Below are 140,687 nucleotides of genomic sequence, written 5' to 3' on the forward strand. Positions count from 1 at the left end.
CATCATCCTTCAAATTTCTCAAGTTAAGCCTTAGGTCTACCTGGGAAGCCTGCAGATTTCTTTCAGACTGGGCCTCATCTCTATTTTACACCTACCCCAAGTTTAACATAATTTCTTAAAGGCCCAGTAGATCATCTCTAATTCATGAGGAGATACCTAACGTGGGGCACCAGCAGCACATCAATAGGAGGTATAAAGGGTGTGCAAGAGGCTTATCTCTCTGGTTCCAGCTGGGTGTGCAGGAGAAGGAGCAGGAAGAGTCCCACCATACAGCCTGTGCTTTCTGAACTGCCACAGCTCATTCCCTTTGAAAGAGTTGGCAGTCCAGCAAGGTTCATGTGACATGGTAATTCTTTTGAGGTCTCTCTTTGAAAACAACTTATTAAATACACCCCCAGGTGAGATTTCAGGCATAAAAATTGAGGACTCAATTGATGTGGCCCAGTACATAGTCAAAGGCTCCAAGTTGCTACATATTAATAAGAAAGCAGCTAAGGAATATCCCAGAGCCTTAGGCCAGAATGTCAGTAGGAGGTGGTATTCTTAGGCATCTTCATGGTTTTGGTAGTGGGTAGAAAATTCTGGCTCTCTTAGTGTAAACTCAGATTTCCTTGGTTTCAAATCATTTGGAAGCTCACTTCAGCACTCCTCCCAACCCACTCACCCATCTCAGAAAGGCTGAACCATCCTGTGTGTCTGAACAGGACCCCTTGGGTTATATGTTTCCATCCAGCACAAGACCCTTGCTTTGTGTCTGTGATTGGTGGTGCCCACTTCTTATTTCTGCCTAATGCCATTCTTGTGTCTTCCCTTAAGCAACTCTGCTGATGAAACAGGCCTGGCCACAGAACTCATCTTCCTGTGGTACTGAAGGTACCTTCCACCTCCCAGTGGACACCGGGACCGAGAACCGAACTTACCAAGCATCCTCTGCGGCTTTCAGTAAATACAGCCTGTCTCCTCCTTTCCTTGTTCCCCTTAGTTGGGACTGATTTGTCTCTTAGGAAGAAAGGAAAGGGAACTTTTAAAACTGACCTTATAAGACACTGTTTCAAGAGGTTCTCCTACCCACATAAAAAATTGACCTTCCTCATACAGGGCAGGTCATCCTCTTTGATCATGTACCCAGCTTTGGGGAGACACAAAGCAGTGAGGGAGGGAGGAGGAAGTATGCATTTGGCCAACAAGTTTGATAAGGGAAGAACTGTGACTACATTTTAAGGGAAAGAACAGAGAGCACATTTGAAGGCCGGTGGACCTTTGGACAGAGTGGGCTGCTCTAGCTAGCACAGGGTTTCACAGCCTTGCCATTATGGACATCTGGACCAGATAGAAATCCTTTGTTGTAGGGGGCTAACTGGTGCATTGTAGGATGCTTAGCAGAATCCCTGGCCTCAGCCCCCCGGGTGCCAGCGAACCCTCATTACGGCAACCAAAATATCTCTAAACATTGCTAAATATCTCCTGGGGAGGCAGAATTGCCCTCTGCATGGGAAATACTCTCCTAGTGGAAGCTACACCGTGGGAGCAAGTATGTACAGGGAGTCCTTAGGGAAGACAGAAACCACCTGGCCAATCAGAATGGTTATATTCATCTTGACGTTTAGTGCAGTGACTAATGGTTTCACCTTCACACATGATACTTAATTTTTTTTTAATGTTTCTGTATTTTTGAGAGAAAGAGGGAGAGACAGAGTGTGAGTGGGGAGGGGCAGAGAGAGAGGGAGACACAAAGTCAGAAGCAGGCTTAAGGCTCTTGGCTGTCTGCACAGAGCCTGAGGCAGGGCTCAAACTCACAGACTGAGATCATGACCTGAGCTGAAGTCGGACGCTTAACTGACTGAGCCATCCAGGCGCCCCTACACCTGAGTTTTAATACAAGATGGCTTCCTGGGTAAAATGAGGACCAATGTTTAGAAGTTACTGAGCGCTTTGACTCCATATAAGGAAGACTTTGTGCCTTGTTGGAGCTGTCCAAAAGAGGAATGGCTGGCTTTGGATGGGGGAAGTGCTTTTTTCTTAAGTTGTGCCATCAGGGGCTTGCAATACCCTTAGAGAGATATGGCAGATAAAGCCTGATAGTTTGTAGTTCAGTAAATTATTAACCTATTAAGTGGATTAGATGAACATGCTGCATTTTTTTCTTTTATTTTAAATACCTAATGTTATCTTCTCCTTAGTTTAGTTACCGTTGCCCTTAGATGTCATCATCAACTTACATTTAAATAACATAACTCTTCACCTTTTGGAGAATTTGCTTTCATTATCACCCTCTCATTTAATCTACACTATAGTCGCATTATGGTGGATTTTCATTCAGGTTTGAAAGCTGTGGCTCAGAAAGATACTATGTCCAATGCCATCCAAGTAGCAAGCAGCACAACTAAAAACCGATCACTCAGGTTTAAGTTTCAAGTTAAGTTTACTGACTTTTTTCATGATATTAATAGTACTCATTAAGAGAAGGATGGCAGTAGTAGGGAGTTTTTCCAGGTACCTCAGATGGAATTGAATGAACATATATGTAAATGGGGTTATTTATAAATATTTTCTCTTAAACCCACACATATGACTGTACATGCATATGGACACACCTACTACAGTGTAGCAGAAAGAGGCCTGGGATGGAGACCAGAAGAGTTGGATTCTAGACTTGGTTCTGTGTAACCTTGGATAATTTATGTCCGTGCTTTGGACTTTGGTTTTTCCAATTGTAAAATAATGGGGCTGGACTAGGACATCTTTAAGGTTCTGTCTAGCTTTTAGACTCCTGATTCTGTCACCAGGGTGCTGTGTACTCAATATCCACCACGCCAGCAGGGACCTTTCTAGCTACCCTGCCCGTAGTTGACCAGCTAGCCTTTGCTCACGTATCTCCAGGGTATTCATTCCTTCCATAGGCAACCCATTCTACAGTGATAATGTCTGAATATTAGAAGGCTTCACCTTCTCCTGTGTTGAAATCTTCCTGAAGTACCACTGAAATGTCCTGCAGCTACCTCCCACTGCCCTCACAGACTGTCATAGTCCCTGGAAAGGACCCAAAATGTGCCCCTTTTCCTTTAAGCCAGTAGTGTGTGGAATTTTTAAATAGAGGTGGGCTCTCCTGCCCCTCCCACGCCCACCAGACTTCCTCCTGATACATAGATTTTGTGGCTTCTAATGCCACGGAAAATTCAGGACACTTTAAGAAACTCAATTCAGTTTGTAATTGGGTCTCCCTCCTAATTATTCCACACTGTCTGTACCAACAAGGAGACTTAGGGGTCAAGGCAAGACTCAGACATAGAGCTTTGTTCAGACATGTAAATCTGATGGTCAATAAACTGATTAGTCTAAAAGGCATCCTTGATGTAAGGATCAATGCCTTTGAAGGTAGTAGGGGCTCACCAGCTGAAAAAGATTTATGATAGTGCAGAAGGATTGAAGAGAGGGCTAGAACAGTTTTATCTCACTAATGTGAAGACTCTATTTATTTTTCTGTTTGATGGACCCCAAACTTAATAGTTAAGGGACCTGAGAAAAAGAACCGGGCCTCATAAACCAAGCCTCTTTCATAAGGCAGAGCTGGGATTTCTAGTGATCTAATTCCCTTTTTCTGTCACAATATTGCCTTTAGTGAAATGAGGACACAAAGGGCAATATGCCAGATGTCCAAGATTGGACTGCATAGACCTGTAACTCAGAAAGGAGTCCCTGCACAGGGCATGGGAAGCCCTGAACTCTGAGCCCAGCTCTGTACTGATTTGCTGTGCAGTTTGGGGAAGGTCGCTGCCCCCCCCCCCCCCCCCCCCCCCCGCCAGCTACAGGTTCTTCATTTGAAATGTAGAAAGCTGAATGCAAGATGCAAGTCTCTAATGTCTTGAAGGCATAGAATTTCAAAGTCCTAATTCTGTGACCTTCAGACTTAGGTAGAAGACCATTCACAAGTACCAGGGCCTCCAGTGAGGGAGCTGAGTCTAAGTTCATTTGAGCAAAATCAGTCAGGTTTTTGTTCGTTTGTTTTGTTTTATTTTGGATCAAGCCCAATAGCTTCTTTTACTTAGATGCACAGAGTAATAAATCCTTAATTTTGCGTTACCCAAGGTAGCCCAGACTACAGCTTCAGGGGAATTTCTAATCCTCAGTGGTATGGACAGGACTGTTAGTTGTAGAAAGTCCACTGCAATGATTTTCTCATAAAAGTCTCACTGAAATACTCAGAGACAGAATATCAACTCTAGAATGCCTTCTGATACTATCTAGGCCACCTGAGGGTATTCCTTGAGAGAAGAATTACGTCACTCACTGACAGAGCCCAGGCAGTTTCTGCAGCCTCTGGACAAAGATGGAAACCTTGAGAACCATTGTAGCTGGAGGAAGGAGCACTGAGTCCTGAGTCCTAGAGAGCAGTTGCTCCATCTCAGCCATCTGTCATCTCATCTGTGAAACGTCTGTGTTGAGCTTAATGATCTCTAGCTCTGCTTCTTCCTTCTCAAACTGTCTGGACAAATGAGCAAGGCCTTCTTATGCAGCATCATCTTTTTGGCTGCCAAGGGTATTTTGGCTGCTGATCTGTATTCTGAGTATATGTGTGTCTCATTTCATAACATGAAGAAAGGGAAACAGTCTCAGACAAAGTTATTCTTAGATTTGGAAACCAAACTCTCCTGCAGACTCTTAGAGCTTTTTTCTTTTCCTTTGAGAGATAATCTCAATACTTTGTAAGGTGGTTGTCCTTGGGGCATAGAGGGGTAGTGCAGGCTTCCCTTGGGGATAGAAATTCCAGAGCACATTCTTGGGGAGCCTAAAGGAAAGTTGCCAGCATCGTTGGCTTGTTAACTTTAAGGAATCATAAAGTCACAGTATTTTATTTTATTTATTTTATTTTTTTTAATGTTTTATTTATTTCTAGGAGAGAGAGAGAGAGAGACAGCGTGAGCAGGGGAGGGTCAGAGAGAGAGGGAGTAACAGACTCTGAAAAAGACTCCAGGCTCTGAGCTGGCAGTCAGCACAGAGCCCAACGCGGGGCTCGAACCCACAAACCGCGAGATCATGACCTAAGTGAAAGTCAGACGCCTAACCGACTAAGCCACCCAGGCACCCCAAAGTCATGGTATTTTAAACCATACAGTTTTAGAATCTTAAAACCCTGCAGTCTGTGTTCCAAGTTGGATCACACAATGGAAGTCATAGTTTAACCTCTCTATTGTGGTCTTTCATACCAGTCTCTGCTTGCACACTCCCAGGGCAAGCTTACTATTTCTCTATACAGTGAGAGAGAGAAGAAGAAGAATAGCTCACCTTTATGAAGTGCTTTTAATGTGTCACACACTATTCTAAGGGCTTTGCAATTATTAATGTATTTACCACAGCAACCCTATGAAATAGGTACTGTTGTCCCCACTTACAGATGAGGAGACTGCTATTTTCTACAGCTGTCAAATAGCAGGGTGGGAGTTCAGACCCAGGCAGTCAGTCTGGCTCCAGACTACTCATAACCACTACTCTGTGCTGTATAGCTTTCAGAGACAAGTATCTTAGGATTCAAGGGTATCCTGTCCTTCTGCCCTTCGTCACTCTGACAAGACTCCTCATAACCTTCTTTTATTCCTTTAAATCAGGATTGAGCAACTATCCCTATAGAGGTCCAAATAATAAATATTGTAGGCTTTTCAGGCCATATGGTCTCTGTCATAACTACCGTTGTAGCAGGGAAGCAGCCATAGTTGATAAGTAAATGAATAGACATGGCTGTTACAATAAAACTTTACTTACCAAAATAAGTTGTAGTTATAAAAACTGTATTTTTCAGGTTTTATTTATTCATTTATTTATTTAAGTTTATGGTTTATTTTTTACTAATCTCTACACCCAGCATGGGGCTCAAACCCATGATCCTGAGATCAAGAGTCACATGCTCTTCAGACTGAGCCAGTCAGGTGCCCCTATAGTTTGCCTGTTTTATTTGTATTTTTATTTTTAAAATTTTTTTTAATGTTTTATTTATTTCTGAGAGAGAGAGACAGCGTGAGCAGGGGAGGGTCAGAGAGAGAAGGAGACAGAATCTGAAGCAGGCTTCAGGCTCTGAGCTAGCTGTGAGCACAGAACCTGACATGGGGCTCGAACCCACGAACCGTGAGATCATGACCTGAGCTGAAGTCGGATGCTTAACCAACTGAGCCACCCAGGCGCCCCTAGTTTGCCTGTTTTAAATGTTAATAGTGTGAATAAAATATTCAGTGGTAAATTAAATTTGTAAGTAGTCTCCTGCTAATCCCTATCTTGGAGATTCATAGTTCATCCTCTCATTTTAAAACTTCTCAGGGTCATAGAATAAAACACAAACCTATTTATTCTACATTACTGCACTCTTTTTTAAAAACAATAATTAAAATCCCTCAGAATCATATAGTCCATTGCACAGTCTTGGGACATACCCATTTTGACAACCCCCCCTTGTTTTATAGATTAAAAAAAAAACTGTGCCTCCAAGGTGAAGTGCCCCTCAGGTGACTCCTTGTAGATATCACAGACCTAGACTTACTTCTCTCTGTCCCTGCAGTATCTGCTTCACCTGCCTTGACCACATATCATAATTAGTGCCACAATCTAGAAACTTGGAGGGATCTGCTCCAAACTTCTCTCAGCTGACTCGCACCTCCATGTCTAGTTTCTCATTTTTCACGATGCTACCTTCTGAACGTATGCTTTCCACTTCATCCTCATTGCTACGTATTTCCCAAATGTATTTGATCACAAAGCCAGTTTTTCATGGAATAAACTATGAATCTACAGATGGAAAAGTAAGTGACATGATGTCAGGGAAGAGGACAAGGATACCTTTTGGTGGTGCCTTTTGTGGCAACTGAATAGCAGCTCTCATATCCTACTGAGTACCTCAGCAGGGGTTGGGGGATGCCAAGCCAGTGCTGTGGATGGAGAGAGATTTGTGACCTTATGGCAGCTTGCTTTTACTTGAGGTTAGGATAGAAGAGACCTAGGATCTTTAGAAAAATAGGATTTTAGTTCAGGAAGAGATCTTCATTCTTAGCCTTCTGATTTAACAAAATAGGAAACTAAGGCCCAGAGACTTGACAATAGTCACACCAAATTGGGGGAAAAAGCACGAATTGTAGCCTAGATCTGTTCTCTTCCAATAAAGCACCCCTCTCCACTCTGCTCCCCAGTCCCTTCTTGCAGAATCAGCACCATGTTGCTGATAGTCCTTAATGAGCATCTTGTAGGCGAAAGACCTGAGTTGAGGCCCAGAGAAGGTCAGTGATGTACCAACCAGACTGAGCCAGGATGGGAAGCACAGGGAAGAAACCCCAGCAACACCCCATTGGAGATCCAGAGCCAAGGTCTCCTGGCACTGTCCCTTCAACTTAGAAAAAAGGAGCAGTTTCTAAAACCATTTGCCCTTTCTGAGCCCGTTGTATAAAGTAAGAGAGTTGGGGATCACTTGATCACTTGGTTTCCGTAGAATCATTTCATTTTGTGTTCTGTAAGTACACAGTCTTGTTCCTGAGTGATTTATGTTTCAGGTTTTTCCGTGGACATAGGATGTGACTCTATTTTCCAGAAGAGTCAAAGGCAGCACAATTTGATGGAGTGGCTGACTGTGAGCTCCCTGGGTCATAGGTTTCTGGTTGATGTGAACTTTCATGACCCCTGACTTCAGGCCTTCAGGCAGAGGTGGTTCTCCTCCAAGCCCCAGGAGCAAGGGGAAGAGCTGGGTCTGAATGGTGTTTTCTGTGGGGTTTTCACCTTAAACCTCTCAGGAAAGAAGGGGAATGTGGTAGAGAAAAGTCCAAAAAGAGAGAGATATAAGGAGGGGAAAAAAAGAGAGAGTAAGGTAGAAAACCAAAGAGAAACAGCAGCAGAAGACGCCCTGGGCTGCTGAGTGAAGAGACAGAAAAGCAAGAAGACAGAGTGCAATAAAGAGCAAGTGGGCAGAGGGTCTCCTGTCTGCGTGTACGTGCTTGTCTCACGGTATGTAGACAGAATCCTAGATTGTCTGAGCTGCAAAGGTCCCTTAGGAGATCATCTGTGTTCCAGCCTCTTATTTTATATGTCATACCCCTGAGACCCAGAAAAACACAAGATGCCAGAATTACTCATGCACCCTGTGCACCAGGACTGAGGGAGCTGCCTCTGGGGCCAGGGCTCTGTGGGAGGAGCCCTGTTCTCTGTCTCTTCTCATCTGTGTTTCCAGCCTGGAATCAGCCCATCCTTGTCTGGGGAGTCGTACCTGGGACCTGCTACCTTCTGACAATGTTCTGTCAACTAACTGAAGTCTCTCTTATTGCCTTGGTACAGGATATACTGCGGGGACACCATACAAGGTCCCACCGACCCAGAGTAATACTGCTCCGCCCCCCTACTCCCCATCACCCAACCCCTATCAGACGGCCATGTATCCAATCAGAAGTGCCTATCCCCAGCAGAATCTGTATGCCCAGGTAGGTGCGTGCGGAAGCCTGGGCCCACCACTTCTGCAGGTAAATGACTGACCAGCCTAGGAGGGATGGGAGTGGGTGAGGAACAGAGGGAAGACAAGTTCATGGCTTTGGCCAGTTGTCACTGTTATATCATAGAAACAGTAGCCCTGTAGTCTACACACTCCCTCACCCCACCTCAGCCCCTAGAGGGTTGATGCATGAAGCCATTTAGATGAACAGAGCCCAGAATATCAAAGCAGCAGGGGCTCCTAGAAATCATCTAGCTCAATTCCTTTTTTTTCTTTTTCTCTGGAGAGCGAGAACGAGGCGGGGAGACGGAGAAGGAAAGAGAATTTTAAGTAGGCTCCACACCCAGTGGGTTGCTCAATGCAGGGCTCAGTCTCATGACCAAGAGTTCATGACCTGAGCTGAAATCAAGAGTTGGATGTTAAACTGACTTGATCCACCCAGGCACCCCTCTCCATTCCTTTTCATACAAGTGGGGAAGCTGAGACCCAGAGGGGAGAGTGAGTTCTCCAAGGTCACACAGGGAGCTATTGGTTGAGTCAGGATGAGACCCCATGTGTCTTGGGCTTCTCTCCCTAACCCCCACACCTCCCTTCCTCGATAAAGTCTATGAACAAGGAGGAGATAAGTTCTCAGGCTCTGTCATCAGTCCCTTTGTGACCTTGAGTAAGTTATTCTCTCTCTCAGTGCCTTAATGTCCCCATCTGGGCTCCTTCAGCTAGAGAATGTGTGTACTCTGAGGGGATGGCTATGACAGGGATTATATGAGCCTCCAGCATACCACATGGCACAGTTTTTCTGGGGTGACAGTTCTGCATCAGGTTTTTAAGTAGTGAGGGGAACATGTTTTGATTTAACGAACAGCTACATTCTAGAGTAGAATGTGAAACTTGAAAGATAGAACAGGGGCACCTGGGTGGCTCAGTCGGTTAAGCATCTGACTTCGGCTCAGGTCATGATCTCATGGTTTGTGGGTTCAAGCCCCACATTCGGGCTCTGTGCTGACAGCTAGCTCAGAGCCTAGAGCCTGTTTTAGATTCTGTATCTCCTTCTCTCTCTGACCCTCCCCTGCTCACGCTGTCTCTCTCTCTCAGAAATAAACATAAAAAAAACAACAACAACAACAGTGGGCTGGAGATCATTTTTCTGGTTTGTGGTAGGCTGCTTTGCACTATGTTCTCAGACCTGTGCAGTTATAAACCCATATTCTGAGGCTCCTGTCATTTGTTAGTAGAGGCATTGGGGAAGCTCTGGATTAAGATGACCCAAGGGGCTGTGTCTACTAGCTACAAAGGTCACCAGGCCTGTGGATTGTGGCAGCAGGAAGCATCATGATCTAGGCTGGGGAAAGTCACCTAAGACAGCTGTCTCCATCCGCACCTCTTTGCCTAAAGGGAAATAGTAAGAGACATCTGGGGAAATGCTCTGCATTTGTGATAGTTCCCAGTGGGTAAGATGGTAGTACTCGCACCAGTGTGATTGCCCCGCTGGAAATTCCTCATATGTGTGACACAGTGGTCTGGATTCACCAGCTCCATCCATATCCTCACTCACTGACTGTGGTCCCTGCCTTTACATTTTTGGCAGCTCGTAGAAGCACACTGTAGTAAGATACAAACATTTTAAAGGCTGTTACCCTATTAGATAATCATAGCAATCCTAGGAGCAAAGCAGGACAGGGTCAGAGCCTTATTTTTCATAATTCATAACGAAAAGCTGAGCCCAATACTGAACTGTCCAGAGTCATGTAGTAAGACAGACGCAGAGTCCCAGCTGGGGCCCAGACCTTATATCTCTAGGTCCATGCTTATCTGGCCCTGTCCCATAGGGTCTGGGAGGAACAGGCTCCCCCTCCCTTCTCCCTATATCCTACTCGATGTCTCCAAAAAGCCTGTGTGACCTCAGCCTCTTTTCCCCCAGGGAGCCTACTACACACAGCCGGTGTACGCTGCCCAGCCCCACGTCATCCACCACACCACGGTTGTCCAGCCCAACAGCATTCCCTCCGCCATCTACCCAGCGCCTGTTGCTGCCCCCCGGACCAATGGTGTGGCCATGGGCATGGTAGCTGGCACCACCATGGCAATGTCAGCAGGTGAGAGCAGCATCTACGTCAGCATCCATCCCCCTTCTCCAGAAATTCATGACAGACTGGAGGACACAGTCATAGAATCGAGTGTCACATAGCATGAGAAATTCTGTGCTGGGGATTTCTGGGAACTCTGTCCACAGCAATGAGAAAGATTTCACCAAGGAGGGCATATTGAGCAAGGCCTTAAAGTGTGAACAGAAGTTGACCAGAGAGATGGAAGAGGGAAGGGCAGTCCAGGTGGAAAGAACATGAACATGATATGTTCACACAATGGAAATGGTCCAAGGCCCTTAGAAAATAGGGGTGTGGAGTTGGAAGGGCAGCTGGAAGTTAGCAAAGCTAAAGTGGGGAGGCCCGAATGCCTTTAGGTAATGGGGAGCTAGCAAAGGGGTTTAAGCAGAGGAGAGATGGTTTTGCTTTAAACATTCTCTGGCTGCAGGGTGGAGGCACAGTTATATGGGAGAGGCTTTAAGCAGGTAGGTCAGTGGGGAGGCTGCCATTTAAAGGAAGGATGATGGCACTAATACTCTAGTAGCAGCAGGGTTCCAGAAGGGAGGGCATGGGGCTAATGTTATTGTTAATGTTAATGCCTGTTATGACCAGGCAGAAGCTTAAGGCCCTGTCCAGTAATTAATTCTATAAGGCATGAGGGCTTACTCCGGAAATCATATCAGAGCCTTGCCCTTCAGGAACCTTGAGGATGGAGGAGGAGATGACACCAGAGGAGCAGGTTTAGGGAAGTCTCTGGATGTGCTGACATTCAGAAGAAGAGCATGAGATGACAAGAGGATTGTGGATAACTTTTAGAGATCCAACTTTTAAAGAATCACTTGAGAGAAGAGAGTATAGGGGTCTAGTGGGTTGGGGGTGAGATTTGGGGTTTTGTGTGGCCCCTAATGTAGGGAGTTATGGAGGCCTCATTCCCCAGATCAGGTCAGCAAACTATCGGATATCTGCTTGGTGCCAGCCTTTGTTCTGGTTCTGGGGACCAGTTACTGACAGATCAGACTAGAACCCTGCCTTTAGGAACAGTGGGGCCAGTGGGAAACACAACCATATAAACCAACAATTTCCACTCGGTAGACTGAGAGAAGCATACAAAAAAGAGTAGAAGGAGGCCACTGAAGATGAGTGATTGACTCTGTCCTGGAGTATCAGCAAAATTTTCCCTAAGGAGATGAAGCCTGGCAAGGTGGGAGGGGTAGGTAGTTTGTGAGCAGGTGGGGGGCCCAGGTTGGGGAGCAGTTGTGTGAAAGACTGTGGCTTCATCCTCTTCATCCCAGCATCCTGGGACGGCCTCACTGGGTTTCCTTTTATTTCTGGATGCTCAGGTACCCTGCTGACTGCACCCCAGCACACTGCGATTGGGGCACACCCTGTGTCCATGCCAACATACAGGGCCCAAGGGACCCCTGCGTACAGCTATGTGCCCCCACACTGGTAAAGCCTGCAGCCCATCCAAGTGAGTAGGGCCCGGGCTGGGAGAGGTAGGGGGATGACCGAATACTAGAATCGCCCCTAGCAAAGCACAGGTGTCGGCGGCAGGGGCCAGTGACAGTTACCAGGTGCTTTCCTGCTCTGAGTTCAGTAATATCACCCTTAATGATAGCTGTCACTTTCCATATGTTCTAGGTACTTTACATACATTATCTCATAATCCTTAGAACAGCTCTGTGAAATGAGGATTATTAGCTCTGTTTTGCAGATAAATGCATAGTTCAACATCACTTAACCAGTAAAAAATAAGCTGGAGCTTGAACTCCAGTCCTCTAGCACTAAACTCTGTGCTCTTTACTTACAGCCTCCAGACTTCCTTTAACTCTGGGCCCCATTCTTCAGATGCAATCTTAATCAGATGTTAGCTATCATGGGGGAGCTGGAGACCTTGGGCCACCCCCCGTCGCCCCCCACCCATCAACTTCCTTACTGCCCTCGACTGCTCTGAGGCAGTGCCAGTGGAACACAGGGCTCCAGGGACATCATCTTTTTAAATCCTCTGCCCTACTTCCTGATCTCCCCTACCCTCTACCTCCCCCAGGAGCTCTAGACCTGGACGGGAAGCAGGCAGCTCCACTAGGGAGGCACAGAGGGCTCCATTTAGGGATCCTGCAGTGAGGGGAGGGGATCCAGTGGCTTCCTGAAATGGCCTGACAGGAATATCACGGGCACTAATGGCTCTTCCCTTCCTTCCTCAGATCTGGATTCTCACATTGTATGCAACTACTCAAGTCTTACACAGGTGCTGGAGCAGTTCCCTAGCAGCACCACCTCTATTTGCAAGAAGAGACAACGGAAGTGCAAGGGTCACTTTATGCATCTTTAACGGTTTTGGTTTTTATTTTTGGTTTTTGTAAAAGCTGCTTTTTCTAATCTCCTGCCTCTCCCTAGTGTCCCCTTAGCCGCTACCCTTCCAGCTCTGTCCCCACCTCCAGACCAAGCATATCCTCTCTGCTCTTCCTTCCCCAAGCATCCAGTCCCTGGGGAGCCTAGTCTAGTGGCAGAGAGTGGGGTTTATTGCAATGGTTCAGCTGAAGGTGTGATTTCCTTTGAAGAGCATAACACATGTGACCCTTGGGTCCAGGGTAGGAACTCAAAGCTGTTGAGCAGGTTACATCTCTGGGAGATTGTTTCTTTATTTTTCCGGAGCAAGATTAGTTTAGGACGTTAGCATGTCCTGACACAAAGGAAATGACTTCTGAGAACCATCGCAACAGACCAAGAACAGAACCACCTGATTAGGTAGGAGTGTTCATAGCAGCTTAATGAGAACCTGGGAAAACCAGATTCTTTCTTTGGGAGAACTTGAGGGAGGGTGGGAGGAGGGAGGGCTCTGGGGGAAGGAAGAGGGGAGAGAGGTGCTTGCCTGCTGGCTTTGATTTGTAAGGTCTCTGGCCAAATTGTCTGGTCCTGGACCCTCTGATTTGCACAGTGTTGTTAACTGACCTGGCACTTCCTCAAAACGTAATTTTGACCTCAGACCTGCCAAGCAGCTGCAGGGCGATGGTATCCCAGCCTCCCAAAGCCTTGGAAGGCCAGATGCCCTATGTAATCCAGACCTTGGCTCCAGAGTCCACAGGGGCCCACTCTGATGAGATGCTTCCTCCTGATTAGAGTGGGAACCTATGACATTTCTCTCCCTTCCCTCTGCCCTTCCCGGTGCCAGGGCTCACCAGCTTGTCCGTGGGGCTCTTGGTTGTCTTGTGCCACTCACGGCCAAAGTGAAGGAACCACATTCCAGGTGGGTGCTGGCAGCTCTGAAGGTCAGGATAGTGAAGGAAAAGCAATAGCAATAAACATTTCATAGACTCATGGAACTGACGGGACCTTAGCAATCATTTCATCCATTCCCCTGTTTGATAGATGAGGAAGCTGAGGCTCAGAAAAGATGAAAGAACTTCCCTAGATCTGGCAGTAAATTAGCATTAAATGCAGCCTTCCCACCTAGGGGCATGTTATCCACAAAAATTTGCCTAGAGATGGATTGGCTTGGTTTTGTAGAAATTAAGTCAGCAGCACTCATACCTGGTGAACTCTGGAACAGTCTCTGGGCTTTTGTTTCTGCTCTTTTTCTCCATTGATCCCAAAGGGGGGTTGAAGACTGGGCAGAGGTCACATGGGGCCAGATGGCAGGAACAGAAATTGCAAATGGAGAAATAGCATTTGGAAATTCTGTGAAGACATCTGGAACTTTCGTTCTATACCTTGACTCCAGCCCTAGGAGAAGGAGCAAGTGGGCTGGCTCAAAAGGAGGATCTGTGCTTTTAGGACAAAAGCCCCTCCTCCTGAGAAGAGAGAGGGGACAAGGATGAGGCCCAGGAGGCATGGGCTCTCATGGGAGAAGAGGAACCCCTAAGTCAGGAGGCCCTGCTAGTGTCAGCCAGGAGCCCAAGTTGCCCAGCCATGTCCCCTGCACCTAGCTTTTGGCTGGGCCAACAGCCCCTTTGGGGGCAGGGGTGCAGGAACATTTTACTGTACAAAATGGGATCATTGATAACATTTGGGACTTTTAAGTAACCCTTTTCATTTTAAATTCACATGCACTTGGACAAACCCTTACCCCTACCTCCCATGTCTCCCTTAAAGGAGGAAAAAATCAGGAAACTTTGGAGCCAGAAGGACCTCAGAGGCTGTCTGGCCATTCCCAGGAGGGCAAAGCCCATCAGCATCCAACCCAGAGCCAGGAGTTGGGGGACCCATCTTCTTGGCTTTCCAGGGAACTGCAGGACCAGTAAGGAGAAACCCTGCTATTCTAAATGGTCTGTTCTAGGGTGCTGATGGGGCTTCATTTTAAAACAAAATTTTCCAGTGTTAATCCATTTTTTGCAGATACCTCCTCCTACTCTCTGGCTTTCTAAGGGTGGGTGAAGGTTGTTCTAGATAATGTCATATGTGTGTGGACAATGCCAAAATAATACTAATGAATAATAGGAAACCTTTGCATTTGTCTGGTGCTTCATAGATTTCAGAGCACTTCACAGCCTTTAATTTACTGGCCCTGAGAGAGAGAGGATGGGGTTAGTTCCGTCTAACAAGTGAGGAAACTGGTTGTAGAAAAAAAGGGAACTTGCCAACGTGAGCAGAATGCTAGTATCCTAATATGTTTCCATGTACCCTGCTGCCTCTAGGTGGGCTGGGTAGAACTACAGAGAGGAATTTAAAAGGAGACCTAGGAATGACTTTGTCACTCTTGTTCTTTCTATACCAGTAAGTAAAAACTAACATCTAGTACCTCACAGTTCACAAAGCAATTTCACATCCATCATCTGGCTTAACCCTGTGAAATAGATTATTCTCCTTGTTGATCCGTGAGGAAACGGAGACCTGGGAAAGCAAAGTGACTTGCTCATAAGTGGCAGAGCCACTTGAATCCCAGTTTGCCTGCTTTCCCTCCAGTCTGACTCCACACACAGGCTTGAGGATGTAATTTCAGATCAAAGATAGGCCCCAAGGCAAAAACAAGGTACAGAAAGGCTGTGGTCTGGAAGAGTCCCAAGTCCAGCCCCCCATTTCAGTGTGCATGGTGGAGCCCCCGGTTCTGCTGGCCTCCCCCTCTTGCTCTGACGGAGATCCACAAGCCTGGCCAAGCTTGGGGAGTCATCGCAAAGGGAACAAGTCCAGGAGAACAGGGGCAGTGGTGTGCCTCTGGCAGGACAAACATTCATGGCAGGATCATAGGCATCTGTTGGGAGGCTTCCAGAGATGATGGATGGCCCATTGGTAAAGCTGAACAGAAGGTCAGAGCTGGGAGGGCCCTGTCATTGTAGGAAAGCCAGTGAGACAGAGAGGACAAGGGGTGTGCCCACATGACATAGGGAGCTAGTGCTGGCACCAGCATGCAAACACCTCTCCACTACACTGCCTGCCCCCAGTACCACAAGCTTGGTGGCCAGGGTTAGGGGTATAGGTGGTTTTGGTCACCAGTCAACCCTCTTGGATTCCCCAACTTGTACCTGACTCCCTTTTCCTCATTAGCCTGGGGCCCAGGAATCTGGAGTCTGGAGCCCCCCAGTGGTCAGAGCCTGAAACATAACTTTTCTGCCACTTTTGAAAAAATGTTTTTCCTCATGAGACGGGACAGTTGCTGTGGCTCTTCTCTCTTGGCAGTGACCCTAAAGTGTATATCCCCTTACCTAAATATCGAACAAGGACACATACACCTATCCACAGTTTTTTTTTCTTTTTAATGTATAAAGTGCTTTGACATTCATTGATTGCCAAATTCTCACTTTATAGATGGAAAAACCTAAGTCTCAAAAGGCTTAGGAGACTTGGGGCACGTGGTTGGCTCAGTTGGTAGAGCATGTGACTCTCGATCTTGGGTTATGAGTTCAAGCCCCATGCTGGGCCTAGAGCTTGCTTTAAAAAAAAAAAAAGGCTGAAGAGATTTGCCAAAAGTCATACAGTTAAAAGAGACGAAATTTGAACTCTTCAAATCCTCTGCTCTTTCAGCTGGCACCTACTGGCTCTTGGTGGCAGGCATGAAGAAGGGGTGGGTTGCTACGTGTCTGTTCCAAACAGCAAGATGCCTAAAGACCTGGGAAGCTCAATCTTCCCAGTTGAGATTTTTTTTGAGGGGCCCGGAGGACCCTGGCAGCACCAGGATGAAAATTGGCAACAGAAGGCCTAACCTGAACAAAACACTTTGGGATCATGATGCCCAGAGCTGAAGATACATTCAAGGGCAAGCCCCCAGGTTTCTGTCCATTGAAAGACCCATGTCCCAGGGAAGCCTGTCTACCCCTTGCTTTCTGACCCTGGAGGGCCTACCCACTGTTCAAGCCCAGTGAGTTGGCACCCCCAGGGGACTGGTGTTGCCCTGGATTGACATCTCATGTCAATCCCTGGGCTTGCTTTTCCCATGGGTGAGAACCAGGACCGAGAGAGACACTGTATAGTTAAAAGTTGAGGTTTACCAATCCCAGAGAGATAGGAGTACTCCTTTGGAGGGACTTTGTTCGGAATGGCGTTCAGAAATGAATCACATGGAGCATAAAAGTTAGGCAGGCCCCTTGCTCACCAAGTTCTGGTGTCCTCCTCGTGTACACAAGACTCAGCCAGGAGCCCTAGTGAGGCCCTGGCTGAGCCAAGCCTGGAGCCCTGCATATCAGATTCCTTGACTCTGCTCCATGGCCAGAGAAGGCAGGCCTGGAAGACATGGGTCTTGGTCTTTGTGTGGTCCTGGTTATAGCACTCTGGCTGGATGAATCATTTAGGTAGCACCATGGCATTTCTCAATTGCATTTGAGTGAAGATAAATGGAAGCTCTGCTTTTCCATCCTGTGTTTTACCACATCACTAGAAAGTGTGTGGTCCCCGGCTACGTGCTAAGCTTCAGAGTCCGGAGAGGGGCAGGTCAGGCAGTGGAGTGGGCAGGTAGGAGGCAGGTTCTGTGGAGGGGCACAGCCCCAGGGCAATCCAGGCCCAGCCCTACAGCAGGGGAATCCCAAGCAGGCTAACATCCAATTCCATACCTGAGCCTCAGAGATCAGGCTTCATTTCCATGGGCAGGCCAGGTTGGCTGCAAGGTTTGTCCTTTACCTGTGTTTCCTTCTAGAAAACATGTTTCTAAAGTTATGTATTACATGGTTCTAGGGCCCAGCCTTCAGAATTCCTGCACGGCAGGCCAGCTTCAACATTCCATAGACAACTTTGCCTAAGCCAGACTTGGGCCCCATTCCCTCTGTTTCTCTAATGGTTATTTTCTATCTTGCATGCTGTTGAGTCCAGCCCAGTGGCCAAGTGAGGAACACAGGAGTTGGGACTGGCTGCCACAAAACCAGAAAGGGTAACTAGAGCTCTTGCTTCCCTGTGGCTGTATCCATAGTCCCTGGGCATTCATGCTGTGGCAGTGAGGCCCTGTACCCATTCCAGCTCCCGGCAGAGTGGGTACTCTCCTTCCTGAAGAGAACTGATAGAACAGCTTTGCAGATAAGTACCAGCCCATAGGAGTGAAATGGGTGAAATCCTCTTTGGGCCTGACCCCAGCAAGACCAGCATCTCGAGGCTCTAGCCTTCCTCCCCATGCCTGTGAGTCAGGAAAAGAGTGGGATTGCCCACAGACCACCTTCTCGAGTCAGCCAGATCGTGTGGATCTGTGGTGGGACTCAAGCTCGTCCTTACCCAAGGGGGAGGTAAGGCCAGGCCTTCAGCAACTTGGAGTTGTCTATAATGACCTTTAAAGGCCCAAGGGTCTGTCTCTATCTCCTGACTAAAGGCATTGCATCCCTATATCATATCACGTGACCGAGAAACCTGTTCTCGTGGCATGTAACATCCCTGTGAGAGCATTGTATATGATTTTGTATTTTTTAATTCATTTTAATCTACAGGTTGGAATCTAATTTTTAAAGTTTATTGGAACTCACATTTTAAAAAGAAAAACATTTAAAATAATAATAAACCTTTGACCGGTGTCTTCCAAGTAGTTTGATGAAAGAACTTATCAGTGTTTTCAAAACACAGCCTGGAATGTAAAGATTGGAAAGCCCCCATGGCCTCGCCTTGTGTGTATGAAGTATAAATCTGGTTTTGTTTTGTTGTTTTGGATTCTTTTGGGTCTTTGTTTCATTTTGTTTTGAAGATCAGATAGTGATCACTCTGAAAGATTGAAGCCAAGAATTTGTAACTATGATATTTACTGTAAGCTGTAGAACATTCAATAACTATTAAAAAAAAAAAAAAAAGTTTCCAAAAAAAACAAAAAACAAGTCCAGGGTGACCAGACTGGTGGTTCTTGGGGCAGGGAGACACAGGCCCCCTCTTAGGCCAGTGCGTGCCCTGGGTTTCTCCTCAAGCTGATTCTAACCTTGTTTTCACCAGTCAGGTAATGCCTATGCTGCATCTCCCCACAGGCATAGCAGGGCTTCCCTGGGCTTCAGTTGAGGGGTCTGGGAAGTGGCCGTCGGCACCTGGACTAATTAATGTGTGTGATCCACGGCCAGGAGGCCATGAATGATGGCTATCACCTACCGAGGCTTACCGTGTGGCCAGCGCTGTGCTTTATGTTTGGTAATTCTCAAAGTCTTCACAGCAGGATGGGAGGTTGTGCCCTGTTTATTAACCCTGCCCTCAAGACAGGGCAGCCAAGGACGGTAAGTACCTTAGCCAACGTCACAGAGCTGGTGAGGTTCAGAGTTGGAGCTCATACTCTGAGCTCCTACAGTCTGAGCTCCTATTCTCTTCAAGCCCTACAGTCTCCTCCCCCCCCCCCCCCCCCCCAGCGGAGGGAATGTCTGTGTTTGCTTAAAGTTTGTCAGGTGGGAAACCAAGGGAAGAAAGAGCTTGCAGGTTTGTAGTCACAGAAGGACAGTTGAGGGAGGTCATGTGGTCTCCACCCAAATAGTCAGCTACTGTCTGTTCCCATCCTAAATCTCTGCCTCCTCTTCCCTTGGGCAAAGCCACTGCCCTAGTCCAGGCCCAGGCTTCTTTTCCTGGTCATTGTGGCCACCATTGCCTCCCAGAGCCTGGCCCAACCAATTCCCCACTCTCCTAGCCTGTCAAGTATTCAACCTCTTCAACTAGAGAAAAAACTGAGGCCCCATGAGGCCCACTGACCTGGCTCACATTAGAGCTATAATTAGACTTCAGGACAAACTCCTAACTGTCCAACCCTTCCTACCAACCCATGCCCTGTGCCCCTGCAGCATGCTCCCCAGTTTCCCTCCTGTCCTCACCTCACAGGAGACTCATTCTCCCTCCCTTGTGGTGGAAAGCTCTGTAACATGTAGGAGCTGAGGGCACCGCTGGCCACAGACTTTGTCGGGCTGTGTCATAGCAATTTCTCCAGGGCAGGAAAGGAATTTTCCAGGGACTCAGCTCCAGGTCACAGTGGCAGGGCTGAGGACCAGGAGCAGACGGAGGTGGAGATCTGGGCCCCATATTCACTATTCTGGTCCTTTGGGCAAGGAGTGGAGTAAGGAGAAGTCAGAACTCCCCTCAGCCCAGTGCCCCAGTCTGCCCTCTGGCTCCCAAGATTCATAGGGGACAAGCCAGGAAAACTTTCAGATGGGGGCCCTGAAGGCCAAGGGCATTGGATATTCCCATACCTGATCCCTCAGCAACTCATCCCATCATTTTAGGGACAGGTGAAGAAATTTAGGTGAGAGTCGTACTCTGGCTTCCAGCAAGCAGAAAATGGGGAGGGGGGTGGGGATGCAGTGCTGGAGGAGAGCTGTGCTTATTACCCTAGGGCCCAGCACCAAGGTGAGGGTATCTCTCACCTGGCCTGAGAAGCCAAAGCCAGCCTCAGTCTCCACAGCAAGGAGGTATTTAGAGTCCCCAGTCCGGCCTTCCCCTGGAAAAGGAGGCTGGAGAGTGGGATGGACCAACCACCCCCCCACCCCATCTCTTGCTTTCTCATCATCTTGGTGTGTCATCCAAGTCCTGGGTGAAGTGGGGTTCATTGGCTAAGGGGACAGCCAAGTTTGAGAACCCAAACCTTGACATGGAGCTAAGAGTTGGCAAATAGGGACACCAAGTAGACCCTGGTAACCCAAGGGAACAGTTCCTTGGGAGCACGGGTGATGACCACTAGGCCCCTACAATGGACAGCCTGTTTTAGACTTTGACAACCTTTGGCTCTCCAGAAAATTCCTCCTGATCTCTCCTTTCCTCCTCTCTCCTAGAGCAGTTAAAGCTTTGTCTCCTGGGCCCTAGGAGGTGCCCTCCCTCTCCACACCTCAGAAAGAGAAGCCTATGCCCTGGAAAGGCAAGTAAGAGGCAGGGAGAGATCCTATCTCAAGGCACGTCTGTCCAGCTTCCTGTAGGCAGGAGGTTTTTTGTGCTGCTACTGGGCCAGGCTGTGGCTTCTGCACAGAAGGGCCTCTGCCCACAGACAAGACAGTGTCTAACTTTTGCATCCTGCCACGGCCCCAGCCTTCAGGTTGGGCAGGAGTCCAGGAGTGGTAGTGGCACCTGTGGCCTCAGGAACAGCAAGGGCCAACATGAACTGGGCCTCCTGGAGTCCCATCCTGACCAGTCACCTTCACCCAGAAGGTATGGGGCTCCCACAGGCTGTCCCTTTCCACACCTCCCCAGGCTCCACCACACATCAGTATCTGGTTCTTTAGCCTCTCCTTGGGACTTTCCATTAGGATTTAAATGTGTCCCCTTCTTCCATCTTTAAAAAATACACCAAATACCCAGAGAACCCAGAATTAACTAAAAAACTTACCTCTCTGGAGCTTAAGTCCCCACCAGCCTGTCACAATCTGGCTTCTGCAGGGAGCTCAATCCACTCAGACCTGGTCCAGCTGTACCATGTCCCCATGTGCACTAACCAGGGGCTGCTGCGGTCCTGACCCTGCGGCAGCACCTGGCCTTGTGACCCACCCTGCCCCTCGCTCCCCTTCCCTCACTTGCAGGACACTGCAGTCTCCTGGTCTCCTTCCCACCTCCTTGGCAGCGCCTCTGGAGCAGCCCAAGAGTCTGCCTCAAGCCCTCTCTCTCGGTCCAGTCCTGGTGCAAACGCCTACGTGAGTGCTTCTAGATATTCTTGTAGCCTGGGTCGGTCTCTCGAGCACTTCAGGTCTTCACATTCCAGATGCCCAGGGGGCTGTATCACAGCTGTCTCCTGGCTGCTCCTCCTCTTTTCCCACTCAGCTGGCCCTAACCTGTTGACCCACCTGCTGTTACCAAGTCCTAGCACTTCCATCTTAGGAATCTCTTGGATTCTGCCCCTACACCCTGGCCTCCACCACTTCTTGCCTGGACAGCTGCAACAGTTTCCATGCCGAACTCCGGCTCCACCCTCCACACTGACCAAGGGTGAGCTGACCGGCTCCCCTTCCTAAGTGCTTTAGAGGTTCCTTGGCATCTTTGGCATAAGACTGATGGCTACCAAGAGTGTGTGTAGCTGCCTCCTGCTGCCCACACCCACTCCAGTCTCCATACCCGTCACCTTCAACTTCTAGCTTCTCCAGGTCTGCGTAGTTCCCCTGGGCCTTTGCACATGCTGTTCCTTGTCTGAGGACCACATTTCCCCTTCCCATGTTCTCCAGCTCCCAACAGATCTGTCTTACCTCATCCATCTCCCAGGCTCCTCTTCCTCTAGAGCTGTGCCATCCAAGACAGGAGCCACTAACCACATGTGCTATCGAGTCCGTGAATATGCTAGTTCTTATTAAGATGTGCTTTAAGTATAAAATACACACCAGATTTCAAAACAAAATTAATGGTTCATGCATAATTTTTATATTGACTATACTGAAATGAAAATACTTTAGATATAGTGGCTTAAATACGTTATTGATAATAGATTTATCTGTTGTTTTGCTTTTTAAAATGTGGCTATTAGAAAATTTTAAATTACATATGTGGTGTATACTATATATTTCCATTGGACAGCACTGCCTCTAGGGGTTTCAGTGAGAACCTGATGAAGTGAGGGGGCCTCCTTCAGCCCCACTTCACCTCTGTCCCTGTGCCCACCTGTCACAGACCTGACACTGCAAGGGAAGGGATGGCCTGTCCCAAACACCGTGCCTGACCCAGAGCTATTTGGTGAATGGGCAAACGACCTGCGAAGAGGCACAGGGAAAGAAGCTCCTCGTGACACGACTTTCCCACCTTTTATTATCCAGTAAATGGATGGGAATGGAGACAAAGACAGGACAACAGCCAAGTTTCAATAAATAAGAGAAATGGGGATGGTAGTGGGGCCCATGCCTGCACGACCCCACATAAATAACCAGGTTGCTGAGCCAGAGTGGACATAGGGACTGGGCTGGGCAGTCGCCTGCACTGCCCAGACTGGGGGACAGACACCAACACCACAGGGACACACAAACCACGGAGGCCAGAGGCACCTCACCAGCCCCTCACACACCCCTCTCCCTAAAAGCTCCTGAGATCTTGGGGTGGCTGTGCAGGCTGGCACCCCGTACCACAGCCCTGACCAGGTCAAGACTGTGGTACCAATTTCAATAAAAACAGCAGGGTGGGGGGCAGATACATGCATTAAGCCCCTTCTTGTAGGCAGAGCCAGGGACGGGCCGCCCCATGGGGGCCTGAAGGCAGAGGCCCTAGAAGCTGCAAAAATGGGGCCAGATAAAGCTACTAATTGGAGGGGTGGCAAGGAGTCAGGCTCTCCCCTCACATGACCCAGACCAGAACCTGCAAGGAACTGGAGAAGCCTTGAGCCCTGAGATACCTTTCTCTTCCCACTTCATGGTCAGAAGAATAGTAACCAGGTCATGGCCAGGGACTTGCCCGTGGTTAGAACCTGGGAACTCAAGTCTTCAGTCCATGGCTTTTTGTTGCTCCTTCCCTTTACAGGGCCCACTGGAAGAAGGGGGGGGAAGGTCAATGCCAGGGCCCTATACAGAGGCAAGGGCAGCTAATTACCAAGGTGTGGGGCCAGGAGTGCCAGGCAGAGGGCTCCTTCCCTGCCAGGCCAGGGCCTTGCCACTTAGTGGTACAGAGGCTCCTGCAGGGTCCCAGGATCTGGCCGGGCTAGGACACAGGGTCAGGGCATCTTTCAGAGAAAGAAGTGGGTGACAGGGACAGGGGAGGGGCTCTCAACCTGCTCCTGCACACAGCACCCACCAGCTGGCCTGCCTCCTCACTGGGGCGGACACTCCCACCTCCAGGCCTTGGCCTTTGCTGTTCTGTCTGCTGGGCCATTACTTCTTGATCCTCACACTCCCAGCTGCAGCTCTCCCTCCTCCAGGAAGCCTTCAGAACCTCCCAGGGCAGGGTTGCCGTGTTCTCAGATGAGATAGACCATCAGATGACCAGGTTGCTCTCATTTAGCCGGACCACATAGCGGTTCTCCTGGGAGACAGGTGAGGCATCACAGTGGAGTCAGGGGCTTCTGCGCTCCCTGCCCAGGGTCTCCTGTACCTCCACCCCCACTCCATCTGCAGTTCAGGGTCAGCCCAAGTGCCAACTGACACTTTCCCCCATAGCCCTCACCTCAGCCTTGTTCTCTGCTGGGGGCTTCAGCCACTTAGTATGGCTTCCACCGTTTCCCAGCAGTGCCTGCTGCTCCGTGGGGAGGCCAGGTTGTGGGGAGCCAGGGAGATCACTCCCTGAAGGCCCAACCTCCGTGATAGTCTTCACCTCAGAGGCTGCTGAACTTGACCGTTGCTCAGGAATTCGGGCCACTCGGAACCTGTGGTGGAGGAGTGAGGAGTGGTGGTACGATAATCCCATTAAAGAGGGAACCACAGGTCTAGAAAGGGCTGCCACACCTGCCAGGGTCCCACAACAAGTTCATGGACCAGAGTCTGAGCCCTTCCTATACCCTCTCACCCACAGATGAGCCCCTAACCACCCTCAACCCTAGGCTGTAGGTAAATGGTCCTTTGGCTTGAGGGGCCCAAGGTGTGATGGAGGCCAGGACCCTTCCCTGGCAACCCAAGGGTTGGTGTGATACACAGCAGAGCTGGAAGACTTGACTTCTCCCTGATGACTCTCCCACTGCCCAGAGAGGCATACTGAGGCCAAAGACGGACCGATCACCAAGCAGGATGTTGAGGACTCAAATAGGGCCCGGTCTCTCCCACCCTGGCTGTAACGTCTCTCCCCGACCCTCCTATATCTATGCCCACCTCACCTGCCCACAGATAAGATGGTGATCTCGCCCTGGCGTCCTGCCTTGGCCCCAGCCTTGGGAGCCCTGGCTGGGTTGGGCAGGAGTCTGGGAGTGGGAGTAGTGGCAGCTGCGGCCTCAGGGGACAGCAGCACCTCGGGCCACTTCTTCTGGCTACAGCGGGAGCAGCAGGGGCCAGAGAGTGAAGCCAGGCCCTGCACGGTGTGGAGGTGGTGGCGATGCGGACAGACGTGTGGGATGCTGGGGGGACGTGGTGGCAGCCTGCAGAGGGCACAGTGGGGAGCAGTCACTAGGGCAGGCCAGTGCCAGGGCCAGCAGTTCCCAGGAGGTAGTGAAGGGGAATCGGGAACATGAAAGGGAACATACCCCAAGTGGTGAATCCCTAAGGAAGCAGGCTGATTATCTGTGGGTTTTGGTCTCCTGCCCACTCACCTGGGTATGGGCCTGTGGCTGGTCTGTACCAGCTGTTTGCTGTGATACTCCTTCAGCAGCTCCTCCAGGGCCGCCGCGTTCTCTGTTGGGCAGCTGTGGTCAGAACCCGGCTCTGGACCATGAGGGGCACTCCCCATGCACCCCCACCCTGCCCCACTCTGGGCCTTGTGCCTTTTTCTCTACCCCTCAGCCATACTGATGAGAGTGTGCCAGGCTGGCCCCAGGCATGCGAGTGGGAGGGGCGGAGTAGGGAGGCGACCATCCATTCCCAGGCACAGGAATGGGGTCAGACCTCCCCTCACCTTTCTTTTCCGTGATCAGGCGTACTAGGACCCCAATGGTGTCCTCATTGGTGTCCTCAGCCCGGTAGGCAGGGTTGATCCCTGTGGAAGAAAAGTAATAGCCATAGCCCTGAGGAAGTGGAGGGTTGACTGAGGTGGGCGGGACCTCCAGGCTTGACTCCAGACTTGACAGCTACACCAAGATGTGGCAGCAGAGGGCACCCCAGGCCTTCCTAGGAGTTGTGCTGCAAGCCAGGTGTTTATGCAGTGGTGGCACTCCAGGCCTCAGCTTGGGCTCTGGAAGCTCATTACCTCTGCTCCCTGCAATTGGGGGGTGAGGGGAGCAGCCTCTTATGGGGCCTATCATCTCCCCTGCACAGCCTCAGGGAGCTGTGGGCGGTCTCTCTGCCCAGAACCCTGGACAGCTCTCTGGCAAACTGCCATTCCAGGCTTAGGCTTATCACACTTCCCCTGCACACCACCCTGTCCATATGTCTGAGGGCCCTCAGGGCCCAAACCTCAAGAGCACGAGAATAAGTCACACGAACAATCCTGGGCCACTTGCTGAAGGAAGACTTAGGCTAGGAAAGCAAGTCCCAGACAAAATGGCCTGAGTTGCCATCCTCCTGCCTGCCCAAAGCTCCTGTGCACTTCCTGCCCCTGCCAGCCAGCAGCATCAGGAGCCGGGAAGGACTCTGGCCAGTGGTGCAGCCTGTGGCACAGGCATGAGAAGCACTGGTTCAACCTTGACCTGGCCGCAAGTTCTTTGGACAGTGTGTGTGCATGGGGGGCCCTATTGACCTTCAAGGATTCAAGGTCAAGGGACAGTGCAGGGAAGAGGAAAGGGGCCCAGGACCCGGGTGGGGGCTTGGGGGTGGGGGGGCGGGTAACACGTCTTCCCTCTGGTTCCAAGACTCCTAACTCAAACCACGGCCTGTAGCTGAAACCGGAGTCCCTCACGGTGTCTGCTTGACCGAAGCCACTTGACTTCTCTGCCCTTGTCATCACCTGAAGCCACTTCACCTTTCCTTCCACTCTGTCACTTCACACAGTCTCCTCTGCAGCCACATGCAGCACCTCCAGAAAGCCCTCCTGGTTAGCCCTCTGCAGGCCCCTCCCTGTTAGTCCCTCTAGGCCAACAGGTTCCCTTGAACAACCCCCAAGCTGAGCTGGGCTGGGCTAGCCCCTACCCTCTGGCCTCCCCACTGAAGACCCCAGGCTGAGCCTCACCGCTGCCTCCACCTCCAGGGCCGGGCCCAACCTCCTTGTGGGCCGTGCAGTGGTAGCCTTTCCGCTTGAGCAAGTTGCACACCAGGATGCCCAGCAGCCCCATGAGGCAGAAGACAGGCACGATGGCAATAACTGCATACTGGGCAGCTGTCTCCTCAGGGCCACCTGCCCGCGTGCCATTCCCAGGCTGCCGCGTATCCCCAGCGCTGCTGGCCCCTGCTGCCACCTCCACACCACGTCTGGCCCGCTGTCCCCGCTCTGAGCGCCACAGAAGATGGAAGCATTGAGGAAAGATGGAGGCAGAGAGGCCCAGGGCCTGGGTTAAATGGGGGAGGGGGGCCACTAATGTGTCCAGAGCCACCCACTGCCCACTCTCCACGTGCTGGGGAGGCAAAGGCCAACCCACCCCTACTTGTCAGTCAGCCTGAGCAAGGCCTCCTCAGAACTCAGGACAGCCAGACCCTCAGTCCCCTGTCCACCTGTCATTCTGGGGTGAACACAGTACCCAAGCACATGCCTTGCCACATGGACACCGGATCCCACCCCTCCCCCCAACTGGGCCGATGAGTTAGTGGCCTCAGAAAGTGACAGCAGGCAAGGGGTGTGTATGCTTGCACGCATCTGCATGTGTCTCTGAGGGGAAGACAGGAGACACGGAGGACATTAGCTCCTCGGCGCCCCTCGCCATGACTGCCACCTGCTGGATGGGTTCTGCTCCTCAGAAACAAGGTGAGCAGACACACTACCAGTGGAACAACTGAACACATCTCGCTGGACACCCGCTGGCTACACATCCTTCCCTGGGCTCAATCAAGCTAACTGGATCCCCTTCTATACACACCTTCACCAGTCCTACCCCTGTCTGTCACTCACCATAACAGCTGCGAGTACCCAGAGGTGTCCAGGAACACGGCTGACAGGAGACACGGGGGACCCCTGAAGCAGCAAACCACCTGCAGAGAGAGAAGACATCACTGAAGCCTAAAAACTATCCTTACTGTCCTTAAGAGAGGCTCCTGCCAGGCATACTCACTGGTCCTTTCCCATCCCATTTCACAGACGGGAAGTCTGAGGCCCGCTCAGGGGGTGGGTGAGGCTGGGACCCTAAGACCCAAAGTCCTGGTCACCTAGCCATGAGCCCTCAAGTCCCACCCCATGGCTCACCCAGGCTGGCAGTCTCCACATAAGGTGTCTCGAGTCGCTGTGCCTGCCTGGGCCTCCAGCCTCCCTCGAGGGCTGCAGCGAGAGTGGGGCTGGCACGGGCCAGGGCCCCATGAAGCAGAGAAAGTGCCGGGGGGACAGGACCTACATAATGTGCCCTGCCCCAGGTCCTGTGGGAGGGAAAGGATGAGAACTAAGCCTGGAGTCAGGTCTGGGAAACCTGCCCCTGGCCCTCAACAGTCTTCCCAGGAAAGGGCAGGCGGGCAGGGTGAGCTCACCAGGCTGGGCTCCTCCCCCGGTGGGCACCGCCAAAGGGTCGTTGATGTTGGAGTGGCCAGAGGCCAGGGCAGCAGCTGGAAGAACAGCAGGCAGGACACACAGAGCAGAAAGTGCTGGGATGTGGCATCTCTGGGGCCATCTATCCACCACCTGCTTCCTAGTGTCACAGGAGTGGGGACCACTGACTACACAGGGCCAGCCCCCAAGTTTCAGGGACGCTCTCTAACCTCAATCCCTCATGTTCCAAGTAAAACCTGCTGGTCCCATACCTGCCGCATCACCACTGCCTTAGGTAGAAAGAAAACCACATCCACTGCTAGAAAGTGATGGAAAACCCCAGACAGAGCCAGATCAGGATCTCAAGCCCTTGGGTCCCTGAGTCACATCCATTCCAGCTAACCGGGACGGTAGAGAGGAAATGCCTCCGAATTCCTCGCTCAAGTTCCGTCTGCCTTCCTGCGGCTGCAGCCCCGCCACCACAGCTGGGCATGTTGTTAACCGGCCCCTGTTCATCATCCCTGGGGCTTAGTCTGCAGCCGGTGCTTCCTGTTCTGGGCCCTCAGCAGGGTCTTTGGGACCACAACCTCTGTGACGTCTCCACACAAGGCCAGCCAGCTCCCACTCCTGCACCCACACAGGGCAGGATACATCCCAAGGAAGGGATCTCAGTTGGCCTCCCCCAGCACGTTCCACTGACAGCTCCCTCTGCACCCCAATCCGGGAATGAACTATCTGCCCTGAATCCCTCCTGCTGTGGGGAGATTCCCCCCCAAACCCGTCCTCTAATTTGGTCCCAACTTTGGGTAACAAGCACAGAATAGAGCCGGCTACTCTGGAGGGCAGAGGGAATGTCACATAGGAGGTTCTGGGGCCCGTCTCAGGCCCCAGCATCTGCCAAGCCCTAGGAGGCCTCCTGCACCAAGAGCCACACAGGTTGGACTGCCTCGATTTTGCAAAGGACGAGCTAGCTATGTGACCAACCCTAGCATGGCAGCTGGCATGGGGCTCCTGAGCCCAGAGGGCTTGTGCAGGGTTCAGTAGTCCCAAGTTCCATCCCCAACTCACCACAAAAAGGCAGGACAGGGACCAGTGCGGCAGGCTCAGCTTCATCCTCAGGCCCCAGGAGTTACCAGCCTACAACAAACACGCACCAGGAGAGGAGGCTCAGCAGGAGGCGGGAACAGGCAGGCAACTGCTGTCCTCCCAGCACTGCTTCCAGGACAAGACTGGACGGGAAACTGCAAGGTGTTGCTGGGCAGGCAACACTGGGGTGGTTTGGCCTACACTCACCGCACCTACCCGTTCCCCCACAGCCTGAGTAGAGGTGGGGGTGCCCTGTCTGGGGCCAGCCTCCCAGGGCAGCAGAGGAGGGGGACAGAGGGCTCTACCAGACTTGGGGGACTTCCCAGAGTAGGAAGGGCTTCCTTTCCCTTCCATAAATAGCCAGGTGCACAGGGACATGAGCAGGGGGACCCTGGGAGGAAGGAAGCCTGCAGCAGCAGTCCTAGTGGTGGGGGCTAAAGGGGCCTTCAATCCCCCCATGCCCAGACACTGCACCTCATCTCCAGCTCCCAGGCTCCCGCCACTTGGACCACCTGTGGGCCCCGCCCCCTCCTGCTTCTCTGCCTTCACTCTTGCTGTTTCTACTCCAAGGAAGGTCCTTTTCCTCAGCCATCAAAGCCGAACACAAAGGCCTCTCTTTCCAGAAGCTTCTCTAGATTTCCCTTTCTCCATGCTGGGACCAAAGCTCCTGCATGTCTCCCCCGCGCCACCCCACCGCCCCGGGAGTCACAGTCCTGGCGCCACCATGGGTCCCACTCCCCAAAGGGCATTTTTCTCCACCGAAGGACATGGAAGGTATCCAACACTGGGATGGGTCTGACTACATTTCTGGAGCAGGAGCAGACCTCCTGCTGTCATAGCAGCCCGCGTTCAGCCTTCTGTCCTCTCTCGGGCACCTACCACTGTGTGCCGGGCACTGCCCTTGGCACAGGAAATAGAAGACGGACACCATCCCTGTCCTCAGGGAGTGCACATCCCTGTTGACCAACGGCCAACAGATGAACAGGGAAACGCCCCCTGCCAAATGGCGGGAAGGGCCAACAAACCATGAGATAGGGTGAGGACACTGAGTGGGCTGGCTGCTGGCCTGAGGCTGAGCACCCAGGTTCCAAGCATGGCATCTTCTGGAGAAAAGCCTCCAGCCAGTGGGCAGGTTGGAAGAGCAGGAAGGAGGATTCAGTTTAGACAAAAGGGACCGTGGCAAAACAAGGGAATCCCATTACTTATTTCCAGGAGGCCTGGCTTCAGGCTTAGGAGGGTGAAGGAAGCTGGATTTGTCAGGCCTCAGCCACATGGCGTATCACGTCTGACCCCCAAGTGCCACTGGCCCAGGGCCCCCAGCAGATTGAGGAAACCCTACCCAGAGCCCTGTGCTGCCTGATGCCAAGTCTGGTGGGAGAAGCGCTGCCTGCCGTAGACCCCAGGTCACACGAGAACCCCTCGGGGGCACAGGTAGCCTGGCCTTCCCACCTGGAAAAGGAGCCAGAGGAAACTGATCCCCCTACACAGACCTCGGTGGCAGCGGACAGGGGTTCGAATTACACCACAGGGGAGGGGGAGGAGCGCCAGGCACAACATCCTCGGACTCTCCAGGTTACCAGGCAGCAGCTCTTGGCCCAAGGCCAGTTAAGAGGAAAACCTGGGACAGGAGAAGGTCGGACCACAGCATAAAGGCCACACCCTGGCAGTCAGTACCCAACAGGCAGCATACTCAGACCCATCCCCCTACGTGTCCCCTACTCTGATTTGGTCACAAGGCTTCCTTTCCAGTTTCTGGCCCCAAAGCCTCAGGCTGGCCCCACAGAGGCTGGACCAGGGGTAAAAAGAGGCACCACAGCCACAGAGGAGAGGACCCCAGACCCACCCCTGGCCCTGCCTGGCACCTACTGGGGAACCTGAGCCCACAGTGACGGGCCAGGCAGCTGCTCACCTCTAGGCCGATGGGGAACCGTGATCTTGAGACTTCCAGGAGGAAATGGGGGTCCAAAGGCCCAGACCCAAAGCCAGCAAGGGCCCACTCAGGCACATTCACAGACACTCGCCGCCTAGCGCCCTGACGCCTTCTAATTACGTGCCTTCTAATTATCCCAAACTGGTACTTATTCCAGTCTGGCCGCCGGAGTCTGCTTACAGCTGCATTCCCAGCCCCCTCGCTCAGCCAGACTGAGCCCCCGATGAACCTGTCCGGCCAGGCAGCCCATGGTAGGCCACCCAGAACCCCCTCCGTGTACACACATGGCCACACCTGCTGCTCTGACCTGACTCTCCGCACCCTCTCTCCCACCAGGACTCCAGCATCTCTAAGTCCTGGAATCTTGACTGAAAAGCAAGCTCAAATCAAAGCCCCTTGGCCGGCTGGGTGTCCATGAGGGCTCCATCCCCACCCCTCAGCCTAGTCCTAAGGCCAGGAAGTCAGTGACCTTCCGAGGCCTCCAGAGGACCTCCTGGAAGAAGGCTGTCAAAGGTGGGTGGGCAGACCTGGGCCCACAGCAGGGAGCCTCCTCTCAGGGCCCAGTGCTCCAGGCAGAGGAGAAAAACCCAACAGGGCCCCAGGGGCAGAGGAGGAAGTAAGCTTAGAGGCCACTCTGGCCCCTCCAAGTCTCCTAGCCCAGACCTGACCCCAATGCCACCAACTCCCTGAGGGACCTGAGCCCCTGCTTCAACTTGCTGGGTCTCAGTAACCTCATCTGCAAGATGGGGATATTTATCTCCCAGGGCAAGACCATGATTAGGTTTAAGTGAGGTAACAAGGCTAAGAAAGGTCTTGTGATTTCCTCCCCATCACTCCCTTCTTTCCCTCGGCACCTCAGCTCTGGTTTGTAATTAAGTATTTGTTTGCTTACTTGTTCAGTGCTGCTTCCCCACCCCCACCCCCGCACCCTCCCCACCACCACCACTCCAACAGCAAGGGCAGGGATGTCTGTCTCACCACAAAGCCCTCCCCCAGCAGTGTCTGGAGCCTCCACAAAAAACAGGTTGAGTGGGAGCAGGCTTCCTAACAGACAGCCCACCCCCACCTCCAAAAATGCCCAAACAATTAGAACCAGAAATTCCCTGGAAGAAAACCAACTACCCAGGGCAGCAGAGCCCCAGGGAGATGCAGCCCTGGAGGCCTCAGAGAAAGAGGAAGCTGTGACACCACCCAGGCCTCAGCAGCTTCCTCTTTCCCAGAACTGAAGCTTGGTAGGTTCATGAGGCCCCAGCCTGGGGCCCTCCTCTCCACGCACTCACTCTCCAACCTCAACCTGGCCTCAGCCGAAGCTCCACTGAAATCTGCAAGGGCCCTTGCCCTTGGCCTCCAGTTGAGCCCCACCTGCAGTCTAGGTATCTTTACACTGGGATCTGGCCCCTGCCCCCAGCCATTCTGAGCTTCTTTCGCTCCCCTACACTTGCCTCTCCCACCAGGCACTGGTACCTGCTGTTTCCTCCACCCAGAAACCCTTCCCATCGCCTGGCCAATACCTACTCTTCCTTTAGAGCTCAGCTCAAGGCCTCTTACCTCCTCCTGGAATGCCCCCAGCACTACCTCCCCCTGTGCAGTCATCATCCACATGTAACCTACCTGGCCCCTTTCCCACAACCTGTGTGCCCAGTGCACAGCACAGGGCCGGGGTCCTGGTAAGTAGGCCTGTGTATGCTGAACAGGGGATGGGTTTGAGAAAGGGGACAGGGATCAAGAGAGCATCTAGGTTCTGTCAAGGCTGGGAGGGCCAGAGAGAAGGATCACTGTTAAGGAGCCCAGAGGGTGGGGTTAGGCAGAGGGTGATGAAACTGCATCTGAACCCCTGGCCTAACTTGGGAGAATCAGCCTGCCTTGCTCTGCTCCTCATGGGCTCTGTGGCTGTGGATACCCCTCACCCACCAAGAAAGAGGGCTGTTGTAAGGCTAAGAAAATTCACCTTAAATACTCAGCACAAGGCCTGACAAAGAAGGAGCCCTCAGGAAGCATTCACCATGCCTCAGTTTTCCCATGTATAAGTTATGAAGCGGGGAAAGACAAGCAGGTGTGAGGTACAAAAGAGATTCTTCTATATGCTTGGCCCAGAGCCTGCAACAGGAGGTGCTGGATTAACCATGGTGAGGATCTGGGAAGTAGGAGAGTATAAGAAGGGAGAGAGGTCTGGATAGGTGGGTGGGCAGAGCCCAGGTCACACCAAGACTTGGGTGCAAGCTGAGAAGCCTGCACTGTCCTAAGGGTCTACGGGAGACTGGAAGGGTTAGTAGGCAGAGGAGAGGTATGGAACAATTAGCCTCTCAGAGGGCTCCCTGGGCTGCCTGCCAAGAAGACCGGACTGGGGAGACAGAGGTGGGAGGCAGGTCCCCACCTGGAGCAGAGGGTGGGAGGCAGGTACTTGTGTTTTCCAGCCGGTGGCTCTAGGGCCTGTGGACCTCCCTGCAGCCTCCAGAGGCTACAGTTGCCGGGAAACACAGCTGGACACAGGCCTTACTCGGCCACTCGAGGCAGGAAGACAAAGGCCACCCATCAATAGAGAAATCCAGGTGAGGAACCCAGTGGTTCCCTGGCAACTGGGGCTGAAGTAGGGCAGTGTCCACAGTGGGTGGCGGTGAGGGCAGCTAGGCATGCCTCCTTTCCATCCTCCACCTTCACAGGGAAGGCACCTGGCCCTCATTCCCTCGGGCTGGACCCTCAGTCTGAGCTGCCTCTACTCCTCATGAGCATCCCTGTTTCACACCTGGGTAAACTGAGGCCACAGGCAATCACTTGAATGGGTCACACAGCCAATAAGTGGTGATGCAGGGGCCCAGGTCTGTCTGATTCTGCCTCCTGCCTCACTCCTGTCTCTCTTAATCCTAGAGTCTAGCCGAGGGTCCAGCATACAACAGATGTTCTCTGAGTGTTTGCCATCCCGACGGCAGAGGCTAGGGAGCTAGTGGCAAACAGAAGTGGTTCGCTGAGAGGCTATTACAAAGCACCCAAGCAGGCCCTGGGGAGGGAGGTACTGCCCCCCTTCCTGGGGGTCCTTGGGGTTTCCCTGCATCCGTCCTCACTTGCACATTGCCCTACGTACCAGCTCCTGCGGGAAAAGGCAGTGAGTGGCACCTGTGAGAAGCCGGAAGCCCAGGAAAGGCTGGGAATCCCAGGGGGAGGAAGAGCAAGTCTTGAGGTGGAGCCCAGCTCCAGGCTGGGGGCCTAGAGTTGTGCAGAGGCTACCTCAGGGCCACTCAGTGGGAAGGGTACTCCCATTCCCACCCCAGCCTTGGGCAGCCATGGTTTCCCAAGCACAGCTCTTGGGTAAGGACTCTATGCACGTGAACCCCCAATCCCACACCAGGGCACACAGCAGCTGCTCTCTGGCTCACCACTACCCTTTCTGCCCTCAAACCTCCAGGCTGCCCCCAGCCTGCACTTCAGAGGCTCAGGGAAGTGAGGGGGGCGGGTGGGGCTGAGGGAGCTAATTGGCCCTTGAAGCTAAGAAAAGGGCTGAGGTGGCCAGACTGGGCCCACCCCGCTCCTCCCAGTCTGGTGCAGAACAGCTGCAAACCCTGTCCCTTACCTGAGCTGAGTCTGGGGCTATGGGAGGGGGGCACTAAACCAGACAGTCCTCTCTGGGGCAGAGCTGGGGCTCTCCAAACCCCCTTAACACTTAACTGCACACCTCATTTCCGTTCCAGGCCTCAAAGATAAGGTCCCAGGCGTCACAGACAAAGAAACGGAAGCTCAGGGAGACTAAGGAGTACCCTGTAGCAAGCTGGTCTCCAAGGAGACAAGGTTAACCCCCCAGTGGTGGGGGGCAGGCAGCCCTTATCCTCGCCACCCCAGGCCTGGCATTGCTGCTGCTCCTACAGGCCCTCTCCAGTCTGACACCCAACCGCTTAGCATGCTGGGCTTCCTGCAGGGAGCCTGAGCCAGTCCTGGGCTGTCTCCCTGGCTCCAGGGAAGGATGGCAACAGCCCACTCACTCATGCTACTGCTACTTCTTCCTCTGAGAAGCCACCTTTGCCTCCAGCCCCAGCGGCACATTTGGAACCAATCACTAATGTGCCAGGACAGCCCCCGAGTCCGCTCAGCACAGGCCCCCCATCAACCTGACCTGGGCAAGGCTTCACAAGAGACTGAGGGCAGACCACAGGCCCAGCCTGCCCTGTTCTCAGACTCCCCTAGACTGGAGCTGCTGGGGAAAGAGACCCCTCTCCCCAGCAATCCCAGGGCAGGCCCCAACCCATGGAGACTGAGGACTGGGGTCAGCACCAGGCAGGAGGCTGGGCTCCAGAACAGTCACTCCTGGTTCAAGTGACTCTGTGACCTTGGGCAAATTACTTACCCTCCCAGAGTTTTAGGGGTATCCTCTGCAAACAAGGGCTCTGGTCCCTGTCCCCAGGGGTGCTACAGGGATAAGTGGAGCCACTGTCAACAAGGCTGACCAGACCAAACCTCTCCTGAGGATCAGTTCTCACCACAACTCACAAGGGCCAGAGGAGCCACCAAGCTCAGAATTAAGCAGCATCCAGCCAAGGTCATCCAGTGGCTTTGGAGAAAGCAAGTGTGCTTTGGGGAACCCAACATCCATCCCAGCAGCATGGACAGAGGAGCCTTGGCCTCCCAGGGAGACCCCTGGGTGCCCATTTCCCAGCTGCTATACCAAGCCTCTATCCACCTGCTCCCATGCCAGCTGGAGCCACAGTCAGGAAGGTGGAAGGGTGCTGAGCAGTCAGGACCTGGCCCCACATCCCCAAGCCTCACTTTCCTCTTCTGTAATTGGGGATAGTTGTGTTTGTTCAGCTGACCTCTTGGTGTGGCTGGCAGATCCAGAGTTCATAGAACAGTGGCTCTTCTTACAATCAGGCTTCAGCCCAGGTGCCACCTCCTGCAGAAAGCCTTCCCAGGCTCCCTGTCTGGGTGGACCCTCCCCTCTCCTGGCCCCTTCAGCCATCTGCGATCTCCCAGGAGGGAGGGAGGGAGGGAGAGAGGAAGGAAGGAAGGAAGGAAGGAAGGAAGGAAGGAAGGAAGGAAGGAAGGAAGGAAGGAGGCAGGCAGGAAAGTACATGCAGGAAGCTGGGCACACAGGGGAGCCAGGCCACTCCCAGAGTTCACTGCTCCTTCTCACAGTGACTACAATATGCAGACCCAAGTTTAGGCCCCTCCTTCCTTCTCTCCACCCACACACTCGACCCCCCTTCTAACTGGCTGCAGAGGCCCCCCCCCCAATCCCTCTCTCTGTGCCAAGTAGCCAGGGAGGGCACAGGCTCACAGCCACTGGGCAGTTTATTTATAGAGCTCTCATCTTTCCCAGGATGGCCTTCCAGGCAAACAGACCTGGGTTAAGATCCTAGTTACACTAGGGCCTTGCAAGTCCCTTCCCCTCACTGGGCCCTCTTTTCCCTACCTAAACCTAGAAGGGACTGCTGACCCTCAGGGCATGAGGCTAAAGATGTGAGAGCCTTGGGGTCCTAATTCCAGGGCTGGGCACACAGTAGGGATGCAGCACTGGCTCCCTCCTGTCCTCCTTGCAACCCCAGCCCCAGCCAGTGGCAGAAGGGCCCAGGCCAGGTACCCAGGGCCTCTGCAAAGAATGGATACTGAGCTCTGCCAGAGTCCATGTCCCAGCAACACTCAATCCCAAATGGGGATGGGGCCAGATGGGCCCCCTACTGTCTGATCTCAGGCAAAACCCCTTCCCCTCTGGTGCACCCCTCCCTCCTGCCTGGCAGAAGGGCCAGCCCCATAACAAAGTAACAAAGTAACAAAGCAAGTCTGGCCTTATCCAGCCAGGCCAGGTGCGGAAGGCCCCACCACGTCTTCCTCCCAGTGCAGGTGGCCAGAATGATCTTTCAGTGGAAACGAATGCCAGACAACCCTTGCCTCCACTTGGAGACAGGGCTGGGTAAAAGCCTGAGCGCCAGACTCCAGCGCCATGGTTGTGTGACTCAGACTAGGACTGGTCCCCTCTGCCCTCTGAGTTTCGGCTCCCCAGTGACTAGCTCTGGAAGGAACAGGATCCTCTGCAGGACTGCTGAGACCTGAGCCCAGGGCCTGGCAAACAGCAGGGAATGTGCTGGCCCTGAATGAGAGCCTTGTCTGACGAGGGCCTATGGCAAACACCACATTTGCCCCTTCAAAGAGGATGGCCATGGGTCTTCATCTCTAAGCCCCCCAGAACACAGTAGGCCCTCAGCCTACAGTGACTGCCCTTCCTCAGGAAGAGGCCCGGCCAGCATCGCTATGGCAGCAAGACAGGGCAGGTTGCTGACCAGGCCTGCCCCTCCCAGCTGGGTATGTAGTGCCCATGAGTGTCCCATACCTGCACCCATTCCCAAAGGTGAGGGGGGACACCTGACAGGTGGACCGCAACAATGAAGGGGGCTAACATTGGGCCAGGAGAGCTTCCTGGGTGAGGGGAAGCTGTACCCTGAGTGGCCGGGAGGGTTCCAGAAAGAGAAGCCAGCTAGAGCAAAGGCAGGGTTGACCCAAGGCATCTGGTAGGGAGAGAGGAAGGTGATGTAAAGTTCAGAAGGTCTTGGAAGGAAAAGTGTTGACGCCCGGATCAGGAGTCTGGGCTGTATTATGGAGGCAAAAAAAAAGGAAGCTGCCTTAGGGAGGACGATCCTGACAGCGTGTGGAAGAACTGGAAATGGGGCAGGACAGCAAGGCCAGGGTGGAACGACAGAGGGGAGCTTTGATTTTGTGAAGGCACGTCTGGGGCCTGCTTCCAGTCTGGTGCCACATCCAGTCTGCCGAGGAACGTGTGGCAGGACAGAAGGTACATAGGTACCTGTCTGGAGGGTGAGGGTCAGGGTACCAGGTTTCTGGACGCCTTGGGTAAGTCTCGGCACTTCTCAAACCTCAGTCTCTCCCTCTGTAAAATGAAGCTGATCCTGTGAGCAGGCTGGAGTGCTGACTGCCCCCCAAAGTCTCCCCTCCTTGGCCAGACACAGTTACCTCTCTCCAGCAGCACTCACATCAGTCCCAACTGGGGCCATATGTGGAAACCCAGCCTGGCCCCACAGTCCTTCTGGGAGGCCCAAGTTCCCAGAAAGCTTTAGCTTGGGCAGGGCACAGGGTAGGGCTGGGAGGGCCTGGACCAGGGCTAGGATGAGAAGAGGAGGCTAACCCTTCCCCTCTTCCACCCCTGCCCTGGGCCCAGAGCTATTTCCCTGTTTGCTGGGGATAGAAATAACTCAGGCTCAGCCCCAGGAGACCACGACAGCTATTCTGATCAGCCCCAAGAAGCACAGCCCCAGTCATGCCAGAGAGGACCAAGGGACACCCTGACCCCCCAGCTCCAGCCCTCAGCCCAGTGGCAACAGTGGTCAGAACTAGTGGGGCCTCTGGGAAGAATGGGGACACTGAAGGACTGAGAGGGCAGGGCAACCCCAGGTCACCCCCAGCCTGACCCCATACCACAGCTTGTGGGTAGATTTGGGAAAATACCCCCAGAGCAACTCTAAATAGTGGAATAGAGCCTCTCAGGTATGGTGAAGGTCAGCTGGGACTCTCAATTATCCTCGTCACCCCCCCTCCCCCGGAGCCTGGGCTGTGCTGCTGACTCCTAACACTTTTTGTAGCTTTGTGGATGCTCCCAGAGCCACTTGCAGGCTCTAAAAGGCAGGAGACAGGCCTCTCTGGTGACCTCTGGCTAGGGGTGAGACCTGGGGGAAGGGAAGAGGAGGAACAGGAAGACCACATAACCTACCCACCCACACAGACATGTGTACAAATACACACTACACTCAGAACTCACATAGGCCATGCTTGCCAGCCCAGGTTTAAGAGAAGGAAGCCTATATAAGTCATGAACAGATATCAGAAAGGTAGGTGGCCCTCTCCAAGCATCTCAAAGGCAGAAGACCTGAATTCCAGTCCAGGCACTGTCCGGATTCAGCATGACCTTGGGCAAGTCACTTTGCTTCTCTGAGCCTCGGTCTCCTTCTCTGAAAAATAGTCCCATCTCAGAACCACTGTGAGGATTCGACAAGAGTACACCATAAAGTGTTCAGCATAGCACCTGGCCCTGTCCCCCTACCCTCGCTCCAACACAGAATGTACCCAACATTTTCAGAGCGGGACAGAATTTCCAGATCCTTTAGCAGATACCCCCTCACCCCTCCTGGTCTAGAGAGCCCAATTTCCATTCCACCCTGCATGAACCCAACAGACCCTCTTGTGGGGGTGGGGACCTCAGAGGGTCTAGCCCAGATGGTGAAGGGGCCCTGCTCCAGCTCTCCAGATCAGAAACCACTCGTGGGGGGCAAGTCCATGCCCCTTCTCCCCCCACAGAGGGAAATGAAGGAGACCGGGGCCAGAGAAGTCAATGTCTATGGATCACAATTCTGAGCTTGGTCAGAGGAGCTGTGCTTCCATCCCTGTCACCACAGCCCCTGGGCCACCGTGTCTCCAGCAGCCAGCCTGCCCCCACCCCCCACTGCAGTCTTTCTGCCTGAAGGGAGGGGAGAACAGAGGCAGTTGACCCAAAAACAATAGAGGATCCCAAAGTGATGATTCACAGCCCAACACCTCAGTGCCCAGAAAGGGAGACTGAGGCCCAATGGGGGCAGGGTCTGAGAGGAAGACAGGCCCCTTGAGAATACAGATTCCGGGGGACAAAGCTTTGCCAGGCATCTGGGATCTCAGTGTGTGAGCGTGTCTGGGAGGTGGAGCCTGAGGCTAACTTGGGGGCCCTCAGCTGCTGCCAGAAGAGTCAGTCACCTCAGCAGATGTCACCCAGCCTTGGCCTCTCTCCCTCTGCCAGAACAAGTCACTCAGGGTCCTCCAGGTTGACTAAACTGAGATCTTGAGAGGCACCCTCTTAGGGACAGTTCTAAAGCAACCCCTGGCCTTCCCTCTATGTAAGGCAGGTGGTTGAGGTCCCTCCTGTTTCTGCCTCTTACTCATTCTCCTGAGGCTTGGAGACACACACACACACACACACACACACACACACACACACACACACGACTTGAGCCCATGAGCACACTACGGCCCCAGTGATTTGGAGGCTGGTTCTCCAAATCATTGGGGTTTCTCTCTACCTCACATTCACATTAGGGAGACGCTCTGGCCCTGCTCTGGTCTCGTTCCAGGCCACACACACTCTCAGTGACCCCAGTGACCGGGGTCTCACAGTAAGCTGGGGTCAGGGTAACCCGCAGGGACCTGGGGTCTCTCTCACACAATCACACGCACTCACTCGGCCTGTCAGAGATACACAGAGCCCCTCTGTGTCTCCCGCTTGGCCCCGGCGTCACTGCCCAGTGTCCCGGCCACACGTTCTCCCGGACTGGGCCGCCTCACGCGCCGTGTCACCCACAGTCACGGGCTGACACCGTTCAGAGCGCCCCCCCGCTCCGGCGGCCCGAGCCGCAGCCGTCCCGTCCCGCACCCGTTCCTGGTCTCGGTCCAAGTTCCCCAGGCCGGGGGCGTCTGCTGGGCCCGCCGACTCCTCAAACTGCAAGTCCCGCCGCTGCTTCGCCACCGCGCACGGCCCGGCCTGGAGTCGCGTCCAGAGGACGCCCAGGTCCCGGAGCAAAGGGCTCAGAGATGGGCGGGGAAATGTGCGCGGAAGACGCCAGGACAGGACGCGGGGGAGGGGGGCGCAGGACCTAGGCTGCGGCATCCGCCGCGCGGGCCAACTTCCTCAGAGACTCGGGGAGGCGGGGGGCGCCACTCGGGTCCGCACCCCTCTGGCCTCGGCCGCGGGAAGCAGACCCCGGGCTGAGGCCCCGCGCGCCCTCCTTACCTGGCCGCCCCGCAGCAGCCCCAGCAGCTCAACCCCCTGGGCAGACGGGCAGACCAGGCCAGGCTCTGCAAGCTCACCGGCGGCCGCGCAGGCTGCGCGCCTTTTGAATGAATCGCCGGCCGGGCCGGTAAGGTGCGCAGCCCCGCCTCCGCGCGTCATGGTCGCCGGCCCCGCCCCGTACGTCAGAGTCCGGGCTCGCGCCCCCGGGTCCCCACCCCTTGTGGACGCGTAGGGTCTCGCGTTCTCCCTTCAGGCCGCGCTGCTCTGTTTCGCCACCTCTCGCGCCCCCCGGGAACTGCAGGGGGCTGCGAGGGAAGAGGCCTCTGGGATCAGCCTCTTCTGGGCTCCAAACCAAAAAAGAAGGGATTGCGCGATGCAAGACAGACTGGAGACTTGGATGCTACTCCGGGTCCTGTCACCATTGCCAGTTCAAGCAGGACCGCAGGACCACAGCCGCCCCTTCTTGGGTCTTGTTTTTCTCCTGCAAATTGGCAACCAGGGAGAACGACCTCACTTTGTTGATGAGGCCCAGATCGGCCCCTGGAAGTCCTTGCTTGCTGAGGAAAGTCCAGATGAAAGTGAATTTACAATGGAGGTACACGTAGTGGTCTCCTACACGTGCCTCAGGGCCCAACCCAAAGCGCCTTCCTCCAGAGGCCTTTCCAGTTTCCATTCTCCACCCCACCCCTCTCTGACAAGATAGTCCCTCCTTCCAGCAGGGCAGATGACACACTGTTCTCCCTTCCCTATCACCAGCTGTCCCACCCTGTAGATTCTCATTGTCAGCCATCAGGGTGCCCAGTAAGGCAGTGACTAGGGACTCCAGGACACTATTCACATTGTATTCCCAGCTCTGTGAATTGTGCCCTCTGGAGTTGTGCAATATGGTGGGCCAGGACTGGAGGCAGCAGCTCAGCAGTCAGAGTTTCACCCACTCAGTACTATTGAGGAGATCCCAGGCGGTCCTCCAAGGACAGCAGGGCTGGAAGAAGATGCACACAGCACAGAGGGCCTCCTGCTGGGGGCAGAGGCCTGGCTGGGAAAGGGATAATCACAGCCCCTGACAGAGGTAAAGGAAGCGAAATAAGTCTGTTGGGGATAGATTGTGGAGAGGTAGAGACTTCTAAACAAACTGAATCCTAGAACCTGAGCTGTGGGGTGAGGGGGTGGGGAAAGTCAGGTCCCCAGGGTCCTGGAGATTCTAGGAGGAGAACTGGACACCTGCAGAAGGAGGGGGGAAGGGAAAGAGTTTCCATTTCCTTGGGCCATGCCCAGGTTGTAGGGGAAGAGCTCCAGGTGACTGATCTCAGGATCATAGTCCCATCCCCCTCCTATCTCAATGGAAACCCCTCAGGGCTAGGGCATAGGTGGCCCCAAGGTCTAATATCCCAAATCCAAACCCCATGGGGGTGGGGGGAGCCCAGAAAGGATCTATGCTGGGGACCTGGTGAAGCGGTGAGAGCAGCCCAAAAGGCCCTCTGTTCCCGCAAATGTTTTCTTTGTAAGGGGAACTTCTATACCCCAGTTCCAAGTTCCGGAGTTCAAATGATAGCATGTCACGTGCCACTTAATAGACTAAATGAGGATATGCTTTTTGGTCAAGGAGCATGGGCTATTAATCAGACATCCTACATAGGGTCTACACCTACTGCTAGCTCTCTGTGAGATTTTGGTCAACTCCCTCCCCATTCTCAGTTTCCCCATCTGAAAATCTGGGTGCCAAACTTGTTCCCTGAAGATTGTTCTAGTTCTCTGTAGGAGGAGGTGATCTGCCCCACCTGTCTGAGTGCTAAGGGTGGGCAGCAGCAACTTGAGCCAGGAGGAAAGATCCAGAACAGCGGGGCTGATGTGGTCCCTCTTGCGGCTTGGGGACTCTGGTTGGCACGTTTGGGCTCTCAGTTTGCATCTCCGTAGAGTTGGGTCTCCTGGAGCCACAGACCACACACATCCACACCCGCACCCTCAGGTTATGAGGGAACCTAATTGTTAATTACTACCAGCTCTGACTCCTGAACCACAATGAGCTGCAGATGGAACCCTGCTCAAGAATCTGGGAGCGTCTAGTGAGGAGACGGAAGGAGTTGGAGGCTACAGGAGAGATTTAGATCAGCTTTTTATAGAGCTTAGAGAGACACAGGGTTGAGAACAAAGGACTCTCACAATCACAGGCTTTTAAAACTCCTGGCATCTCAGATGAACCTGCGAAATCTTATCATTACAATCCCTGCACTTAGGGACCTCAGAGACCATCTCATCTGAACCTGTTATAGTGCAACTGAGGAAGTGAGCCCAGAGAAAGCCAGCACCTCATCCTAGGTGGCACAGCACATGCTCCAGTAAGCCGGGGTGAGCTGTGATGGTGCTCCAGAGGCAGGGTCATGGGCTAGATGTCCCGCTGAGGCCCTGCCTGTAATGGGGACTCTGTCCCAAAGGATCAGAGGCATGGGGTGCAGTTGTTTGCAAGCGACCTGAGCAGATATCAGTTTCTGGGGCTGTGGACCAGAAGTGGTGGCGCCCTCTGCTGGTGGCACTGGAATTTTAACATGGAAATAGAAAGAGGAATGCTGGGGGTTCCGACTTAAATTTCAATCTCTAGCGGCACCTGGCTGGCTTAGTCGGTGGAACACGTGACTCTTGGTCTCTGGGTTGTAAATTTGAGTCCCACATTGGGTACAGAGATTACTTAAAAAAAAAAATCTTTTAAAAAACTTTCAGGGGCGCCTGGGTGGCTTAGTCGGTTAAGCGTCCGACTTTCGCTTAGGTCATGATCTCGCGGTTCGTGGGTTCGAGCCCCGCGTTGGGCTCTGTGCTGACTGCCAGCTCAGAGCCTGGAGCCTATTTCAGAGNAAAATCAGGTGTTTTCAGTATTCAGGCTCTGTGTCTCCAATAAAGTAAAAATGTGCCTTGAAACTGAAAGCTAAGCAGCTACTTTCTTGTTCCACCTTCCCTGCACTATCCATACTGCAGTGAATGCCTTTGAGTTAAGAATGGATGATGAGGGGGTGCCTGGATGGCTTAGTCGGTTAAGCATCCAACTTTCGCTTAGGTCATGATCTCGAGGTTCATGGGTTCGAGCCCTGCGTCGGGCTCTGTGCTGACTGCCAGCTCAGAGCCTGGAGCCTATTTCAGAGTCTGTGTCTCCCTCTCTCTCTGACCCTCCCCTGCTCTCTCTCTCTCTCTCTCTCTCTCTCCTAGAAATAAATAAAATCATTTTAAAAAATAAAATAAATAAAATTAAAAAAACTTCCAATGTTCTGCACTTGACTAACGCCAGCTGGCCAAGCCCTACCCTTTTAAGGGTAGGCTGCCCCATATGTTAGTGCCATAGCTCCAGGGAGAGGTCTAAGGGGGAGCTGAGGGTAGGAGGCCAGGGTAGGGGTTCAGCCTGGGGCGGGGCAGGGCAGGAACTGAGCTGAGACTGCTGGGCCTGAGAGCTAGGCTCTGTCCAAATTTAGGTCCAGACCCTCACACGGGTCTGAAATACCAGTGGGGTTGGGTTTTGGTGTCGCACAGAAAGGGGTCAAGTCCCAGTTCTGCCATTGCCAGACTGTGTGGCTTAAGCAAGTGACTGGAACTCTCTGAGCACAAGCCCAAGGTGTTGTGAGGATCTACTGAGACCCCAAGTCAGGGACACCAGCTTCTTCTAGAAAAAAGAACCCCTTCTGGGCTCAAAACCCCTATCTGCTCCCTGTCCTCCTGCTTCCTCAGCGTTTGCCCTGTGTCATCCCCACACCCTGGCATCTGGGATCTGCCCCAACTTGTCCCTGATACCTGGTCTATGTCCACCTCCTCAGTTCAGCCCTGCAATCTATCCCTGATCCAGCTTGGGATGCCTGTTCACTTGCCTTTGCCAGGCAGAACTCCTCATTGGCCATAATGGGCCCAAAATAGCACTTCCCCTTGCTGCTTCCTGCAACCTGGGCTGTGGCTTAAGGTCTGTGAGGACAGAAGAGAGAACTGGTGTTTGGCAGGCGTGCAAAAGATGTGAAGGTCTCACAGAGGTCCTTTGGGTCCAGAGAGGGCATACACTTGCCTGGGGTCACACAGTTGGGGGAGGCTAGGACTGAGGCTTGAGTTCAGCCACCTGGGTCCTCCATCTCCTCCCCAGTCTCTACCCAAAAGGTCTAAGCCAGGGCCTTAGCCGAATTTGCTGTGCCTTCACCAAGGCTTCTGGACCTGCAGACTACTGCTAGCCCCAGTTTGAGGCATATGATGGGGTCCCTGAAGGCCAGCTAATCTAGTCCTGTGCTTCATAGGTTCCAAGCGTCATTCTCTGACTATTCTGATCACAGGAAACCTTCCTGCCTGGGCTGTCCTCTATACCCACCCCACTTCCACTCACCCCCCACCATGGCCCCAGCCTCAATGCTACCTTGCTGTGTGATCTGAAGTAAGTCCCTATCCCTCTCTGTGCCTCATCTTCCCCATGAGGTAGATGTCTACCTAAACCCTGGCCTCTGTCCCTAACCCAAGGAACCACTTGGAGAATCCCTTTGGAGAAGAGATGGCTCTCTCTTGTCTCTGAGGTCAGAACACCCAACCAGAGCTGGTCTAAGAGACATGAGCCAGACACCTCATGAGTGATTGGATGTGGCTCTGGGTGCTCAGGCTCTGTCTCTCCTGTCCTCCAGCCACTCCATGTGACTTCCCCTCCTCTCTTCTCTGAGCCACAGAGACTTGAGCAGACAGATCACATGTGAATCCAGGCTGTACCACTTAGCAGACCAGTGACCTTGAGGAAGGCATTTAACTTCTCTGAACCTCAGTTTTCTCATCTGAAGAAAGAGAATAGTAATGGTGCCAACTTCACAGGACCATTGTGAGGATTAAGTGAGATGGTCCATGCTCCTGACTTGCAGCAAAGAGTAACTGGGAGCTGGGGTTATTGTTTTGTGATATTTAAGACCTAGAAGGGGACCACAACTGGATTCTCTAGATTTAATTCAACACACATTTTGTTGAGCATCTACTACGTGTCAGGTACTGCAGGCAGCCTAGGCGTGGAGCAAAGAACAAAATGAAGTCCCCTCTCACAGAGCTCATGTTCTGGCTTCCCCTGCCTCTTCCTCCACTCCAGCTGGGCCTACGCCATGGACTCCTCTCCCCCCTCCCCTGCTTGCCTTGGCTCAAGCTGTTCCCTCTTCATACCAAACCTAAGCCCCACTTCCTCCAACTCCAATGGCCAGCCATGGCCATACCCTTTAAAGCACTGGTTCTCTACCTCAGCTGGCGAAATTAAAACATGGTGTCATAAGATAGTGTAGTGGTTACCCTTGGAGGATAGACCCAGAGGGGACATTTGGGAACCTTTCAGGCTGACAAATACTCATTATTTTGATCTGGGTATATTTACTTTATGAAAATTCATCAAGCCAAACACTAACAACTTGTGTACTTTTCTGTACAAACACTATACTTCAATCCAGTTCCCTTGGAAAGTACTGATACCTGGGTCCTATACTCAGAACTCTGATTTAATTGGTCTGGGATATGGGCTGGGCTCCTCAGGTGATTATAATGTGCAGCCAAGGTTGAGAACTACTGCTTTAGAGGAGCAAATTCTTCCAGGACTCTCCCTTGGGCCTGGGGCCTAATAACTATTCATCTCAGGACCTCCCTGCCCACAGCTGACTGGCTCAGGACTAACACCTGTCCACTGCCAGGTGGACTGCCCAGTGCCCTGGGAAGTGGCCTCCTCGGTAACAATGGGCTGGGCCAGGCCCAGTGCTACTAAGGCACTTGAGCTGGGAAAATGCTGAGAATCTGGCCTTGAGTATCCAATGCTGAAAATGAAGTCTGGCCAGGACCCCTATGTCGAGGGTGAAGAGGCCCTAAGACCACAGAAGCTGTGAAGCAGTGAGAACAGCAGCTGTCTGGCAGTAAGGGAGGGAAGAGTCTCAAGGTGGAGAGTGTCCTGATGGAGCTCTGATATGTGGGCCGCTGTGCTATTATTTACTGCCAGTTCACCTTTCCACTACTTAGCCCCCCTTTTATTTCAGGACAGAACAAATCTCTTTTTTGGGGAAAGGATTAATAGCCCCACTTTCAGATGAGGAAATGAAGGCTCACAGGGGATACAACTCATCCGAAGTCACATAGCTAGTTGGTGGCAAAGTCAAGATTTCTGATCAGCTTCAAAGCCTGTGTTCTTTCTGCTGTTTCACCATGAATTCCACACAAACCTTGCCTTTTACTCTGGAATAGGTGTCTTTAATATAATCCCCTCTTTCCCAGATCTTCCGAGTGAAGTGATGCTATAGGGAGGTGTTCCAAGCATGTCCTGTGGCCTTGAGGGCCCAGCAGACCCGAGATGTGTGTATACCAGTTTGCAAAGCACGAACCTGCATTCCCCCTTCAGCAACTGGTATGTGTAAAGTGTTAATCACTTAGGTTGGAAAACGTTCCAACGAGTCCAGCAGAGCTGGGGCTGCTCTGCCCTTTGCAAGTGGCCACCATCTTGAGCCCTGGGGGCGTACCCTGGTGGGAAGAGATCTGCCCTGCCCTGTGTGGACTGGCTGGGCTCACGGGGCTGGCCTCTGCTTTTTTTTTTTTTTTTTTTAATATTTATTTATTTTTGAGATAGAGGGGAGAAGGGACAGAGAGAGAGGGGGGACAGAGGATCCAAAGCAGGATCCACACTGATAGCAGTGAGCCTGAAGCGGGGCTCCAACTCACGATCCGTGAGACTGGCCTGAGCTGAAGTCAGACGCTCAACCAACTGAGCCACCCAGCGCCCCTGCATTTTTATGTCTACTTTAGTGACACTGTTTTGGACCAGAAATCAGACAGACTTGGATTCTACCCTTGTTCCAAACCTGAACTCACCTTAGCTTCGGTCAGATTCTCCAGCCTCATATGAGGCTTTGCTGCAGAGAACACCATTTCCTGGAGGAGCCATATAGGCTCCCTGGTCGCCCAGTTTTTTACTTGCTGCCTATGTCAGCTTCAGATTCCCAAGGCTCATCCCAGACCCAGTGACTAAGAAGCTGTAGGGAGCCTGAGAATGTATACTCACATGGACACACAATTATGTATCATGCTTTCTACTTACACATGTGACCTGGAAGGGATTCTGACACGTAGCCCCGGTTACAAAGCAGTGACCTGGCACTGGTTTTCTGGATGAAAGAACTATAGCCCATACAGGGGCAGTGACATGCCTAGGATAACACAGCATGCGGCAGCCTTGCCATCCCAGCACCCTTCTGGGTCTCCAAGCCCTCCCTTCTGCTCAAGTGAGTAGGTGCTGGGAGGCCCATTGGACGGGGAGCCCTGAGGTTGCTGGCTAGAGGCCACTGTGGGGAGCAATCATTTGGCGTTTCTATTTATTGACTGTTTAAAATTAATCATCCAAGGAAAGTTAATATATGACTGTATGGTAGCAAGAGAAACATAATCTAAGACCGCAATGACCCATACACCCCAAACAAAAACAGAACCAAACAAACCCCATCTGAAACCAGACCTTTGGAGCTATAGCTGAAGAAGCAAGGGGGCTAGGGGTCAGAATGGCTCCTGCAGTCCAGGGGGCAGAGAAGAGACTGCCCTCAAGTGGTTCCCAGTTGAAGAGGCCATGTGCAGCCCCTCAGTTCTGGGTGTTCTTCCTGGAGGGGCTGCCCTGGTAGGAAGGGTGTGAAGAGAGGGACTCAGTGGTCAGAGTGAGGGGGCTCCTAGGCCCACGCTCCCAAGGTGACCATACGTGCCAGTGCATGAGACACAGGGACTAGGGGGCAACTTTGTGGAGAGCAGGGGCCCTTTCCTCTTCCCTGCTCAGGCCAGGAAAGAGCTCTGCCCATTTCCCCATCAGTGTTACCAAATTTGGAAACGACTAAGGCACTACCAACAAGTTAGGAAACGCCAAGCCCTGGGAGGCCCCTAGATGGGAGTCACTGCCCCCAGCAGTCATCATCTTGTTCTGAATGACTGAGGGTACTTGGTCCTTGGCTCTGGATACCGGAGGGCAGCCCAACCAGGGCGAGGCCATGGAAAGGACATGTGAAGAGGCAATGTTTCAGTGCCCTAATGCAGTGTGTGTGTGTCTGTGTGTGCACACATGCATGTATGTTTGTAATGGTGGGGGGATTGGTCCTTCCAGGAAGGCTTGCTTAGGGTCCTAGGGTGGCCCCCAGCACAGGAATAGGGTTTTCCCTTCTGTTATTTCCTCAAATCACCCCCTGCACAGGTCATTGCATAAATAAGTGCTTGGGAAGGTACACATCTAAAAAGGAACATAAATACTGTACATGGGAAAGGATTCTGTCTCCAGCCCTCCACTGTCCCCAGAAAACCCTCCAAATATTGCACATGGCCCTCCCTAGCCCCATGGAGTCCAGGCCCGGCCGTGTCTTTGGTAGAAGCTCCAGGGACAGAGATCCTGGGCAGCCCACGTGCCCCTACCCCACCCCCATCATGACTGGGAGCACCACAGCAGCCAGAGGGTTGGGAAAGGCCCTGGTCCACTGGCCAGCGGGTGTTCCATCAGTAATACTTCCTCAGGGATAGGAGGGAGCCCACACAGGAACAGGTGAGCCCCTGGTGGGACACTCCTGATCAGAGTCTGCACGTGGGCTAGAAAGAGGCAAGCAGGTTGAGGACAGGTGGGCGGGCAAGTCCTGGGCCACAGTGGACAGGGTCACACCCTCCATAGGAGGAGGTGGTTTGTGCTATCGTCTCGGCCCACAGTCTCGCTGCTGCCACCACCCCCACTGCTGAGTCGGAAGTCCTCATAGCCGTCACCTCCGCTGATCACCAGCATTTTAGGTCTGGGTGAGGCAGGTCCTCGGTGCCGAGGGGAGTCCCGATGCTCCAGGGATGGCAGCTTCTCAGGACCTTGATGGTGGAGGGAGAGGATCCATTAGCCTGAGGGTGACTGGTGGCTATACTGTCCCCTAAAGGCCTGCACCCCAGAAGACAGGAAGAGAGACAGGCACACTTCCTGGGGAGATCCTACTTCCTGATAGCCAAGAACTTCTTGTTTGAAAAGAAATGCCCACTTCCTGGCAGTCACACAACTTACCTCCTACCTGTACTTTCTAGCCAAGAGTGACATAAGTTCCCAGGGACACACCACTTTCTCTCCATTATTGAACATGCACTGTCCTCCTCATGTCACTTCCTGCTTCTAACAGATCTTTCTCGGCTAGGGAGCTCAGGTCTTCTCTGGACACACACTGCTCCTGGCCGAGGCTTCCCTGCTTTCTGATTCCCACCACCACTTCCTCTTGGGAATATGGTTTCCTGCCTGGTCAAAGCAAGACTTGGCTAACTGTGACCTCCTTGATGAGCCTCGTTTCCTAATACATTTCACTTTCTAATTCTCACAGGCCACTTCTGTCTTGTCTTATCTGCAATTCTGTGCTCTACTTGCTGGTGCTATTGCTATTTCCTGCTCTGCACAACACTTCCTGACTCCACTTCCTGCCCCAGACATCATCTCTAGTCCTCTTTCATTTCTTGCCATATACATCTCTTGCACTGTCATAGTCTAATTCTTAGGTTATGGTTCTTATGGTTCACTCCCTGTCTACCGTGACCCTTCTAGAGAGGGTTTCACACACACGCCCTATCTTAGGAGGTTTTATTTTGGGGTTTCTAGAACCTATTTCCTGTCATATATGCCCCTTCCAGCTCTGTATTACACTCTTCTTTCCTCTTAAACCTCTTTTGGCAGGACATGGGGAGTCTTAAACAGAGTCCAAGATCCCTGGGTTGGTAGGACGCACAAACCCACCTGTGTCTGGGGGAGGTGGGGGGGTTGAGCAGAGCAGGTTGAAGCCGTCTGGCAGCTGGACTGCAGCCAAGAAGCGGACGTGGCCGGTGTGTCCCTGGCCTAGGCCAGCGGGGCTAAGGGGTGCTCGTGGGCAGCTGACGGTACTGGGCGAGGTGGGCATGGTGAGCACGACTCCGGCACTGGTGCCCACCCACAGCAGCTCTTCACACACCAGCAGCGCTGTGATCCTCAGGCAGGCAGCCTTGTGCTGCCGGATGATGGCATCCGAGCCTAGGGTGCAAAACAGACCAGAGGTGAGGCCGGGTCCTGGCCCTGGCTCAGCTTCCTCAGTGATGGGGCACAAAGGCTCCAAGGGAAGGGATAGTGGTGGACTGAGGTCAGTACCTGCCAGCATCCTATGCACGGGAGGTGTGACGTCTACCTCTGCCAGCTGCTCAAAGGTGTCTGGATGGTAGAGACACACATGGGCACTACCCTTCAATGTCACCCACACACCCAGGCTGGAGTCCACCATACAGGCCACGCTGCGGCTGGAATCCTGCCCCACGTAGAACGTGTGCTGGTCAGGGAGACAAATAGAGCACAGATGAGTGACTGGCAGGCCGGCCTTCCCTGGCCCCTCCCTGCCTTGTGCGTCACCAGTGCCCCTCTCATCCTTTGCAGCTGCCACCAAACCTCTCCAGAAAGCCCACCTGGACTGACAGCAAAGGCAGCCTTCCTCCTTGGTCTAGATGACCAAACTATCGAAGCTTGGCTTCACTGAAGCCCCCTACTCAAACCTCAGAAATTAAAATGGAGCTACCTTTTCCTATGGAACTCCATGATCCCGTGATCAGAGAATTTTAGAGCTTGAGAGGTTTTCAGATCAGTCATTGGGCTCTCTCTGGACAGACGGATGCTTTCTTATGGCCCCCATGGTCTCATCTCCCACTTTCACGAGCCAGGCTCACCCCAGATCACCAATTCTGTCTCCACTCCCCCCCGCCCCCCGCCCTGCTACCTCCAGCTGCAGCGTGTCAGGGTTCAGGACAAGGATTCGGTTCTGGCAGCCACACCACAGCCGCCCACCCACAGACACCATCTTGGTGATGGGACTCCCCTGAGAACCCAGGGTCACAGACTTGAAATTCTGGGGGTCCCAGAAATGGCCTGGAGTGGGATAAAGAAAACAGAGTAAATTCAGTCTAGTATTGCCTCACCCCTATACCCTGAAATGAAATGAAATGGTGCCCTCACTTATACACAAGGACACCAAGGCCCAGAGAGGGCCTGAGAGTTGCCCCAAGCCACAGCTTCAGACTCATGGCCCCAAGGCCCCACCTCTGCTCAGAAGACAGTGCCAACACCAGGGAGGGTCTTGGGGGAGGGGTGGGTCCCCACCTGCTTCTCTTTGGTAGACCACAAGTTCTCCATTGGCCAGAGACACAAACACCTGGTTATTCAGATACCTAGGCAAGGAAAAGGAGGAGGAGTCAGGGGTTTCAGGAGGCCAGAGGAGGTCAACTGGGGTCACGAGGATCACAGAAAGAATGGCTATGGTTCCTGAGAGACCACCTCTCCAGGTAGGGGAGCCTGAAGCTAGGAAGGGGTAATGACTTGCCCATAGTCAGAGTGTATGAAAGGCACAGCTAGCCTAGGGTGAAGCTTCTGGCCTCCAGCCTCTGCAGAAAGGAGGGGCCGGTAGAGCAGAGAGAGCTAGGTGAACAGCAGGAAACCTGCATGTGTAGAAGGGTCTGGACTAGGAGGACCACCCAAGGGCCTTACAGGATGCAGGTCACAGAGGCTGCATGCTGGAGCTTCATGCTGTTCCTGCGATCACGGATGCTGTCGGAGGACTGGTACACGTGGACGCTGTGGATCAGGGGTGTGCACCTGTGACAGATGCTTGCACATACCAGTCCCTAAAGTTATCCCTCCACCTCTGTCTCCACCATCATCTCCTTCCTGCCGGGTGCCTTCCCAAAGCACTGAGATCCCAGAACCTCCCTGCGGGTCTCAGACCTATTGGCAGCTCTGGCTGCCAGCACTCCTGAGGTCTGACCCAAAGTCCTCCTGCTGCTTCAGGATACCATATGATTTCCAAAGCAGAGAGTTCAGGGTTCTGGTGCTATGTCCCCAGCCCCTCTCCTGACCTTACCAGCCATCCTCAGTGCCCAGCCACACAGAGCTCTGGTAGGCCTCAGGATCAATGCTCAGCAGGTCCTCAAGGCTGCCCCGGGTGAAGGAGCCACGGCTGGAGCGGCGAAGGGCCCTCCCATCCATTGGGCTGGTGCTGCAGGGACCGCCAGGCCCGAAGGAGCCAGACAACGGCAAGAAGCCAGGCTCTTGCTCTTCCTCTGAACTGGTCGTCTCTGCAGTGGCCTCCTTGGAGCTTGGGGTCTCCTCATCTGAGGGAGACAAAGGTCTCTGCCTCCATTCCACCTCTGCTAGGCTCTTTCTAGGCCTCCATCTCTCAGTGCATCCCTCCTGGCCAGGTCCCTTCTGAGGGCCTCCCACAGCTGTTCTCCCATCCTGGTGGCCTCTGCACAGCTCAGTCAGGCCTTGTCATTCTGCTCACTGACAGTTTAGTGCTACATGCTGCTAGTGCTGGCCTGCTCCAATCCACTGGCCCATCATGGACAGGAGGATCGACCACTCTACCCCCTACTCCATCTTCCCGACTTAAGTGAGCATTTCATGGTGTGCAGGATCGGGCCTGACTGTCCGATTGCTCTCTGGGCCTTTGGTGTCATGGCCTCTACCCACCTTGCTGGCTGGCTCCCACTACTCTGTGTACTGACATCCTGAGACTTGAATCCATGCCTTTGCCTATGCTGGTCCCTCTTCTCCCATCAGTACCTGCTGTGCTGCCCCCTCCTTGGCACAGTCCACCCTGCCTGACAGCCCCAAGCTGGGCACTCACTGCCAAAGCTAGAGGAGATGGTGGACCGGCTGGCTTGGCTCTGCAGGGTTCCCGAGGGGCTAGGCGAAGACTCATCATCGGAGTCGCTGTCAAAGGGCACCAATTCTGGGCGAGTGTCCCCTTCGATGGGGCCTGGTGCCATCTCCAGCCCCGAACCTGCAATGGAGATGTGCAGGCAGGGCTGGGGCCCTGGCTCTACCAGCGTCGCTGCCTCTTCATCCGTAGCCTCAACGTCCAGCTCTGGACCGGGGGTCTCTAGTGCCGTCTCTGGGGGACTTCTCAGTGAGGCAGACTGCTCCCTGTGAGAGACAGGAGTGCGGATAAGAGCCGCCAGGGGCCAAGGCTCTGCCCCACTCGTCCACAAGCCCACTGGGCCCGGCCCCATCCATACCTGCAGCCATGTAGGGGTTAGGGACAGGGACTCTGTCCTGCTGGCCTGCCCACGGCCCCAGGCCTCACCTGTGGCCACGGCGCTGCAGGCCGGGCACTGCCCCAATGCAGAGGATGCGGGCGGAGCAGACGGCGATGCAGGCCTCCACGTCGGGCTCAGCGCGCAGGCTCAGCAGGCATACCTGGCCCACGTAGCCATCGCTGTTGCACACCCACACTTCGGGCATGGGCTCAGGGCAGCTACTCAGGGTCGGAGCTGCACACGAGAACTGCAGAAGACACCAACGGACAGGGGAAGGTGAATGGAAGAATCACTGCCAGCACCCCACTGCTCTCCAGGCCGACCAGCAGAATGGAGGGAGGCAGCTCTGCATGGGTGTGCATGAATTCCAGTATATCCCTCTGTATACACGTGTACGTACACACACACACACACACACAGCACATGTGACACTGTGCACATCAAATGCACATATGCCTGTGTGATAGAAGTATCATCTATTCATGTACATATGTGTACACATACATCCAGGTACATATAAACCCCAAATATGCTCACATATATATATGGGTAACAAATATGAAAAACAGTAACCTCTGTCCCTAGGTATGCAAACTCATAAATTAGACAGTTTCACATTTATCACACAGCCTTTGTTCCCATGCGCACATGTTGACATCCATGGCCACACCCATATGCATATGACACATATGGAGTATCCACATGCATGTGCAGAGTTGTACACCAACGACACAGAGGGCAACTGTAATGCTCAAGACATGTGCATAACATACACAAAACAAAAACCCATGAACACGTTTGGCTTTGAATATGTGCACTCACATCACCCAGGCACGTACACACACCTGCATGCCACTGCGGGTTTTCATGATGGGGATGGCCTTCAGGAACTCAGGGTCTAGACAGCTTTTGCTGGATGCTGTAGGGGAGGTGGACAAAAAAACACTGCTTACCACCAGCCTCACCCTTGCCCATTTACTTTCCTCCCCTGCTCCTCAGGGTCTCTCAAGGGAGAATGAGAGGGCTATAGGATATGTCCTGTTTGTCCCTAGCCTCAATTTTCCCATCTGTACAATGTGGAAAGTAGACCTAGAGGTCTCCAAGGATATTCTAGGCCATGGACCCTGATGAATAGCTTTCCCTGATCTAGGCCTACTCAGAGTGTATGTATATGGGGTGCAGGGAGAGGGGTCCTGGCATCCACTCCCACAGTAGCACCCCTGCCCTAAGCTCACCCTATCCATGGAATCCCCTCCCTGCCTGGGAGGCCCTAGGAAAGTGTCCTGTTTCTCTGCATGAGTCTCAGTCCATCATCCCACGAGCAGGCACTGAAGCACAGGACACAGCAGTCTCGGGGTTTCTCGCTCCTGGTCTCACAGACCGCCGCAAGGTGCTGCCCACTGCCTAGAGGTGCTGGAAGGAGGACACCAGCAGGGGCCGGGCTTACCCAGCTTCCTCTTGGCTTCATCAAACGCCTGCTCAAAGCCGAGGCGGGCATCAGGGTGGGGGAACTCGAAGATGAAGGAGTCAGTGCCCTCAGGCCTCGTGGTGCACAGCTCCAGCTTGGTAGGGGGGAAGGAAAGCGCATAGCACAGTGCTTGCTTCTCTGACAGGTCCCGGTGCATGGCGGCTGAAAGGTCCCGCAGCGCTTCGTCCAGGCTCTGCGGGAGGAGGACCCAGGCCTCAGGCCCCGACATCTCCCCACAGCCTGCTCCTGCCCTGGGAATGCCAGTGGGGACCTGCCTCTCCCCTCAGACAGAGAATGGGACTTTGTCTCCCCCCTGCAGGAGGTAGCCTGGATTTCCCCCCAGCAGATATGATGGGTCCTCTCTCCTCCCTCAGCTGGGTACAGAGCTGTGTCTCCACCCTCAGGCCTGGAACACACCACTTCTCTCAGCTGGGGGTGAGGCTGTATTTAACCCCTTCCAATAAGTGACAGTGGTGACTGACCTCTTCCTCATGCAAATGAAAAGGCTGTTCTCTCTCCCTCAGGAGGAAACAACCCCCCCCCTCCCCACCCGCTGCCCCATTCCCCCAGCTTCAGACAGAGGGCACAGACCTGGTGCGGGAAACCAAGGCTCTCAGAAAGCTTGCTCATCTGGCCCAGGGTGGTCAGGTCCTCATCGAGGCGGCTGATAGCCTTCTGGATGTTCTCCCGGTTGGTGGCTTGGGATGCCCCTGGCGGGGACAGAGGAAGGCCATGGGCAGACACAGAGGCAGACAAGGTCAGGTGTGGACAGACATTCTCCTTCCTCACAGTCTGCAGTTCAGCATGGGGAGTGGCCTGTCAAGCTGAGTGCTTGTAAACCCCAAGGCCCCAGGAACGAAGGCAGCTCGCAGGGAAACCACAGGCCGAGGAACAGGGAAGAGGGCCTGATTCAGAGCCCCTTGGCCCAGGCTACTGGTCCCTTGAAGAACCCCCTGGAAGAGCACAAAGAGTAAACAGCAGGCAGCTCAGCAGCTCGTGCAGGCTCCTGCTGACACTGGAAGGAGCAGTGGGGCGGCCTCCACAGGGCAATCAGCCGGGCAGCCAGAGCCTCAGGCACTCAAATCTGCTGACCAAGGGACTTGATTCCCCCACAAAGAAAGGAAAATGAGCTGATGCCCTGGATTTCTCTAGTCCTCTCATACCTGACCAGGGCCAAGTAGCTGGCCCCATAGGCCAGCTCAGCACCCCCACACCCGGCACTGCCTGGCATGGGGAGTACACCCTGGACCAGTAGCCCACACACAGGCAGAGGAGACAGCAGTAGAGTGTATTAGAAAAGCTGAGGCTTAGGTTTTCTCCTACTCCTTTTTTTTTTTTTAAGTTTATTTATTTATTGTGGGGGGCAGGGGCAGAGAGAGAGGAAGAAACAGAGAATCCCAACAGGCTCCACACTGGCAGCACAGAGCCTGACACGGGGTTTGATCTCACAAACCACAGATCATGACCTGAGCGGAAACCAAGAGTCACTCAACCGACTGAGCCATCCAGATGCCCCTACAATTCTGCTACATATTTAAGGGTCGAAGGCTCTTTCTTGTTCTCTGACTATTCCTTCTTTTTAACAGGCCCTTATCCTTGTTTCCTAGAGACAGTAACTCCTTTGATCTGACTTTTCTTTCAAATTTTCTTTCACTCCCTACATTGTCTCTCTTGTGTTCCCTGCATGCCACCCACCTTTTACTGGATGGGAAAATGAGGCCCCAAAGCAGAAAAGCAGATGGGTAGGCAGCCAGCCTGGCCACAGCTCAAACCCCTTCTTAGGGGAGGACCCTGACACCCAGAACCCCTGGGCAGGCCTGGGCCAGCCCCACCTTTGATGATGTCCGCATCTTCCAGTGGCAGTTTCCACAGCAGCTTGTACTTGCTGGCCGTGTCAATGACGCTGGCTGCCGTGTACCTGTGGGGAGCCAAGGGGGTGCTCTGGCCAGGGCAGGGGAGTGGGGCTCAGGGAGGGACAACAGCTCCTCCCCTTCCAGAGCCCAGCCCTCTCACCCCAGCCACTCACAGGCTCATGGAGCTACGCCGCAGGGAGCCTGATTTCCTCTTTAAGGTGGTGCAGACGATGAGGTCAGTGAACAGGAAGAGGGACCGGTCCTTCTTGCCGCCAACTGCCTTCTGTGGGGCCCGAGGCAGGACTCAGGCCCAGAGGCCCACCCTCCTGCCCACAGTGCCCAAGGGGACAGCCAGGCCCACAGAGGGGTGAGGGCTCTGCCTCCAATTCCCAGAGGCAGAGGCAGAGTTGGGACTCGACCCGGGACTCCTGTTGTGGGGAAGAGCAGGCAGGCCCATGGGCAGCAGGTATGAGCAGGAGCATGAACAAAGTGGGGAGATGGGAACAGGTAGATAGACAATGGGACGCTCCTTACCACTTCAATGACCATCTCCTGCCTTAGGAACCGCCGCAGAGGGGCTTGGAGCTGTGGGGCAGGAGAGACAAAACGTCTTGAAGGCCAGTTCTTAATTCCATCTCCTTCCCAGATCCCAGAGACCCCTTGGCCCTGCTCTGTGTGCCAGGCCAGTAGAAGCACATCCCATCCATCCTCCTGATGCTGTGCTGTCAGGCCACGGGACACATGGCCAGAGACAGGCATGGAAGAGGACATGGATTTGGACGAAGATTGGTGGGGACGCTGGTAGACATGGATGCAAACACAGCGCAGATACTGCTGTGGATATGGATGCAACCATGACTCCAGGTGACCACAGATGGGAAAAAAGGCACAGGTGGAAGGGGGTGGCACTCACATCCTCCATGCCCTCAATGTGAGCCTCAATCTCCTGCAGCACACGGGCATGTCGTTCTGCCTCCTCGGCACTCCGCACCCCCTTGTTGATGCGTTCAGCCACCTGTTTGATGTTCCGCTGCGCATCCAGCAGGAGTGGGTGGTCTGGGTGGTCCTCAGGTGTGTGCTTCAGGAGATCCTGGGGTAGAAATGGGGACCAGACCCCTGCTTAGACGCCCCTGTCAGGCCCTGGGGCCCACACTGACTTCTGGAACCGGAGGGGCTATGGGTGGATTCCAGAGAGGACTTATTTTCCTACCCAACCCCTGGGGACTGATACCAGGCTTGATAAAGTGGGGACCCCCTGCATCCTCACATGCCTTCAGGCCTCGCGTCCCTGCCCACTGACCCCATGCCCACCTTCACCAGAAGCTCATAGCGTGGGATCCGCTGCACAGGCTTGATCATAAGGTCAGATAATGCCTGCTTCTCCTTGTTCTCACGCATGCTTTGCTGAAACCAGAAGCAAGGTGGATCCCAGGTGAGGAATGTCATGCAAAGAAGGGAATGTTCAGGGATAGGTCCCCAGCCAGTCCCTCCAACCCAGCCCAAGAGCAAAGGCTGACCCACATGCTAAGACTGTGGGGCCCAGGCTGGGAGCTCTTGGGCACCCCCCCGAAAGCTAGACCACAATGAAGGTCATGTCCATCCCCCTGAGCTAGCCCATAATACCTCCAGGAACTTGAGAAAGGCAGGCCTCGCCTCCTTGGCCACACGCACGGCATCCTTTGCATTAAGAAAGTTATCAATGTAGGCAGAATAGATGTTGACCAGGACGTCCTTGGAGAACTGTGGGTAAAGAGGCAGGTTGGGGACCCTCAAGGTGTCCCTTACTCCACCTCACCCCATTCTGGTTTCCAATGATTCACAAGCCAACAACCTTTTCCTCCAACTGGACAGAATATGGTCTCTAAGGCCTTGGGCATTTGCTCCTATGTTGTGTGTACATGTTGTACGTGTGACTGGTCATGTACATGTACATGCACACACACACGTATGTATATTACCTATGGTTTGTGTGTCATGGACATACATATGCCAGACGTGTCCTGCAGACCAGGTTCTCCCATTTCCAACTGGGCATTTCCATCTCTTGGTCTTCAACCTCCCCCAAGTCCAGGCAAGCAGGTCTCCCTCCCCACTGTGCTGAGTGACAGACTCATTCCAGCCGCTTGGCCTTTGCTCCTTAATTCCCTCCTCCAGGATGCCCTTCCTGCATCCAAATCTCACCCACCCTCAGAGCTAAGCTCCAACTGTGCCTCCTCCAGGAAGTACTCCCTGCCCTGACTAGGACTCTTCCTGGAACCACACCTGGCCTCTGGCCTCCCTTGATCCCCCAGGACAAGTCTCCTCTCTACAAGGAGATAGGTACACCCATCCCATCTAGTAAAGCCCCTCTCGGGGCAGGCACACAGCTGGTGGCTAATATCCACTGGCCAGATGACAGATGGGCTAAATGTGGAAATACTTGGTCAGAAGCCCTGGCTAGGAGTTGGGACACCCCAATTCCGATCTCAGCTGCACCATGGATGGACTAGGTGCCCTGTGGTGGTGTTTGTTTCTGGCCCCTCTGGGCCTACAAGCCCCTATGTCTCTGAGGTGCCTGAGTGTGCTACAGGGCACAGGCTGAAGTGACCCGGAGAGGAAGACAGCCCCTACCCCCTACGCCATTCTGGCACAGAGCTTTCTCTGCTGACCCCTCCCTGGGGCCAGGGCTTCTGTTCCAATCAGACCATGGTCAGCATCAGAGTCCAGACAGGGGAGGAGCCTGGTGACACTGACGGTAGTGATGGACTGGAGATGTCAGCACTCAACTGGGGTCCCATCTCTGCTGGACCAAGGTTCTTGCCATATTAGTTCCACCTCAACAGGTACCTTCTAAGACCTTCCTAGATACAGGCCCACCCACATTATCACAAACACATGAAAAAACACCCATATTTTACAAAAATAGATATTTTTTTTGCTAGTACAATTTTTGGAAGGATTTTTACAATTTTACTTATTAAATTATTTTGCTTTCAATAATCATTTAGTTTGTGTTTGGCCATGATTTATCAGTCACCATACGTGTTCTTGGGAATTCTGGCAAAATAACAAAATGTAACTTAAGTTTTTTCAAATTTGAGTTTGAAATGAATGAATACTAAATAAATAAATACTAAATAAATAAATAAATAAATAAATAAATAAAAAGCGCCGACGTGGCGCTTGAACTCAAGAACTGTGATATCATGACCTGAACCAAAATTAGGGTCAGACACTTAAACAACTGAGCCACCCAGGTCTGCCTATTAATTTTGCTCTTAGAGTTCTTTTGAATTTGGAAGCTAGTACCTTTCCTAAGGTCCCAATCACTATTGTAGGATCTTGAAAAGCTCCCAGGCAGAGGTCTGCTTGTAGTGAAAGGGAACACAGGCTGGAGCAGAGTGTGGGCCCTGGAGCTATATTGCCTGGGGTTGAATCCACCACTTACTCTGACTTTGATCAGGTCACGTTTCTCTCTCTGGGCCAGAGAGTCAGTTTTTTTTTTTTAAACAATTGTCATGTTTATTTATTTATTTATTTATTTTGAAATTAAAATCTTTTTTAAAAATTTTATTTTTTTAATAGTTTATTGTCAAGTTGGTTTCCATATAACCCCCAGTGCTCATCCCAACAAGTGCCCTCCTCCATGCCCATCACCCCCCTTTCCCCTCCCCCACCCCCATCAGTCCTCAGTTTGTTCTCAGCATTCAAGAGTCTCTCATGGTTTGCCTCCCTCCCTCTCCCCCACTATTTTTCCCTTCTCCCCCATGGTCCTCCGTTAAGTTCTTCCTAATCCTCCTATACATGCAAACATATGGTATCTGCTTTGAACTCAAAGCAATAACTGCACCTTTCTCCTACACTTATGGATATATATAACATATTTAAACTTTTTTTTAAAGTAGGCTCTATGCCCAATGTGGGGCTCATGACTCATGACCCTGAGATTAGGAGTCACACGCTCTACCGTCTGAGCCAGCCAGGAGCCCCCTATAACATTTTTGAATAATGGCTAGCACGTAAGTGCCAAATTGTTAGCTATTCCTATGAAAATGCCTGATGGAGAAAAGGGCTAGTTAAGGTAAGGGTTGAGGTCAGTACCAGGACCCAGTGGAGGTCTGAGTCAGTGTCAGCACCAGTTCAGGTGCTGAAACTAGAGTTGGGTCCAGGATCAGGGTCAGTATCTGGATGGGGTAGGGGTCCATGCTCTGGGGTTGGGCAGTGTCTAGGTTCAGGTCAACCCAGGGGCCGGAGTCAGTGCCAGTGTCAGCTCAAGTTCTGGTGTGGGATTTGAGATCAGAGTCAGTGTCCAGATGGAGTGGGTGTGAATGAGGGGTCCATAGCAGCAGCAGCCCCTTCTCCTTCCCAGGAGGGGCCCAAACTTGTGAAGGCTGCAGTGTGGGTAGCAGGGCCACTCACCGACTGGACAAGCAGGTCTCCCACTTTCTGCTGGGCGTGCCAGGTCTGCACACAGTGCCGCACCTGCTGGAGGAACTGCTCATGGTGCTCCAGGAGCTCAGGAATCTGGTCGAAGATCTCATCCACCAACGACGGGTCACACAGCAAGGAGTTCTCTGGCTGCTTTAGTGGCTGCATGTAGCCCTGGGGGACCCACAGGGTCAGTGCAAGTATCTCAGAGGAATGATACAACAACCCACCAGCACAAGTGCCCAGGAAATCTCCTCGGTCTATTACTCAGTGGCCATGCCTCCTGGATCTTCCTCATTAGATTCAGAGCTCTAGGAGGAGACAGAAAGACCTATCCCCGTGCCCCTCACTGTGCAGCCCAGGGCCTGGCATAAGATGGGGGTGAGTAGGCTCAGGGAAGTTTGTTGGGTGCACAAACAGAGCTTGGAGAGAGGAATGCAAGAAGACTAGGCTCCTGGGAGACCCACACACACTAACTCAGCAAATATTTTATTGAGCACTCACTATGTGCCAGGCACTGTTCTAAGAACTGGGAGATAGCAGCCAATAAGGAAGACCAAACTCCCTGCCCCAGTAGAGCTTACAGTCTAGTCAGATGAAACACACAAATAAAAGAAATAAACAAAAATAAACCACATTTCATCCACTCTAAGAAACTGGTGCCAATTATTATATGCCACCTACTATAGGATGAACTTGGATTTCAGAGATGTTAAAAGGCGAAGCATGTATCTTAGAATCAATTATACGTAGAAAGTCAAAGATGAGAAGTGCTGTCGGGAAAATGAAGCAGGGAGGGGCATGGGAGGACTTTAGTGCCATTATCTGAGCACTGTTCTCACAGTTTTCAGATCTACCAGCCAGTCTGATTAAAACTCCTATTTTTCACCTCAAATCTGCATTCGAAGATATTTCCTGAGAATGCACAGCCCTGCTTGGCAGCAGGCGTACTCATGGAGAGGTTGCTCTCTACTGGCCCAAACTATAACTACAAGCCAGAGAGCTGAGGATGCTTGAAAAAGCAATGCAATGTTGCAGTAAAATTTATACTAAACATTTTAAAAAATTGGCTTGTTTTATAAAACAGCCACAAGAAAGCAAAGCTCAACAGAATCTTCTTGTCTGGTTGGGCATTCTTAAAAGGTCAGAAGGTGATGGTAAGGAGGCAGGCAGGCCGCCTCTCTCTTACAGCCCCTAGGTACTCTGAGCCAGGACCTTCTCTGTGGCAGGGGCTGTTGGGCCACAAGGAGGGGAGCTAAGCCGCTCATGTCTGAGTCCCAGTGCCTCACACAGAAGCAGGCATGCAGTGGGAGGAAAGGATAAACTGACACAGATCCTCCTAGGAGCCAACACCTGCACCTACCTACTCACCACGTACTTGCTGAGCCACTACTGAGAGTCCGGCCTTCTAAGCACCAGACAGCACCTGAGGGCAGACAAAAATCCCTGTGCTTGTGGAGCTGACACTTCAGTGGAGGGAGGCAGAAAATAAGCACCATAAATGACAAAATTGTTACACAGTATGTTAGAAGGTAGTAAGTATTGTGAGGTGAAAAAAAGACAGGGGCAGAAATGCTGGGAGAAGGAGGCTGGGTCGAGGAAAGTGGGGGGTGTTAGCTGGGAGTGTGGGGGTTGAAGAAAGACTTAAAGGGTGAGGGTGACAGTGAAGGATGATTTAGTCTTTAGGGCTTGGGTTCAAATCCCATCTCCTTCTGGCTATTACCCTTGGTATTCAACTCCTTCATTTTAAACTCCTGGCCTATACCCGAAACTAATATAACATAGTATATCAACTATACCTCAATTCCAAAAAAGAAAAGAAAAAAAATAAAGGTTCCTGGCCTGTAGGAACAATACCAATCAATGTGGGGGGCAGTGGTCACAGCGAGGGAGCACTAGGGTCGTGGAGTCCAATCTCAGTTCGAACTGAATACCACCTATGCCCAGGCAGTGCAGACTAGCTGGTGAGACGAGGTGCCCTACAGTCAGGGTGACAGGGATTCAACCCAGGCTATGGCACTTCCTGGCTCTGTGACCTTAAACAGTTACCTTACTTCTCTGTGTCTCAGGTTCATCAACTGTAAAATGAGGGTTATAATGAGATTTATATAATTAACTTATGTAAAGTGCACATACTAAGCACTCAATACATGTCAGCTCTGAATATCACTACTTGTTTGTGTCCCACCGAAATCCTTATGCTCAAACCTAATCCCCAACATGGTGGTATTTGGAGATGGGGTCTTTGGGAGGTGAGTAGGTCATGTAGGTGAAGCCCTCATGAATGGTATTTGTGTCCTTATAAAAGAGGCCCCAGAGAGCTCTGTTGGCCCTTCCACCATGGAGGACACACCGAAAAGATGGCCATCTATGATTATGGACCAAGAAGCAGGTCCTCACCAGACACCAAATCTGCTAGTGCCTTGATCTTAGATTTCCCAGCCTCCAAAACTATGACAACTGAATCTGTATTTGTTTAAGCCACTCAGTCTATGGAACTTTTGTTCCAGCAGCCCAAATGGACTATTCCACTTAAGAGATAGATGACCCTGGGCAGGTTTCTTAACCTCTCTGAGCCTTCATTTCTTCATATGAAGAGGGAGTCATAATATTGACTTCACAACATTAATATAAGGATTAAATGTGATTTTATATACACATACTCACATGTACACACACAGATTTGCCAGGGAGTACGCTAAATTATACATGCATCTTTCTTGTAATCTGCACTAAACATAGGTACTATTATTATTCCCACTCTGCAGTCAAGGAGGCTGAAGGAAAGACTGGTTATGTAACTTGTACCGGGTCACATGGCCGGTTAGGAGACAGCGCCAAGTCTGAATACTGGTGGCCTGGCTTGGACCTCAGCCCTTCCTTCTGACACGCCAGGGCTGCCTTGAGTGATAGTCCTTGGGTTCAGCGGACACTCTCCTGCCCATCTCCATCCTTCACCATGAACACTCTCATTTGGCTTCCTTGGATCTATCCTCCCTTGGTTCTTCCACCTGCAGGTCCTGCAAGCCTCCTCGCGTGGCCAGGAGATTTGAAGACAGAGACACACCCAAGACCCGTCAGCCTCTTGTCTGTTAACAAGGCATCAGGATTACCTCATTACCTTTTAATCTTTGCACTGGGACATGGGTATGATTAGTCAAAATTTGCAGACAAAAATAGCAAGGCTCAGAGAAGTGAGTGATTAGGCTAGCATCACCCAGCAGGGAGGCAAGTGACTCAAACCCCGGACTGCTTGACCCCAATGCCTTTAGCTCCTACCTAGGGGACAACAAAGTGACCCCCCTGCCAGACTCCTGCGTGACTATTGCCGCCTGGCAGCCAGGGGCAACCTCTTAAAGATGGGATTCTGATTGTGTCCCTTCTGTTACTTCCATGTGCTTGCAATAAAGCCCAGGTCTTCTGCAGCAGCTATAGTGACCGCCAGTCCACCGCTAACCGCTCAAGGTTTCTTCAGGCCTCCCAGCCTTTGTTCCTGCTGTAGCCTCTGTCAGAATGCTTCCCTCCAGGCTCTCTCCCTGCTCAGCTCTTACCTACCCTTCAGGTCTTAATGAAATACTCCAACCTCAGAGAAGCCCTCCTGGCCTCTGACCCCAGGAGAGGCCCCCATTCTGTGTTCTTCTCTTTCTGTGCACTTTTTTTTTTTAGCATATAAAAGCAATGTATTTTTTGTGTGACAAAATGTACATCATAAAATTAGCCATTTTAATCATTTTTAAATGCACATTAAATACATTCGTGTGGTTGTGGAACCATCATCACCATCCATCTCCAGAACTTTCTCATCTTCCCCAACCACTACTATATACCCATTAAACATGAACTCCTGCTTCCTCTCCCCAAGTCCCTGGCCACCACTGTTCTACGTTTCTGTCGCTATGAACCTGGCTACTCTAGGTCCCTCGTGTAAATGGAATCACACAGTTTTTGCCCTTTTGTCACTGGCTTATTTCATTTAGCACAACATCCTAAAGGTTCATCCAGGTTGTGGCGTGTGTCAAAACTTATTTCCTTTGCTGGATGAACAACATTCAGTCATTCCAGATACACTTTCCATGAACTTTTGCACCCCCACGTGTCCTCACGTATGGTTTGTCCATCCAGGAGACAGGACCTGATCACTCATGCTCACTGCTGAACCTTCACAGAGAACACTACTTGTACCCAGAAGGCGCATGTTGCAGATATGTGCAGTAAATGAATGAACATTCTGGATATTTCTAGGGCTCTACCTTCTACCCTTTGCTCTCACTCTACTTAGGCGGCTTGAGTAAATTCACCCTCAACTGTACCTGCCAGGCCCCACTTCAGCTCAGATCCATGTTCTCTGTCCTGGGCCCCAGGCCCACATATGCATCATGGCTCCAGGGCTTTCTCACATCTGAACCTGAACTTGCCATCTTGCCCCACCTTTCACAGGTGGGGCTCTTATAGTGCTTCAGTCACCCAGATCAGGAGCCCAGGCCTCATCCTGGGCTTCCTCACCTTGCCCACCACAGGCAACCATTTACCATGCCTGGCCTGACCAGTCCACTTCCTAAATGTCTGTCCCCAGCTCTCCCTCCCTGTTGCCTCTGCCCAGGTCCTGGCCTCTCCTCCCCCACCCACCTTCAGTGGCCTTGGCCTCCTCTCCTGCTGCCCACCTTCCTAGGAGTCAAAAAGACTTTGTAAAGCATGAATCAGGCTACATGCCGCCCCTGCTCAAAGCCCTTCACTGATTCTCCAGAGCTCCTGGTAGAGTCCAAACCTTCTTCCTGGTATGCAAGGCCCCTACCATGTGGCCCCTGCTGGATCCCCCAGCATCACCATAGGACCAACACTGTGTGCTCTGTGCCAGCCACATGGACCTCCAAAAGTGCCAGGCCTCTCTACTTGACTTTGCACATGCTGTTCCTGCTGCTGAGAAGACAGGTCAGGGAGAAGCCAGCACCTTCTCCGGGGAAAATTCCCTGACCCCATGCCTCACAGGTGCCCCCTCAATGCTTTCACAGTGATCATATAGTCAGCTATGTCCCCAACAGGACTGTGAGCTCCTGTGGCACTGGCTTGCCTCTCTTATTCGCCCTTGTGCTTCCTTCACCTGGAACAGGGCCTGGCACACAACAAGTGCTTAACATTTTATTCCATTCAACAAATATTTCCCCAGTCACTGAACAAAAAAGAAGGAGGTACACTGGGGGTGGGTCACAGATCTAAGCTCAGGCACAGGGCTGCCAGGGCAGGTGGTAGGACAGTAAAAGGAGAGAGCACCTGCTGTGAGGTGGCCTGGTCTGGTCTCATTAAGGCCCCTCTACAATCTCCCCTGCCCTGGAAGGGGCTTCCTGCTCTGAGGCAGGCACGTGAGAGGGGTTCTTCATGGAGGGATGATGTGTCCCAGGGTCATTCCTCTCTCCTCTCTAGCTTCCAGCCCCTGTCCACAAAGTGGGTTTGTTCCACACATCTGACAGCCTCCTAAACTCAGAATGGCCTTTCTTAGGGCCCTGGGCGAGCCTCAAGCCTTACCTGCATCAGGGTGCGCAGTGACTCCACGTATGACTGCTCTGTGTCCAGCAGGGTCATGGTCACGTGCTTCCGCATGTCCTTGGGGGACAGAAAACAGAGGGTGAGCAATGCCTTGTTCCCCTCAGACCCTGCCACCTGCAGTCACGTAGACCCAGAGAACCTATCCACATCTCCCTGGATCCAAGGCCTGCCTTCCGACCATCCAGGGCTGTTGGCTGTTACCCCAAAGCACCGTGGACCTCCACTCTCCCAGACCTTTGCTCTGGGGCTCCTTGTGCAAGGAGGGCTCTCCCCCTGCATCTCAAATACATCCCTTTCCAACGTGTGCCCCCTCACTCTTCCACCCCCCCCCCCATGGCTGTTGGGAGATCTGGTGATCTCCTGTTTACTTCATGGTTTTCCGCTGGGCTCCTGAAAAGGACTCAAAACAATCAATAACCTCTCACATTTGCAAAGGAAGATGCCTCCAGCCTACCCCCCACTCCACTGCCAACTCTGAAAAATCCCACCTCCAGGCACAGTGCTATAGGGTTAGACCCTACCAGGCTTCATACCATCTCTGAGCGTGGAAACTGTGACCTCCTGACACAGAGGACAAGAAGATGGCTCAGAAAGGTGAAGTCAGTGCTAAAGATCACACAGCCAGTGGCAGTAAGGTTCACCCACTCTGAGACAAGGCTAGGTCCCAGTACTCTTAGTAGAAAAGGTTAACTGAGCTCTACTCCACACCAGGCACTGCTCTAACCAGTATACAATATTTCATCCTCTGACCACCCTGTGAGGTAGACAGATACTCTTCTTCTTCCCATTTTAAGGATGGGGAAAAGGAGACCCAGGAACTAATGTCTCCATCCTAAGACCCTGATGATCTACAGTATAGAGTCCCTGAGAGGTTGCCCAGACTCTGCACCCACACCTCCAGAGATAGGGTGTGCATCCCTGACAGGGCAGCCCCTGATCTGTGGGAAGGCTTTGCTAGAAGCCAGACAGGGGATGCCTTCTCCATGTCCAACTCCCTGAGACCCAGCTTACCGTGCCCCTTGCCACCAATTCCTATACCTCTGGTCCACTTCTTCTCCAGGAAGCCTTCCCAGGTGGTGCCAGCTCCAACAACTCCCCTTCCTGGTGAGGGATTCCACTACAGATTACCTCTAAATCCCTGAAGTGGTCCTGAACAAGGCCTCCTCTGGGCCCCAGATCTCTGGGGCTTATTCTCCCCTCCCCATTCTCCCCACCGGCCTCAGTCCAGCTTAGCCAGGACATCTGTCTGGACCCTGTCTCAGTCTCCAGCCATCAAGGCGTGCTGGGTTTGAGTGTATATTCTTTGCATGTGGCAATGGAAGGGTGGGTGTCTATGTCTGTGGCATCCCTCCAGTCCCCATCCCTGGAGCCTCGCATGGTAGAGATTCGACCAGCGGAACTGCCCTGGCTACTGTTGTGCCCAGGGTCTATGCCTGCTGAGCAGACCCAAGCCCGAGGCCTGTTCAGCTTGCCTGATCCAGCCCCTGCTCACCCCTCTGCTCATGGTATTCCTTCCTCCCTCTGACACTCTCCCTTTGACTTGGGGTCAGGTCTTTCCCTAAACCTGTCAACAATAAGACACACTCAGAAAAGTAGGCCCCTTAGGGTTGAAGGGTGTGAATGACTCTCCATTGAGGGGGGAAGGAGACTGGCTTTGCTCCATTCCCACCAGTTGCAGACTCTGTTTGGTGAGAAGACACTGGGCTCTGCCATAGAGTCCCCAGCCCTCAGATCATCTATTCTCAGTGATTCGAAGGCTTTTAGAACACCAGGGCAGCTTCCAGTGGGAGGGAAGACCAAACTCACCCTAGGATGGAAAGTTTGGGAGAGCATCAAGGACCAGAAGGGCCCCCCAAGAAAAAGCCCAGATGCCCAATCCTCCCATTGTACCCCAGGGCCATCTCAGCATTTCACAGATACGGCCTCATTTCCACCTCACACTCATAGCTCTACATCATAGGTGTCATCATCTCATTTTACAAATGAGGAAATCAAGTCAGAGAGGTGACTTGACTTGTCCAAAGTTATACAGCCACTGACTGACAGAGTGAAGACCCAAGTGTCTTTAGCCACCTCAAACCTCAAGCTCAATCTTAGGACCCAAGCATCCAGAGTTCCTGCCCAGACTGACCAGCTAGCCATGGGCCACAGGGTCCCCGCTATACCTTCACTAGCTGTGTGACCTTGGGCCACCTAACTGCCCTGGGTTTCCACATCCTCTTCTATGGAATGGAAGGAATAAAGCCTCCCTCCCAGTACTGTGAAAGCAAACAGCTGGGAAGCAGGGTAGCTCTCTCTACACACACTGGGTCTTCAATGTGCCTGCTGGACAGGGAGTTTCCTTAGAGTAGAACCAGGCCAGGCTCGGCCCTGGGCTGCACAGTCACCCTCCCCCCTCTGCTGCCTGGGCCTGGCAAGCCAGGCCCACTGGTGAGGGTCATGGGCAGCGAGGCCTCCTAAGGGAGGCAGGGTTGATGCTGGGCCTGATGAGTCCAGAGGGCTGGGGTAACTCACACAGGGAGGCTGACGCTGCAACACCCGCCTCTCCCAGCCTCCTCCCTGCTTGAAAGCACAGTGGGTTGTCACTCAGCTGTCAGGTAGAGGCATAGAAAATAAGGCCAGCTCCCTGTCACTGCATGGAGTGCCCTTCTTCACGTGCCCAGACACGGGTGTGAGTGTATGTGGGGGTGGGGGAGCCAGGGAAAGCAAGAGACAGGCAATGCAGCTGTCAACCAGATCAGCGGGCCCACCTGTTCCGGGCGGGACAGCCCCGTAGGCCTCGCCTCCCCCAGAGCCTGTCACCTCTCAACAGCTCCATCCCCAAACCGTCACTATATGGAGTACTGAAGTGGGAGGGGGGAAGGGGCTTAAAAAATACAGCAGGAAGACAGGGGGGCCTCTCCTACCAGTAAGACTGGGACATCATGACCCAAAGCTTAAAACCATGTATATACAGCATGAAGACAGAGACACACGCACACAGAAGAAGTTGTAAAGGCCTGACACACCGCAAAGAAAGGAAAAAGAAATGCAGTCAAGCCACCTAGCTGAGAACCGGGGCCTTCAGCCCAGAGATGTGAGGTGGTGGGGAGAAACACACACACCACAGCATGGGGGGTGGAGACAGAACCACAGCCCCCAGTGGAGCCCAGAAGAGCAGGACAATCGGAATCCAGGCCCAGAGAAACACACAAAGGCATGGAAAAAGCCTCTGGGAGCCTCTCCCTCCCTGTCGGCCAGAGGAGAAGAGCACTGAGCCAGGAATGGGGACACCACAGCATGACACCTCCAAGGCCCAGCAGGTCCAGTGGCAGGGAGAGAATGGCAAGGAGGGGAGCAAAACTGGCTGCCCCCAACGTCCCATCCCCCAGCACATATACACCTGGAGACTGCAGCAGGCCTGCAGGACAGAGGCTGGTAAAACCTTCCCTTTCTGAGCCTATGAACCCAGGATACCTCTGGAGACAGTCTCTGCCTATAGGCTGACCCCTATCACGCAATAAGTGCCACTAGGCCTTGCCAAGGCTGGATCTCAGGGTACAGGCCTCCCACCCCAGTTGAGCTTGCCAGCCCTTCTGCCATTCCAAGCTTGCATTCTGGTGGCACCAAACCTCAGCGCTCTGCCAACCACACCACCCCTGCTGTGGTTCCTCATACCTTCAATCTCCCTGCCCCCATCACTAATCTCTGAGCCCCCAGGCCCGAGGCCATGCAGCTGGTGTGCCTGATCCGAGTTCCCAATCCTGCGCTCTCAGTAGGACCCAAGTCTCCCTCAGGCCCAGGTCCGCTGAGTTCTAGGTTTTGACCCAGGTCCCCGGCTGTCTCTTCCCCTCCGCGTACCTGGGCCTCCCCAGACTCCTCAGCGTCAGCACCGCTGCTCCCGGCGGTCTCCCCGGAGGCGGTGGCCGCGCCCAGATCGCGCATATCTTCCAGCGCGATGGTGAACTGGGCCAGGGTCTTCACCATCTGAAGCATGCGGCCGGGCCGCCGCCAGGGCGGAGATGCTGGGGCGGCGGGGGACGGCGGGCCCCCTATATCCCACCGTCTCTCCCTCTGGGGGCTCAGCCCGGCCGCAGCGGTGTTCGCGGTGTCAGTTCCAGCGTAGATCTGAGAGCGAAGGCTCGGGCGGCGGCGCTGTTGCTTCCTCCGCTTAGCGCTCAGCGAGTGAGCCCAGCGAGCCTGGCGCTCCCGGCGCCGCTGGCGCGGGGGAGGGGAGCGGAGGGGAGTCCCCGCCCCCGCCCTCCCCCCTGCTCCGCCCTCCCTCTCCGAGCCGCCCAGTCTCCCCCAACACATACGCGGCAGCCAGGACTCGCCCCCGCCGCTCCCCCACACAGTTGCCTCCCCTGGAGGACCCATCCCCCTCTGAGGACGTAAGTCGGCGCACACCAGTCGACAAAAGCAAGTACACTGAGACATGCACCTTTTGTCCACACCTGTACCCACGTAGGCACACACAGGGTGTGTGCACGGATCTACACAGAAGAAGCCCATATACATAGAAACTTGCCCTCCGGCCTTGATGTGTATACAAGTTTGGGTGAAGGCCAAGTGTACACATAGTAGTCCCTGACACACATTAACCCGACTCAGTGCTGCACGGTGGCATGTGGTTCGTCTTCACACAACTGTAATCCGGTACTAACAGGCACACATATTTAGGGACGCATCTCTGCAAGTTGACATTGTTGTCCCAACCAGGGGTAAAGCATTAGGGCCTGATAGAGGAGAGAGCAGACTCTGAGTCGTACCTACGCCCACCCCACCCAGCTGACCTGAATCCTGTACTTGAGAGAATCCTAGAGAATTCCAGTCCTATCCCTCTCCACCTCAACCCCCATCATGAGGAGGTGCTCAGGCATTTACAACCCCCACCACATCACCAGATGATGCTTCAGAATGTTTCCAACCATGATCCCCAGGATCTGTTCCTCAAACTGAAGGTGATGTCAGAACACATCCCAGACTCACTTAATCAGGGAGCGGCAGGGTGAACTTTGTTTTGTACCAGCTCCCGCCTACTGAGGGGCTCTGATGCACCCTCCAGCTGACTGGGGATCCCTCTGCTGTGTCTGAGCGCTGGCTGACTTTATTCTTCTTCAATGTATGTGGGCCCCCACGCTCAACAAACTCCTGATGCCCTCCCCCAAACCTGCTTTCCCCTGGGTTTTCTGCACAGTGGATATCTTCTGACCCTACTGCCCAAGGCGGTCCCCTCTATCTCTCTCTCGCCTTGCTTGATATGCCCCATTTCTGTTTTAACTCCTAGAAACAGACTAGGCTCTCTCCTGACTCAAGGGCCATGCCTCTTCCCTCTTCTAGGAATGCTTCTGCTTTTCCTTTAAGATTAATCTTAGTGTAACTGTCCCCTCCTCAGGGAAGCCCTCCCTGATCCTCAGATTAGGGCAGGTGCACCTGCTCTGTGCTCTCAAAGATTCTCAGTTTTTCTTAACCAGGTATCACAGTTCGTAATTACACATATGAGCAATTGCTAGACTGACCACCATCTCCTCCCAGGAGACTGCAGCCTCCCTTAGGGCAGGGTCCGTGTTCCTTTTGTAAACCACAGCACTCTGCACATAGATGCTGGCTAATAAACAAAACTTCAGTAACTCTTCTCACACACTGAGCAGTCATCACAGGGAGGCAAGCCTTGCAATTCCCTGCTGCGAACCTCCCCTGGCAGTCCCATGGCACAGGAGCAACCCTTCTTGCTGGCCCTTGCAGCCTCCTATGCCACTTGGCCCCCTGACACCTTCCTCTGTTCAGCCCTCCACCAGTAGAATCTGTACCCCACAGCCCTGTCCAAGGGAATTATTCCTCATCCTCTCCTACGAGGGCGGGACAGAGACCCAGCAGCACTGGCCTCCTCAGGGAGTCCAAAATGTCCAAAACTAAAATTTTAACTCCCCAACAGACAATCCCAAATAAGTCAACAATGAAAACAGGAACAGAGAATTCCAAGAGAGTAGAGAGAGAAAACAGGTGTGAACCCCCACCTGGCAGGGGCTCCCAGAGCAGTGAGGCTACATTAGGGGGCAGAGCCTTACACCTGAGGAGGGCTTGCTAAGTTTGTGCTTCCTCAACAATTGGCAAACCCACCTGTCTCTCCTGTGTCCTATGAGGGCCTGGCCCAGAGTAACCCCTGAGCCACCTTGTTGAATTGAAAGAATGAATGAAAGCATGAGTGTGTGTGCTCTGCACCTTGCTGGTCCCTCTATGGCAATGACTCTCAAAGTGCAGGCCCTGTGTACCTCCTGGGAATGTGTTAGAAATGCACATTCTCAACTCCTCCCTGCCTCCCAAACTACCCCATTGACCTGACTTGAAACTCTGGATGGGGCCCAGCAATCTGTACACTGGCAGCACAGAACCTTCAAGTCCTAAAGCCTGCCTGGCCACCACATACCATCCCAGGGTGCATGTCCTGGCCGAGCCCATTCTGCCCCTAGGAGGCAGAACAGGGGTCCTCCCAGAGGGCACCAAGCCCTCCTCTGCCTCTAGTTTGAACCAAGAATTCCAGTGAGTCCATCTGCCTCTTACCCTCTCAATAGGATGGATTATGGACTTCCCTGGGCATGGGGCCTACACGTTTCCTCCTCCTCTCAGGGCTGTGCATATGGGGGAGGCTCTGGAATAGTTAGACTAGTTGACTGAATGATGATGTGAGCACAGAAGATAGACACACCCGTGGACACATCTAAACAGCCAGGTCCCAAAGACAAGCCCACACTAGTAAGAGGCTGTGGTTTGAGTGCCCACCTCTGGCCCATTGCTTGATCACCTAAGCTAGTTAACTCACAACTGGCTTTCTCTCAGAGCCAATCTGAGCCTCTCTCCAGCTAAATGACTTAGGGCCTCCTTTCCTCTGAGCAGCTGGGAGGCAGTACATAGCTTGTTAGTAAGGTGCATCTATTCCCTTACTCACTTCAGCAGGACCACTCCCTGAACAGATAAATCCACTCTGGCTGGCATCCAGGAGCTCCCAGACAATACATAGGATTCAGCAGAGGTAGTCACCCCTCCCTGGGGGATAGGGGGTACTCAGGGAAGGCTTCCTGGAGGAGGCAGGGTTTGAACAATCTTTGGAGGTCAAGAAATCCAGAGGCATATGGGTGCCCAGATGGTAGAGTTCACTGGAGGCTGCTGCCCTGGAGAAGGGGGCTGGGCTTGGTGCTAAGGTACTGCTTGCTGCCGCTTCATTAAAGATGGCTAATTACATCCAAGCCTGTTGCCATGGCAACAGGGGAGCTAGCAGGATGGGGAAAGGAAGCTGAGAGAAGGAACAGGAGCATACAGTTGCTGAACCAGGGTTTCCAGGCATCACCTCCACAAAGGCATGGGCATTGGAGCCCCTCAGAGTGAGGTCAGCTGGGAAGGGGGCTGGGGGCACCATGTATGTCGGGAGCACCCCTGAGCAGGTCTGGTTCTCTTATTGTTCCACTGAACTCCCCTTTTAAGTACTGATGTCTCTTTTCCTTTCGGGTATCTACGGTTGTTTGGAGTGGATCTGGCTTATAACAACTATTATAGTTTTTATGAGGTGGTTGGTAGGGCCCTCCTCTCCATATGGCACACCCCACCACACATATACCACCCTCTTCCCACGAAAAAGCTCCTGTCCTCCTTAGGGGAAGGCGAGAGGCATGAAGGGGCAAAAGGGCTCTGCTCCACAAGGCCACCAACCCACTCTAGGATAAGCAGGTTGGGCACCCCAGTTGGGTGGCACCACCCTTCTACTAGTCCTAGGGAACACCTAACCCTCCCTACCTCCACCCAGTAAGCTGATACTTTCCCATCTCTAAAAGAAATCCAATACCTTGTTTACCTGCCTCTAGACACACCTCCCACTATGAGCTCCACCAAGACCTCCTATAAGATGTCTTGCCCACTAGAGGCCACTTGGTCCTCCTGCAACTAGTGATGGACCAACTGGGGGCCAGTGATGAGAAAGGACACATGGATGGACAAATGGATGGGTAATGAGTAATGGCTGACTAAACGAAACGATGGGATGATGATAGGTGAATAACTAAATGGAGGGATGAATAGAACGATGAATCAATAACAAATGAACACATGAATGGGTGCACAGACACATGGTTCAACAGATAAGTAAAATTAACTGTTTATTTTATTCATTTGTTGATCAGTTCAGCAAATATTTATTGAGTACCTACCAGGTACCAAGCACTATGCTGGGAGTTAATTTTTTTTGAAGTAAGTTTATTTATTTTGAGAGAGAGAGAAAGCATGAGTGGGGGTGGGGCAGAGAGAGAGAGAATCCAAGAATCCCAAGCAGACTCTGCACTATCAGCACAGAGCCCAGTGTGGGGCTCAAACTCACGAACCACAAGATCATGACCTGAGCCAAAGTCAGATGCTTAACCAACTGAGCCACCTAGGCGCTCCTATGCTGGGGATTTAAAGGTAAGAAAAGAGGTCTATGCCCTGCTGGGCACCACAGTCTAAGTGGGAAGACAGGAATTGAAAAAGGAATGACAAATGCAGTGCAGGTTCTGGGGCAGTGGGTCTCATCAGGCTTTTGTGGGATAGAGAGGGGTCTACAGCTTTTCATATCTGCACAGCTGTATGTAAGTATTTGCCAAAGAGGGTTTGGACCCCAGAGTTGCCCAAGCCAGATTGGGAACACCATAATCTTAGAATCCTCACCATCACTAATGCTGTTTGAACACTTTTTAACGTTTTTTATTATTTATTTTTGAGAGACAGAGCATGAGCAGGGAAGGGGCAGAGAGAGGGAGACACAGAATCTGAAGCAGGCTCCAGGCTCTGAGCTGTCAGCACAGAGCCTGATGCGGGGCTCGAACCCACGGATGGCAAGATCATGACCTGAGCCGAAGTCAGAGACTTAACTGACTGAGCCACCCAGGCGCCCCTGAACATTTTTCAGGTGTCAAGCACCCCACTATTGCTTTCTAAGCCCTGACTCCTTTAATCCCCACAGTAGCCCTCCATCAAAGGTTGTTACTCCTCTATTTTACAAACAAGGAAATTGAGGCTAAGGGTGGTCACCTGACTGATAAGGGGTCCAGCTGAGGTGACTGCCTCCAGGCCCCATGCTCTTAAACCCACCCCCTCCTCTGTGAGGAGAGCCCCTCTCCACCTCCCCTTAGCCTCATGCACACAGCTCGGCCTCCTCCCCCCTCCCCACTCTGGTGCACTAGTTGACTGCATTGCCTTTCTCCAGCCTCATTTGTACTGAGTTGATGACATAAACAGGTTCTCCTCACACACGATGGTTTTGGTGGAAAACAAAGTGCCATCAACAGGCAATGCTGGGATCGAGGAGGATGCTCTTCTCTGGGAACCAAGCCCTGGCTAATGGCCCAGATGGACTGTCTACAGTTCCTGACCCCACCAACATCCACCGTTGTGGAACTGTATGTTCCCAACCTAACGGGCTATTCATTTCACTGATGGTGCTGCCCTCCTCAGGTCCTGAGGTTCATCAATGGGACCAAAGTTCCAAAAGAGGGACTTCTTGGCAAAGAAATTAAGAGGGCAGACTCTGAAGCCAGACTGCTTGGCCTCACATCCTGGCTCTATCACTTACTAGTGATGTAACCTTGAACAAGCCACTTCTCCTCTTGAGGCACCAATCTCTCCATCTGTTCTTGTCTGAGACCCCTTCCCTCTTCTTCTTGTCATTTGTCCCTCACCCCTGCCTTCCCAGGTCATGGCATGTCCCCTGTAGATACTCTTTTCCGGAAAGAGGAGCCTCTCAAGGCTCCACTGAGTTCCCAGGCCTCATAGACAACTTCAAGGGCAGTGTCCAAACCACAGGGCTCCCTTGGGACTGGCTGCTCATGGTAGGGCCCAGAATTCTGGGGAATGTGCTAGGGAATGGGAAGGAGAGATCAAGGACCCAAGAAGCCTCAGGTCCTTCCTGCCACAGGAAAGCCACTGCCCTGCTTAGATGGAACTATGAGTGACACGATGTGTGTCTCATCTGTGTGGGCTCACCCACATGTCTGTGTATACTCTTGTCAGTGGTCTTCTGTGACCATGTGACTGCACAGCCCATCAGTCGGTAACAGTCCATTTGGTTTCGTGGCAGAAATGAAAAGTGAAGGCCACTTCAATGATAATCAAAAATAGCTATAGCTAGGGTGCCTGAGTGGCTCAGTTGGTTAAGTGTCTGACTCTTTTTTCAGCTCAGGTCATGATCTCTTTGTTCATAAGATTGAGTACCATGTCGGGCTCCATGCTAATAGTTCAGAGCCTGCTTGTGATTCTCTCTCCCTCTCTGCTCCTTCCACGCTCATACATGTGCTCATGCTGTCTCTCTCAAAATAAATAAACTTCAGGGGAAAAAAAAGCTATCGCTGTTGTTTCCTGAGCACTAAATATGTGCCAGGCATGGGCTAAGACTTTACATCACTATCTCACTTCATCCTCTTAACCACCCCAGGAAGATGTGGCAGATTGCATTCTTCAAAGATAGCTATTGCAATATTTTCCATGCCACATGCTCTTCTTGTAGTGTGGTACTGACACTCTTCCACAGAGTGATGAGGTTTATGTCTCCTCCCCCTTGAAACTGGGTGACCTTTGTGACTGCCTCGATTAACAGAATACAGCAGAAAGGATAGTATGTGACATCCCCAGCTAGGCCATAAAAATGCCATGTACTTCCATCTTGCTCTCTTGGGTCACTCATTCCTGAAACCCGGCTGCCACGTTGTGTGGAAGCCCAGGTCACATGCAGAGGCCGTGTGTATGGTATTCTAGTTGACCACCCAGATGAGGTCCCACTCAAATGCCATCACGATTGCCAGACCTATGAATAGGGATGCCTTCAAGGTGATTCCAGCACAGTCACTATTTGCCTGCAACTGCATGAAAGACAGAACTACCTAGCTGGGGAAACTGAGGCTCAGAAGGTAATGAAGCAATGGTCATACAGCCAGTAAGTGGCATAGCTGGGGTAAGAACCCAAGGTTCTTAATGTCCTACAGGAAGAAGGGAAGGAAGGGGATAATTTCTGCACAGACCTAGATTTTATCTACTGGCCCAGAGGAATCCAGCTGGGACCCCAACCTCATCAGCACTAGAAAATCTCACCACTCCTTCTAGAAACTCACCCTGATAGCTGACAGGAGGTTCAAGGTGGCAGCTCTCACTCCCTGTGCTGGGGCTCAGGCCCAATTTCTGGCTGATGAACCATACTGGCCACCTCTCAATCCAAAGAAACACCTCCACCCACTGTACTCCTGAGGCCCTCCTGGGCCTCCGGGAATGACGTGCACTCGCCATACCCTTGGTGGGGTCTTAATTTTACTACCAGCTCCTGTTTGGTGAGGTGCTGTTTCTCATGTATTATCTCATTTCATCCTCACACCAATCCTCTAAGTTATGTATAATAACCATCCATCTTACAAAGGAGTAAACAAAGGCTCCAAGAACTGAGGCAACACACCTGAGGTCAAGAAGTTGGACATGGCCCATCAACAGATGAATGGATCAAGAAGATGTGGTTTATCTATACCATGGAATACTACATGGCAATGAGAAACAATGAAATCTGGCCATGTGTAGCAACATGGATGGACCTTGAGGGTGTTATGCTGAGAAAAATAAGTCAGGCAGAGAAGGACAAATATCATATGTTTGCACGTATAGGAGGATTAGGAGGAACTTGACGGAGGAACAAGGGGGAGAAGAAGGGGGGAAATGGTGGGGGAAAGGGAGAGAGGCAAACCATGAGAGACTCTTGAATGCTGACAAAAACTGAGGACTGATGGATGTGGGGGGGAGGAGGGATGGGCATGGAGGAGGATACTTGTGGGGATGAGCACTGAGTGTTATATGGAAACTAATTTGACAATAAACTATTTGTAAAAAAAAAAAAAAAAAAGAAAAGTAAAGAGTATAACTAGCCTATGCTCCAGCAATTGCACTACTGGATGTTTACCCAAAGAATACAAAAATGCTAATACAAAACTTTACATGCAGCCCAATGTTTATAGCAGCATTATCAACAATAGCCAAATTATGGAAACAGCTCAAGTGCCCATCAATTGATGAATGATTAAGAAGATGTGGTGCATATATCTATTTATCTACTTCTCTATCTACCTACCTACCTAGTTATTTATCTATCTTGGAATATTACTCAGCCATAAAAAGAATAAAATCCTGTCATTTGCAATAACATGGACAGAGCTAGAGAATATTATGCAAGGGAAAGAAGTCAGAGAAAGACAAATACTGTATGATTTCACTCACATGTAGAATAAAAAAGCAAAGGTGAAAAAGAAAGTGACAGAGGCAAGCCAAGAAACAGACTCTTAACTATAGAGAACAAACTGAAGGTTATCAGGGGGTGGAGGGGGGCATGGGCTAAATAGGTGATGGGGAATAAGGATCTCACACGTTGTGATGAGCACTGAGTATTGTACAGAAGTGTTGAATTAGTAAATTGTACATCTGAAACTAAAGAAAAAAAAAAGAAGTTGGACATGGCAAAATGGGGATTTGGCAAAGCTGGAATTTGATGCCAAGTCAAGTGACTTCACCTGGGTCACACAACACATTAATGAGTCAAGCCAAGCCCAGAATACCTTGAACTAGGTGGCAACAAGCTGTATTCTCCTCCCTGGATGATTGGCAATAATAGGAGACATAGAAATAGGAGGAAGGTTTCTCTGTGTCCCCCGCCCATCCCCCACTATAAGGCCCATAAAGGCAGAGGCCAGGTCTCTCTGTGTTCATACTTGTGTCCCTGACATACACTAGGTACAGAATCCATATGTGTCAAGTGACTGACTTGCTCTGTGACTTAGCAGAGTTGCTCCCCAGTCTGGGATCCTTTCCCCCTCTGTAAATAAATGAGGGAGGAAGGAGGGTTCAGGTGGATTCTAAATTCCTCACCACACTCCCTGAAGGAGGTGATAAGTGAGGTCACGCCAGAGACAGCCAATGGACAGCCTGACCACCTTCCTAGATTTCAGGTGCCAGATTCAGCCTTCTGGCCTTAGTGAGAAAGCTGGGGCTCCAGAACTGCACTTTTGCCAGACGCCCATAGATGGCAGCAGAGGCCTGCATGGCAGGGGCTTCAGTGCGTGTGGTTTGAATTTAACTGGTCTTTTTTCATGTGGGTTTTTCCCCTTTATTCTTGTCTGCCCTCCCCCTTCTCCACTCAAGAAGATACAGCTGGACCTTCCAGCTTGGGAAGGAAGAGTTTCTTAACATCAAGGATAATGACCGGAAGCAGGAGGTGGGGGCAGGGGGTAAGTGGATAGACAGACTGCCACAGATGTGAAAAACACCTCCTGACCAGCTAAGAAATTCTGAATTTACTCATCTTCAGGGCCCAAGATGCTGACTGTCATTTCCACCTTTCAGGTAGAGAAACTGAAACCCAGATCTTCTGGGACCCACATCTGAGTCTGAGACCGGAGGTTGGCCCACCCTTGGGGGGGCGGGGGCAGGGATACCATTGGGAACCTATGAAGCCTTAGAGTAGGATTTGTTAAATCTGGCAAACCTAGCTCCCAGAAATGCACCCACCCACCCTGCGCACCCTTCTGCCCGCCAGAGTGGTCTGGCCTGTGTTCCCATTCGTAGCTCAGAACCTGTGTATGTGTTACCTCCCAGAGCCCTTCCCTCCTAGCTAGAGAAATTATTTCATTCAAAATGTCTAAACCTTGCTCAGCATAGAACACTGCACAGGGATTTAGGCCCCTGTGGTCTGGGCCCAGGGCTGCCACTTTCTAGCCATTGCAAACATTCTTTCCCTTCAACCTCAGTTTCCCCACTTGGAAAACAGGAGTGAACACCTGATGCACAGTAGGTGCTCTGCAAAGGGGGGCTCCCTTCCCTCACCTCCACCCAGTTCTCTGGCATGCAGGGAGGCTGGGGTAAGGGATCGTGGGAAAGGAAGTTATCCAGTGTCTGTTTCCAGACCCTCCCGCTGGCTCCCTCCCTCCCTTGAACCCAGGCACAAGCTGAGGGGGGAGGTGGGCTCCATTTGCGTGTGTCTTCAGGGTGGGATGGGGTGTCCAGCCTCTAGAGCGGAAGATGACTCACTGGGCTGTGGGCCAGGCACCCTGGGAAAGGCCAGGCCAGCCTCAGGCCAGAGCCCCAGGGAGCTGAGAGGCAGGGAGGAGGAGGCAGGGCCTGCCTGAGTTGTAGATACAAATCTGGGGGCTCTCAAAGCCCAGCAGACAAAAGAGGCAATCTTCCCCACTTGCAACGGTGCTAGAAATTATACTCAGACCACTAATGGCCCAGCCTGGGAAGCTTGAGGTGTTAATCAGCTCCTACCAACCTACTAATCTGATCTCTGTTCTAGATGTGGATGGTGCTGAAACAAAGGCAGAAGTGCTTCCTGCCCTTTGGAACTTGCAGACTTCAGTACCCATGCCTAGAACAGAGTCTGGCCCACAGTAAGTGTCTAGTACATATTTGTGAATCAGTGAATGAATGAAAGTAAGTTTCTGTGTAATGAATGTGAACAGCAACAGAAGTCCCATGTTCAAGCCTTCCTTGAAGGAAAAAGTCAGAAAAGGAACCATTCCTTCTCATTTTACATATAGACACTGTGACTCAGAGAGGAAAGTATCCTGAGACCCCCCAGGGCAGCAGGCAGTCAGCTGAGGCTAGAACTGGGCCCTTGGGGCTCTTCCACTAAATCTTGTCCAAAGGGGCCTAACTCACTGAGAGGCATTGAGGCCCCAACCTCCCTTGCCCCTACCCTATTCCAAGACTCAGGGGACACTCCAGGAGAGGAGTAAGTTCCATCCATCAGTCAGTCACTCTGGCCCTAAAATACACCTCATATACCCTGACCCAACCTAGAGCCCAGGGAAGCTCCTCTCATCATACTAGACAAGCCTAGGGTGGTCAACAGGTCCAGGCACAGTGAACATGCTCTATTCAACAATCCCTCCGCCCCAGCCTCCAAGGGGCTATCACTACGTCTGGGCCATGCTGGTAGAAGTAGTCTCTAGCTTGGGCTGACCAGTGGCTTCCAAGCCTTGCTGCTCTGTATCAGCAACTAGTGACCAGTCCTAATGCCTGGGCAGCCACAGTCACCCATGTGTGTGTGTGTATATGCATGCACGCGCAACAGGATTCACAGCTGAAAGTCAGCCTGAGACAGGTCTACCTAGGCTCCCCTGTCCCAAGCCCCCAGGACCAGGACTAACAGTCCCAGGAAGCTGTCCTCATATCCCAAATCTTGTGACTCCCCTCCTGCTCTGAGCATCTCGTGATTCTGGAGTTGCAGCCTTGCTCTCCTGATACAGACAATAAGTGACATCCATCGTCAGGCACTTTACAGTTTAAAAAATGCTTGCAGGGCCTAATCTCTTCAGATCCTCACAGCAACTGGGGAAGCGGGGTGGGGATCAAGGCTCAGTGAGTCATAACTTGCTTGGGTTCTTGAGGTGGCAAGGCTGGGGCTCAGATCCTCCCCTCTGCCATTAACCTACTGTGTCTGAGGACAGGAAGAGAGCAACAGCATACAAGTAGAAGTAAATCTATCTGGAGGGGTTCCTTCTGGCTGTCTACAGGTATTTATTTTAATCTGCAGCTAGGCCTCCTGGTGGGCCCTATTATTATCCTGCTATACACAAGAGGAGATGGGTGAGAAGTTAAGGACTGAGCTCAAGGTCTCATAGCAGACAGGATTTGTACCCACAGGGCATCCTGGGGTCAGGATATCAACACTTATTCCACAGTGTGGGAGAAGAGGCATCTTCTAGTCCAGGGATAGCAGTAGCAGAAGAGGATGAGGATGCTCACACTGCCTTCTTCACAAGAGCAGGAACTGACCACAAGGCTGCGTGAATCATGCACTTATGGAACTCTTTAAAATGCCATGGAGAGGTGTTCAGTGTACTATTAAATGAAAGAAGAAGCATACGTACTACACCATCTCCGTGTTACAAAATATACATATACAGACATACTATGTATGTATACATACATACACAGGGACTACACTGCACTGGTGGCTGCCCCAACCTCCAGGAGGCCCAAGGCTGTGCCACAGTGTCTTCTATAGAATACGGAATATAAAGAGCTTATTTAGCACTGTGTGTAGAGCAGAGATTGCAATAAGCATTAGATGGTTATGAAAAACCGGAGAACTTTAGAAGGCAAGTCATCTCAGCAGTGGAGTGGACTAACCCCGTCCCACGGTAGGCATCCCTTGGCAGTCCTTGCTTCCATAACCCCAGGGCCCAGGAGCTCACCCCCTCCAATGGTACCATGGTAACTCCTTCCACAGTGGGGCAGGTCTGCTTGTAAGAAAGCCCAAGATGGGCAGGCCCTCAGGCCGTAGGAAGCATTAGCATTGGGTGCTGGTGACCTGGGGAAGGATATTCCATCTCCCGTCCTAAAACCTTGGTTTCAGACCCTTCAATGGGACAATTCTCCAACTGCAAGTTTGGAAGAGGCTTTCTAGGTGGCTCTCTTGTCCCCAGACCAGGTGACCACCTCTGTCCCTCCTATTGTGTCTGGGATAACAGAATTGCATTTGCTGGCAGCACTTTGTGCCTTTTCCATTTTCTCCTTTGGAAAACAAATGCGAAACCAGCTGGGTCTGACCTCCTCCCTTGCCCCACCCCCAACCCCTCTAGTCCCCCAGGGGCGGGAGGCCTTCTCTGCCTCCTCCCTGGACAACAGCCTGGTGGAGAACCCTGAGAGGAGGGGCCCTGTGAGCCCGCTGTTGCCATGGCAATGTCAGCCCTGGAATTTGACCACTGGGGCCCAGGAGTGGGGGTGGGGAGTTGGTACAGGCCGTGTGGGAACAAGGAGGAGGGTCCAGAGGCCCAAGATAGTCAAGAAGAGTAAAGGCAGGGCAGGGGTCAGAGTCCCCTCCATGGTCTCAGTTTCCCCATCTCTAAAGGGGAAGGGGGAAGGACCTCAAGCTCTTCCCTCCCAGCTCTAATCCAAACTGGAATCTGGGTGAGGGCCAGGGAGGGCAGAAGCATGCAAGACAAGTCCAACTGCCCCTTTTGATGGATAAGGACCCTAGCAGACAGGGACTGGCCCCAGGTCACATAGCAAGTCCAGGGTAGTACCAGGACTAGTCCCTAGGAGGGTGGTCTGTCCCTATTTCTCCACTGGGGAGGACGAGGATGCCTGCTGCATCTGGTGGAGGGAAGAGGCCCTCCAGGAATGGCTACGGCTGGGCTGGGCCCACAGTCCTCAGACAACTAACTGACAGCGTGCCTGCCCCAGCAACCCTCAGCATTCTTGGATCCGGAAGGCTGGCAGAGGGCCTGCCCCCCACCCCTGCCTTCAGTGCCAGGCTGCAGTGGGTATTTTTAAATGGGTGCCCGCCCCTCTCTGTCTTCCTGCCTGCCCACTCCAGGAACACTATCAATTCTGCTGCCAGCCCCCCACCCCCTCCACTTCAGCCCAGCCTTAGTGGGCACTGAATCCATGGCCACACCCTCTGTGCCCCTGCCTTCAGGACGGTCTTTTCTTGCTGGCCATTTCCTCCCTCACAGTCAGCCCTGGGTTCAGGGTGATATCTAGGGCCCCTTAAGCTATACTCTAGGTATACTCTAGGCCCAGAGAGGGGACAAGACGTGTCCAATGTCCTACAGCAAAGATTAGGCTTTGAGAATGCTATGGCACCAGCCTATGCCCCATCTCCAACTGTCTATCACATTATACTCGTGTTGCTCCAAGCCCTTCTAACCACTTTGCCATTGACCTTCAAAAGCTAGAGTCACCAGCCTTCATACCCATCTGAAAAAGATATTCCAGTTCTGGGAAAAAACAGAGTTGGAGCCATAACTCACACTACACACCAGGATAAATTCCAAGCGGGTCAAAGATTTAAATGTAAAACAAAACATGAAAATATAAAACACCAGAGGAAAACAAGGGGAAACTGCTTTATAACCTTGGACTGGGAAAGGCCTTTCTAAATGTGACTCCAAATACAGAAGTCTTAAAATGAAAGCTTGGTAAAGTAGACCACATAAAAACAAAACCTTCTGCATGGCAAAAATGTACCATAAACAAAGTCAAAAATCAAGTGACAAATCTGGAAAAAATATCTACAACTCATAACCCAGACAATAATAAACCCTTTAATATTTTAAAGGTTCCTAGAAATTGGTAAAACAAAAGGCCAACAACCCAACAGAAAAATGGGCAATTATGAACAGTTCTTTGAAAGAGAATCCAAATATCTCTTGGATATCTGGAAAGAGGCTCGGCCTTACTCATTGTAAGATAAATGGAAATTAGGGGCACCTGAGTGGCTCAGTCAATTAAGCGTCTGACTTTGGCTCAGGTCATGATCTCATGGTTCGTGGGTTCAAGCCCTGCATCGGGCTCTGTGCTGACAGCTCAGAGCCTGGAGCCTGTTTCAGATTCTGTGTCTGCCTCTTTCTCTGACCCTCCCCCTCTCACACTCTGTCTCTCTTTCTCTCTCTCAAAAAATTAAAAAAAATTCAAGTATATGCCAGTCCCAGTACAAAATAACGTCTGAAGACGCTTGTTCACTGCAGTACTATTTGTAACAGCAAAAGACTAAAAATATCCTAAACATCTTTTAATCTGTGGTTAAATACAGATGTGGCAATCTGTGTGATGGGGCACCACACGGCACAAGAAAAGACTATGGAAGCTGTCAAAGCACTGGTGAAGCAAGATCTGGAAAAGATCTCATTAAGTAGAAAACAGTGTGAACAGTGTGCCTCTGTCTCTGTGGAAAGTGAAAGAAAGATAGTGCATTTGCTGGTATTTGCATATTGAAGGATTCACAAGAACTAATAACGGGGTGTCCTGGGTAGGACAGGGGAGGTAGTAGGCAGCTGGTGAGACGCAGACTTTTTACCTTTTGTTAAAAAGTTTATTTACTTATTTTCGGGAGAATGGCAGAGAGAAGGGGAGAGAGAACCCCAAACCATGGCAGCGCTGAGCCAATGCAGGGCTCAAACCCATGAACCATGAGATCACAATCTGAGCTAAAATCAAGAGTCAGACCTTCAATCAACTGAGCCACCCAGGTGCCCTGATTTCTTACTCTTTTTGACTTTTCTTAATCATGTGAATATATTATCTATTCAAAATATTAAATACATACATTGAATTTTTTAAAACTTGACCTCACAACCTAGCACCTCTCCTGCTCCGGGCTCCAGTCTCAGCTTTGAACAGCCTTTGCAACCCTCATCTTCCTTCTCATCCATCAAAGGCTTAGCTTCAGTCTCTTCCTCAGGAACTGTCCCTTCAGTACACTCCCTCCAGGGCATGGACTTTCTGGGTTCCCCCAGCCTCTGGGCAGCAGCCCCTGATCACCCTGGGCACTGCCCTGTGTTCCCAGCCTACGCACAGGACCAAGTTCCAAGGGGGCTCCCAGTGACTGAAAACAAGATGAAAGAAAGGAGGGTTTGCTCTTGGACGCTGAGTTGGAAGCCTTTGTCTTTGCTTTCTCTCTTCAGTTTCCCAGCCGGTCTTCTTTTGCATAATTCCCGTGTCACCTGTGGTCTCATACAGGACACTTTCCCTGCTCACCTTGCAGCCAGAGAGGAAGGCCCTAGCCCTCTCTGCAGAGAGGCACCCTAACCCCTTCTGCAGAGAACTGTCAGATTGCTCCTTTAGAGCCCCCACGCCTCCCCAGGTTTAGCGACCTCAGGGCTGGATTTCCACCCAGCCAAGGCTTGGAAATGAGGCCCCAGACTAGATGAAGGACCTGGGGCTAGAACTGGCAATCCTACCTCTCTCTCTGGACCATAGATACTGACTGTAAAGTGAGGTCATTGTAGGCAACTTTATAGCAGAGTGGGTATTTCTGCCAGTGAGAATCCAGCAGATTCCCAAGCCCACAGACCCCCACCCCACCTCCACAAAGCTCCTTAGCTCTTTTCCTATGGCAGCTACCTGGAGGTGGGGGGGGGGGGGAGGGATGTTTTGAGCCTCTCCAAGGGAATGCAGCAGGTCCCTCTCCCCAACAGATGACTCTCTAGGCTATTCTTGGTGACCCCCATCCACTTCTCCCCATCCTTCCTCAGCCAGGGCAGGCCAGGCCACTACCCTCCCTCCCTTTCCACCTTTATGATTTCCCACTGATCCCCTGTGGTCAGTGGTCCAGCTCAGTCATTATCACACTTAATTTTCAAAAAAACCCTATAATAAGTGTCATCATCATCATCATCATCATCATCACTCCCATTTTACAGGTGCATAAACTGAGCCACAGAGGGATTAAGTACTTGCTCACAGTCATACAGCTAAGAGGAAGAGCAGGATTTGAACCTAAGCCATCTGGCTCCAATCTGTTTTAACCATTTACACCAACACAGCTAGATGTAGGATCAAGTGTGAGCACTCAGGTTGACCCTCAACACTCTGGATGAACTGGCCCTTGCTGACCCATCAGTGTATCAAGTCAAATTTTCCCCACCTGTATCACACTCTGGTTGCACGATGCTCTGGCCATAGTAATTCCTCCAACCCATCACACTCTCTCACACACCAGGCCTTGGCAGATGCTGGTCTCTGCAAGGTGTATCATCTTGTCTTTATGCTTGGCAATTTCTGACTCACCCAATGTTCTTGACGGCCAAAGAAGTGGTCTAGGCTGTGTAGCAGGCCAAGAAGGCTAGTGCCCGAGGTGGGCCAAGCCTGGTTCCTGAAGGGCCTTGGATGTGCCAGGCTCAGAGCTCAGGCTTTCTCCTGCCAGTGTCTGGTCACACGCCTGCCAGTGTCTGTTCACACTCTGAGCTCTTGGGGCTGGGTGGGAGTCTTTCTGATTCTAACCTAAATTACCTCATCTTAGAGAAGCCAGCTGCTCCACCTGTCCCCAGTCAGTGATGCAGCTGGGCCAGACAGCATGCCCACGCCAGGAGCATGGCTAAGCTGCTAGCTCCTACCTCCCTCAAAGGGCCTGTACCTTCCCAGGCAGCAGCAGTCAACAATCAGTGTCTTCCACCAATCAAGTAGGGCCCAGCCCAGCTCTACAGGCCCCTGCTGGAGACACTGCCCTCTCATAGGAGCCCAGCGTGGGTGCTGCATCATCCTGGCTCCTTCTGGAGACATGGTCTCAACAGGGTTTGTTCCCTCCCTGGGGAGCTTGGATGGGCTGAACTCGGGAGCCTGCGGAGAAGGCTCCCCAAAGGAAGAGGCTTGTCCTGCTCTCAACCCCTCTACTGGGGCCCGTCTGCCCCGAACAGAGGCAGACTCTGCCTGTGTCCTAGGGGGCCCCATGAAAGGAGCCCATGGAGGGAGACATGATCAAGAGGGCAGACATGCTCCCACCTTCACTTAAATCAACAAGATTCCAAGCTAACATTCTAACTTATAGAAGAAAAGTTTCCACTGTTCTTAAGAGTTTGGAAATACTGCCCTGAGGTGAACTCCAGACTTTCAAGTCTTCCAGGACCCACCCGACTTCTCCAGAAAATCAGGAGCTTCCACAGCACCCTAGACACACCAGGGCTTTTCCATCACAGGCCTCTACCTTCTTGGTTCTCTCTGACTGAAAGGCCTGACCCCGTTTCTGCCAGTCAGTCCTGCTGGTTTTCAAGGCTCCAGCCACGTTAGCCTCCCTCACCCTCACCCACCTTGGCCTCCTTCTCATCCTCAGTTCTCAGATAAGGGTCCCAATCTTCCTAGGGTAGGAACCTCTTTCTCTGTGTCCTAAATATAGCCCACATGCTAAAGGGTTAGCATATAGGTACCCATATAGGTACCAGTGGGCGACAATGGGACTGAATTTTAAAGGTTACCCTGGGCTCTCCAAACCCATTACCCAGGCTGATTCCAGAGTTATTTACCCAGGGCCATTTATAAAAGCTGGAGCAGCTGTGTAGTCAGCACAGTTATTCCACCAGTGACAGTGAGCATGTGGGTCCTCCCCGTGGGAATGAGGTCCCACTCCAGGCAGAAAGTGGGTTGAAGCCCTCTCCCCATTCACCTGGTTCTAGCATCCACTGCACAACCCAGCTCACACGGTGGGTGCTCAGGGGTTTTGGTGCAGAGGTGAATTGCTCTGTCTGCATCTCCCCAGAAGGATAATGACTATTTACCTTACTTGTTAACCTGACATCTGGGCGTCCCTATCTATTCCAACTCTGCTGTCATCAAAGCTTGCTCCGGGGAAGGTATGAGAGGTTCTCAGGCTGGGTCCACACTTCTGATATTTGCACAAATGTCTTTGTGAATACAGAAGTCTGCTAGGAATTGAAATGTGTGTGTGTGTGGTGTGTGTGTGTACATACGGCTACATGTTGTGTACCTCGGCTTTGCCAATACTGGGATAGGTGCGGGTCTACAGTCAACTCACCCCATGGCATGTGAATTGTTTGGGTGTGTAACCCCCTTCTAACCTGCAGGCTCTGCCAGGACTCCCCTCTGCTCAGGACCCAAGCTCAAGGTCCATTGCTGGGGTATTTCTTCTCTAGCACCCATGGCCCAGGCTTGGCCACATGGAAGGTGGCCCCGGGACTCAGGAGAGGAGGTCACAGTGCTGCCTGAGGCCCAAGAGTTAAACTCACGGGACAGGGCTCAGGGCTAGGGGCCCAGAGGGAGACAGGGGTGGGGGGGAGGCGGCCTGGACTGGCTGCAGGTCTGGGCCTCTCTGGGCTCTTTGTCCAAATATGGAAGGTTTTTTTGTCTTCATTTGAGTCACGCCGGCCATGGCCCAAGAGATCTGCTTTCCAGATACTGCAGGCAGGACCGCGCCAGCACTGCATGGCCTGCCCCTACCCACCCCTCCTTCCCCTGCCTGTGGCTCATCTCAGCGCCCTTCCAGCCCGGAGCTTTCTCTACAAGCAGGGAGCCCAGCACCCACCTCAGCTGCACTCTAGCACCAAGAGAAAGGTCCCTGGGCCAGTGGTGGGAGGAAATACTCATTCCCTCTGCCTGCCCATCCCTCCTCTTGCACCAAGGGCCCCTCACATGCAAGTGAGCCATTCAGTTAGTATCTACTGAGCAACCATGTGCTAGTTCCTGGGGCTAGGACTCTGTGCTGCAAATCCAGTCGGTTTCCTACATCCAAAGCGGAATCCACTCTCTCCTCACACATAGCCACCTTGGTGATGGCACCACTGCCCACCCAGGCAATCCTGCCAGCTAGGAGCCTGGGTGACATTCATAGATCCTGGAACCTGACTGTCTGGGTTTCAACTCCAATTCCCCACTTAGTTAGCTTCCCTAACCCACACAAACTATTTTATCATGTTTTGCCTTGGGCTCATCTAGAAACAGGGAGGATAGCACCTCCTGACAGATGGTTGTAAGATTGAATGAGTGAATGCATGGAAAGTGCTCAGACCAGTGCCCAGTGCCAGGCACACAAGAAGAGCTTGACAAGCTTTGTTACCGCTACTTGTGAGTCCTCACCCCTGAGTCGTGCCATATTCAGTCAAATACTGTGGGCCAGACCTCCTAAGACTTTCCATCCACTTCCTCCTTAATCTCCCTGCTAAATTAGACAAAATTCACTTCTGCAGCATTGGAGTAAGGCCAGGCTAGGCTCCAGTACCACCACATCTCTCCTTCTGAGCTCTGTGACCTCAGCTAGGATCCTCACCTTCACTGGGCCTCAGTGTCTAGTTCCCACCCACCCACCCCAAATTGGTACTGGCTTGGGACAGAACCCTTTGCCCATCTGCCAGCTCTCACCTGCCTGGATGCTCAGGCCTGTGATTCCTGGGCCAGAGCCCAAACAGGGCTGGATCTAGGTGCTGGCAAGAGCTCAGAGTAGCCTGGGAACTCCCCAAGGGCAGGGCCCAGCTCTCCTCCTCCTGCCTTCCCTGCTCTCCCCACATTATTTATTTAATAAATGTGTTTTGATGCCCCATGTGCCAGGAACTCCTGAGAGCTTGGCAAGGGTGGAGCCACCTGACCAGAACCATGCACTGGGATTACGGGATGAACCAGGGGCTCCACCCACATCTCTACGCCCCAGAACCTTTGAGGCCTTTTGTCCTCCCCCTCCCCCACCTCAGAAGAAAGGGGTTGCAATATCTGTGACTGGAGTGGGGGATGCTTCCTGACACTTAGGCTGAGATGCCAAGAGGACACCTCCCTATACAAGGCCCTCTTCTGAAGGCCTGGTCCTAGCCAGGGGCCTCTGTCTGGCTCTGTCAGAGGCAGGGAGATATAGAGAAAAGACACAGCCAGAAGGGGCGAGGCTGGGGTAGGAGGGCAGGGGAAGAATAGAGAAGGGAGGACAGAAGAAAGCCCAGAGCCCCAGTATGGGAAAGGCCTGGTGCAAGAAGTGGACAAGGGAGGAGGCTCTCCCCAGCCCAGGCCCTGGGTCCAGGTGAAGAGGTCGAGCAGGCAGGATAAGAGCTTGCCCCGCCCTCCTCCTCTCCCTCCCTTCATCTCCTCCTCTAGCCTTGGGGCCAGGCCCAGGACTATTTTTAGTGCGGGCTGAATTTAGCTGTTCCCTCGGAAATTCCTCACCCGCCCCAGGCAACGCCCCCGCTGGCCTTGGGGAGAAGCCTGAAAGCTCTGGTCCAGAAGGAGGGGAAAAGAGGACCCAGGCACAGCAAGGAGCTAAAAGGGTACTTAGGCATCTGGTGAGGAAACTGAGGCTCAGATCAGGCCCCAAATCTGAGTTACTCCTCTCCCTACAGCCTGCCCTACTCTCCTCCACGAAGGCCTCCAGGACTGCAGGGCCACAGAACAGTACTTGTCTTGGAGTCTGGTACAAATATCACAAGGATACCTTGTTTCTGACTATAGGCCCCACTGTGAGCACTGCCAGCAAGATGGCCTGCCTGTCCACATACCAGTCACTCTACTCCCATCTCTGAAAGCCTGCACAGTCCGGAGCTTTCCTGGACTCTACCACATCTAAGTTCCTACTTCACAGATGGGGAGGCTGAGGCTGAGTGACTAGTCTTGGGTCATAGCTAGCAAGGCAGCACAGGCCTGCCCCTTACCCCTGTCCCCCCATGCTCCCTACCCAGACCACTCCCAGAAGGAGTGGGATTGGGGGTGTAGCCTGAAGCTCTGCTGTTCTCTGGTGACCCCACTGAGAAGCAGGCACTTCTGCTGCAGCAGGAGGGAAGTTAGACAGGAAGCCTATGGGGCACAGAGGCAGAGACCTGAGCTGGCTCAGAGCCCCCTTACCCTTCTAGAAATGCAGAGGAATGGTCTGCCCTGAGGCAGGAGGATGACTCAGATGACCCTGCATTCTGTTCCATTGCCACATTCTCTAACTCAAATAAGGGAGCCCACTCCCCCCCGCCCCCCCCCCCACAGTTTCTGATAGGGCCCTTGAGGCTACATTTATTTTTTGAAATTTTTAATGTTTTATTTATTTTTGAGAGAGGGAGAGAGAGAACGAGTGGGGGAGGGGCAGAGAGAGAGGGAGACACAGAATCCGAAGAAGGCTCCATCCAGGCCCTGAGCTGTTGGCACAGAGCCTGACCCAGGGCTTGAACTCATGAACCATGAGATCATGACCTGAGCCGAAGTCAGACACTTAACTGAGCCACTCTGGTGCCCTGAGCCTAAATTTAAATTGCCAGATTTTACCTCCAAATTATTTCCCTAGTCATCCTTTTCTCTCCAGCCCTACATCACCTGTACTCCTTAGCTTGGGCTTCTCACCACCTGCTTTCTCCAGTCCATAACCAGAGGATGTTTTTTAATGTGTCCATCTGGCATTGCTCCTCCTCAGCTCCTAAGCTTCCATGGCTCCCTGCTGCCCACAGGACAAAGCTCACTCAGGTCATTTAACTTGGCACTGAAGGCTTTCAACCTGGCTCTTGCACACACAGCCTCTCCCTTTGTGCTCTGGGCAGAGACCTCTCTGCAGACATATTGAGGCTTCTTTTTTCTTCCTTGTTCAGTCTAACTTCCTAAAATGCCAAGTGAGCCATGCTACCCTCCCCTTGAAGAATACCCAGTGCCCCCTTATACCCAGCAATCCAAGTGTGGGGCTGGGACAGCAGTGAGGTGCACAGGGCAGATTGCTGGCCCTGGTCCACTATGGATCAACCTTGGGCAAGACCCCTTCCCTTGCTGGGCCTCAGTTTCCCCTCGCCTCTGAATAATGCTAGGGTAAGGGATGGTTAGAAGACACCACTAGTTTCTAAAGATCCTTCCAGGCAGACCTCCTGGCATTGAGGGCCTTGTCCCTTTTCTTCCTCTTCCTGCCTCCTAGCATGCCAAGAAGCTGGACATGTCACCACCATGTCCCACAGCAGGGAGACAGGGAGACACAGAGGGACAGTGAGGAACCAGGAGTGAGGCTTCAGTGACACAGGCAGCCAAGAAAGATGGAGTCAGTAGGATTTTTGAGGGGGGGGAAGGGGTCCAGTCCTACCACCCCTTCCCTTCCACATCTGCTCCTTGACCTCCAGTGCCCTGTCCTGGGAAAGGACTGGATGTTTGTTCAAGGGGGCTCAGGGGGAGGGGTCTCAGCAGTCTCAGGAGGCCAGACTGTGAGGCTGGCTGGCAGCCAAGAACCCCCCCCCCCCACCCCCCCCCCCCCCCCCCCCCCCCCCCCCCCCCCCCCCCCCCCCCCCCCCCCCCCCCCCCCCCCCCCCCCCCCCCCCCCCCNTCCCTCCCTCCTGCTCCATGCTGCTCTGAGGCAGGGCCTGCTCACCCCCTGGGAACCAATAAACAGGAAACAGACACCAACCTGGTGCTTGCTCCCTCAGCCTGGCCCCCTCCAACACAGTCCCCCTACTGGCCCAGGACCTGCCCCGCCTCTCCTTGGCCCCAGAATCTCAGAACCAAGAAGTAACCATCTCAAATGTACAAACAAAATCAAGCTAAGAGGTATGGACTCCTGGAAAAAAAAAAAAAAAACAAAACACAGAATCCTTCATCTTGAAACCACAAGATTCTACACTCTGAACTGGCAATCTCAAAAGCACATGCTCTTAAAGTGGCCACAGTTCTGAGAGCTTCTAAACCTAGGGTCCTGGGCTGACAGGGCAGGAAATGGAGGCTCAGAGCTGAGATGCAATGACTTGTTAGTTCTCATGTAGTGAGTGAGTTAGAGTCAGCTCTGACATGTCAACCCTTATCAAGTCTGACCCCAAAGCCCACCAGGCACACAGATCCTCAGACCCCCTGGCTTGGAAGGGCTGTGAACCCTGCTTCAGAGGCAGGTTCAAATGTGTCTGGGGCTCTGAGCAGAGGGGGCTCTGGCTATTAAAGCCCCCAGTTTGGGTCTGGGTAACAAAAGAAGAGGGGGAGCTGGAGAGAGGAGCAAGGACAGTGGGTGCTGGACTCCACCCAAATGCCCAGCACTTCACCCTCTGCCCACCTTCCCCCTCCAAAGGCCCAGGCTCCTGGGCCACCGACCCTAACCAGTCAGGACCCTACCTGCTCTCCTGTCCAGAGCTCTGTCCTCTGCTTCACAGCTGGAAAGAGAGGCTGAGCATCCCAGACTCAATGTCTATTAGAATCTTAGAATCCTAACATCTGGGCCTCTTAGTCATGAGGGAAGGAACTAACACTTCTTGAGCACTTACTATGTGCCAAGCCCTCTTGGCATGATTTCATTTAATCTCAACAATAATCCTTGGTGGAGTGAGGAGGCAACACAGAGGAGTCTGTAAATGCTTGCCCTGGGTCCCAAAGCCAGCCTGGGGGACAAAAGGATCTGGGCAGTGCTCCTTACCCTCCACATACCACCTCCTGGGAAACACCTGGACCTCTCAGGGTGTGAAGGAACCTGACAAGTCCTCTGGTCCAACAGCACCAGGGGCCCCAATCCCCAACGTGGAGTTCCCGGCATATGAGGTGAGGGAGCTCTTCCCCATCCGAGGTCCACTTTTTCCTCTGCCTCAGTCCACCCCTGGAATGCCCCAGAGGCTTAGGGTGGAAGTAGGGGGAGAGGATCAACTCCCATGGTGGGGACATTGGCTCCAATAGGCTCCTGCTTCCCAGGAGACCCAGAGCCCCTGTTTTAGGGCCTGCCAGCAAGGCGCCAGGCTGCCTGGGCACATTTCCCAATAAGTACGCCAGGGCTTCAAGCCTTTCTGGGAAACGTGGGCTTCCCCCCTTCCCCCACCCTAACATGGCCATTCCAGCCAACTCTGCTCAGTGGGAACTCTGTGGGGCCTGGGAGTCAGGACACCTGGGGCCAAATCCCATACTCGAGCCATAGGGCATTTAGGCAAACCCCTGTCCACTCTGGGCCTGCTTCTTCATCCATATATTGGGACCATGGCAATGCTCACCTAGCTGGAGGACCAGAGGGGGTGGCATGAGCTCCCCGTCTCAGGAAAATGCAAGCTGGAGCTGGATGGGTGTCATGGTGGCTGTAGAGGAGACACCAGTGGGACCTGGCACTGTGGCTATCCTCACAAGGGGCCTGTGGTGGTTCTACTCTCCTACTTTTTGAGCCAAGCCAATGTAGGTCTGCAGGGGGCAGTCTGGGCAGTCAGTGCAGCCTTCAGCCCCAGTACACCCTGGGGGCTTTATCAACTTCCCCTCCCCACCCTAATCGACCCCTCACACACTGCCCAGCAATGGGAGCCACAGTAGCTCTGTGTTCACTTTGAAAGCTGGGATCCAGTCCCTCACAAAACTCTTTGGGCTGCCGCAGAAACCCATTACTCCACCACCTCTGTCCCAGCCTAAGCCACCATCAGCTCTTACCCAAATAGTCCACTGGTCTCCTTACTGGCCTCCCTGCTTCCACCGTGGGCCCCTGCAATCTACCCCAACAGAGCAGCCAGAGCAGACCTGTGAAAGCCTAAGTCAGATCAGGTCACTGCTCTACTCACAACCTTCCCAGGGTGCCTGTCCAGTCTCACTTCAAGTAAATGCTGAAGCCCTCCTACTGGCCTATGAGATCTACCTCAACCCTGATCCACTTCCATGCCTGACCTCTCTGACCTCATCTCCTACTTTGCTCCATCCGCACAGTCCTCTGGATAATTTCTCAAACACGCTTCTACCTCAGGGCTTCTGCATTTGCTATTCTTCTCTGCCCAGAATGTTCTTTCCCCGAGACGGCTAGCTAGTTTGCTCTCTCACTTCGTCCAGGTCTCTACTCAAATCACATTTCCTGAGAGAAAGGCTTTCCCAGACTCCTTGATCTAAAATAGTACCCTCTTGGGGAGTCTGGGTGGCTCAGTTTGTTGGGCGTCTGACTTCAGCTCAGGGCATGATCTCATGTTTCGTGAGTTCAAGCCCCATGTCGGGCTCTATGCTGACAGCTCAGAGCCTGGAGCCTGCTTCGGATTCTGTGTCTCCCTCTCTTCTATGCCTCCCCTGCTAGCACTCTGTCTCTCTCTCAAAAATAAACATTAAAACATTTTTTTTAAAAAAATAGTACCCTCTTCCTGTCATTCTCTGCTCCCTTAACCTGCTTTCTTTTGCTCCCCAGCACCTACCTCTTTCTGACACATAATGTATCCATTTACACACAGCTGTCTTCACTAGTCTGGAAGCTCCACGAGGCCAGGCGTTTGTTTTGTTTGCTACTGTATCTCTAGGGCCTCTGAAGATGCCTGGTATGTCTAGGAGCTCAGTAAGTATTTGTTAAATGGATGAATGCATTGCTCTATCAAGGGTCACCCAAGTCCCCGATAGAGACTCCCACCACATACAGACTGTCATGTCTTTCCTACCTCCTAGCCTTTGCTCATCACTGTGCCCTCCTCCTAGAACCCCTCCCTCTCTTCTCTGGCTACACAGATTCTTCCAGTTTTTAAGACCAGGCTCCAGGCAAAGCCTCCTTTAAGAAGTCTCCCCTGCCAGCCCCCAGGCCAGTTCTTCAGCATCCTTCAGCCCCTTAAGTCTGCTTCTAGATTCTGAACTGTCTGAGTGTCTGGTTCCCCGGGCCTGGGGGTGCTTCCACCCCACTGCAGGGCAGCATGTGTAGCCTGAGATCACAGATGGAAAGGAATGAAGCAGGAGGGGCAAGTCCCTACACTGGGAGGGTGCTGGGGACAGAGCCTCACAAACCCGGAAATGTGGGGCTGAAAAATGTCAGACTCAACCCTGGTCCATCCCCCAGCTCTTCCATGCTTGGTGGGGGACCCATTCCTGGACTGTACTCCCTCCAACAGTCCAGGGCCATTAGGAAGGAGTCGGCGGGGGCTGGGGGGGGGGGCAAGGAATAAACAGAAGAAAGGGACCGCCCTCTGCCTGTCCTCCCCATCCCACCCTCCTCTGGGTGACAAGACATTTAATTATAGATATTTGGTATCACTCAGAACTCCAAATGTCCTAATTGCCTCCCCTCCCAGAACGAGTTTCCATGGAAAAATCATAGCAAAGAGCCAAGGAGGAAAAAGAGAGAACCCCCACCTTCCTGGGTTCCCTGCCAAGGGGACACAGAGAGAAGGAAGGAGATGAAGAGCTGCAGCCGGGCAAGCTGGGGGCAAGGAGGGGGGGAGCGAAGCATGTCTGCTGGGGCAGGGGTTTGGTTCTTGGGCCCAGCTGCGCCTTGCCTTGCTGTGTGACCTTAGACCCAGCGTTCTCCTTTCTGAGTCTCAAAGTTCTTTCCACTCCACCTCCAGGTCCCAGTGAATTAAATAACCACTAGGTAGGTGTTCGGGCTATTAGGGGTATGCAGGTGACACCCCTCAGGTACCCCCTAACTGTATGCCCCTTACTCAGATGGCAGGCCAGTCCCACCAAGAAACAGGGGTCCCTTTGGCTCCTTCACCTCTAAGTCACAGACATTCTAGGACTCGGTGGGAATCTAACAGTCTGCAATTCAAAGAATCCAGCACTGGAAGATTCTCACAGCTTCCACATCTGAAGAATGAAACATTCCAAGTATCTGGCATATAGTAAGTACTTAATAAATGTTAGCCACTGTTACTGCTATTCCAGTACGCTAAAATTCTGTGAGTCAATCCATCTAGGATTCTGAGACACAAGTCATTTCCTGTTTCTGGGCTATAGTTGTCACATCTGTCAAATGTGTCAAGGTGTCAGTACCTGAGGGCAGATGGATGGGCTACAAGAGTCAGTACTTGAAGGTCAGGGGAAGTGCTGGAGTGAAGAGTCTGATCATCCAGGCCATTGTGGGTCTGAGTGGAAATGACAAGGGGTGTAGCAGGGGCAGGGCACGGAGGCTCCAACAGCTCTGCCTGCCAACAGCTCTGCCTGCTCCCAGCAGATACACAAGCAGGTGTTCAGAGAACAAAATGACCACGAGTTATTCCTCATTCCCTGCACTCCTCGGCTCTCACAGCTGTTGCACAGAGCTGCCTTTCTCTTTCAGCAACACTCCAACACTTCCTGTTTCCCTTGACCCCTCTGCTGGCTGTCCCCGCTACAGAGCTTCAAAGACCACATAGTCTAACATCCCACTGTACAGATGGGAAAATCGAGGCCCAAGATGATTGTCCAGGTGTCAGAGCAAGTCAGAGGCTGATCCAGGCCTGCCCTGCTCCCAGCAGGGATACACCATGCAGAGGGCAAATACAGACTCTGGGCTGGGGGACACCTGAATTTGAGGACTCCTCAAAGCCTAGGTTGGGTCAGGGGCCACCTCTGCCCCCCCAGGGCCTCTCCTGTCAGCCCCTTGCTGGGTTCAGCCTGGTTTCTGCCTCATCAGCAAAATGTGAAAGCCTATTCTCTTCCCTTCTTATTCTGGAGCCATCCCCACCCACAGCTCAGGGAGCGTGACTGGAGCCCCAGGCCCGAAACAAGGGGACATTGTCTCCTCCATGGAGGCCAGTAGGAGGGGGTGAACAGCTGTTCCCCATCTTCCTGGAGGCAGAAGGAAGGGGATAGCAGTGGGGATCGAGGCTAGCAGATAGGAGAACCTCCAGGCTTTATGAGGGGGTTGGGGAATTAGGGGATGGTGAATCTCTTTTGAGCCAATTCAAGTCTACCAGGTTATACTGAGGCTCAGAGTGCCTAGCCTTGTGCTCAAAAACCAGTAGGGGGCAGGGAGGAGGAGCCTGAGCTAGTAACTGAGAAGAGGTAGGGGCAGTGGAGCCTGTTTTTTCCCCCCTCTCTGCTGCCCCCAGGAAGGAAGTGACCACACCACCCACTCACCGTATTAGAGCATGCCAAGCAGAAACCATTACCCCCCATTTTACAGAAGGGGAAAGTGAGGTATAGAACAGGGATGTGACTAATCCTGTCACACGAGATCTGGAGCCTAGGCTCAAACTCTGCTCTTCCAAAGACAGACTCACTCATTCTCTACTAGGCAAGAGGGGACATCAAGCTGGGTCTAGAAAGGTGAGAGGACTGGAGTAGGCTAAGGTTTAGAGGCCTGAGAGGGGCTCTATTGAGGACAGGGAGAAGCCTGTGTCATGGGCAGACATGGTGGTGGAGGGGGCTAAGCTTCTTGCTGAAGTCCAGTGGGACAAGCAAACAATATGAAGGAAGGCAGACCAAAAGCCATCAATTCTGCAAAAACTCCCACCTCCTCTCTGAGTCTTAATGCTTCTTCTTAGGAGCACCCCCACCCCCAACAGTTTCCCTGAGTCCCTTGGTTCATTCCTGCCTTCTTCCCTAATTTAGCCTTCAAGGCTCCCAGAGGAGATAATTATATGGGAAAGGCAGCTGGGGAAGGGGCCTCGGGCAGGAGCTGCCCTTACTCATGCCCTCCCCCACCTCTATGTTCCAAAGATAACTGGTTCTGGAATTAGGGGCATCAGAGCAGTCCTACCAGGCTCCCCTCTCCCCACTCCCTGCCTGCTGGCTCTCTCTGTGGTCTCCGTGAGAGACACCAGAACCAGGACCAGGGGGAAACAGAGACAAGGAAAGAGAAACAAAGAGTTCAGAGGGGCCGTGAGAGTACTGGGAACTGGGAGTGACCAAATTAGTCCAGGGCTTAGGGTTTCCAGGCTCTTCACACAGGCCCACAACACAGTGGGAGTGCAGGCCATGGTCAAAAGAACCCTGAGCCATCCCTACCCTAGGCCCAGAACCCAACACCTAGAATCTAGCTTCCAGGTCAGATGCCAGGACATCATGATGCCTAGAACTATCTGAACCCACAGCCAAAACTCCAGAGACATCTGAAGGCAGAAGTAGAGGCCTCAGAAAGATTGAGTCCCCAGGGCCTGGGCTCTGGCAGAGGAAGGGGGAAGCATTTCAGAGTCACCAGGAAGGGGGTGGGGTGGGACAGATGAGAGCTGGCAGGATGGGGGACCAATGCCCCCACCCTGACCCAGAGAGGCAGCCCTGCCTGTGGGGGCTGAAACCACTCCCGAACTCTTTCAAGGCCCCTCTCTGCTGAGCTTCGGCAGTCTTTCCTCTGTTCCTGTCCTCCCCTACAAGTCCCCGCTCTAATCAGAAAAGGCTCTGGCAGACATCAGGCACCAAGAGTGCCTCAACTCCAACCTATGAACTCTCAAATTTGTGCAGCACCAGGTAGATGAAGACAAGTAGCCCCTTGTCCACAATCCCTGATTTTACAGATGGAGAGGTTGAGTCCCAGAGAAAGGCCAGGGCCACCAATGTACTTTATGGAATCTTTGTTCCTCCATAAAGTAATGTCCGTACCTCTTCAATTCTCCCAGGCCCAGGGACAAACCCACGTTTTGATCTGCCACAGGAAAACCACATGAGAAAGTACAAACCTATGTCAGCTGTGGGCCCCAGAACCTAACATCCTACAAGGGGGCTGGCAGATAGCACAGCAAGACTCAGGAAAGACCTTCACACCTCCTTGGGTATCTATAAAAAAGAATCAGATAGGAATCTCTAAAACCAGTCCCTGAGCAACAGCTAAAGGACTAGATTGAACCCTTTGTAATTGTCACCCAGAATACCTTGAAGCAGACAAGAACTTTTGACATTAGCACCAGCAGAAGCCTTTGGGGCCTGAGTAGACAGGAGCCCTGTGTCATTAACATTCTTAAAACTACCTGGGCACTTCCAGGACCACAGAAGCACTCTCAGACCCGGGAACCTACCCAAAGAGAACACTCAAAAGGCTCCCGTGTAAGTCAGTGCCTACAGACCTTCTTTGGCCCCACCCCAAAAGCCCCCCCACAAAGGACTCACCACCTGTGGCTTGCTACAACACTTGCTGGCTGGGACAGGCTCATCCGGAGCCCTGGCTGCCTCAGGGGGCTTGGCCTCAGCAGAGGGCGGTGCAACAGGGGTCAGGCAAGTATCCACGGGTACTGGGGCAGGAACCTCACCAGGGTGGAGGGCCAGCATATATTGCTTAGTGACATCCTCGAGTGATGGTGCCTGCAGTGTGGAGTGTGCTCTGGCAGGGAAGCCCATGGGCTCCGGCACAGCCACAGGGGGCCCAACGGAAGTCAGTGGCTCAGGCACCACAATAGGTGTGAAGGTGGCGGGCACACTCGCGTGGCGAACGTGTTTGGAGGAGAGTCGGGCCCGAGACAGGCTGCTAGTCTGGTCCTCATTGCCTTCCTCTCTTGGTAGTTCCTGATGACTGCTCCGGGCTGGGCGCTTCTTTGAACCACGACGGATGAGCCGTGGGGACAGAACATCAGCCAGTTTAGGGTCAAGATGGAAGTCACGGTGGGCGGTGGAGGAGGCAGGTGGAGTCTTGAGTAGGGCCCTCTCAGACTGTGCCCGGCATCTGGCAGAACTGGACTCTTCTGGTGCTGCCTGCTGCTCTGCAAGAATTGGCTCACTGCTAGATGGAGGCAGCATGGATTCAACTTCTCGGATGGGCTCCCCTCCAGGGCCCTTAAATCCAGGCCCAGCCAGCTCCCCACGGCGGCTGGGGTCACTCAGAGATTTCTTCTTGGGGACTTTGCCAGCAACCCTGTCATCTGCCATGCACCCCAAGGCACCAGGCCCCTGAATAATACTCTGAATTACTTCCTGGTAACCCTTGCTCTCTTCACTGCCCACAGACCAGTCACTGTGGCCACTGGTCAAGCCCTCGTCCACAGCTGGGGTCGCTGGAAATCCTGTCTTGGGGCTCAGTGAGCCCAAAAGGTTGCTATCCACGGAGAACCCAGAGGGCTCCTCGGAGGTGGCAGCCCGGTGGCGCTGTGGAATTGGGTCACTCAGAGACCTGTAGGCCTCACCTGCCTCCCCATTGCTCAGTTCAGTCCCACCAGGGCCTGAAGGTGGGATTTTGCGTCTCCGGCGGAGGGCACCTGGTGTGGGAGGAGTCTCAGGGGACACCAAGGCCCACCCTCCCAGACTATCTTCAGCCCCAGGGCCATGGTGGTTGGTCTGGGCTGAGGATGACGAAAGGGGTTGCCACACCCCTGTGGTACCCAGGCTGCAAAAAGCTGAAACAGGAGGCTCTGGATCGGCCCCAATGCCCTCATCTGTCAGGCTAGACTCAGGGCCAGAGAGCTCCTCCTGGGACCGCTGCCCTTGGGTCATGTCTCCTACCCAGTCACGGCTTCCAGGGGGGATATCACTTCCATCATCCTGCTGGGCACCCATTCGCTGGATCTTCTCAAAAACCTGACGGGCCTCTTGCACATACTGATCCTGGACAACCAAGGGCAGTGGGTCCTCCTCGGCACCTGGGCCTGCCAGCAGGAGCTCAGAGGAGCTGGGCTTCAGGGCAATGGTGCGGGATAGGCGGCGGGCCGCAGGCTTCTCAGAGCAGGTAAAAGACTTTGCCCTCCGCAGAGTGGCCGTCAAGTCTTTGAGTGTGGGACGGGTGCCAGGTGACGTTGGGACTGGGGCGGGCATGGGCCCAAGCTGTCTGCCAGGGCCACCTGCTGCTGGTGAGTCTCTGCCATCTAAGGGGCCGCTCCCAAGATCATTGGGGCGCCCACTGGGTTTTCGGACCCTCAGCTCTGAAAGGTCTGAGCGAAGGAAACTAAGCAGCGTCAGGGTCTCTGAGGCGATATCTGGATTCGACAGGGACTTCCGCTGCCGACTCTTGTCCAGCTCAAGTCCTCCATCTCTCAATGCCCTCGTGGTGCCCACAGGTCCCTTGGTGCGGGTTCGAGGCTGGGGCCTTAGGATGAGCCCTTCTCCAGTTCCAAAGCTAGGCGAACGATACATGCCCCAGGCCCCCGAACCCCGACTAGCCCATGGGTCCTCATCCTTGAGGGTCTCCGTGCTGGAATAACGGCTGCTACCACGGGAGCCTGCTGGGCTGGCTAGGTATGCGGGAAAGCTCACCTTGGCCACGCGGAAAGCTCCTCCCACAGTGTCAGACATGGGCCGGAGTCCCTCCTGAGGACCTGGTACACAGGGAGGCGAGCCAGTACCCCACTCCCGGGGTCCTTCTTCACTATGGGCTCTTGGAGATTTGGGGGGCTCTGGACTCCTGGCTCCGCCTGCTGAGTCCATGCTGCCAAGATTTAACCCATAACTGTCTGCCCTACAGTCCTTATCCAAGAGAGAGCTTCCAGGCCTGAATCCCGGCCTCCCTTCCCAGCGGTGGCCACCCTCACCGTCTTGGTCTTCCTCACTGCCCGAGGAGTGGCCTCCGTGGTAGGCCGGACTCTGCTCCGCGAGCGGCGGCGGCGGCGGGACCTCCTCTTCCTCCTCGCTGGAGCTGGCAGCCCGGCTGCGGCTGACAGGATAGGAGGAGGCGATGGAGGAGGAGCAGGAGCAGGAGGCCCGGGCCCCGGCCTGCGGTTGGGAGAAGCTATGCCAAGAATGTAAACCATCCGCCGGACGCTGCGCCCGCTCCTGTTGCTGCTGTTGCTGCTGCTGCCGCCGCCTCCTCCCCTCGGTCCCCGGGCCCGGCAGCGGCCGCGCGGAACGCAAGCCAGCCAGGGGGAAGCACGTCCGAGGAGGTGGCGTCGGTGGCTGCCGGGTCTCCCGCGCCGGAGGCTCCCACAGGGCACCGTCGGGGCTGGGCGTTCCCGAGGCCTCAGAGTCGGCACTCGGCCGCCTGGAGCCAGGGCCACCGAAGAGCTTGCGCATCTCGGTGACGCTGGGCCAGGCCCCGCGCGCGGCACCCTCCGCCGCTTCTTCTGCGGCCCCGGGGGAGACGCCCCCGTCTCGGGCCCCCGAATGGTCTTCGTCCAGGCGCGGCGCGTCGAAGCGCCGGGAAAGCTGGCGCACCGACGGCGAGAGGCTGCGGAGCGGGCGCGGCTGCGCGGGGGCGGCCGGGGGCCCAGACGCCAGTTTGGACACGCGCCGGGAGGGCTGGCCCGGGACGGACGCAGCCGGCCGGCACGAGGCGCGGCGCCGCAGCCCGGGGTTGTCCGTGGCCTCCTCCCTTGGCCCGGGCCCGCCGCTCCAGCGTTCGAGCAGCTTGAACGAGACGCTACGATAGAGCGGGGGCCGGGGCGCCCCGTCCGCCATGGTGGCAGCACTCACTCTGGGGGGGCTGGCCTCGGGGAGCCGTGGCCAACCCCCCCCCACGCCCTCGCCGCGAAAGGAGCGCAGCAGCCGGGGTCCGAAGGCCTGGGTTCTGCAGCAGCAGTGTGAGGGGGCTTTGCGGGGAGAGGGCGCAGAGACCCAAGCAGAGGTTTATCTGCTGCGGCTCAAGTTTCTGAGGCCGCCGACGGCATCTGCTCCATCCAGCGCGGTCCCTCCCGCCTCAGCGCCGTCCCCCGGGACCGGCCCCCTCTTCGGCCGGTGCGATTCGAAGCATCGCGGCCTGGCCCGGTCCGGGCAGGATCCCAGTGCTCTGCTCCTCGGCTCCGTGCCCGCCAGCCGGCCTGCCTGCCTCCCCTCGCGCTCCCGCTCCGGCTCCCGCTCCCTCCCTCTTGGCTGCTAGCTCCTCGCTCCCTTTTGTTGCAAATAAACTTCGTGGCTGAGGAAAGGGGGCGGGAGGCGGGGCCTCGCGCCCAAAAGAGGGGGTGGGCTCCGGTAGTGAGCGAGGCTGGGAGTCGGGAGTTGGGGGGGGAGGGAATCGGGGAGGAGCCTAAGGAGAAACAAGACTGCTTGAGCACTTGCAGACCGAAGTAACCCTCTAGAGGAGCCCCTCTGGAACCCAGCGGGCCGAGCTGCCCCGCCAAGGACTCGCCCCGGCACACGAAAGCTTTCAGTGTGGTCAGCTCCGCTGACATACAGCTGGGGCTGCGCACCCACTGCGGTTAAGACGTTTTTGTGTGGTAACATCTTCTGCCCAAAGGAACACCAATATGGCAACCTCCGACTCATTAACTGGTACACACCGACATTCAGGTACACCCAGGAACACTCTTCCAGCTGGAAGGGGGCGGGACTCGCCGCCAGGGGGAGCAGTAGGCGCCACAGGAGACCTGGGCGCCAGCCGCTCCCTGCCCCACCCCTTCACCCCGCCCAGGCCACGCCCCCTACCCTGCCCTTCTCGGTGAATCCCACTCTCACAGGGAGCCCGTCCAGCCTCCGGTGCCCCCAAACGCCCCGCCCCTCTTACCTCTGCGGCCGGTCCAGCTCTGACCCTCCCACGCCGCTCCAGGTGCCCCGCCCTTTGTGGCCACTCCCCCATCCGCCCTTATGTTTCCAGCTGCACACCCTAGGCACGCCCCTCCACCTGTCCCCGCCATCCCAGAGGCCCCTCTCCTCGAGGCTCCGCCCTATGCCCCACCCCCTCCCCCTGAGCTCCGTGATACGTGGCTCTTACTCCCTCTACCGGCCGGATTCTCCCACTCCATGGAGTCCAGGACAGGTAAAGCAGTTTCCCTCACCAAAAATGGGAGGGTTTGGAAGACTCATTTCCTTTACTTCTTTTCAGTTCTTTCCTAATCCCTTCAGCCGTTTCAAACCTAGTCCCTTCCCAAAGTCCCTTCGGCCTCACACGCAAAAGGAGCATCAACGGAAACGCCCTTGAGTTGCCACTTTCAAACCAACACATCTACCTGTGGCCCTCCACCCTCCTAACAGAAGGTGTGGGCCGCCTCTTCTGCTTCAAGCTGATCCAACCCTTGAGCTCCCCTTCCACCTGTGCCCCTGTCTGGCAAGTATCCCATTGTACTGGGTACTGGGGCCTTCCCTACCGCTGCCTGCTTCTGCTATTTCCCATTCATCCTCAGGGTCCTGCTTAAATGCAAGGAAGCTCCTCAACATTTGAATGAATAAATGGGAATTCATGGAGTGCCTTGGATGTATGGGTAATATTATTTTATTCAGTTTATTAAATCCTCGAACCACCTGGAGGTAGAAAATATTTCTTCTCTCTGGGTCATGAAGAAGATGTAATTTTGACCACTGTCAAAGTCAAGAAATGGCAGCTCCAGGTATGACTCAAATTCATATTTAAGGAGCTTTAAATGCCATGCTCCTACAGTTTTCACCAGTCCCGGACCCCTGCTGAAGAAGAAGGTTCTCGGGGCGCCTGGGTGGCTTAGTCGGTTAAGCGTCCGACTTTCGCTTAGGTCATGATCTCGCGGTTCGTGGGTTCGAGCCCCGCGTCGGGCTCTGTGCTGACTGCCAGCTCAGAGCCTGGAGCCTGTTTCAGTCTGTGACTCCCTCTCTCTCTGACCCCCTCCCCTGCTCACGCTGTCTCTCTCTCTCTCTCTCTCCTAGAAAGAAATAAAAACGTTTAAAAAAAAAAAAAAAGAAGAAGAAGAAGGTTCTGTCTCCTTGAGCCCCCAGCAGTCTCCTCTTTCTTGGGCCTGGGCTCATCTGCCCCAGGAACAGAGGAGAGTCTGGTCTGACTCATGCTCCTCTCAGCCCAAGAGGACTGTGGCTGAGTCTGATGAGGCTGGCAGGCCCTGGGAGCAGGAGGCCTGGCCCAGATGAGAGAGGCAGGGATGGGCATTGGGCAGGATGGCAGACACTCAGGGATTGACTGGGTTGTGGGAAATCTCTGTAGGGAGAAAGCTCTTCCTCTGAGTTGAGATAGCCTCCTTTAAGCTCTCACCTCAACCTTGTCTCAGCTCTGCCCAAAAGGACATCTCTCCTTCACTGGGGAATTGATGGCAAGGAAGAGAATCCTGTCTGGCCTAGTGCCTCTCTACTCTTGCCTTGCTGTGTGACCTTGGATATATCCTTAATCTTCTCAGGGCCTCAGCTGCCTCATCTGAAAAGTGAGGAGTGGGTCTAGATTTCCCCAAGGGCACCTCTCTAACTCTATTTGAAGTCAAATTCTTGTCTTCTCTTGAATGTTTTTCTACTCTTTGGGGGAAGTTTTGTTATGGTGGTGGGAGGGGGGCCTCATCCTGGCAGGCACTGCTCTCCTCCAATAACAATGGTCCCTACCATCTGAAATTTGTACTTTGCCAAACTTTTTCACATCCTGTTATATTTTGTCTTCACATCACTTCTAGAATAGAAGTTTTTATTCCCATTTCACAGATGGGCAAACTGATGGAGAGGTGCAGAGACTCGGGTCACTTCAGCATCCTACAGCTTGGCCTTGAGGTGGGCTGACTGGGGACTTTGGATCAGGAATTCCCTTGGTGAGGAGCGAGGGTGTTTAAGGATCTAGGCTGGGCCTCTACCCAATGTCACACTCACCCAATCAGAGAGTAGCTAGGCTGCTTCCAGCATCTCATGAGTCCTCCTAGCCTTGGTACCTTCCAATTCACGATGAGACAAAGCCATCTTCCACATACAGGGTGGCCTGGGTGTGTTTAGCCCTTCAAAGACTCATCTAGGAGGTGGCTGGGAACACTGGGCACCAGGGTGGAGAGGGGAACTCTTCTGGGAGTCTAGAGCTGGGCCCAATGCAGACACCCTCACAAATGTGGCAGATGACCCTCAGCAGGTCACTGTCTTCCTCTGGGCCTCAGGCCCCTCACCTATGAAGGAGAATGAAAACATTAACCCATCTACCCATGAGTCATGGTGCCCCAGCAAGATCAAGACTATAAAACCCTTGAAGAAGAAATCAAAATAGGAAACTTGTGATGGTAACAGTCATGGCCAATGGACCTTGGGTACTTAAAAGGGAGAAAGATAAGGAGTGACAGGACCTCAAGAAGCAGTGACCTCCAGGGGCCACCTGGGTTGCTCAGTTGGTTAAGCATCTGGCTTAGGCTCAGGCCATGATCTCACCATTCATGGGTTCAAGCCCTGTATTGGGCTCTCTGCTGTCACTGTGGAGCCTACTTTTGATCATCTGTCTCCCCCTCTCCTTTCCCCTCTCTCATGCGCCTCCCTCCCTCTCTCTCTCTCTCAAAAATAAACATAAAAAAAAAGAAAAAGAAAAAGAAGAAGCAATGACCTCTGGGAAGGAACTGTCTTAAGGGGAATCTGACTCCTGACTCCATTTCCAAGTCAATTAGAAATGACTTGAGATTGTCCCCTTTCCTGTAGACCTCAAGTGGACAGAACTGGATTATTTATAACCTTTTGTTTATGACACATTCTCACCACTTCTTTAATTGGTTCCCACCACAAAACAAAACAACTAGGACCTTGACAATGTCTTGCATCTCATTATATAGGTTCCCTACCACCCATTCTCCTTTTGCCATACCTACCACCCAGGATAATAACTATTGCCTCCTGTGTTTAGCATTCCTTTGCTTTCCTTTTTGTATAATTTTATTGCATCTGTGTATTCCTTCAAAGTATATATCTTCATTTTAGTTGTTACAAAAGGGCATCTTCCTATGTGTAATTTTTTGAGATTTCTTTGTACTTAATCTTATACTGCTTAGGTTTATCCATATTGTCATACATGCATGTAATGGATTCTGGCTGCATGTAATATTCCACTGTGTGAATATGGCACTGTGTATTCATCCATGCTCTAATGGACGGATATGTGAGTGTTTCCAGGTGTTTGCTCTTGCAAATAGTGCTGCTCTGAGCATTGTGCACGACTCCAGGTGCACATGCGCAGGAGAGCTCAGGGTAACAGGCCATGTGACTACTCAACATCCAGGAGACGTTGTCAAGCTAGGATCGAATATCTCTCTCTGTGTTTTTATTTTATTATCTGTGTTTCCTTTTACGTGAAATGCCTGTTTTTGCCTCTTCTGTTGGGTTATTATACTTTTTTGTACTTTATGAAAATTCTGCTCAAACTTTTCCATGCTGAATACCTTTGGTGGCTTAGGGAGGGCTGGTAGTATTATCATTGTTTTATAGATAAGGAAACAGAAACTCAGAGAAGAGAATGGGTTTGTTCAGAGTCACAGAGTCAATAACAGCCCTTTTGCACTGAGCTAATACCTTCTGAGACCATTGGGCCTCAGCTAAGAAACCTCTGTAAGCTGAGTCACAGACCCCCTGGTCCCCGTTATCTCTCAGCTCCTGACCATTGCATGAGCTTATAGTCTCCCCAGGGAGGCCTTCCTTGTGCCCTAGCCCTCTTTATGTCCTTCTGAGCTCTCCTCCCCAGCTATAATGATCCAGGGTATATGTTTATTTCATTAATGACATTCTCTTCCATCAGACTAGGAGGTCCCTCAGGGCAGGGACGGATTGCTCAGCATGATGCCTGGCACATAGTAGGTGCTCAATAAATGTTTACTGGATGAACTGTCTGTTTCCTTGTCTGCACCCCTACTCTCACCCCCAGGTTCTTTCTGAGGGTAGGGTCTGGGTCAGAGCTGCCTCTGCGTTCCCATCGCCATCTTGGAGGAGCATAGAGAATGTGTGCTGAGCGAAAGAATGAGGGAGTGAGGAGCAAGCTGCATCTATTGCTAGAACAGATCCAGTGCCCCTGGGCTTTTCCAAATTAGAAAGGACAAGCCCTGGTTCTTGATTCTCTGGCTCCTGCATCTTTGGCCCTGCCCCTGTCCTCAACCTACAACAGCCAACACTCAGGCCTCCTGTCTTGGAAGTGTCTTCCCTGGACCTGGCCTCCCTGGGAACCTTCTCTCTTTTCTTCTTCACCCATCACCTCCACTTCCTCTCCTCCTGCTACTCCCTCATCCACCCACCTCCACTGTCACCGTCATTCAGAAACCCCTAGGCTTTGACCTTCCACCCCTCTGGCTCCTCCTTCTGCCCCGTCCCCTAATGAAGTTCCCAGGGTTCTCTCCAGGGCCTCCCTGCCTACTCTCTCCCTCAGAAAACCCATCCACCCCCTCAGCCTCAAGCCAAAAACATCATGACCACACCCCAAGCTTTGCAATTCTCTAAGAAGCCTTCCTGGGTATGTCCAGACCCTGTTGGATCCTAGCTCCCACCCAGGTTGAGGCCTTGTTACCAAGCTAGACCCTGGCCCCCACCCCAGTCCAGGACACTGCCTGGCCTCCCTCTAGGTCCATCATCTCAGGATAGAGCCTAAGTAAAGGGATTTGTTTTGGCTGTGTAACAAAGGCCTGAAAAAGTAGTGGCTTAAAAAAGATAGACATTGGGGCGCCTGGGTGGCTTAGTCGGTTAAGCGTCCGACTTTCGCTTAGGTCATGATCTCGCGGTTCGTGGGTTCGAGCCCCGCGTCAGGCTCTGTGCTGACTGCCAGCTCAGAGCCTGGAGCCTGTTTCAGTCTGTGACTCCCTCTCTCTCTGACCCTCCCCTGCTCACGCTGTCTCTCTCTCTCTCCTAGAAATAAATAAAACATTAAAAAAATTAAAAAAAAAAAAAAAAAGATAAACATTTATTTCTCTTGTGCAGAAGTCCAAGTTTAGATGGCCCCAAACTGGAATGGTCAGAAACCCTACCTGTTTCTCATGGTCCAAAATGGTACCCCAGCTGTGATGTCCCCATCGTAAGCAGCAAGAAGGAAGGGGAGGCAAATGACAGATACTACCTATCTTTTAAAAGACATTCACCCCCTTCCTGTATTAAACTGCCTTAGGGCACTTTGCTTATATCCCATTGCTTAGGATTAAGATACCTGGCCATACATAGCTGTAGGCAAGGCTGGGAAATGAAGTCTTCATCCTAGGAGAACTTGTGCCCAATTAAAAGAGAGTTGATAATTACAGTTGGCACTTAGCTGTCTCTGTAACAACTTCCTAGGGGGTCCCCAGTTACTGGCACTGGCTGGGGCAGGTGGGCACTTGGAAGGCAGGTAATAAAAGGAAAAGGAAGGGAAGCAGGTTGAGTAAGGCAAGAGGGGGCATCTAGTATCTGGGTTAGAGAAAGACTGTGTGACCTTCGCAGGTCAATTCCCACATCTGGGCCTCAGTATCACCACCTGTAATTGGAGGTATTATAAGGATTAAATGAGAAAATGTGTGTACAGCACACTGCATGTGCCTAGGACCTGCAGAGCCCAGCAAATGGCCACCGCTGTCATTGTTGTGACCCCCAGCGCTTCCCTGGGCTGGCACCAAGCCTTTTACTCCAGCCCTGCCAACTCTTCAGGCTTCCTATCCTTCCTCCAACAGCCTCTATGCCTTCAGCTGTGCTGTTCCCTGCACTAGGAACAAACTTGCCCTCTCTTCTTCAGTCTAATTACGGCCATTCTTCAAGCCCCAGTTGCACTGCTCCGCCCTCCAAGAAATCTTCTCAAGCCCAGAGAATCACCTTGGACCCCAGTGAACCCACATGCTCCACCCACCCCTCACCACACTCTACCTGTGCACCTTGGTCTATGACTGCTCTGTCTTTACCCCTAGTGAGCTGAAGCCCCCAGCTGAAGCCTGGTCACTGGGTGTGCTCTGGGTTAAAGTGAGGAGAGAGAGTGGAAGATGGGACAAAAGGAGGGAGAAAGAAGGGGGAAATTCAAGCTCCCCAAATGGCACTTGGAGTCTCTCATACTGGCATTAATAAATGGTTTTTCCTTCTTATAGGAGTGGATGAAGCTCATGGATTACGGCCCTTGTTCTGAAAAAAAAAAAAAAAAAAAAAAAGTATGCTGAGTTTTTTTTTTTCTTAAAAGACCAACTACCTCCCCAGGTGAAGGAAAAGGAGAAATCTCCTGCTCAACGCCCCTTGTTTAGAAACATCCTAGGCAAACTCCTAGGGAGAGATGCCGGAGGAACTTGTGTGCCCAAAAGGCAAAATCATTACAATAGTAACACTCATTGCACGCTCACTACGTTCCGGCATTGTTCTAAGTGCTTTGCACATATCAATCCTCACAACCACTTTACAAGACAGATAGCATCATCACTCCCGTTTTATGGCTTGGGAAGTTACGGTACAAAGAGGCTAAATAACTTGCCCAGGGTAACATAGCTAGAAAGTGGTAGAGCCAAGATACACACTCAGGTGACCTGGCTCTGGAGTGGTTACCCTTTATGCTATTCTGCCTTGTGAAGGGAAGCTGGGAATGGAATTGATGCGTGGCTCACAATTTCCACTCTTGGATAAGTAACCAAAGGGTCACCATTGTTGGCAGTCTCCTAGGACAGTCATCTGGGCCTCTCTACAGGGCTCACCTGACACTATGGGCAGAGGCCCCCTGCCCTCCGCTCTCCCACTCCCCTGCTCCCTCATAACAGGCAACTGAAGAGTCTCATCTCAGACTCACAACAAGATGCAGGGAAGGCATCATCTGTACTCCTCGGCAGGATGTTGCATTGTATTGGGAGTATACATCTTCTGACATTTCCTCACATCTCTTCCCTGTGACCCAAAGATTCAAAGTCCCTTCTGTCCAAATTATCATCAGTCTCTTCAGCAAGGTACTTCTGATGGGTTCCCAAGATGGTTTGGGCCTGGTTTTCCCACTTCCTCAGCCAGCTGCAAGCAGACTTCCAACATCACTATGGAGTTTAACTCCCACAGAGCCCTTCTCTGAATGCCCCCACTGTCCAACAGCCTTGGAGATTAGACAGGGCTAAAGGAAAAATGCTGAGTAAGCTACACAGTCCTTCCCCTCCCTGCCCTGTACCTATGCTCTGCCTTCTCTCCCCTCTACCTTCTAAGAAGGTAGACTCTTTGTCAAGGCTGGTTGGGGTACAGGGTCTGATGGTATACCAGCAGCCATGTTCTACAGGTGGAGAGCTGAGACCTGACAGGAGGGAATAAGTAATAGAGGAGAAGTGTGGTGGGGGTGTGTGTGGAGATATGAGGAAAAGGAGTAGAGAGGGTGAGGAGCTGTGTGGGTGGGGCCACAGGTGGGGAGAGCAGGTAAAGAGGCCTTATGTGGCAGAATCCCTTCGCTGCCTCCTCAGAGACCTTCAGTGAAGATGCCTTTCCAAAGCTTTTGAAGGCTCAGGTCTGTGTCTGAGGTGCCCCTGAGAGGTGGCCACTAGCAGCCCTCCAGGCACCCACAGTCCAGAATGATGGAGGTGAGAGAGTAGGAGCAGAACCCATGGAACAGTCTGTCTTGATACTGGCCACAGGACCTCTACACCTCCATGTCACAGCCTCCTGGTAGCCCTGGCATGGCCCTGAGTCTCTTCTAGTTGTTGACTTCTTCTAGAATGAAGCAGTGTTGAAGGGCTTTTCCCCCTTACTTGGGGGGCCTGGTGGAGGGGTCCTCAGGCACCCAGGATACCCTGAGGCTGAAGGAGGCCCATGAAGAGGTAGATGGAGGAGAGGTGGGGTCTGGGGCTCTTCCTGGCATTTAATGCTCTGGTCCCACCCACTCCATCCCCTCTTGGACTTAACTGAAACTCACTATTGATTTACAGCCAGATTCAATGCATCTCTGCCTCTGGGTTTTATGCACATGGTGCCTCCCACCAGGAGCAGTCTCCTTCTCTCTGCCTTTTGGATTCCTCCCCGGATTAAGCTCTACCTCTTTGAAGAAGCACTCCCCAATTTCTCCCTCTGCTGAGCCCCCACAGCCTGGAAGGTGGCCACGGGACAGCTTATGTTTTCTCAACTTTCACACACAGGAGGCCATATGACTGCCCCCCACCCCAGCTCTCTACCCATCTGCCCCAGGGCAGAGTCTAGCACAGGGCCACCCCAGGCTGTGTGAACACACTCCCCACTTCTATTTGCTGATCTGCCACTCAGCCCTCAACCTCTGGTTCAGATGCCCCCCATCCCCGCCTTGAGAGATCTTTCCTGACTCCTTGGACTGGAATATGGGTATCCTCTGCTCACCCCTTCCCTCCAGCCATGCTTCCCTCTGTCACAGCCTTGACATCACTTTGTCAAATGTCTGTACATCTAGTAGTTGGGGGCTTCTATGGGGCAGACCTGGGACTGGCTCTCCTGGGGCCCCAGAATCAGCTCAGGCCCAAGCACAAGGTGTAGGTAAAGGTTTGCTGAATGAAGGGAATGTCATGTACCTCCAGAGAGTCATATTCATCCCTCAAAATCCAGCTCTAATGTTCCTTTCCAGAAGCCCTCATTTTCGCCTCCCATCTTCCCTCACTCCCTTTATTGGTAACTCCAAAACACACAGCATATTTCTCAATTACAGTGCATGTCACTCTACATTTTTGTGAGCAGCTTAACATGGCTTCCCTGCCCCTCCAGGGCTGACTGGGACCTTCTAGAGAGCAAGGTCCAAGCTTGTCTCTGTGCACACACGGCCTGGTCCAGAGAAAGAGTTCAATAAATAGTTATTGGTGAGATTATGGGGTCTATGGGGGGACCTCACTCCATGCCCAGGTGAGCTAAGCTCTAATTCTCTGCATGGTTCAGGGTTGGTGGGGCTTCTGGTGCCCTGGCCCCAGATGTCTTTCCCCAGTGGACTCAGTGGCCCTGTCGGTGCCACTTGGCTGTGAGTTTCTGCAGCAGCTCGTGTGGCCGCCGGCGGAACTTCTTCTGAGTAAAGTAGAAGAGAATGGGATCCAGCACGCTGTTGGCACTGGCAAAGGGCCGTGTGACTTTATAGGCAGCTGCAAAGGCCTCCAGCACAGGGCAGGGGACACCGGGTGTAGAGCGCACCGCCAGATAGGCTGTCTTGGTGACATGGAAGGGCAGGAAGCTGATGGCAAAGGCTGCTGCCACCACCACAGCCATGCGGGCTGCCTTGCTGCGCCGTTCCCGGGCCACTGGCCCCGCTGGGCCGTCCTGGCGGCACAGACGATAGGCCAGGCGGCAGTAGCAGGCCAGCAGGGCGGCAAAGGGCAGCAGAAAGCCAATGACCGTGAGGGCCATGCCATAGGGCATATAGTGGGTGGCCAGAGCAGGTGGGCTCAGGTCGTAGCAGACGGTGCGGTTACGCTGGATACCTGTGGCAGCAAAGAGGGCTGTGGGTAAACATTGTGTCGTTACAGCCAGCCACACAGCCCCACACACCACCCAGGCAGTACGGCGGCCCCCACGCTTGTGCCAGGGGGCCAGTGGGTGACAGATGCCTAGATAGCGCTGGAAACTGATGCAGGTGAGGAAGAGGATGCTGCCATGTAGGTTGGCATAAAAAAGGAAGCGGACCAGGCGGCAGGTGAGGTCGCCAAAGGGCCAGTGGTCACCTTGGGCATAGTTGTAGATGAGCAGAGGCAGGGAGCAGGCATAGAGCAGGTCGGCCAGAGCCAAGTTCAGGGTGTACACGGCTGTGCGTGTCAGGGGCCGGCGAGATGTGCAAATCTGGGCAATGACACAGGCGTTCAGTGGCAGGCCGGCCACCAGCACCACTGAGTACACAGGTGGCAGGAGCAGTCTCTTAAAGTTCTCTTGGTAGACGCAGGTGGTGGGCGGTGAGTCCAGGGCCTGGCCTGTCCCATTGTCCCACTCCATGGCTGCCCAATTATGCTTCCTACATCCAGAGAGGCTGGGGAAGCAACAAAAAACCTGTCAGTATCCACACTAGCTGACTGTCCAGTGCCCCCCCTCCCCCCCACCGTCCGTTTCTAGACCCTGATCTCCACCTGAACCATCTCTGATACTACCCCACGGACACCCCACACAGCCTTCGCTTTAAGGAAACCTGGAATACAATAAAGCTCAAGCTTGGGAAAAATCCAATTCATTTTTTATAATATTCATTTCCCACTAATCTTCCTGGTAAACTTCTATTCAGCCTTCAAAACTCTAGTCATATGTCTCCTCTTTAAGTGGAGATTGACAGACTGTAACTTGGTTTTTGTTTGTTTGTTTGAAATCTATTTTTTTAATCTTTTAAAAAAAGTTTTATTTATTTAACTAATCTCTACATCCAACAGGGGTTTGAACTCACAGCCCTGAGATCAAGAGTCGCATGCTCTTCTGACTGAGCTAGCTAGGTACTCCAGACAGCCTCTAGTTTGAATTCCACCGGTGGTACTTACTAGCTATGTGACCTTGAGCTAGTGATATACCTTTTCTGAGTCTCAATTTTCCTATCTGAAAAGTACAGGAATGATATTCCATCTCTCAGAATGTCATGAAGTTTGAGGTACTAAATCATGCTAGGCTTTTGGAGTTTGGAGATTATTGTTATGGTGAACATGCCTGTCTTTCTCTCCTACACAGACTGGGAACCTCTTGAAAAGAAGTGCCAGGTTTGATGCCTCTCTGTGTCTGAAAGCCCAGTCTGGGGTCCAGGGCATAGAAGGCCCTGGTAAATCTTAATTAATCAACATGAACAGAATATCCACACAGTGTGAACAGATGAAGGACAGTGCCCACCTCCTCAGCCTGGACTCCACCTTCCATGGTCCTTCTTTTGGCTGCAATCTTCTTATCTGTAAAATGGGGGAAGGAGGTGATTCAGGAGTTCCCTCCCCTAAGCCTCTTTCTACTTGACTTGAGGTTGCAAACGCCTGTCGGGCAGAGCCACTGAGCCACAGCACCCTCTGGTGGCTAGAGTGAAAACAGCTTCCCTGAAGGCAAATGGCTGAGGTCCACTGCCTATTTTTTTTTTTTTTAAGATTTTATTTTTAAGTAATCTCTTTGCCTAAAGTGGGGCTCAAACCCACAGTCCCAAGACCAAGAGTCATATGCTCCACTGGTTGAGACAACCAGGCGCCTCTGCTACTTGCTTTTTATAGAGAGGAAAATCCAGGCAGAGCAAGAGGCAGTGATGGCTCAACCTTCCTCAGTGAGTTAGAAGCAGAACCAGAACCCAACCACCTGACTGAGAGGAGGCAATTTAGCAAAGCCCATGGTCATGGAATGTGGAAGTTATAAACCCAACTTCAGAGCTAGGCAAGCCTCATTCAAATGCTGGCTCCCCTACTTCTATGCTGTTCAACCCAAAGCATGTCCCTTGCCTTTTCCGGGTCTATGTTCTTATCAGTAAAGCATGTCATAGGCCTGATATACAGTAGGTGCTTAATAAGTGCCATGCCATGATGTTGTATCCTGCACCTAATGCCTCCATTCATCCCTTCAGCCTAGATTTTGGGGAAGCACATGTCTTAGGGGTTTCCTGGTGAGGTAAGTCTGGCTTCTTGATACTTACCTCCCAACTTGCATGTCCACATTTACTGGTACCCAGAGAGAACTCACAACTTAAAACTAATGGACCTGTAAGAGAAAGCCTTTGAGATAGTGAGTCAGATCAACTCCCTCCCTATTTATAGCTGGAAAAACTGAAGCGAAGGAAAAAATATGAAGTTCTATAAATGTACATAGAGGATGACAGAGGGTTGAGGCCAGATGCCCCAGTTCAAATCCCAGCTCTGCTACATGTGAGCTGTGGGGCCTTAGGCTCATTACTGAACTTCTGGGCCTTGGTTTCCCCATCTGTAAAATGAGGTAATAGAGTACCTGCCTCATACGGTTGTTACGAAGATCAGTGCCTGGCACAAGTGTTACCTGTTCTTGATGAAAATATACCTGCTAATTCAAGTTTTGAGATTTTAATTTTTTAAATTATTCTTATTTTTTTTTGATTTTGAGAGACAGAGAGAGAGAGCGAGAGCAGGGGAGGGAACAAAGAGAGACAGAGCATGAGCAGGGGAGGGTCAGAGAGACAGGGAAAGAGAGAGAATCTCCAGCAGGCTCTAAACTGTCAGCGCAGAGCCTGACATGGGGCTCATTCCTATGAACTGCGAGATCATGAACTGAGCCGAAATCTAGAGTCGTACACTTAACCTACTGAGCCATCCAGGCTCCCCAAGTTATGAGATTTTAAAAAGTTATGTTAGAGCAAAACATAACTACCCAAGCCAATTTCTACCAACTTAAACTTTTATTCTGATGAAAATATTTTTCCAAGAGTCTGGGCAAATGCAAAATGAGGTTTGGCTTCTTTAGTCCGTATCCCGCAGGCCATATTATCTTTTATTATGAAAAATTCTTTGTGGGGCTTCAGCCCATGTGCAAGGAGTGATGGGTGACCAGCTAGCCAGTCAGGCATGGGGGAAGCCACAGGAAGAAGCAGGATCCCCCACTGTAGCCAGGAAGCCAAGATTAGTACAGGCAAGAGAAAGCTGATTTACCTGTCTCTTCATTCATTTGTTCAGGCCATTCTTTCCTTTATGCATTCATTCTCCTGTTTTCACCTGCCAGGCATTTAATGCACACTTACTGCCTGCTGGATGCATGGGGGCACAGTATATAGATGCCGATGCAGATAAATAGAGATATAGAAATTATTTATACACATACACGTACACATACCTGTAATGTACGTATGCTAGTCTGAATGGGGAGACCAGTGTGAGCCACAAGGTAGAAGAGACTTTTCAGAAGAGAATGAAGGATGGAGCATGACCTAGGTGGTTGAGGAGGAATTCCCTGGGTGGAGAGGGGTGTGAGCACCTCTGGGGTGTCCCCAAGTGGGGAGGCAGGAAGAGCAGTCAGGGATTGAGAGGAGAGCAGCCTGATAGGGCAGGGTCATGGTGAGGAGGAAGAAGCAGGTAGAAGGAACAGTGCTGTGCCTCTGAACTCCCTTTTGGGAGGCCTACTGTCCTCAGACACCACCCCAAGGGAAAGCCCTCGCCTCAGGTAACTGGAGGCTCCAGATATTTTCTGCTCTCTACTCCCTGGTAAGACTGGTCCTCTTGGAAGGAGGCAGAGGCTGCACAAGGAGATCCAGAGTAAAGCTTCAGGTCTGCTCCAAGAAAGGCAGGCATGGCTGTCACGCTTCTCCCTTGTACACTCTACCCTCTGATGACCTATGAGAGGCTCAGGCTGGTCCCAACAGAGGGCTCCCTTGGCCCCTGCCTCCTGGCAGCAGCTGACACTGTTTCCCTCCAGCTCCCACAGATGTCATTGGCTCTTGGACCCTGAGCCCTGGGCCAGCTCAGGCCCCAGGGTCTTCTTGGTCTCTGGCCACACTGCCTTTGGTGGGGGTGCTTTCTGGCTTTCTAGACAGTAGATCTGACTACACCCTTCCCTGTGTTCCTCTGCCTTTTGAAGACAAGCTCAAGCTCCTGACATTCAAGCTCCCTGCTGAGCCCTCCAACCTTATCCAAGGCACCCCTTGTTCCTCCATTCTACCTCTTCCTCTCCTACCACACCGTTCCCAAGATAAGACTGCCACACAACTATCCATAGCCAGAGATCTAGACTTCCTTTCAGGCCTCCCCATCTTTGCTGTTCCCTCCGCACAAAATGCCATTCACCACATGTCTGTTTGTCAAAACTCTAAGTGCCCATCCAGCTGCAGATCCAATCTTGCTTCTTCCTTTCTGGTCCTCCAACTGGGTGGAATCCCTTCTTTGGGTCCCCCCAACACTGTGGACCTCCTTTAGGTCAGTGCTGGGACCAGACTGCCTGCCCAAAGTCACAGTTCCTGTGTCCAGTCCCCATTCCCACCTCACATGGCCCGTAGTACCAACACTCACATGCAGCCTCCTGTCCCCGAAGCACCCTGGTGGCTCAAATGCATTGGCGCAAGAGGAGGCCAGATGTGAGGCTCTCCACTCTTCTGCCCTCGGCCCAGCCTGAAACACCTCCAAGGGGGCAGGCGGCTTCCTCTGTTTCCTGGCAGGACTGTCTCTGACTGAAATAGCCCCTGCGGGGGCCACCCCCTCCCTACTACCTCCAACACCAAGGCCTGGAGGAAACTGGGCCTCCAGGAGCAAGGGGGCGGAGAAAAGTTCTTCTTCCTGGAACCCTTCCCACCCAGCAGAAGGAAGAGGGTGATGAGGGGGTAGAAAGAGAGGTGGGGGAGAACCAGAGGCTGCTGGTCGAAGGCCAGCCCCACAGACCCAGCAGCTTCCTTTCTCCTCAGCCCTCTCTCAGTCTTTTCATCTGTCAAACAGGCATGTTGGTGATTGAAAAGCTTTCGGCTTCCCCTTTAGTTGTAACACCCAGAGTCACTCACTCCCCCATCCATCCCTCCCTTCTCCATTCATTCAATAGCTCACTCACTGACCTATTCATCCCTCTACATGGCAATCTACTTATGCACTCATTTATTTGGTCACCTCCCTCCTTCCTTCTCTCTCCTCCTTTTCTCCAAAACCACTTATTGAACACCTACTGTATGCCGTCAGATCCTCCACTTATCAGGCACTGTCTCCTTTTGCATGACAGGTCCAGAGCTCACCAGAGGTGACAGGTGTGGGTTGTGGGGACAGAGGTGATGCCCCTGAGAACTTACCTGAGTGAGATTCTCCCTGTCAGTGCCAAGCCCTCTTCCAACCCCTCCTTACTCCCAAACCAAGACTCAGAGCTGTTAGGATGGACCAGAGGAGGTGAGGTGGCTTCTCATTGTTCCAGTAGCAGAGGCAGCATTTTGCGGGGGGTGACTTGGAGTAAGTGGGTTTTGACTGGGAGCAGCGGAGGCAACTAGAGGGGGACAAGGTCACGCAGGGAAAGAACACTGCCCTGGGTGCTTGAGGCCCAGGTTCTTGTTCTACTTTGGCCCCTACTCCACAAGCCCATTCCCCTCTCTGAGCCTCCTTGGTAGAATGTGGTCGTACTGGCCACTAGCACATTGTGAGGATGAACTGTCAGAGAGAGAGAGAGGACCCTTTTTACCCTGAAAGTGTAAGCACTGACCTCACAACGAAACCCATTTTATAGGCAGGGGGATTGAGGAATTGAGTTGGTCCCAAAACTTTGGGTCAAACTGAGGAAATTCAGGTTTGAACTACTGATAAACACTTGGTCAATCATGCAAAGATTGAGCACCTACTACTTATTCGGAACTGTGCTAAGAAGTTGTTTGTGCTGGCTGAAAGTGTGGACCCCCTGGTCTGATTTTAGTGGTGCTGGAGCCCAGGAGGGCAAGAAGACCTGCCTGTCAGCTCAGAACCAGTCCTTAGCTGGGTTCCTAGGACAACCTCCGTGGTCACTCCCACCAAAGTGTCTGTCCCAAGAATGGAAACAGCTCTGAGGGCTTCCTGGGGGTGTCGGCCCCAGCGCAAGGCTTGGGTTCCAGTTCCTGCTATCTGAGTGGGGCCCAGGTAGGAGAGCTCAGGTCTCAGGGGTCACGAGAGGGAGTGACCTGGAATGGTTCCTGGAGAAGGCATGTCTGTTGCTGGGAGTTAAAGGGTCAGGAGGACTAGGCCACATGAAGAGTGAAGAGAGCACCCTAGGCAGGCGGCACACAGGTAGAGAACAAGCTTCTTGTGTGGGAGAAATGAAGCATAGTGTAGCATGGGGTGAGCTGTGTGAAGAGGGGCCCAGTTAGAGGCCTGTGGGAAGCTGGCCCGTTTAAAACCTCCAAGGGAGACCAAGTGCCCCTGCCAGGGCTCCTAAGTCCAGCCTCAGCCCTTCCCCACCAGGCTTTCCAGCCCCGAAGCATACGTCTGTGCTTTTTCCTCCAAATAAGCCCTACTTATCTTTCCTGTAGTTTTCACGTTTGTAAAATGAGAATGATTACTGGTACCTGCCACATAGGCTGTTGTAAGAAATCAATGAAACCAAGCAGGTGCCCTGGGACACAGTATGGACTCAATTTTCCTTAATTGAATGAATCAATCCCAGGCCCAGCCTAGACGCCCCCACTTTGGGCTCCCTCAGCCCGTGGCAGTGTGCACTAATTTCTGGGTCCTCGCCCCCTGGTGTCATTTCCTAATAGTCTGCCTGCTGCCAGATGTTTTATCTGCAGTTCTGGGTGGGTGGTGGGGGAGAGTATTCCATCCCTTTTACAGATGAAAGAAGTAAGACTCAGGATAAGTCAGCGAGTTTCCCAAGGTGTCCCAGCCAGGTGACATTTCAATACTGTGTTCCTAACATTACAAACCCCTTATCCATGGTTAGATGCTTAGATGTTCAAGCCAGGAAATTCCCAGAGGATTGTCTTCCCTGCACTGAGGGCTTCTGGCCATGAGATGGTGCCAGCAGACTGCCCAGGATGGGCAGTCTCAAGCCTGACTGCCACCCTCGGGTGGGGGCTATGTGGCTGGTCTGCACACAGCCAGGGCCTCCCATCTGGGGCTAGCACTGAACAACCTCAGGGCTGGATTCCCAGCCTCTGTTTCTCCTGACCCACTCCCCAGCCTTTTTTCCTATTTGTTAGTCCCATGTCAGCTCAAGCCATGTTCTCAGAGCCTCACCTGGTCAATCTGGCTCACAGGAGCCAGCTGTGACATTGGCAGGGGGACGGGGCCAGTGTTCGGCCCTGTTGGTCTGACGTAGAGGCCCTGGGAGTGTTGCCCTGACACCAGGTGCCCACCATCCATCTTCATTCCAGGTACACCCTTGGCAGAAACACTGAAGTCCATCACTCCATAGAGAGACAGCCTCTACCAGTTCCCTTTTGTCAGTTCAGGCAACACATGGGATTGGTTTGTACCTGCAGCGGAAGCAATTCAGGAGAGATAGAGGTAAGAACTGGCTGGGGTTGAAGCTCCTTGGGTTGCTTGGATCCTATAGTCTCCGGTCACCTTTAGGTGACTCTGCAGTTCCCTCCCCATCTCTGCTCCAAGGACCTCTCCAAGGAAGGATGAGGAGGCCAGAAGCAGGAGCTGGAAGCCTGAGTCACTGCCTGCCAGCTAGCCAGGAACCAGCCCAGACCAGGCTGGATATGGGAATAGGCCTCCCAACCTTGGCCTGCCTGCCTTCTGGGAAACAAGGCCTGGAAAGCCCCTTGCTTGGTCCTTGGCTTGTGAGCTTAGCAGCAAGGGCACAGGATGACAAGGGTCAAGACCCAGCTTCCTTCCCCTGAGGAGTCAGACAGACTGGGAAAAATCACGAACTCACTGTGTGACCCAAGGCGAGCCACCTACTCTTTCTGAGCTTGAATCTCCACATGATAAACAGAGCTAATCATGATGCCCGCCTTACAGGGTCATTACATGCTCTGTCACAGTTACCAGTCCAGCCCTGACCCAGCAGCACCCAGCCCGGGGCAGGAGTGCACCCTGGAGCCTGCCTCAAGCCAACCCGAGGCCAGGTTTCTGATGCCAGGTATCTAGAGGACAGGGGCCAGGGGGCAGCGCCCACCACTCTGGGTGGAGTTTTGGTCCCACCCATGTAGCAGGCTGGCTGCAAAAGCAGGCAAATCTGGTAGAATAAGGGCACAAGGGAAGGCAGGAAACTTGATTTCTCTTCTCTTTTTTACTTCCCCTTCTCACCTCCTACTTAACAAGGATTAAAGCTGGAACTGAAACAGCCATTTTGAGTGCAAGGAAGGGGAAGCTTTGGGGAATTTGGGAGTTGAGGTCGCTTCCTTTAGTCTCTCTCTGGCCTCTACCAGCTGAGCAAAGAGGGAACTTGCATCTCCTGCAGCACTACTATGTGCCAGACCCCTCAGTGAGCTCACGTCATCCCCACCACAATCAGACAGATGTGTTTATTGGGCACTGACTCGGCATGATCACCGTGCAAAATGCCACAGACCATTTACCCTTCACGTTTTCCACCTCTATTTTACACATGAGGAAGCTGAGGCTTGGAGAACTTAGCAAGAGGCTGTCTCTTGGGAATGTGAATGAAGAAGTCAGAGACTGTGTTGGCCTACGTGGCCACAGGGCTGAGCAGGCACAGGGCAGCCTCCGGGCTGGGGAACTGGACGGGGCAGCCCCTGACGGAAGGAGAGTCCATGGTGCCATCTTTCCAAGTCCATGCCCATGGGTGGCAGCACCTTCCACTGGGGCTCTGGAAGATCCCAGAACCTTCCAATACACCCTCTTCCCTGAAGCTAGTGTGAGAGGGTCTCTGTCCTTTGCCTGGACACCCAGGCTGTAACCCCCCTTTTTTTAAATATCCCTGCAGAGTGTGCCATTTAGATTCCCCTTCAAGCAAGAACCTGCTGTTTACCTGCAAGGCATGAAGCTGGCTGACAGCCTCTATTGGTGACTTCAGGACCCATCTATCAACCCAGATAACCAGGCTTCAGTCCTTTGCGGAAGAGATGGCCCACGTCCAGCTATCTGGCCCATCCTGCAGGCAGTCATTACTTTCCTCCACAATTCCTTTCACCCAATTCCCAGACCCCCTCTCATGATGATGGCCCCATCTCCTGTTTTTCCTGTGGGTGATCCCCCTTCCCCTCTTCAAGTCTTGACAATCTAGGGGTGGTGGACCTGTGATCTAGGTCTGCCAATGAGAGAATAGTGGGCTCCTCAGGCCCCATAACTGGCTCAGGGGTGGATGGGTGACCTTCACTGGGTGCCTCAGAATCAATTTTGGAGACTGAGAAGGAGGCAGATTTTCCACTGGGTTTGCAAAGCTGGTAGGAAGTGAGCTTGGAATTTCTAGGGCCAGGTGAGCTGTATGCCAGGAACTGTCCTATGCACTGATGATACTACCACCAGGAAAGAGACTGTGCAAAATAAAGCCAATGGATGGCAAAGTTGAGAAATGGGAACACACAGATTCCTGAGAACAACACTGAGCACCTGGTTCCAGCTATGCCTGAAGCTTTATCTTCCACTGAACTTTTTGACAGCATGAACTGATAAATTCCCTTTTTGCCTCAGTCCATTTGACCTAGGATTCTGTCACTTAAAATCAGGAATCCTGCCTATAGACCTGCACTTCCCCCTCTACATGTCTCCTCTCCTCTTTCCACAACCCATGTTCACAGGGTTAGCCCCAGAACCCTAACATCCTTTCAGGGGAGGCTGGAACTGGCCATGTACCTGAAGGCTATCATAAGTGGGGCAGGTCAGGGGACTGCAGGACTAGGGGACTGTCAGGTCAAGCCTGATCCCCATGGGGGTTGCCAGGGAAGCCTCCCATCTCATTTCCCATGAGGGAAGCCCTTCCTCCAGCAGCTCCTGGAGTAACCACCTGTCATTTCAGTAGCTCCTGGGCAGGAGTGTGGAAAGCTGGAAATCCAGCTGCTAGGTCTAGATTCATCACTCACTTGCTGTGTGACCCTGAAGAGGTCACTGCACCTCCCCAAGCCTCACTTTCCTGAGCTATTTCACTGTAGCTGTGTAGTTTCTTGCCCACTGAGCTAATTGCTTTTGCTACAAGATCTCATTTGCTTTTACAACAGCCCTGCATGGTAAGTTGTACTATCCACATTTACAGATGAAGAAATAGGCTTCGAGAAGGCTGGTGGCTTGCCCAAAGTGACATGGTGAGGAGTGGTGAGCCAGGACAAGGACACAGATCTGAATGTTGATAAAGGCTGTGTTCAGGAAGAGAGGCAACATTCCTCTGTGTAAAAACTGAGGCCAGAGAGGTTATGTACTTGCCCAGGTGCACAGTAAATCTTCCATGCCACTCTGCGTTTCAGGAACACAGTGGCCTGAGCCAGGACACAGAAATAGGGGCCAAGAGGGGCGTCTGGGTGGCTCAGTCGGTTAAGCATCTGACTTCGGCTCAGGTCATGATTTCACAGTTCGTGGGTTCGAGCCCCGCGTCGGGCTCTGTGCTGACAGATCAGAGCCTGGAGCCTGATTAAGATTCTGTGTCTCCCTCTCCCTCTGCCTCTCCCCTGCTCATGCTGTCTCTCTCTCTCTCTCTGTCTCTGAGAAATAAATAAAAACAATAAAAATTAAAAAAAAAAAGAGTATAGATGACTCAGCAGTATAATAAAAAAAATAGGGGCCAAGAGTCAGGGCAGAAAAGAAGACCAGCCTGAGCGTCAGTGTCAGGCAGACTCCCTCCCTTCTTTAACTTTGTAAGGAATGGGGGACAAGGTCTGCTTTGCCTTTGCCAACACATACTGTAGCTTCCAAGAGGCACTGGGAAATGTTGGAGCCCAGTCTGCAAAGATGAGCCACAAGGCTCTGTCCTTGGTGCTGCCTGGCTCAATTAAAAAAAAAAATCTTTGTCTTGGTTGATGACAGGTAAGACTTAGCAGGGGGAATGAAGGTAATGGCTGCATGAATGGCACCTCTGCATCTAGCTGGGTCCCCCAGCCTTCAACTCTCAGGAAGGGCAGACCATTACCACTGCCTGAGTATTTATTGTGGGTTATGGTTCTGCCCATTTCACAGATGGACACTGAGGCCCCAATGGTAGTCGGCTTTGTCCATGGCTCTCACAGGTAAGGTATGGGTATGGAGGAAATCCAGGGAAACTTTCACCTCCCATGAGAGGCAGCTCTCTTGCCTTGGCCTTATTCTGACCATCCCTAGCACCTAAGTCCACCTGGCAGAGAGAGGAGCACCCAAGTGGACCCCAGAACCCAGGGTGTCAATGACAAGGCTCTGAGTTCTGGACTCTCAGGGCCAGAGAGGCATTAAGAGAATATGACCCAGAGCTCTCCCCAGCCCCTCAGAGAAGGAGGCTCTCTGGAACCTCTTTAACAGGACTTGTCTGGCCTCTATTTGCATACTTCCCATGACAGGGAATTTACTCCATATCTCCTAGGCTGCTACATCTCACCATGAGAAAGCTTTTTGGAAGATGTGCTTCATCACACCAAGCCCTGAAACTGCTTTCCTTCCCCAGTCTGTCCTGCCTCTGGGGTTACAGAGCTCAGCTGCCCCCAAATCCCAGGGTAGTGCAGAAACTGTCCTAAAACTATTCACCAGCTGGTCTTCATTCCCATCGGCCAAATCCAGTGCTCATTTACAGGCCCAGGGAAGCTAGTGATGGAGCTCATAAACCAGACATGAGACCAGAGAGCCAGTACCATTTCCAAATCTGAAGACAAAAACTTTTGCTTGGAGCATGGCTTCTTCTTACCATTTTGGGATGATAAAACTGAGTCCTCTCCTCTAACCTTAGTATCTTGCCAAGGTCACCAGCCAGTGGTTTTCAATCAGCTGGAGTGTCTTCCACCAAACCCCAAATCCTCACCCTCAAACATCAAGCATGTAGCACTGGGGCCCCATTTGTGGCCAACCTAGTGTGGGAGGAGCCGTGCTTTGTAGGTATCTGACGGGTGACCTGGGATGAGGAAATCAAAGGCAGGACAACTGCCTGGCTCTGAATGTAATGTGGGAGGTCAGTGGTGACACAGGCAGTTCCTGCCGCAGAGTGCACTGTTGTATGTGGTGTGTGTATGAGGAACACAGGACAGACCTCATCTCCTTCATGTGGCCACTCAAATATATATGTTCTAGATGACGCCTTCCCTACCACACCAGCTAAAATTGTAACATCCCACCTTACACACGCACACTTCCTACTCCCCTCCTCCACTGTATTTTTCTCTGTGGTATTTACCATCTTCTAACATAACTATTTTGTTTATTTCTTTGTTTATTGTCTGTCTCTTTCCATCAGAGCATAAACTTCACCAGGGCAGATGTTTTTCTGTTTTATTCACTACTGCATCTCCAGTGCTTAGGATGGTACCTGATATAGAAGGTACTCAATGAAAAGTTGTTGGATGGATGGATGTTTGGATGGATTTCTACGGGTGACTCAAGAATATCTACACAGAGAGAACCTGGGGCAGAAATCTGATTCGGGGCATATGGGTCTAGGCTTGACATTATGTTTGTATTGCAAACTACAGTTTGTACTTAGAGTATGTTTACTGGAGATTAGAGGCTGATAGAGACTTCAATGCCACCCATGGGGCCACCTCTATCTGGCTGTGTATATGAGAATCAGGCTGTGAGCAGTCTCAGCTGAGAAGAGTGAACAGGACACAGCCTGGTGCTGCTGGGCTGCCTGCCTCTTCCTCCTGCCCTGTCTGAAATCTTCCCTGGTACTTTCCCCACCACGCCCACTGGCCGTGTCCCATCCTGCTGTCCTCACAGAGCCTCCCAGCCTGTAACCATCTCTCCCTCTGCATGGGGCCTCTGATTTGGAGGCTTCCAGAGCTCTGGGCCAGCATCTTCCTAGCCCCTCTCCTTTCCCTCGCCAGCCTGGAGACCTAGTGCAGGACCCGGGGGTCCTGCAAACACAGCCAGTCCATTTGTATCCCTCGTTCTTGGCACCAACAGACCTCTCGGTCCTGCCCTGTGGGGTTGAGGACATGACTCAGCAGGGAGCCCTGAGGGCCCTTAGACCCCACCGCCTGGGTCACCACCCCACTTGTCTGAGTCCCCAAACTTCTGCTTGCCTCTCCCATCTCTTCCAAGCCTTTGCCCCATCTTTCTTGTCAGTCCTACCCTCAACTACAACAGCCCTCAACTCCTCCTTCAAAGCAAAGAGTACCCTTTCAGAGGGGCCTTCTTCAACTTCCTGGCCACCTAAATAGCCTTGACTCTGTTCTTGGGTCTCCCCAATCCCCCTGGGCCCCAGGCAGCCTCCTGCAGTGCTGATCCCACCCTCTGCCCAAAGCTTCTGCTCAGCCCACAACACTCCCCATCCTCTGGTCCTCCAGCTGTGTTTCTTCCTTCACAGTCCAGCCTGTCCAAGAGTCCTCTGCCTCCCATCCTCTCTCTCTGCCCTCATTTCTCACAACCCTACAGTCTGCTCAGGGCAGGACAGAGCAGGGAAACTTTGGGCCAGCTCAGGGAAGTGTGGTGGACACCCTCTCTTTCTAGGTGAGGCTGGTGAGATGGGACCATGGGAACCAGTGACCATTTGATCTCTATCCCAAGGAAATCTCAGAGGTGACCTTGACATGACAGGCCTTGGGGAAAAAAACAGGTCACTGTGAGGTCATTTCAGTTTCACATTCCCCAACCCCTGGTGCAGGGCTGGGGCTGGGGGGTGGGGAGGGAGCTGTCTCTGTGGCTTCCAGGAACAGGCCCAGACTCTGCTGGGAATCCTGGCGGGGGGGGGGGGGGTGGGCAGGGTGGGCAGTGGCACCTCCAGGACATCTGTTTAGGTGGCAGCTGGGGGATTCTGGTGGGGGGCAAATGAAGGGACTTACACTTTGGCAGTACTCATGATATGGGTTTGAGGAAACATCACAGAATAGTAGGGGCTATTGATAATGGAGCAGGTGAGTGTGGTGGGCAAGAGCTCCCAAAGCTACCCTACTGACACCCCTGGTCACAGGAGATATGAGGAGCCACTCCAGAACAGGTCTCTGCTCAGAGCTCCCTGGAAAACCCAGATTTCTTCAAACACAGTTAATTCCAGTTCTCCCATATGGTCCCATACATGACCCCCCCCCAACCTATCCCCCACCCACCAATGTCAGTTAAATACAACTGCCCGTTCCTGGCATCTGTACCCCTCTGCCACACTTCACCACTCCCTCTGCAGAGCTTGGCACTTCGCAGGCCTGTTTTCTGTCCTGGCTCTACCTCCCAAGCAGTGATTTTACCTCTCTAAGCTTCAGTGCCCTTAATTATAGAGTAGAGCTAATAGTACCCACCTCACAGCATTGTTGGGGCTCAAATGAAGTAATGGATCTAGAATAACTAGCCCAGTATCTGGAGCAAGTGAGTATTCACACAGTGGGGCTTTATTTTTATCACCCATAATTTTATCACAGTCCAGCTCAGAATGGCCTCACTTGCAGCCTTTGCTCATTCATTCATTCATTCATTCACTCACTCACTCTTTTGACATGCATTTTCAGGAAGCCTTACAATGTACAGGGACTTCACTGGTCTCTGGTCCCTGTCCTGGAGGAGGCCCAACTGGTGAAAATGATGGATGAAGTGGTCTCCAGGAAGACAGAGAAGGCCCTTATGCCTGCTTAGGGTATCAAGGAAGGATCCCTGGAAAAGGCGATTCTTTGTTGGAGTGTGGACAAGGAAGGGGGGGCTGTCCTGGGAAGAGAAGCCTGCTGGAGATATGAGGGCACAGGGTACCTGCAAGTGTTTGTGTTTGCAGGAGGTGAGGTTGGGAGGTCATCAGAGCCAGGTCTCAACAGTTCTCAAATGCGAGGCTACAAATTTGGCCTCTGTATAGTGGGTGTCGGCCAAGAAGCCCTCGATGGTTTATAAAGCAAGATAGAGGTGTGATCAGATTTGAGATTTTGGAGGTCCCTGTGCTGCTGGATGGAGGATGGATTGGATGTGGTGAGAGTCCAGGTCAGAGACAGTAGGGCATAAAATAGGGCCTTGGCTCTAGGGCTAGTGTGGTAGGGCCAAATCAGGGTCCTTGAATGCCAGGCTCACTGCAGCCTTTTGCCCCTCTTCTACATACCCCTCAACAATCCCTGACAGCCAGAGTACTAGGAAGAGAGACTGGAAGGGGGGCAGCTTGTCAGCAATGCCCTGGTCCAGTCCTCAGGTCACAGCCAGGGATCTGAGGCTTAGAGCAGACAAAAGGATGGCCTACAGCCCTTGAGTGAGTCCATGGGAGCCTTGTGCCCCTGTGCCTGTTCCCAAGGCTGCTGCTCCCATCTGACTTTCTTCTCCTGGGGAAGCAAGAACATGGGTTTGGTAGATGAAGAGTCCAGACAGATAATTGCTCCAATTGCCAGGCCCATGTAAGCTCTCTCCTCTCCAACCGGGGAGGGGAGCCCTCAGAGTGTACTGAATTCTCTCTTCTCCCTCACACCCATTTTTCAGCTGAGGAAATTGAGACTCAGGGAAGAGAAGCATTCAAGCTCTCTGGACCTTGAGGTGCGTGTCAGGGGTGGGAGATGGAATAGCTGGGTACTAGCCCTGGCCCTGCCACTGGGCAGCTAGATTCCTGATTCTTTTTTTTTTTTTTTAAAGTTTATTTATTTGAGAGAGAGAGAGAGAAAAAAAAAAAGAGCACAAGCATGGGAGGGGTAGAGAGGAAGGCGAGAATCACAAAGGCAGCGCAGAGCCTGATGTGGAGCTTGAACTCATGAACCATGAGATCACGACCTGAGCAGGGATCAAGAGTTGGACACTTAACCGACTGAGCCACCCAGGCGCCCCTGAAGTCATGATTCTTAGGCGACTCAGCTGGTGAGGGGTAGAGCTCCTACAGCACAGGCTTCTGGCCTTGGGCTAGCCCTTGTGTGCAGCGCTGTTCCCAGGCCACACTCCCCTTCCATACCAGCCTGTGTCTCTGCAAAGCACAGCTGAGGATGACAAAACAGGAAGAAGCCATATACCATCTGCTCCAGGGAACTGTGGGCCTAGGCTGGTCCCTTTCTCTAGGCTGCCCAAGGGAGCCAGATGATCTCATCAGCACAGCTCAGCCAGGCCAGGCCTGTGTCCTCAGTCCCACCAGCTCTCTCAGGTGTAATCGATGTAACCAAGCTTCCCGAGTGTCTGGGCTTGTCCTTGACCTGGACCCTTCCCTGGGATGGACTGGGAGGAGTACATGGGACTGCATGGGTGTGCAGTGCCAGGTGCCTGCCATCCTTCAGTCTCACCCAGAGAGGCCAGTGGGGCAGGGCATGCCCACTGCCACTCCCCTAGGGGGAAAACTGAGGCCCTACTTGAAATCAATCACCAAGCCCTGTTTGTGTTCCATCCTCACATCTGTCAAGCTGTCCCCTTGTTTCATCCTGTGGTTCCTGCCACAACCTAGACCATGTCCACCCAAAGCTCTGTCTTCCATCTCCCAAGCCTGGCCATCTTCTTTTTGCAGCCAGAGGGATCTTTGTTGAGCAAAAGTCTGACCTCATAACTCCCCTGCCTAAGCATTTTATGACACCCTGGGGACTGAGCATAAAGGCAAACCAGTGCCCTGCTGACATCTCTGTTCTCAGAATTCACCCCTGTCCCTTGTACATGACTGCAAGGCCAGGAACTACTTTCAGTTTCTGGAACCAGCCGTGCCTTTAGTCCTCACTCGGTGCTCTTTCTACCCCTTGATCACCCTTTCTTCATATCTGCAGCTGGCAGACTCCTGCTGTTAGCTCAATGACAGGGGAGATCCATGTCCCGCCCTCAGGAGCTCAGTGTAGACAAGGGACCTGAAGACCCATCATCAGAGGCAGGCATCAATGCACCAGCATCCTGCAGGAGCCCAGGCGAGGAGGTACGGTTCTGCAGAGAGGGAAGGTTCAGTGGAGGAGACAGCAGTGAAAAGTCCAAGTGTACATGGAAGCAGAGGGAAGAGCGAGGGCTGAGCCTGGGTAAGGCATGTTGAAGAACATATCTGGAGCTGCCAGTGCTCCAGCAAATGTGCTTGGAAAAGAGGACAAACTAATGCTACTAATGATACAATTATTGAACACTTACTGTGTGCCAGATGTACAATACTCCAATCCTTACTGTGACTCTGGGAGATAAGACTGGTATTATCTCTATTTAATACCTCAAGTGGGAAAACCAAGGCATAGAGATGTTAGCTAACTTACCCAAGGTAGCACAAGTAGAAAGAACAGCTACTGGGCTAGGAACCCAGGCAGTGCGGCTCCAGAGGCACACTTTCTAAGTGCCTACAACACACAAGGGCTGGGGTAGGGAGGTTCTCAGGTGGCAGGGGAATCTAGCCCCTCCATTCTCTGCCCAACCTTGGGACCCAACTTGCCTGGGTTCACCCTCGTACCAGTCACAGGGCCCCATAAATGATGTCTCCTTTGGGGAAGGAAGTCTTCAGGGACCAACTAAAAGGATTCCTTCTAACTCTCTCATTGCTTCCCATGGGAAGTCTGAGGCGAGGGATGCCCTTTTAAGCACAGCCTCCTAACCACAGCTGCCCATCAGATTCCCAGAACTCTTCTGGGGAGGAATGCTCACCTGTCAAGCATCCCTTGCCATGGGGAACTCTCTCCCTCACTGCAGAGTAATCTTGTCCATTCAAAGTGGGCACCTGGCCCTGAGCTGGTCAGAGTGTCCACATGGGCCCCTTACCAGTGATTGGTTTAGAGGAAACCAATTAAAGTTTGCTCCAGGAATTTTGGTGGAACCAGTGTGAAAGGTTTTCTCCCTTTTCCTCTAGGATTATTAGTTGTAAGGGCCATGGATGCCTGATGCTTCTAGAAAGAACTTGGGTGAGAACGTAGGAAGCAAGTAGAAATTCAGGAGAAAGGATATAAAAAGAGAGTGCTGATGGCATGATGGCACCAAAAGATCCAGCCATGCCTGATCTAGATCTACCTTCGACTTTTCATCAACTAATACATTTCTTGCTTAAACTAGTAACATTTGTCACTTGCAATCAAAACATCTCTGACCAGTATGACACCAAACATACAGGCAACCAAAGAAAAAACAGATAAATTGAATTTCATTGAAATTTAAAGCTTTTGTGCATCAAAGGACACTACCAACAGAATGAAAAGGCAGCCCACGGAATGGGAGAAAAGATTTGCAAATCATATATCTGATAAAGGATTCATATCCAAAATACACAAAGAACATCCACAACTCAAGAGGAACAACAACAACAAAACAACCCAATTCAAAAAATGGCAAAAGACTTGAATAGACATTTCTCCTAAGAAGGTACACGAATGGCCAACAAGCACATGAGAAGATGGTGAACGTCACTAATCATTACAGAGATTCAAGTCAAAACCACAATGAGATACCACCTCACCTCACCTGATTAGGATGGCTATTATTCAGGAAATAGCAAGTGTTGGTGAGATATTAGGACTCTTGTGCACTGCTGGTGGGAATGTAAAACGGTGCAATTAAAAGGCCCATAGAATTGCCATAAGATCCAGCAGTTTAAAAAAAAAAAAAAAAAAAAAAAAAAACCAACATTAAAAAAAAAAAAAAAAAAAAAAAAAAAAAAAGATCCAGCAGTTTTACCCCTAGGCAAAAATAACTGAAACTTACTTTTAAACAGACTCAAACAGATATTTATACACCAATATTTATGGGAACATTATTCACAATAGCCAAAAGGTAGAAATAACTAAATGTCTGTCAACAGAAGAATAGATAGACAATGGTCTGTCCATACCATAGAATACTATTCAGCCTTAAAAAAGAAGTAGATTCTAATACATGTTATAACGTGGATGAACCTTGAAAACATTATGCTGAGTGAAATAAGCCAGACAGAAAAAGACAAACACTTATGAGTCCATTTGTGTGAGGTACCTAAAATAGTCAAATTCATAGACAGTCGAATAGCAGTTACCTGGGGCTGGGGGAGGGAAAAATGGGGAGTTATTATTTAGTGGGTATAGCGCTTCAGGTTGGAATGATAAAAAGTTCTGGAGATGAATGGTGGTGAGGATTACACATGTACTTAATGCAATTTTGAACTATACATTCAAAAAGGGTTAAAACGGTGACTTTCATGTGTGGTGTAAGAAACATATTTTTTGTCTTTGTCCCTGATTCCTGACACAGAGCACCTACATTCCTAGGAATTTCCTGAGTGATAGGAGCATCTTTTGTTCTAATGAGTTGACTCTTGGCAGGCCCCTGAATGATTTCAGGATGGGGGCTAGTTGCCAGAAAGAATAAACCTCAATTAGAAGCTTGGAACTTTCAGCCCTAGTCTCTAACCTCCAGGGAAAGGAGAGGGGCTGGAGACTGGGTTCAATTGTCAATGGCCAGTGATGTAAGCAATCATGCCTATGTAATAATGCCCCCCATAAAAAACCCAAAATGGCAGGGTTGGAGAGCTTCCAAGTTTGGCAAAGACATCAAAGTGCTGGGAAGGGGCACCTCAGTCAGTTAAGCCTCTGACTTCAGCTCAGGTCATGATTTCATAGTTCGTGAGGTAGAGCCCTGCATTGGGCTCTGTGCTGACAGCTCAGAGCCTGGAGCTTGTTTCACATTCTGTGTCTCCCTCTCTCTCTGCCCCTCTCCCACTCATACTCTGTCTCTCAAAAATAAATAAAAAATGTTTAAAAAATTAAAAACAAAAACAAAGTGCTGGGAAGATGGTGCCCCTTACCTCATACCTCACCCTATGCATCTCTCCCATTTGGCTGTTCCTGAGTTGATCCTTTATAATAATCTGGTAATAGTTAAGTAAAGTGTTTTCTTGAGTTCTGTGAACCGTTCTAGCAAGTAATCAAACCTGAGAAGGGAGTTGTAGGAACTCCTGAGTTCTAGATGGTCAATCAGAAGCATGGGAGGTCCAGGACTTATGACTGGCATCTGAATTGGGGGGAGCAGTCTTGTCCTGTGGGACTGAACCCTTTACCCATGAGGTATGTGCTAACCCTCAGAGTTGGTGTCAGAATTGGTTGGCATCTGGAGGGGAAAAACCTACACATTTGGTGATACCTTCCTCTGGGGCAAAGGTCAGACAGGCTGACTGCCCATTATGAAAGATTCAAGTTGTCTCAGGTCCAGGCTCCTTTCTTGTAATGCAACTCACCGTTTGTGCAGGTGTTATTTGGTCCTCTTTCTATTGCATTGTAGCAACCAGGGCTTGACAAAACTGTGCTAATACTGATATTCTCCCTGGCTCTATTGCTGAGGAACGAAGTTCTTAGTTTCGAACCAGAAGTCTTAGGTCTTCTTCCAGCATCCATTAAAATGTAGTAGGCTAACTTGTTAGCCTGGATGTGTGATAAACTCATAGGCCCTTCATGGTTCTTGATATTACCTGCATCAGAATCTCAGGTGGCAGATATAAGAAATTTGTGTTTTTGACAATTTATTATGATAGTCAGCCAACTCAGGCTTGTAGGAATCTTGCCATAGAGTGAAGCCCTAGAAGAGCTGGTATTCTTTTTCTTTCATAATTTTTTAAAAGATTTTATTTATTTATTTATTTTTTTTTGAGAGAGAGAGAGTGAGCAGGGGAGGGGCAGAGAGAGATGGTGAGAGAGAATCCACCATCACATTGTGGAGCAGGCTCCACAATGTCAGCACAGACCCCGATGCGGGGCTCGAACTCAGATATCATGACTGGAGACCATGACCTGAGCTGAAATCAAGAGTCAGAGGCTCAACCAACTGAGCCACCCAGGTGTCCCAAGAGTTGCTCCTAAGGAGCTGACACTTTCCTCCTCTGGGAGGCTGATTCTCCCTTCTTGTTCCAGCTGCCAGAAAGCCCAGGGTTGAATTTTCCTGTGTTTCTACCTTAGCATCAACACTGGTCTTAACCTTCTGTGTAACTTGTAGATTCCTGCTTCTGTTTTTTAAAAAATGAGTATGGAATCTACCTACCATAAAATTTACCCTTTTAAAGTGTATAGTTTGGTGGCTTTTAGCATATTCACAAGATTGTGCAACCATCTCTACTATCTAATTACAGAACATTTTCCTTACCACAAAAGAAATCTTGTACCCATTAGCACTTACTTTTCATTCCTCTCTCCCTCCATCTTGTGGAAATGACTTACTTACTTTCAGTATTTACGGATTTGCCCATTCTGGATACTTCACATAAATGGGATCATATAATATGTACCATTTTATTTCTGGCTTATTTCATTTAGCATAATGTCTTTAAGGTTCACACATGCTGTAGCATGGATCAGAATTTCAGTTTTACAGGTGAATAGTATTCCATTGTAGGGATATACTATATTTTGTTTATCCATTCATCAATTGACGAACATTTGGGTTGTTTCTGCTTTTTTGGCTATTATGAATAACACAGCTATGAACACTTCTGTATAAGTTTTTGCATAGATACATGTTTTCGATTTTCTTTTTTTTTTTTAAATGTTTTATTTATTTCTAGGAGAGAGAGAGACAGCGTGAGCAGGGGAGGGTCAGAGAGAGAGGGAGTCACAGACTGAAACAGGCTCCAGGCTCCGAGCTGGCAGTCAGCACAGAGCCCGACGTGGGGCTCGAACCCACAAACCGCGAGATCATGACCTAAGCGAAAGTCGGAAAGTCGGACGCTTAACGGACTAAGCCACCCAGGCGCCCCTCGATTTTCTTGGATATATACCTAAGAGAGGAGTTGTTGGGTCCTGTAGTAACGCTCTGTTTAAGTTTTTGAGAAATTGCCAAACTGCCTTCCAAAGTGGCCGCACCATTTCACATCCCCACCAGCAGTGTATGAAAGTTCCAATTCCTTCACATCCTCCCCAATGCTTGCTATTGTCTTTTTCATGATAGCCATCCTAATGGGTGTAAGGTGGTATTGTATTGTGATTTTGATTTATAGTTCCCTAATTACTCCTTTTCTACGTTGTCTTCACCTTTTATCATTTTGTTTTATGTATTTCCGACCTGAGGCCTGACGTCTTTTGTGGAACAAGTACCCCCATGGAGTAGGAGAGTCATAGCTTTAAGGGCTAACTGTCCCCAATTTGACTATTAACTGTATGACCTTGAACAAGTTCGACAACACTCTGAGTCTCAGTTTCCCCACTTACCGAACATAAGTTACAGTATTCACCTTTCATGGTTGTTGTTACTGTAATTATAGATGTATAATAAAGGTGTGGCGCAGGCCTGGCACAAAGTAAGTCTTCAGTGAATCTCACTAAGCCTTGGGAGTCTTACGGGGAGGTTTCTGAGACCCAGAATGGGGACTGCTGGATTTTAACCTATCGTGCTTTACTCCAGGAACTTTTTATCACAGAGGCATTTCAAGTTGCCTCATACATTGGCCTCTCTGAGTCCCTATTTCTCCTCTGTGACATGAGAAATGAGACTGTGTCCCATCACGTCAAATGTTGGCAAATCTGTAGGGTTCATCTAAACATCTTATAAGTTTTGTTTCTTGCTTCAACCATCAGACTAGCTGCAACCCAAAGGAGTATCTCCTCCTTCGGATGAAGGGCTCTACAGCTTGAGGAGGGAAGTGAATTGAAACTTTTTGAGGACCTACAGTAATGTTATGTGCATTATTTATTTACCACTCCATGAGTTTGTCAAGTATGCTCTCTATCAGCCCATTTTACAAACAGGGAAACTGAAATCCCCCCAAAATTAAATAACTTGTCTGAGATCACACAGCCAGCAAATGCTGGTGCCAGGATTCAAACCCAGCTCTGATTTCAATACGATCTCTTTTCCCTGCACAGAAGTTTCCCTGCAGGGAATGTTCCTCCCTGCAACCTCTGCCCCCCAGTAGGAGGTGCTCAGGAAACTTCCCTGACCTGAATGGCTGGTTCTCAACCCACTGGCTTGCCAGAGACAATGTCATCCCTTTGAGCTGAGATCTACCTCCTAGACACCACAGGTCAGCTCTCTCCTGGGGCCACAGAACAGCCTTCACTCTGTCCCAGGCCCCCAAAACCAATGCTGCATGGGACTCAGAATGCCAGGCTCTGCCCCCACTACTATATATTTTTTTCTGCCCCCACTACTATAGACTTAGCTCACCGAAGCCTCAGCTCTCATCCCAAGTTGACTAAGCAGAAAGCTGGGTCTACTCGCTTCTGGGTCGCTGGCATCCAGCACAAGGCTGGGTACAGATGCCACAGGCATAGGCCTAGCCCAGGCCATCTCCACAGATCCACAGCTGCATCCTGCACAGGCCTGCCCTCCCATGGGTGTCGTTAGTGACAGGGTCAGCCCTAGGACAGGGGGAATAGGAGGATATCTCCATACGCCCAGGCCAGGGTTCTGGCCCTTACTAGACATGCCAACAGTCAGAGAGGAAGAGTCGGAGCTGCGCCAGCAGTACCCACCCCAAACTGAAACAGAAACCCATTTTAGAGACAAATGAGGAAATGGCCCCAGGACCAGAGGGGTGGGGTGGGGTGTTGTTGGGGAGGACCCTATAGACAGAGCTTCCTGAGAGCCTTGACTGGCCTCTGCTATAATGAGCACCATTCACCAGGCTCTGCCAACTCATCCCTCCTCCAGGGAGTACAAATTAGAATCCCAGGTCCCACACTCGAACTTCTCTGAACCTCAGCCTCCTTGACTGCAAAATGGGGATAACAATAATCTTGGCTGCATTTGTTGGCTCAATCTAAGTGACTGAAGCACTTAGCACATAGTAGGTGCTCAATAAATGACAGTCATTGTTATTATCACTCAACCTTCTCTTTCAGCTCAATGTTGACCAAGGGATCTATTCATTTGTTCCTTCATTCATTTATTCATCCAGCCAACCAGCCAGCACAACCCCACTAGGTGGGTCACAATAGTTAAGAATAGAGATTCTGGAGTTAGGTAGGTGTTGAAACCCCAAAAATGTCACAAATTGGCTGAGTGACTCTGGAGAAGCCATTTCTCCTCGCCAAATCTTCATTTCCTTGCCTGTAAAACGGGAATAATAAAAGCACCTCTGGAGGGTGCTGGGATGTTGTGAAGAGTCACTGGGACAATGCTGTGCACAGAGTCTTGGAAGGAAATGTGGGTAGCAGGTGAGCCACACAGAGGAGCCAGGCAAGGTGCCAGCCCTGCAGACCAGGCCATGCTCGGAGCACCAGGCAGCAAGGCCTCTAGGGATAGCCACAGGATGAGGTGAGGGTGGCCAGGAGGGAAGAAGAGTCAGCAGGCTCAGAAACAATGGCTAGGTTTCTGGACTGTGGACTGCTGCCTTTCTGGTAAACTAAGAAACAGTGAGGAAACACAAAAAAAGATTGTAAGAAGTTTAGTGGGGAAAGCCATAGGCCAACAGGGAGCCTTAGGAAGCGTGGAGTTGCCCCACCCAGCCAGGCCGGGGAACATGTACATGCACACATGCTGCACACACATGCACACACACTCACAAGCTGTACATTCTCTCTAGTGCATACACACCCAAGGGCTTGCACACATGTACAGATGCGTCCTCAGAGGCATGGCACTTTATAGTTTGCAAAGAGCCTTCTCATTTATCATCTCATTTTATACCAAGGGGTGGAGCGATTGTCCTGAACTGGCTTGGGACCCTTTCCAGAGCAGGCAAGATACATGAATCCCAGACATCTTCAGGAGGCCAGGGCCCATCCCAGGGCTATGCTGCCTCAGCTTCTTCCCCTGACCCCCCAACGCCCGCCAGAGGTGTCAGCGGGAGGTGAATGGCAACAGAAACCCCAGGAAAGTTTTAACCAGCTTCCCCAGATACACTCGTTCACTCTACTTCACTCTCCTTCAGCAAGTCACACTTGGACTCAAGAACTCACTTTTCCCACCAGTCACATGGGGTCAGCTCCAGGTTGTCTTACAATTTAGCTGGGATGGCACAGGCAAGACATCCCAAGGGCCTCTTCTGTGGTCCCTTAATTCTTCTTAGCCTCTCTCCACCACAGGCTCCGGGAGGCTCTGAGGGCAGAGCCCAGCCTCCTCCCTGGAGGCCTCTCACTAGCATACCACACTTAACAACAGTTTTCAAATACTCAGGGGGAGATCATCATTATCCCCATTTTATGGAGTAAGAATTTAGGCCCATAGAGGGAACGTGTCCTGTGCCACTCGGGACTCAGACCCAGACCTACATAGCTCCCTATTCTGTCTTCATTCTTCCACCCCTCCACCGAGGTCCCTCTCAGTCCCCATGTCTGCATCTCCTCTGCCCTGCACGCCGTGCAGCCTGAAGGCTCTAAGCACAACCAGGCCAAGGAAGGGAGGAGGACCCTCAAGGCTTCTCTCACTCCCACTCCAGCCTGTAAGGAGCCACAGGGCCTGCAAGGTGGGCTGTGCGTGAAGCTCTGCGAGGATGGGGGAGGGGGGCGGCTTGGGCACCCTCAGGGCACTGACCCAGAACACTCACCTAGGAGTCAGTGAGCTCCATGTTGGTCTGTGAAGCGTTGGAGCAAATTCTAACTCCTGAGCAATCCTTCTAGCTAGCCAGTTCCTGTGCCACAAACTGTCACGTGCATGTTTCACAGAAGTCCCAGGAGGTAGCAAGAAACCAAGAAATCAAGGAGGGGAAGTAACTTGCTGCAGCACAGAGCTGGCAAAGGGCAGGCCTGGGGCTCAAATCCCAAGAACATGCAAGCTCATTCAGCACTACCCAGCTGTGAGCAGTCATTTCACCTTCTGAGTGTGCTTACCCGGTGAGCACCACCCATTTACCTGAGCGCTGTTGGGAAGACTACATAAGATAACATTTAAGGATGGGGGGCTTGCCACACATAGGGAGGCACTCCTCAGTAACCAGTTTTCTCCTCCTCCTCTCCACCCTACCCCTCAGCCCTCTCCTGGCCTTTCTCAGAAAGGCCTGTTCCTTGCCACCAGCGGGAACAATTAACCTGGTTTTCTTAGCAGTGCCTGGAAGATCCAGTAAGAAAGGCTGAGACCTTGAGGTTAACAGCTCTGCTGTATGCAGCTCTAACTCCAGATGCCACCTGCTCCCCCTGGGGGCTGAGGATGGCTCCTCAGATGGAGTGTGATTTGAGGGAAAAAAAGGCTGAGCCTGGGTCCCCATCCTTTCCCTAGCTCTAATCCACCCTTGAGCTTGGGCTTGATGAGAAGGCAGAAGGGTGGCTCTGCCTTG

At 52.2% G+C, this 140,687-nt stretch overlaps 4 protein-coding genes across 7 annotated transcripts in view; 1 reads left to right on the forward strand and 3 right to left on the reverse strand.

Moving 5' to 3' along the window:
* Positions 1-13,344, forward strand: part of FAM168A (family with sequence similarity 168 member A) — a 200,126-nt gene extending 186,782 nt beyond the window's left edge. For all 3 annotated transcript variants that reach the window (XM_039219900.1, XM_039219902.1, XM_039219901.1), the window contains 5 exons: positions 817-942; positions 8,302-8,444; positions 10,371-10,545; positions 11,874-12,004; positions 12,738-13,344. In XM_039219900.1, the coding sequence (XP_039075831.1) occupies positions 817-942; positions 8,302-8,444; positions 10,371-10,545; positions 11,874-11,986 (557 nt within the window). In that variant the 3' untranslated portion in view covers positions 11,987-12,004; positions 12,738-13,344. The remainder of the gene's footprint in view (positions 1-816; positions 943-8,301; positions 8,445-10,370; positions 10,546-11,873; positions 12,005-12,737) is intronic.
* A 9,247-nt stretch (positions 13,345-22,591) lies between these two features.
* Positions 22,592-40,425, reverse strand: RELT (RELT TNF receptor). Its single transcript, XM_039219908.1, has 11 exons — positions 40,380-40,425; positions 29,044-29,112; positions 27,978-28,052; positions 27,703-27,869; positions 27,412-27,491; positions 26,539-26,796; positions 25,330-25,410; positions 25,028-25,109; positions 24,599-24,856; positions 23,956-24,154; positions 22,592-23,814 (listed from the first exon to the last, which is right to left on the reverse strand). Exons 2-11 carry the CDS (start codon positions 29,086-29,088, stop codon positions 23,767-23,769), a joined length of 1,293 nt encoding a protein of 430 aa, XP_039075839.1. The 5' UTR covers positions 29,089-29,112; positions 40,380-40,425; the 3' UTR covers positions 22,592-23,766.
* Positions 40,426-48,044: 7,619 nt separating this feature from the next.
* Positions 48,045-104,526, reverse strand: ARHGEF17 (Rho guanine nucleotide exchange factor 17). Of its 2 annotated transcripts, none has more exons than XM_039219913.1 (21): positions 100,950-104,526; positions 67,029-67,106; positions 61,500-61,682; positions 58,725-58,841; positions 58,413-58,505; positions 58,015-58,191; positions 57,636-57,686; positions 57,275-57,384; positions 57,081-57,166; positions 55,840-55,958; positions 55,228-55,441; positions 54,626-54,699; positions 53,828-54,027; positions 53,525-53,667; positions 52,604-52,853; positions 52,231-52,317; positions 51,847-51,914; positions 51,467-51,615; positions 50,851-51,025; positions 50,467-50,736; positions 48,045-49,565 (listed from the first exon to the last, which is right to left on the reverse strand). In XM_039219913.1, the coding sequence occupies exons 1-21, from the start codon at positions 104,154-104,156 to the stop codon at positions 49,369-49,371; spliced, it is 6,048 nt and encodes a 2,015-aa protein (XP_039075844.1). In that variant the 5' UTR covers positions 104,157-104,526; the 3' UTR covers positions 48,045-49,368. The 2 variants fall into 2 exon arrangements, with proteins under 2 accessions (XP_039075844.1, XP_039075843.1); XM_039219912.1 differs by having other exon boundaries at positions 53,369-53,667.
* Positions 104,527-113,913: 9,387 nt separating this feature from the next.
* P2RY6 (pyrimidinergic receptor P2Y6) lies at positions 113,914-116,921 on the reverse strand. Its single transcript, XM_039219915.1, has 3 exons — positions 116,860-116,921; positions 116,085-116,140; positions 113,914-115,248 (listed from the first exon to the last, which is right to left on the reverse strand). Exon 3 carries the CDS (start codon positions 115,212-115,214, stop codon positions 114,228-114,230), a length of 987 nt encoding a protein of 328 aa, XP_039075846.1. The 5' UTR covers positions 115,215-115,248; positions 116,085-116,140; positions 116,860-116,921; the 3' UTR covers positions 113,914-114,227.
* Between the last annotated feature and the right edge of the window lie 23,766 nt (positions 116,922-140,687).

Source organism: Hyaena hyaena, unplaced genomic scaffold, assembly GCF_003009895.1.
Source record: "Hyaena hyaena isolate Hyena2069 unplaced genomic scaffold, ASM300989v1 scaffold_848, whole genome shotgun sequence".
Lineage (NCBI taxonomy): Eukaryota > Metazoa > Chordata > Mammalia > Carnivora > Hyaenidae > Hyaena > Hyaena hyaena.

Bases quoted from the DNA above. Each gene is read 5' to 3' on its own strand.
- RELT (XM_039219908.1), bottom strand. From the start codon at position 29,088: ATGAAGCTGAGCCTGCCGCACTGGTCCCTGTCCTGCCTTTTTGTG. The intron at 27,492-27,702 runs GTGAGCCATGGG...CTCTCTCTGCAG, and splicing joins TGTGGAGACTGCCAGCCTGG to GTGGTTTGCTGCTTCAGGGG. The intron at 24,155-24,598 runs GTGAGGTGGGCA...CCTCCACCACAG, and splicing joins ACCATCTTATCTGTGGGCAG to GTTCCGAGTGGCCCGAATTC.
- P2RY6 (XM_039219915.1), bottom strand. From the start codon at position 115,214: ATGGAGTGGGACAATGGGACAGGCCAGGCCCTGGACTCACCGCCCACC.
- ARHGEF17 (XM_039219912.1), bottom strand. From the start codon at position 104,156: ATGGCGGACGGGGCGCCCCGGCCCCCGCTCTATCGTAGCGTCTCGTTC. The intron at 67,107-100,949 runs GTGAGTCCTTTG...CTGTCCCCCAAG, and splicing joins GTTGTAGCAAGCCACAGGTG to GACATGCGGAAGCACGTGAC. The intron at 53,668-53,827 runs GTGAGGCCTGGG...TGTCTCTCACAG, and splicing joins CTGCAGCGCCGTGGCCACAG to GGAGCAGTCTGCCTCACTGA.